The sequence below is a fragment of the Bactrocera tryoni genome, chromosome 1, assembly GCF_016617805.1.
Source record: "Bactrocera tryoni isolate S06 chromosome 1, CSIRO_BtryS06_freeze2, whole genome shotgun sequence".
NCBI lineage: Eukaryota > Metazoa > Arthropoda > Insecta > Diptera > Tephritidae > Bactrocera > Bactrocera tryoni.
The window spans coordinates 8,140,936-8,280,543 of NC_052499.1; the positions used below are offsets into that span (position 1 = coordinate 8,140,936).

The following is a 139,608-nucleotide window of genomic DNA, read 5'->3' on the forward strand; positions in this document are numbered from 1 at the left end:
GCGAGACCTCATATAAGTTTGATGACTCGCCAAAAGCAGCGCAAATGAGATTAGCTACCACACTCTCCATATTATCGGTCAATAGAAGCGAGATCCGGTTTTAAGGATGGGAAAACCTTCATCTTGAAACAGGACGCCAAAAACCGCTTGGACCAGTTCTAAAGTTCAAAAATCAGACTAAATTCGATGTACGAATAATGGAACACTGATATACGCGATGAAGTATTATCGGTGAAATGTTATTCATTTTGTCTCCGGATATTTTTAATAAAAATTCAAAGGCATTGCAAAATTCAATTTACCACACACTGGAAAATCAGTTCTCAGAATTTTATAACAAATTATAGCAATATTAATTATTATTGTATTTTTATAGATAACAACCCTCATTAAAAGGCAAAAGCTTCTTAAAAGCAAATCATAAAAATAAAAAATAAATACATCTTTATATGTATGCACTTTCTTTTCTCAAGCGACATTGCTTGACGCAGTCACCTGACTGTCTGATATATTATGCCCAGAAAACACAATAAATTACCGCACATTAAGCGTCCGATTTGCGCGAATATTCCACCTCTCTGCGCCATGCCGTGTGAAAAATCGCATCCAATTGTGGTTTGCCGCATTAATTCGCCGCGAAACTGGCAAAACAAAGTAAATAAGTCTCAAAAATTCTTGGCAACAGCGCTACATACTTTCCGTTTGCTGCAAATTTAACGCAAAACCTACTTAAAACTCACAAAAAAGTAAAAAAGCAAAGCATGCAAAGTGGGTGAAGGTATTTCGGTGTCCAGCTGTTGTTTACATTTTCACTTTTGGCCGTCTTTCGTTTGCACTGCAATTACAAGGCTATACTAAAAACCTACAACAACAACAATAAGCGACATATTTAAAATTATTGTTCTTGTTATGATGTTTTACTGTCGTCCTTCATCACAAATTTGCGCTATTTACCGTTTTGCATAGCAGCATGATATCATCGCTTCGTTATTGGACAAGTAGAACAACGCCACTTTTTTGTCTGTATAGTGTATGCATTTAATGGTTTTTGAAAGGAACCAAAAAAAAAATATCAAACAAATTCTGCGGTGGCAGACAAGGAAACAGTCCTGAGTGGTATACCTTACTTTAACTTTTGAGGCTCTGCATAAAACTTTATCGGTATGTGGAGCTACATACAAAAATGCCGCATATTATTTAACTCTTTCTTAGCCAAAAACAGACTTTAATGATGTCGCAGCCACCGTATTCCTAGGACCAGACCCCTGTGACTTTTTCCCTCCAAAAACATAAGAAGCCTGTGAAGAACGATGCTACGCTACAATTACATATGTAGTTAAAAACTTCATCGAAGGAGGGCCTAAGTGCTTTGAAGATTGGAGAAAATGCTGACAGAAGAGCAATATATCTAAGGGCGATTACTTTGAAGCGAACAAAATATATGCTCATAAATAAATGCACACTTTCTTAAGAAATACAAAGTACATTTTGTTGTGGTAGTATTGCCGATTTATCCATTCAAGAAGTGAGTTTTATTCTCGCAAATACAATCTCAAACGTTAGAGAACTTTTTATTATTTGCATTAAATCATAATTTCACTAGGATTCCATTAGAGAACCATCTTTTTTAATTATAGTGAATTCTTTCGTTTCATTATGATTCAAAAATTTTCTCAGTTTTTCTCTAACATTTCAGATTATATTAGAGCTTTTCGCTTACAGAATAGATCAATTGTCTCGAATATGTCACTTAAGTCGATTAAGCTCTATGTATATAGAGTTTTTCAATAGCGCACTACAAAAGTAGACCAATAGGGACAGCAAACGATACCGCTCTTTTGACACTTCTCTTCAGTAAGGTTTGCCATTTCATCAAGGAAAGATAAACGATCCAACAACGAGTGGAAATTATTAAAATTTTCCACCTAAGTTCGGAGTCAGTGGCCTCAACTTTAATAGCCTGTTTTTCAGTAAGGGCGCTACAAATGTTTTTTTCAAAAAAACAAAAACGGTTTGGGATATTAAAGAAATTATTTATTCCGTATATATTTTTGTAGCGCTCTTATTGAAAAACCATTTATTTCAGAAAACTAGAGGAAAAATATTATTTACCAATACCAATCATTCAGGTCAAATCGTTCCCTAATACGTGTATAAAGGCAAGCAATTCTGCCGCATAAAACCTCGAAAAATACAATGTTTTCATCTTGAATCAAGACACCTTATTATAAAATATATCACAATGATAACTGTCGAAAAGTTTTAGAATCTACACTTAGAACTAACTTTAATATGATTAATATACCATACAAAAAATGTCCCTAAATTTTTTCAGGCAATTGTAATTGTTAGCAATTACCATAGACAGACCATTCAGATATACAAATTTTAAGATTGACCACGACCCGCTCTACTACGCATGATTTTTGGTGGATACACGACTAACTTTTAGCTGGTTCGTTTACGAGTTACGAAGGGTGATCGCGCCTGAATGCCGCTAAGCCGACATTATGCCCAATTTTTTGCCAACTGTTATATACAAGTATAAAACATATAAAAATTTATAGGGTATATTGTAGACAACATATTTACATATACCAGGAAAAGACATAAAATTAAAAAAAAACTTAAACCCTTAAACATACTTACACCGCAAAATGTTAGTTTTACTTTTTCCAACTTTTTGTTCTGCTTTTCGTCACGAAGTGAAATTTTTCGTTGTTTTATGTCACGACATAAGTCTTTAGTTTATTTCGATAAAATATTTAATAGGGAATATCCCACTAAAGCAGCTGTATACATAAGTATGTATATACTAGCGTAGGTATATATCAATTTTTTCACTTCTAATATAATTTAATATTTTTTTCGAAATTGTTATTTATATTAAAGCTTATAACGCGTGATATGTTGTGTTAATTGTACGATATTTGAAACTTAATTTTTGTTCTTTTTTTTAATATATGTACCTTTTTTCATATATTTATATTTCTACAGAACGCTACGAAAAAGTTCACTTTTTTCGCCGGATAACTTATTTTATTTGTTGCTTTTAAAAAGCTGATATGATTTTTGATATGTATATTGCTCTAAAAAACGAATTATACAAACAATTAATATATCTTGGAGATAGTTCTCTTGACATTTGATTAGAATAAGAATCCTAACAATTTTAATAAACTCCCTAGTAAATTTACTATTTATGTTACTAATATGTACATTAGTCCATTATTAGCTAAAGATATTTATGAACTAACATTTTTAATGCGCCTAAATGTAGGAAAAGTAAATCCAATTAGGTAGTGCTATCCCAAAACCGGCATAATCTCACTACTGTGGTATAGAATTTTAAAACGAATGAAGGACAATAGAAAAAGGAACATACGAGCGGCATTTAAGAGCGGGTTATATGGTTTGAGCAGCGATTGAATAGAGTTCTATGAGTTATGCTTCTTCTGAGAAAAGCGGTAGCTGCTTAAATCGTTGGAATTTCTTCGAAATCTAAAAAGCACATACACTCACTTAAAATATGATTTATAACCAAACATGTATACTATAAAAAATTTTATTTTCAAATATAATTCATTAATTTGTGTTTTTGGCGTACTCCCAGTGTACAATTATTGTGTAAAGAGGTTATTTCTATTTTAAACTTTGTATATAGCAATTATTCTTTATTTTAATTTTATTTATTATATTTGCTATAGTTGCCACACTTTTATTTGCCACTTATTTTTCAACTTGTGCTATCGGCTTTTCACTTTCAACTCGCACCAATGTAACGCAGCCGAAACAAATAAGAGCAATGCGCGACAAAATGTCAACACATTCTCTTCGTCTTGCGCTCTTTCAACATCAAGCTCTCTTATATTTTGTTTCGCTAGCATTTAGGCCATTTCCAAGTTTCGCACAACAGATATCTACGAATAATCATAGATGAAACACCCCCATTTGTTAAACATGGCAATGCTTCGTGTTGTTGTGGAGTGTGGTATTTGAAGCTCCCTTTTCGTACACCCGCTTTTATTTCTATAAAAATTGTATGCCTTTGCATGCAACTTTTTCTCCTTCTACATATCTTAGCATAATTTTTATTATGTTTTTTTTTCAAAAGTAGTCGCTAATACAAATGATTCACACAAAGTTTACGATATAAGCAGGCTCGGTCGTTTTGCAGGCTTTTCAATAGAATTAACCGTAATTTTCATATGAATACGCTTCGCTTTTTCCTTTCTGTAGTTTTCTTAAGTTATTTATACTTCTTTGGCCGCCACAAGTCACTCATACACCTAATTTCACTGTAATAAACTTTAAGAATTAATGCATTGCGCCTAAAAGCGCACTTCACAACAATTGATTTTTTAAATAGAATTATTGTATTGTGTTTGTATGTGTGTCTACGCGTCGCATTCTTTCATTCACACTTAATTTATACTTTTGCGGTGTATTTCAAGTTACACAATAACCGCAGGTAAACGGCACTTTTGCGAAATTTGTTTAAAGTCGACTCACAAAACTGAAACGCACTCAGCACCACTTGAATTCGTTACAAGAAAAATTGTATTTCTTCACTTATTTTTTCATTTATTTCGGGCCTACAGCGTTACCAGAACGATAGACCATCGGTTTTTCCGAATTACTCACTGATGCTGTGTCTGCGTCGAGATGCTAAGCCTACATTTATGAATTCTTCATGAATTTTCATTCGACTTTTGGCGTGTGGAGATTGCGTATAGTGAGAGTAAAAGCGTTGGCGTTGGTAGTTTGAGGGTGGGTGCAAACACACATGCGAACAAATATATTGGGAGAGGATTATGATTGCGCCATCGAGGCATTGAGACCATTACCGGGCGGCCCAATTAACATAATCAATCAAAGTACTAATTTCTTACAAAAGATTTTGTAACAAAATAAACTACAAATAGCTTCTTTAAAAGCCTTGTATATGGTTCTAAAAAAAAGTAGTTCATAATTCCTTTAGTACCAATCGATGTTTACATACTTGTATTTGGGGGTTGTTTATGGTGCAAATAAATATATATGAAGAGTTGGGGTATGTGAGCGGCTCATTCACCCTCCTTGTTCAAATGTCATATTTGACATATTTGACACTTGCATTTCCATTTTCGTTATTCTTCGCTCATTGCGCAAGTGCGGAGAAAAATATCGAAACAAAATCTATTACAATTAAGCTTAAAGCTTTTTAGCTGCCCTCTCTTGGAATTTGCACTGAATTAGCTATGGTTTGTGAATACATTAATAAAGCGGCATTAAAATAAAGCTATTAAAGCATGAGAAAGTTTGACTCACTTTAATTTTCACGCTGGAAGACCTGCGTTGTCACGGTTAGTACAGTAAAAAGAGCTTTAATCGTGAGCTTTTTAACAACACAGCATTTCTTTCAAGAACTTGACTCAATATAATAATAAATGTAAATATTGCTTTGATCTTTACTATCGATTCATTAAAAAAAATAGGCATCCGTCACAATCTAAAGCCAAAAAGCCAAGACACACACCATCAGTACAGGAAAAAGCTTGGTTTTGCACCTAGCAAACAACTTAGCGCCAAACTGGAAGATGCTAGGATATTTCATGTCTAATTCAAAGGAAGCATTTTTAATAAAATACAAGAGTGCTGTTTTAGGAGGATAGAGGCATTTGTAGAAGTTCACGCAAGTGAGGAAAGTTTTCTGATCGTTATTCACTTGGGAGTGGCGAGAAACGATTATTTTACATATGACTCAAGCAGCTCACGACTTCCGGTCCTATACTCCACTGAGTACCCTAAGAACATCCTCAGCAGGCAGGCGAAACATCCCCTCCACAGGGTTATGCGCTGGGTTTGGGACCCGCCATGTAAAAAACGCCCCCAATGAAAAGGTTTTCGGCTAAAACCACGTAAGTGGTTTCTACACCAGAAAAGAAGAAAAAGTTGTTTTGGTGTTTTGATATTGCGTCGTTCAACAGCTCTAGTACTTCTTCGTTGTTTATGGACTTCCATCTTTAACATTTTTCTTCAGATAAGGAGATAGCTTTCTGAGTAGAAACTTTTACAGTTAGTAAAAAATATGATTTCTTTCACTATTTATATAGTAAAATTTATAGAATTTAACATATTACATTTCGGTAAATATAAACTATGAAAGTCATATTTGAAATACATATGTAGTTTGCCTCGTGAATGTTTTGTGAAATTATTCTTCGAAAGGTGGTCTTTTCCAGCATAGTCCCTCTTCTTTCTTTATGGTCTTCCAACTATAACATTTTTCTTCAGATAAGGAGCATAAACTTACTTCTCAAATACTCATAGTCATTATGCATGTTATTTTTGACTTCCTACTTTAACTTTAATCTATCAATCATTTTATTAGAAAAAAATGCCGATGGCTGTGTGCAGACATATGGTCACAGAGGGTAAGTAGCTTTCACTCGAGGCACTTGAATTGATGAATGTAGTGCTATCCTTTCGCTGATAAGAGAGATAAAGGTATTATAAATCAATTTACTGCATTTCCATTATCTTTTGCGTAACGTGAGCACTTATCATATTGCCTCTTACGGAAGTCAAAGCAGAAGTTTAAGAAGAGATTAATCTCTACCGTGGATTACAAGTGCAGCGAGAATTAACAAATGACGCTGCCAAGGAACAGAGATGAAATGATGTGTAAAGTCATTTTACGAATTTTATTCTCAATTTAAAAACGCAATTTCATGATAATCAGATGTCGCGTAGATATCTTATGAAATAAAACAGTTTTCCATGCAAGTTATAGATTTTGATCGATCGGTTTATATGGCAGCTATAGACCATAGTAGTCTGATATCGGTAGATACAACTTCTTGAACAGTAGATGACGTTTTTAAATTTTCAGATCGATTTCTTAAAAACTAGATCATGTATTATATATTCAGACAGACAGATGAGCAAAGGGAACAACCAAAGAGGCTAAACTTAGAATATTGGGTGTACGAGAATTCATCCTGACCAATATATCCACCTTATATCATTAATATATCTCACAATTTTTCACCAGCACAAATAGTTAGAAGACGGCAGGAACTAGGTACTCATTATGTAAACTATATTGTGGCTGCAAAAGGTGCGTTAAGTATAATGAACGACATATTTTCATGCAGTGTTATAAAGATAACTCACACATTTAACGAAATATGCTGAGAAAGCCACCGTAAGACATGTGAAGCTGCCATATATATGTAGGTGAGCGGTGACACACTCATTTTCTAATTTTTACAACGAGTCCTATTCCCAACCATCGCGGCTATGAAACTTGATGTTTCTAATGATCTGGTGAGTTATCCCATTTTTAGTAGTTTTCAACAAACCGTTATATTGGGGGTTGGCCTGGTTATCATCGCATTTAACGAATGAGTTTGAGGTATCTGTTCTTATGCTTGATTCAGCTAGTTGTGTGTGTTATATACGAAATAACTTACTAGCGGACTAGTGCACGCCTAGTTTTCAAAAATTGTTACTCTACAGATTTCCTTCCCCACTTCTATACCACTTTGTAGATTTTTGATCAAGAGCGTTTTGTGATATCACCCTCGCTAGGACGCAATTACATATGTATATCCGAAATCAAAGATTTATAAGCAATTTGAACAAAATACTCGTTGGTTGGAATCATTGTTTGGCATTTATTAGCGCAATTGTGTCACCTTACGTTATATAGTATAGGAAAGATTCGCTCGTTCTTGAGACAGCGACGAAAAGCTATCGTGCATGGTCGTGCAGTTAAGGTAAATGTGGCCTGTGCAAAATTATATTTTACTAAGAATGTTTGTTGTTGTTATGAGTTACATTTTGTGTTTGAAGTTATTCAAGGACAAGAAAAAAAAGGTTTTAAAATTTCTCAAAACTTTGCGTGTCCTTATTTTCACGCTTACTGACATCGTCGCAATTCCTCTCATGCCGACCACTTTGTTTGGGATTTGCTTTTCAATTTCAAGTGTACAAGATATAACCACTACTTTCTGATAAAGATGCGAATATTTGAAGCTTCTGAAAATATCTACGGTCAAAATTCATCTTAACCGCCAGCACTTAGTTGAAAATGAAATGACGGCGAATCTTCTGGGAAAAATTTTGTTTTAACCGAATTAAGATAATTTAACAAAGATTAATAACATATGCCGTTCAAGCCAGTTGCCGATAAATGGGCGTACGAAACATTTTCCAAGAAACTCTTAAACATTGTATGTATTATGAAACATTGCTCCCACAAAGTATGAAACAGTTTTATGTCAGATGTGAAAAAGTGAGTTTAAAGAGAGCAAATATGTCAAGATACTACTCGTATACGTCAGAAGAACGGCGATTGATTTGACAATTGTGCTAGTTGCTCTGAAAACTCTGCGAGTTGTCAACTTTGACTAGTCGAGTCAAGCACGCAGCTTGAATGACTTCAAACATCACCAATTCTCGAAATAGGGATTTCGGCAAAGATTATAATTAGAATCTTGGATGTTTATTAATGAAAGAACAATTAACTAGTTGACTAAAATTTTGGCTCGACTTGTAAGCTAAATGTCAAAAAGTACACGGCCAAAGCGGTAAAATTTTTGCTTGTTTCTAACAGATATAAACGTGGACGTAGACTACACGACATAATTACTTAGATAGTCGGACATAATTATTAGTCATAATTATTATTATTAGTCACGAATTATTATTTTAATGAAAATTTTTTTGTTAACATATCACTGACTTAAATTACTCCTTTCCCCTTACCTTTACGCAATTTGCTATTTAATTGTTAATCACAACAAATATCTATGCACAAACATAATAATTATATTTACAACAACGTTGACTACGTTCACCAGATCCAAACAATACACGCTGGAAAACAAAGTAGTTAATATGCAATCAAAGCTGCCAACATATTTACACATAAATACACACATACATATATGTATGTATAATTATATGATATATTTGCATTTGTATAAGTGCCTAAGTATTCGCCCCAACTTCCCAACATTTTGTCTATGTATGTATGTATATGCTACAATTTCTAGGAGTCGGACATCTGTTTGCTAACTGAGGACGGTATTGGAGAGTGAACGGTACATACAGACGAGCGTAAAAAATCGATGAAAAAGCTCATTGACGTCAGCCAAGTGCATGAAGCGGGAACAGAAGCAGAACACAGCAGGCAACACTTCATAGATTGTGGAACCGCAAGAGATACATATCGTAATCAGTTAAAAACAAAAACAAAAACAGAAACAAAAAAAGGCGAAAAACAAAGGCATTGCGAATTGGCCAACAAAGCACGTGACTACTTGTGTGGTTAACTAGCTAAAAGAACAACAACAGCAACAACATTGGTAGTAAAGGAACGCGTAAATGTTAGCCAAACTGCTGGATTTTCATTGAAGAGCACTTTGCGTAATTTTATGTCAATGCGTAAATATGTAAAAAATGTTGTATATATTTGGGAGTAATTAACGGTTGCATGAACTGCAACTATAAGCTTTACTTACAATTTTCAAATTATTTTCAAATAATTAATTTCTTTTCGAAGTAATATTATATAATATATAATATACATATATTACAAGATTCTCACCAGATATATTATTAATGGTTTCTAAACGAATATGAGACATAAATAAATTTGAATGTGAAACATAAATAAGTTTATGAAGACAGGCATATGTATTTTAGCGTTTAAGGGATCGTATCAGAGCGAAATTTTCGAAAAAGAAATCGATTTTTTGTTGCATTATCAGATATTATACACTGCAATAAACATTCTCTCAGATTTTGAAATCGAAATTCAAATTATTGCGGTCGCTACAGCGGTTCTTGTAGAAAGGGGACATAGTGGTGAACGGAGCGACTCCAATCTTTAAACGCGGTTTTCTCAGAATGATGTTTTTCAAAACGGTTTCCACTTTCAAAGAAAGAGTTTTGAACATGTCTAATTCCAATTTGGAGAGAACTTTTTTAACGTCATTCGCTATCCCCCTATGGAAGTTTTTTTTTTCATCTTTCTATTTTTTCAACGAAAAACTGTCGGAAAAATGGCCAAATTCGATTCTTTTGTTCAAACCGTCGCCATTTTGTCAAATTTCAAAGAAACAAAAAAACTCCTCTAGCACGATAGCGGCTTTCTTACAGATCAATAATTGTTTTTGAAATTTTAGTTTTAGACCACAATGGCGACAGCAATCGTGGACATCGTTCAGGACATTTTTTTTACGTGTCATTTCAACAATTTATTTAACTACTATATACCTAATAAATAAATAAATATAAAAAAATGTTTTGTATTGCTCATGAATGTATTTATTTATAAAAAAAAAAACAATGGATCGATAGTTAATATTAACATTAAGAAAAAAAAATCGCGAAAACTAATGATTTTTAGCAGCGTCACGCTGAGACGATCCTTTAAATTTATTTGTATATACATACATACGTACATATACATCGCTATTTCCAAACGCGACTCTTTAAAAAATTTGTTGTTGTTATACCTATTTACTAATCAGCTCACTTGCACTTCACAGAAAATCGATGTAACCGATTGAATATTCCAAAATTATTTAATTGTCCGCTGTTAACCGTATTACTCATACGCCGTGTGGTTCCTGAACAAAGCGAAGTTAATCGAGTGTAATACACGGGCCATTGTTAACAAATCTATTAATTTTGTATAAGAACTAAGTACTAGACATAAGCGACAAGTAATTTAATTTAACATAATTATTATTCCTTAACACTTTCACATTTTGTCAAGCCAAATAAATCAGTTTGATTTGTCAGACATTTTTAATGAATTTATGAATAAAGCTAAAAAAACCTATGCTTATTGACTTTTATAATTTTGCTGCTTATTTTTGTAGCTTCTGTTATGATTTACAGTCATTTTTTTAAAAACTAATCCCACACAAATGGACTCATTCATTCCGAAATAAAATTTATGTTGCTTACAACTTTTTCAAATACCAGCTTTTCCAGAAATGGTTTTGAACAGCAACTGGTGTTAAGATTTTCGACTGTGACCTGAATTTTACACGCCTAAAAGACAGCTTATGAAGCTACTAACTTCGTGCATATTGCCGAGAGTTTGAATTTTATCGTACAGATGGTTTATTATAGCATCATATTAGTTAGCTATTTGGAAACCGATTGGTAAGTTACATATGTGCTTTGAAGATTTTATTGCTCGATTTCCCCCGATACAACTGCTCACACATTTACACATCTGTTCCCGGTTTTATTAACAAGAATTATAGTGAATTATTTTTTTATTCCACCAGAAAGCTAAAGCAATACTTGTGTTTCCTACAATCTTAAATTTATTCATTGCACATAAATGGTTTGTAAACATTTCCTTATAATAACAACAATAAGCATTAGGCTACTGTCACCGTGCGAGAAGTGGCAAATAATATTTCAATAAAGTGCGTGCGCAACAATCGTGAACAACATATCAGCGGGATAGCCCACATTAATTTATTTGTATTTTAACCGATTTGAATTTCCAGTTCGATGTGCCTGTATGCGTAAAGGCTCTTCGCATTGCGTGTCTTAGCTGGCATGCGTGCCGATCTTTAGGCATGTATGTAACATACATATGTATATGTATGTACATATATGAGAAGAAGTAGATGAATTTGTATGAAGCATTTGCGTGTGCGTTGTCAATGATGGTGTTGACTCGTTATCAAGGTCATAAATTTAATAGTTATTTGATATTTAAAAAACTTTTTGTTTAATCATAACTACTGTGCGTATGTATGTATATTAGGGTTTCCCAACTTGATATTATCTCTGAAAATGCCCTGAAGTTGCAATTTTGCTCTAAAAGAAACCCAACATACACAAGCTTTTTTCAATTTAAAGCGCGCCAAAATAATTGGAAGAGCCAATACATTGCATTGGATAGTCGAAAAAGTCTTTTCTTATTTTGTCAATAGATGTCGTTGCAGCAGTATATCTCCAGTGCTATCAATCACATTGTGTCATACGATGGAAAGATGAGATTTTAACCTTCATTTAACAAAAAAAACTTAAATTGTAGGAAGTTAAAAAAAAATTACAGCTGTTCAAAAATTAGTGAAAATAATGAAGAAATTCGCTATATTTTGAAATTTTTATATAAAAAAGTGAAGAATGACATGCAAGCTACCAATGAAAAATGTGACGTTTACGGAGACGTCGCTGTATCAGTTCGTGTAGCACACAATGGTTAGCTTGCTTCTATTTTGGAAATTTCGAAATTTCGATTTACACTGTTGGAATAATGTCTCTAGCGGAAAAATGGCAAAAAGTGGTCGACCAAAATACAGATTTGTTTATTTATTTCATTTATTTATTATTGTAACTACATATAAAAAAATAAGTTGAAGTTTGATTAGAAATACGAAAATACTACCTACTACGACTACCCAATATTACAATATTACAATGGGCTTTTGCATCTTTCGCATTAAAGTTTTCACCTACAAAGCAAATAAATCCACAATTCACTCCACAAAACGCATTTTACTGACTTTGTTCATAAAACTTTAACAGTTTACGTAGTAAAAGTTGTGCTTCAAATGTACCGTGATCATGTAGTACACCATGTCGTATGAGCAACACATAATTTATAAATCACTTGTAAAAATGTGTAAATCATATGGGAAAAGAAAAATAATTTAGGCACGGCTTAAATTACAAATAAAAAGCTTGCTTACAGTGGCTCTTTTTTTTTTGACGAAAACTGAAACTTCAGTGTTAGTTTACAAAAAAAATATACTTTGTAAATAACGGCTACCCTAATGTACATTTATGTTTGTAAGAATGTAAGTTAACTGACGCGCTACAGAAATTGACCGAGAAATTCAACACTTATACTTCAATTGTTTGTCTTTATACATTACTAAACTTAATTGGTCTTGCAAATAACATTGTTGCTTTGTTGTACCGACTAGACTGGAACGTGAGAGAATTCTTATATGATTTATTTGTAAAAAACCACTTTTTAATACACTTTTTAGCAAAATTTAACTTACTATGCCAAATATGAACGCGATCTGTCTACCAATTTGCTTACAGCAGCTGCTTAAGTCGGTACACCTCAGTAGTGTGTTGCAATTTTTGCAATGGATAAAAATATCTAAGAAAGAATTTGTCTCACATTTTGTACTTCTAACAAAATTTCGTGTGCGCAATCATTGTGAATATTGGAAAAGGCTTACAGTTATTCAGTTTTATCAAAAACACAAGGCTACGAGTAGTAAAAAGCCTTCAAAGACGGCCGTCAGATCGTTGAAAACTTACATCGTTCTGTAAACTTATTAAAAAAGTGGATGATATGGTGCTTGAAAATCATCAGGCAAGTGTTAGAGAGATAGAGTTTGACATCTTTGCTGAAAAAGCTGAATTTGTTGCAGTAGCGCCCGATTACAAACGAATTTTTACATTATTTTTGAAAATTTGAATTTTGTTATATATTTTTTATGCAAAATATAATGGAAATGTGAAGAAAGATTAAAATTAGGTACTCAAAAGTATTTTTGCATACGCAGAAAATTGTCCGACTCAAGCTGTCACACTCGTGCCGATAATGAGCGACAAAAATAGTCCTTGTCTGAATATGGTCGTCCCAATGACTTCAAAATTGTTGAACTACGGATAGAAAATCCGGTTTAGCAATAGTAAGAGGCATACCTCTTCGGACCTTCTAAAATCAACAAAAGACTCTTGTACTAGTAATTTGATTTTCAATTAAAACAAAAAAAATGCATAGCAATAATCTCAGAAATAATAAATATATTTTGAGACGCCGCATTCCATGCTGAGTTGCACCGTTATATTTAAAAATAAGCATTATATATCAAGAGTGGACACTATTTCCCTTAAATTCCATGTTTACATTTGCTGAATCCTCGCGCATCTATGCCCACACATATACAATAGTTTTAGCGAAGCTATTAGCAGCAGTTGCCACGCCATGAGCTTAACACTAGAAACGGTTTGCAGTAAAAAAATACAAAAAAGCAAGGCGTAAAATATGAAAAGGCGGTTGAGTGATGGATGCACTTGAATAATTATAAATAGGAACTCCTAGGCCGTAGACCATAGTAACCAACAATAACAACAACATTTATCAAAATGTAAAAATATAAGGCACAAATATACTTGTATTTTGGGGCGCGACACGATGAGCGCGTTCACACAAAACAAAGCAAAAAAAACCGAGCGTTGCGTATTATTTTGAACACTTAATGCGGTTTACCAACAAACAACGACAACGACAACAACACCTTGCATGCAAATATTCCCAGCCACACGGTAGCACGGGCAGCGAGGTGAGAAATTAAAAAGTAGGCGAGTGTTAAAAGGGGAAAGTGGAAAAATGTGGACAAAGTGTATAATGCAACAGCAACAACAAGGTAAAGGTGTTACGGTAAGCGATAAACATGCACAAAGTGGCCATTTTCACCGCCTATCCCACAGATGCTTTATGCTACACATACACACATACATATATATGTATGTGGCTATTTCATATACACGCACATATAAGTGCAACGCTTCACTTTTGTGGCGAGTTGAGCACAGTGGAGTGGAGTGGCGGCATTTCCCTTAGCATGGGCGCAGCTGTAGTTATATTGCGCAGGCTCCCAACTCACACCTGAGCAACGGCAGGCGCAGGCACAATGGCCGCAGAGAGCGCCAATGCCAAAGTGCCACCCACAGTCTATGTATGTATGTATGTGTGTGTGTGTTATGTCAGCGGCTGTGAAGTAGAGGAAAGTTGAAGTAGCGCGTGGGGTGAGGGAACTCAAATTGAGTAGAAAAGCACAGGGAACAGCTGCTTTTATGCTCGCGCGTCTACTCACCACGGCATGTTCGGCTCACCTTTCACACAACACACACACACGTGCATGGCATACATGCGTACATGTGTGGCTCCCAATTCGGGAATATTAAAGTCGGCGAAAGCTAACGACGACCGACAGCTCAAATAGCCAGGCAATGAAGAGTCGACGCGCAGTAGTCGTTGTCGTGTAGTGGTGTCGTCGTCGTCGTCGTCGTTGTGCGCTCGTTCAGCGTTTAAGGAATTAACTACCAAGGAACACACAGGAGCAACTGCTCACTACATATACGTACGGATATACACATGTACTTAAATACATATACATATGTGTATAAACATATACACAAACACACAAAGAGGAACTACACGAACACACACACACATATATATAAAGTTGATGAACTTTGTGGAAAAAGTGCAGAAAAGCGCTGAAAAAGTGAGAAATTCTAACGAAAAATTATGAAAAATTGATTTAATGCAAAATATTATAAATATGAAACAATATTTTAAAGAAATATATGCTCGTTTTCGTCTGTAATACATACATATGTATATGAATTTGTGATGCAGTGCTTAAATTGTTGGTGAAATCTGTGACGTAGCCGTTTTACACACATACACACACACACAAACGAAATTCCCTCACCCCCAACTCTCAAAACTTATATGTATAAATATGTATACGTAGTGAATATATAATCGAAAGCAAGCCAAAGGCAAACAAATAACGGTGTTAATTAAATTCTCTGCACACAACAAGCGCACACAGCTTTCAACTAAATAAAAAAATAATACTTAATTTTAGCTGGAAATACATTTTTCCAGAAAATTGTACAGCACATATGTACATACGCTTCAAACGTGTCCATGAAATATTTTTCCTTACGACTTAGGCACAAAGATACTGACGAAGGAGATGCGAAAATGTGTATGGTTGAGTACATCTAACAAAGAAACGTGTGTAAGAAATGCCCAATCAATGTGAGCTAAAAAGCTTAACTTTCAAATAAAAATGCTTAATAAAATTATGAAATTTCTAACACAGTATTATTGTAGGAAATAGTCATACCGTTGCAGCAGTGGCAAAAAGAACACTATATCGGTACATAATTACATAAAAAAAGTAGAAAGCTGAAAATATCCACTTATACTATGTTGATGAGTTGATGTGTCGCAAGTTGAAAACACGAGCCTTGTTTAGAGGGGTATGCGAGCAAGCGAGTGGTGTCGAGAGCGTTGTGCGAGCAACGCATGCGAAGAGCATAAAATTAGAAATAGGATAGTGAGAATAGCGTTTAAGGACATAATGAAAGCATAATGGTTGAAGGTGCAGTTGAGAAGAAGAAGAAATATGTGAAAATAAAATAAAAAACTTTAACGTGGCTAATAACAAACAAATAAGAAAACAGCAAGCTGTATTAAAAAAAAATAAAATAAAATAAAATAAAATAAAATAAAATAGAAAAAAAGTTTATAAAAGTGTTTCGAGTAGTGAAAAAATAAACAAAAACAAATGTAAAAAAATAGAAAAGAAACAGAAAACAAAAATTTTTATAAAAATAAAATAAAAATATATAACCTATTTCATCTTTACATTTTTCGTGTTTTTTTTTTCTTTTGAAATAATAACAAACACGTTAAAAGCTTTTTAATCAAAAAAATCTCTCCACATTCCTCCTCAAACATACCAATAGCTTGGCATAAATGATTTCCCTCTATTTAATATCTCCGCGAACTCAACACACAGCTCGCACTCTCTCCAACTGCCGCTCTCTCAACTCGTCATTATTGCTCAGCTAATGTCAAAAAATAGTAGCAACACAAATTCACACTACGACGAATATTTGCGCCAATTTATCCTCAACATCTGTGTCCTTATCGCAGGCAGCCCGTGAAATTCTACCACACACACATACACGCATTGGCGTAAGGTATACAAAGACAACTCAGTTGCCATCACCTTCAACATTGTGTCAGTCAGCAACGAGCTTCAGCTCCACTCGTATCGGCTCGGTTGCCTTAACCCCAGCACAACGTCTAAGTAGTTGAAAACCGTCGTTTGGCGCCGACAAAAACCCATTCGGTTAACGAATCAAAGCACTTACACGCATACGTATGTACAAACGTTGTGCATAGTGTATAAAAGCACTGTAATGAGAAGTGAAGGCGGCCAGTTACGCGCGCATCAAATCGCATAAACGTCTATAGAACGGTTTATGAAACGGAAAATCGTATTCACAGTCGCTAAAAAGTGTTTATAAATTTATGCATATTTGCAAATTGTGAAAACATTGCATTTACTTGGACTTAGTTGTGGTTAAACAATAGTGAATATTTAGTTAAACGAATGCATATTTCTCTAATTCAGAAAGTTTTGCATATTTCAAATACGATGAAACAGTTTGTTTTGAATAAATATTGAACTTTTTTATCTTTCACTTGAAAGTGCTGCCTCTTGTCATATTACTGATACTCGCACTACTTGTTGCACATATCATAATAGTTTCGTACACGCAACGGTTAGTTGTAACACCTAAACCTAATCGAGTTGGATGTAGCGTAATATTCAGATATTAAATTGATCAGAGTTAAGAACCAGTTCAATTTCGGGTGACTATATGTCACGTCCTTGCAAGCGATAACTTGAGTATAATTTAAGAGATCTTAAAGAAACTTGATTGAAACAGCATCGGAAAATTGTCATGCACACAAAATTCCGTCCATCAAAAAGCTTAATATAAGTAAAGCCCAAATTAAGATATCAAAATGTAATTTGGCACTGCGAATGGCAGAAGGGAGCGTATGTGGTTGAAATATATTTTCGGAAAGTGGACGTGTCTGCACTCCCAATATATTTAAAGTTCATATATCACAAACCAGCACAGATATACCAACAAACTAGCTGAGAGCAAGTCTTTCTAGCACATCCTCATAGAGTGTAAAAATGTAAAATGCAATAAGAATCAGGCCCACCTTCTACAAAAAAGTAACGAATATAAGCTCTAATGACAACTTTAGAGTTGACATTAAATCGTTCATTTCGATTAATATCAGGTTTTCATAATTAAACTGAGTGAACAGCTTTCCTCAGTCACAGCGTTGTTTTGAATACAAATAAAATTGATCTGAACTCAATATGCCACATATTCCACTGTACTCATTGACTAAAAACATTAATTAGCTTTACTTTAGTTGAGTCCATATAGCATAACAGTTGCGAAACATATTTCAATAATGTTAGGCGAGAATGATACAATAGCATTATATTTTTCGGTAGTAAAGATTATGGATATCGTATTATATATATGTATGTATGTAATTTCTCAGAGCACTGCTTTGTTTCTTTTTCCTATCCCTCACTTGAAAAGGCAGGCCTTTTAGTATACTCAGTCTAACCTTTATTTTTTCCAGTTTGTAAGTTTTTTCATGCTTTTTTATTATATTTTTAGGTCTCTAAAAAGCCCTTTCCTTGAGTAGAAATTAAATCTTTTTATTTTTCGAGGAATATAATTCAATAACAACAACAAGATCGTGTAATTTCACACCGTTTGACATTTTCCCGTGGGGATATGTAAAGTCTAAAGTCTATGCGGACAATCTCGCTACGATTCAAGCCTTGGAGCCAAGCAGCGCGAGTGCCACTCGCCAGTTACCAGTCGAAATGCTCCAAAAAGTCATTGAAAATTGGACTCAACGGATAACCATCTGAGACGTAGCCGCGGCTAATATTTCAAAGAGATAAAAAAAGAAGATAAAAAATTAAATCCCAAGGAACTTGCTTTTGAATCATAATACACTTTCCCCATTAAATTTGAAGTTTCTGTCTGTGTCTTTCCTTAAAAAAAAACCCCGAAAGGGATCGCCCTTTATAACTATCCCCCCTTACAACTATCAGTCTAGCCCCAATATACGCAGTATACTGATTCCTTCCATCCTTGAAGCTTGAATTCTTCCGCAACACTTTTTATTCTAAAGCCTTGCCAAATTGTAGCTCTTCCTTACTGCTGTCAATATTAAGAACTAAAATAATTTATATTTAAAATAAATCTAACAAGTGTTTTTGCTTTAAAAGCAATTTTCTCAAAAACCAAAAAAATAAATCGCAAAAATTAGTTGAGACAAAGTTTACAAGCTTTTTGAAAGTGATATTTTCTAAAAATAAACTAAACGGAAATTACAAACTGAAGGTGGATATCAGCTGAAAATGTATGCAAAAACCAATTCCAAATAAATATTTACACATACATACGTATGTATGTATTTACTTGTGTGTGTGCAATACAAATTTAATTTTAGTATTTATGTATATATATAATACATATAGTGATGGTGAATGAATTTAACTGAAATAAAAAAAATTAAAAAAAATATACTGCATACAAGTATTGCATAAATGAAAGAACAACTTAAATTTAATAAATAATCAGACAGATTTATTGACATTATATTTACTAAATGTACATACCTACTGCTCCCGCTACACATTAGATAAATAAATATATATGTACATATTATATATATCAACTAGTTTTACAATTTAAAGTCTTAACTAACAACGAATGAATACACAACGCCGTCTTAAAGGATCTAATATATGTAAGTATGAATACAATGTTTTGATAGACTATAACTTGCAAGATAACTAACTAGAATTTTAAATCGATATCTCAAATAGTCTTTGAATTACAGCCTTCTAAATTATAGCGATGATCTTCTCGAAATTTTAATTTTCGAATTCGAATGATTACTTGGAGTCACCCAATATGTTCTGTATGATTTAGGCAGGCCAAAAGCGTCCAAAATTATTAGTTTCTTAATTTTTTCATAAATATTCATAGGCACCCCTAAGAAGGGCTCTCCAAGCATAAGCTTAATTGTAACAGGAAGGTTCTCTGCTTAAGGGGTTTCCGTTTTTTTTCTCCTTCTTCTATCTCGTTTCCAACTATCTGAAAAAATTCATAGATTTTGTTGGAAATTGAATGCTCTATTAAATTGTATCTTACGGGGTTTTCGTAAACCAAACCGTTAAAAGGATATTAACGGTTGAAATACTAATTACTAAACTATACTATTTTAAGTCCATTTTTTTTTTCTTTGAAATTTTATAACTCCAAAAAGAAAATAAATTTAAATTGCAAAACTCAAAGTCTTGTAGGATAACTATAAAGCGGAGAACCTTCCCGTTACAATTGAGAAACTCATAATTGGAGAGACTTTCTTAGATAGGGGTGCCTAAGAACCTATTTTTCAGAGTAATAATAAACATTTTGGTGTTTTTTACCAACCCTAATATTTAAATTAGCGCAATTAGTAAGCTGACACAGTAGTTGATAGCGTAATTTCGTCCACTATTTCATTGGGGCCTGCACCCAATAGATGAGAAATGAAGTTGCTTACTTCTGGCCAAGACACTTCTGGCCGATATGCGATACGAGGTTACTGCCTTGGTTGCAGCTTGGCTGTCTACGTAGATATTGCCTCTGGAATTGCCTGCAGGTGCTTTAGAGTCCAACTTCGCTGCTTTCGCAATAGGAAAGACCACAGCGGGAAATATACTGCAGTGATCCAGCAACTTAAAAGGTTGCCTTATGCCTAACTCTGGACAGTATATTCCCGCACCAACTTCATCGTCCATTTTCGGACCATTGGTGTAGATGTTTAGAGTATTGCGAGTAGCTAACATTACTTCTCACAAGCCATCTTTTTCTATTATATGTTTACTTTGAGCCTGGTGTTTGGCCAACCGCCATTAATCACCGAGTTATACCCGAAGATTATGTATGTAAATTCGCAGTTTTCAGCGAAGATGCCCATAGGTGACAAGTTTAGTACCAGTTCAAGAGCCGCCGTTGGAGTTCTTAAAGCGCCCATTATGCACAGCGCAGCGAGCCTTTGAACCCTTTTCATTAGCTTCCGGTAGGTGAATTTCCGTACGCCTGTCCACCATACTACTGGTCTAACAATGGCTATCCAATACTATTTTTTTTTTAATTTTTTACCTTTTGATCGTGGTTTCATAATCCTGTCATAATTCTGCGCGTTTTAGTTGTTTCAATGCCTTCTTCTATGTGAAGAATTTAGACAGTTACTTATATCGTATATACAAGACGATATAGTACACTCGTATGTGAACATAAGGAATTTGGAATTAGAATTCATTTGGGTTTCTCTGGTTTCGCTAGAATGTATATTATTTCAAAATTATTGAATTTAAAACTAATATTTTCAATATACTTATCAGTGTTGTGTTTACGGTTAGTTTATTGTCTTTCTTTTAATTTTTTATATTATATTTAAGTTTACTAATTTGCGTACTAAATAATGAACTCATAGAGCTCAAAAAAATCAACAATGGTAGCCACGTGCAACGCTTACTTCAGTGTGGGCGGAAAATGCACTAAAATTACGTATTTCCTGGAAGCCTGCCTAGTTAATTTCAATATATAACAAAATTAATAAATTGTATTTATTTTCATGAAAGTATATACAGGGTTCCTCAAAAAGAATAATATCACTATTAAGGAAATTTAAATATTTTTTATTTAATGTGAAGTCCAATCGATAAAATTAAGCTTTGAATATAATATCATTTAAATGGCCTCCACGACTTCTTTTGCTGGAACGAATTCGATGAACCCAATTTTCGAGTACTTTTTGCACTAATTTAAGTCATGAATAGCACGTTCAATTTTAGCTTCTAAAGCTTGGACAGAGTCTGGATTATTGCTAAAGACCAATTACTTCAAATAACTGTACAAGATGTAGTCTAATGGTGTTAAAACACAACGTCGTGGTGGACATTCAATGTCACAATTTCTTGAAATAATCGAATCTCCAAACTTTTCTCGCAATAATTCGGTTGTTGTACGTGCTATGTGGCATGTAACCCCACCCTGTAGAAAACAGATGTTGTCAAGATCAACTTCTTACAATTGCGGATATAAATGGTCGGTTATCATCGATCTATACCACTCTGTATTGTTAGTACAGAGCCAAAGACCAAAACCCACACCAAACTGTCAATTTAAGTGAATGTAATGGTTCTTTATGAATAATTTGTGGTATTCTTCGCAACAGAATTGACAGTTTTGTTATGTATGGCACCACTCAGATAAAAGTGAGCCTCATTGGAGATGATAATTTTCTTAATTATTTTTTTTTATTTTCATAATAAAATTGAACAATTTGTAAGCGTTCTTCTTGCGTATATCTTTCCTTGATGAAATTGTAAACATTATTGAATACAATGAAAACAAGAAAAAACGTTAACTTCGGCTGCACCGAAGCTAATATACCCTTCACAGGTGCAATTCTTTTAGTAACTATGTGTTCAGTTTGTATGGCAGCTATACGCTATAGTAAGCCGATCTGGAAACTTTCTTCGGAAATTACATTGTTGCCCTAGAAAATAATTTCTACGAAATTTCGTGAATATATCTTGTCAAATGTGAAAGTTTTCCATACAATAACTTGATTCCGATCGTTCAATTTGTATGGCAGCTATACGTTATAGTGGTCCGATATCGCCAGTTCCGACAAATGAGCAGTTTCTTGAAGAGAAAATAACGTTGGCAAAATTTCAAAACGATATCATAAAAACTGAGAGGCTAGTTCGTATATATACAGACAGTACAGACAGACATAGCTAAATCGACTCAGCTCAACATACTGATCATTTATATATATACTTTATAGGGTCTCCGATGCTTCCTTCTGGGTGTTTCAATATAAATATACCTGTTCAGGGTATAAAAATACATTTCATGACATATTAAAAATGGTCGAAACGACACTTTGAACTCATATAATCCCTATTGGAAAACCCGATACATACATATACATTTACATAATAGACATATTATTATATATACTATATATTGATTTATTTAATATGCACCCACACGTACGCGTTTAGTATAATAAATGAATTAAAAATGAATGAAACTAATAATAACACGATACCGTTATCATAATATGATTGCTTATCTCCCCATTTGATAAATATAATCATGACTAAATAGAAAAGCAAGCTGCTGTTGTAATATAATACATGTTGATATGTGTTAAAGAGGCAATTACGAATACGAACCATATTCATAATTTATTCCTTGAAATTAAATAAACTTCTTCAAATGTTTATACATATAATTAACAACATTAAAACTTTTTTAAAAGAATATAAATAAACGGTAAAATCCAGCAAAAACCGACTCTATAATTTCAGAACACATACTTTACTCTCTATATCTATGTACAGTGATGGCCACAAAATTCTCAGAAGCCTATAACTTCGCTGAAAGGAAAGAAAGATAAGTTATTGCCCTTAATTGATACCAGAGAGACATACACTTTTTCTAGGCCTAAAAGCCTTGGTTCTCCAGTGACTCTGAAACGTATTATGTACATATATCATATAGTGGAAAATTATTACTTTATGTACGAATGTGGGATACCTGTAGGTATGGAACTGCATATAATTGAAATTTGCTAACTTAAATAATGTTTCGAAATAATTTAATCCGCTCATTATATATGATAATACATGTGAATCAAACTATGACAATTGATTTCCTGGTAAAATAGCTAACAAAATTCAAACTAATTTCCCACATATTGCTATAACAAATTTAATTAAATAACATTAAAGTATGATATGTGGCACTAACGGACTATTTGAGGGAACTGAATTAAAGAAATTAATTAATTTAAATTGTCTTTGACTGCCTCTCGAAAGATGGCATCCTGAATATATACAGCGGTTATCATTGAACGTGTGGACGCGGCGAAAATTGTGGTAAAGGTATAGTGAAAGTTCACTCCAAAAGTTGACAACCTGCCATAGTTCCGAAGTTGCAAAATCCTTCTTACTTGCGACAAATAGTAAATGATGTCCAGGCAGCTCCTTGTCCCCGTTAAAGTACAGCTTTTTCGAGTTTTTGTTTTGTGAGATAAAACTAGATAGAATCATAGTGCCGCTTCTTTTTTAAAAACCGACATTTAATAAGTTGGAATACCTTGAACCTCAAGAGGCTTTATCGTTTCATTGTGTTTGCGAGTTGAAAGGTTTTTCGAATAACATGCCTTGTAACACTGTCCAAGTGTGTCATCCAGCCCGATGATTAGCTTCAATAATTTATCTAATCTTACCCATGTTAGGTTAAATTATCATTTTAGTAAGCCTTTTTGGATAATTTTTTAAATAATTAAATAAAAATTGCTATAACTAAAGTTTTAGAGAAAAAGCTAAATAAATCCTACTTCGTAGGAAAATGTGTGTATCCAACCAGTTCATCGTTAACCACATAATACAGCTTACTGCAGCTGGGGGTGGTTGTAGGTAGGATTGTGCTATACTACCAAGGCTCGACATTTGTTTAAAGTTTTTGTGAATTGCGGTTGCAAGCTTCTCATGAAAATCATTTGATGCTCAGAATTTTGTAGAAAACAGCAAAGCAAATGGAGGCCACGCATACAACGAATACATATGTAGACGCCACATGTATATAGAGAAGTTACGTAGTGCTCTTTCAAACACTACGTGTAGGTATATCTGAAACTCTCTCCTGAGTTCATGTGAAATCTTACAGTATTGGCTTCCAAATAATAATGTTATTACATTTTTTTATCATTAATCGCTAATTCATCCAAGAAAATTTGTATACTGCAATAAAAATATATTATACAACGCTGTTTATACTCTTGCAACATGTTGCTACAGAGTATAATAGTTTTTTCACCTAATAGTCGTACGTATTACCAAACACTAAGCGAGATAGATATAGAGTTATATAGTCGGACCACTTCCACGTCCACAAAACGCCATTAACCGAAAATGTAATAAATACCATAACTAAGCACCAAATTAAGATACAACGCAAGTAGCAAGGGGCACTTATGGATGAATTTTTTTTAAAAAGTGAGCGTGGCTCACCCTCTAATAAATTTAATAGACATACATATATCCTAAACCACTAAAGTGAGAACAACCAAATTCGCCGAGGGCAAACATAAGAGCTCCTACCGACAGTCTCAAAATGGATGAAATCGCATGATAACCCCGCTCAATCTCCATATAACGGTACTGTTAAAAACTACTAAAAGCGTGATAAATCAGTAATTAAATACGCCAGAGATAAAAAATTTTACTCTTGAGATGGGATGAGAGGGCTTGAATGGAGCTGGGGTCAAAAGTGGAGGACGGTAGCGGCACCACTCACTTTTAGAGGAAATCAAATATTCCAAGACATGCTCTACCAATTTTAACCAAATTTGGTACATGCCGTTCCTCGAACATTTCAGGTTACAGTGTGAAAATGGGCGAAATCGAACTGTAGCCATGCCTAGTTCCCATTTAACTCAAACTTTCACATTTAGTAACCAATTCAAAACTAAATTATTGTATCAGAATGAAACTTTGCACGCATAGTGCATTTAAGATGTGGACCTCATTAAGCAGCTAGGTACTAAATATGTGGTCCCAGTGCTTATAGTTGACTTTTTACCGAAAATATCAGTCAATGTGTGAGATATATAAATAATCGCAATTCAGAGTGAATCCTTTCATAATATTAGTATTTCTGTGTGCTATTAATGGGTTGAATAGGGTCAGTACTTCCTTTAGCCCCCATATGCTTAATAAAAAGATTTTCGAACTTCCGTATGAATTTATACCGCATATATCGGTTAATATGTGAGTTATCGTAATAAAATTAACAAAACGTGTTTTTCTTATAACGTTTCCTATTTGTGCTTAAAACGCATAAAATCGGGAGAAAACTCGCCCTAGACCCTTATAACTAACAAGTCCCATGTACCTGAAAGTATTTCCCTAGCTGTGGTCCTGGCAAGTTGTAGCAGTATGAAATGATACGGTTTATTATTTTTTTTTGCTTTTTTTTTTTGGTTTTTTTTCTAATTACGACATTACTGATTTCTGTACGAATATGTGAATGACGTAACAAACAACGGGAAGTATTCGTCACTCGCCAATATGAAGACTATCAATAGCCATTCCAGCAGATAAGCTTATGCAAATTCAGTAATTACTTACGATATATAACATACTAGTATATAAGAGCAAATAATCAAATGACTTTTAGCTACCTCCTTTACAATTTTTTTTGCCTTGACGCCAACGGAAATTGATGACGTCACCAATGTGTCAGTGCTTATAGTGGGACAGTCGTAGTTATTTGAGAACTTCTTCTTAGCTGCAATAATAAAGTGTAAATATTAAAAGTACCATTAAATTCCTGCGGCTTCGGAGACGCTGCAAAAAGGCATATCAATTATTTCGCAGAAAACCCACGTTCTTTTCTCTTTGCCGCTATACATTTCGGTTACAAGGTGGTACATCACCAGACAATTTCACGCCACCAAAGAAAACAGCGTGTGCGCCATGGCGTTAATGTCGTCACTGGCACAATGGGTGGGACAATGGGGGTAATGATTATGGGTGAGTTCATTGCTTGCATTCGATGATTGCGCGTACGCTTACATATCGCTACATTTACATAGCCACTTGTATGTCGTATGCGTGTTGCTTCATAGAAATGAGCCAACGAACCAACGAGACAAAGCAGTAAGTCGACGCCTGACACTTTGTCATTTTATTTGTATGCATTTTCTCAAAGAGTCCTTTGAACTTGCGCTTGAACCTAACTGTATCGGTTTTGTATCAAATAAATTTGAATTGTTGTTGTATAGTTGTAGCAGTCATTGCCCTCTGCCGTCATATTGTAGAATTCTGTAGAAATTATTGGCAAAACTTGCTCGTTTAAACGAAAAGTGTTGTCTGCTCCGCACCAGAAGCTAGTACATAGTAGATTTTTGCATTGGTATATTTCTAGTTTTTCTTAGTGATCATAAAAAAGTTTATATTTTTTTATTTGAAATAGATCTCATCTAAGAATAAGAATAACGTGCCAATAACTTTCTTTTATGAATATTACTTAATATGGCCTCCTCACACCTTAAATAAGATTTTCTCGGAAAAGGGTTTCCAGAGTCAGTGAACGAAACAGTTGTTTTGAAATTATGATATACATACTTTTTTAGAATCATACTACAGGTGGTTAACGAATCAAGAAGATTTTATTCAAAAAGTTTCACTTCTTTCAATTTTCCTTGCAGGGAATGTTGTCAAAGAAAGCAATTTTTGGGAAGTCGCAATTTTTCAAATACCAAGAGGTTTACTATTCCTTCATTCAATACCTGTTTATATCCATCCTGAAAAGAAGTCGCTAACTTTTTTGATTTTTTTTTTTCAATTTGAACTAGATATACATATGTATGTTGCACACAGCCAGATCATGAGGCAAATTGTCTATAGGAGTGAATGAAATGAGTACTTCAAAATTATTATAATATATAATTTCACTCCACAAAAACTTCCGAAAAACTAGATGAAAAATTAGAGAAAGTTTGAATCAAAAATCGTTAATTGCTCCAAAACATAAAGAAAAAACTGTTTTTGAACGGAGTCTCACTTAACAAAATTAATATCTTATCAGTCATGGCAACGTAGGCTGGACACGTCCACAGAATGACTCTCCCTAAATAATAAAATTTCCGAAAAATATGCTTGGTATAAAGAATATTATATCTTAATATATTGTCGAATCAACAAAATGTCTTCTTACAGTCTGGATCATCATTTCGATCTTGAACAACACTACCATTTCAAAAATGTTTATCAAAATGCCTTCTGCCATAATGGAACGATCAAATCACCTTTGATACATTTATTCCATCACTTTTAGATCCTAGTGGAACAGCTCTCTCCATTTTTCACCATAACTATCGAAATTATCGAAATTATCCGAAAATGTATCCAAGTGATTGCGGAAATATTTAGTCTAACTTGATACTCTTATTATCTTAGAATCCTAAAATGTGTCAGCATAATTTGGTGCTTAATGGTTTTCTACGGAAATTTCTACTAACAAAACTAAAGGAAACTTTTCAAAACTACATTTTCCGGAACAGTCATAATATTGACGAGATCTGTATCTTTCACGGATTTTCGTATTTGAGGACCAACAAAGAGTCCAACAGTTAGTTTTTTCATACGATGTTCTAAAATTTTCAATAAATGTCACCAAAACCACACCTTTTCACTTCCAACGGTTTGACAAATTGTTTTATCATACCTAACTTGATCGCATATAAAATCACTGAGTTCATTCTGAGAAAATAACTTTGGTATAGAAGTTTCACCCTCATATTCAGATTAGTCGCTAGACTGTATCAATATCTAGGTATTTAGCGTCATTATTGTTTCTAAATACTCCACGCAAATTACTTTTAAAAAGTAAGTGAAATTTCCATTTAGTAAAACTGGATATTTTGTAAACTATAATTATAGATATATCCACTTTTGATTTTTAGTAAATGCATAAAACGTTCCGTCTAATTTTCCGCGTATATTCGGTAAGAAACTTGGCGTTTGCATGTGCGAAAAAGTTGCGCAAAACTCTAATCAGGATTGGAAAACTAAATTTTTATTACTAAGAAGTCGATATTTATTAAAATAAATGCAATTATCTTATAAACATGAGCACATCCAACATTTTCATGAATAAGATTCTAGTCTGGATACTTGAAAACATCCAAATTTGCTAAGATATCTAGGGCAACAAACAAAAAAAAATTGTTTTGTAGAGCTGTGTAGTCGACTATTGAGCATCTCTGATTTTGCAGTGGATTTTTCGGTCGATATTTGAGGTTTATCTGTACGAAACTAAGGGAACTTATGTCGCCTGTCATCGTCTGATACAAACCATTAAGGGTTACGTGGGATTTCGCGGGTAAAAAACAGATCGTTTTTAACAATTTCATTCTCATATAAAAAATTAAATAAAATTAAATAATTCGAATTTTCATTGTTACAAACATACACTATTAACAAAAAAATTCCGAAGGTTTTGGAAAAAAGATGCGCCCGTGGCAGTGAACGAGGACAAGACGAAATATCTCCTGTCATCAAACAAACAGTCGTCGCACTCGCGACTTGGCTCTCACGTCACTATTGACAGTCATAACTTTAAAGTTGTAGATAATTTCGTCTATTTAGGAACCAGTATTAACACCACCAACAATGTCAGCCTGGAAATCCAATGCAGGATTGCTCTTGCCAACAGGTACTACTTCGGACTGAGTAGGCAATTGAAAAGTAAATTCCTCTCTCGACGAACAAAAGCCAAACTCTATAAGTCGCTCATAATTCCCGTCCTGCTATATGGTGCAGAGGCTTGGATGATGTCAACAACTGATGAGTCGACGTTGCGAGTTTTCGAGAGAAAGGTTCTGCGAAAGATTTATGGTCCTGTCTATGCTGTCTAGGTCATGTTGTCCGAATAGACGAATACACTCCACCTCTGAAAGTATTCGACGCAGTACCCGCCGGGGGAAGCAGAGGAAGAAGAAAACCTCCACTCCGTTGTAAAGACCAAGTGTAGAAGGGCCTGTCTTCGCTTGGAATATCCAATTGGCGCCACGTAGCGAAAAGAAGAAACGACTGGCGTGCTGTTGTTAACTCGGCTATAATCGCGTAAGCTGTGTCTACGCCAGTTAAGAAGAAGAAGAAGTTAAAACCTTAACTTAGAACTTGAACGATGGAAAAAAAGTGATAATTTGATTTTTGGCAGACAGTTTTACAAAAAAATTATAATTTCAGTGAAAATTTCGGGATTTTTTTTTTCAAATAGTTGTAAACGAAAAAAATTCTTCGTGCAAGCCTTTACGAATTCTATCTTAAAAACCTTTGTAAAATTTTATAAAGATTGGTTAAGTAATTCTCGAGAAATCTTGCAAACCGACTTCACACAGTTTCGCGAAAAAACTTAACCTAGCTCGAGACGCACCAGTGCTCAAGGCTGTATCTCCGAAACTATTACTCGGACGACCATGAAAACTTACGCAAATATTCTAGAGATGTTGTAGAATTCAATAAGTCCATAAAGAAATTCGATTTTTTGAAACCCGTAAACCCATGTAACCTCTAAGTATACGAATTAAGGCTATACGCATTACGTTTGCCGTAATCTTCGTTATAAATGCAAACAGCGCCGTTTTGATTATGTTCTAGAGACCTTCAACATGCGAGTGTTACTGCAACGCTTAAATTTTAGGCATGTTTACCAGTTTAGCTAGTTTTTCATATTGATAAAGAACTAATGTTTGTCTTGTACAAAAATACAGTAATTTGATATGAAGCTTCACTTTTTGGCATTATCAGTGCATGAAATATAAATGCAAAGCAGCGACTTTTCTGCACTGCTGCTACAGCAGACAAACCTTTGACGGTCAACAATTATCTACACATTTGTCGCTATCACAGAGCCCTAGCGCCCCACCACCTACCAGCACCGTTAAATTTGCTGGTATTGTCATTGACATTTCCATTGCGCTGTTACCTAGTTCAGCAGCTTGTAGCTTTGTAAATGCATGTGGAAGTGTTTGTTGTGTTTGTATTTAAATGTGGGTGGGCTAATTTGTACGTATCCCGGGACTTGAGGTGAAGGCTGTTGCAGTTGCACTTTGACCTTTTCAAAGCGAAACCGAAATCTTCACTAATAGCTTGTGACTATTGCAGATAGTTTTGTATGAGTTTTAGGAAAAAAAACCAAAAAAAACAAAAACAAAAAAACAAAACACAAGAGAAAAATAAAATAAAAATAAAAATAAAAAACGTCAAATGAGCTAACTTGTTTTCCGGAATATATAATATATATGGATTTACATAATTAAAATTTTCGAATATTTCATAATAAATTTATTTTTGAAATTTTTTTAACATATGTCTGGCGAAATTTTAATTTAGCTCAGAAGAGGAACCTGTCAACCTTACTTCAATTGCATTTTTATAAAATTGAATACTAAAGTGCAAAGAGAAGATATATAATTTATAAAAATGTATAATTCATACAAAAACATTAACAAGCTTCCAAACAGAAATACTTGATTTCTATTACATTGCAGGCAAACCACTGGTGCATGTACACTAGTGAAGTCAACCAAAGGCGTCAATCAGATTCATATGAACTCTTCTAACCTATCAAGTTTTCCCACAATAATTGCGAAAAACAAGCAAGACATCATCGAAATACAAAGCTACTATAGGATTGAGCATATTTCTATATACATACATATATACGTATATATATGTATAGGTACATAAACATATGTATCGCCAAAAAAGTTGATTAAGGTGTTGATGGGGGTTATGGTTGGGTTGTGTGATAATACTCGTGTTTACGCACTTTTCTCTCTGCTACTCTAGCAATCTTTCTCTTTTATGCTCTCTGCTTTTGCTAGTGCCATTTACTGGGCGCGCTTTTCACCACACCTGAATTTCAACTAAACGACAAAATACTAGGAAATCTCTGCTGGTCCCCAAGGAGCTGAGCAGTTGGTGAGTTTCGATTGCCACGATGAATTGGCTCTCACATTTCTTTTTTTAGTTATCAACCTTCTTAATATCACATGTCTTTTTGCAGTTGTGTGAGTGCAACAACAAAAAACAAAGAGCAAAAACAAAAAGAGGAAAATAAATAAAAGAAGCAAATTGTAATGAAAGAAAACGTAATAAAACAGAACATAACTATTTATGGCAGCACAATCAAAGCAAGTAAATTACAAAGCTACTAATTTAAATTGTTTCTATTATTAGCACAATATTATTGCAAATAAATAAATGCATACAGTTATATGACTGCATGCTTTATAGAATTTCTGCAAGAGTGCTTAGTAATTCATTCGATTGCAACTTGTGCTAGTGAGCAACACACAAATATATACATACATATATCTGCGTAAATATGTATCTGCAACAAGTAGCCAGATGCATCATACGCATGCAATCGCATCCATTTATTAACTGCATTTAAGGAATGTAACGAGGGTCCTCCAAAGCAGAATATAATTTTTCATGTTGTGTTCTATTTGTATTTATTGGGTCACATCTTGTGTATTGGGGTCAAGAACAGGTTGCGCCACAGCGTATGTCGGTATGTATGTATGCCTTTAATAATTTCGTAAAAGCGCAAATTTTTTGTACTTAATACATTTTTATTTAATTTACCAGCTTATAATTGGCTTATCTTTTAATCCCAGTAACGCATTTTATCGGAATGGAATTTACCGAAGCCCGAATTTATATGGAAAATGCATAACTGCTCTGAGAAAATACATATTTTTATGATACCAAATATTCGGAGAAATTGCAGTTTGATTTTCACTATGAAAAGTTGCGTCATTTCTGCTGAAACCTATAACCCACAAGACATTCGTCACGATTTTGCTGCCAGACAAAAAGGAGAATATTTTTCAGCCTTTTCGTTTCGTTTAAACGAATATGGCTCAATCACTGTTTGTATGTCATATACATACATATAATAGTCGAACTGTTCTCCAATTATATTTACATTCACTAAAGTATTGCAATTTTGTCATGTAAAGTCAACTGCAGGCTCGAAAATCTTCATAATAAGTATATAGGGGCAAAGGAAAGTATTGCTCCGATTCAACCTATTTTTTACAGAAGGGAATGTTACTATCAAGGCATCGTTCTCCCCGAACTTCAATACATCACAGTATGACCGCTATTTTCGACCAGAAGTCAGCCATATACACTGGTCACATATTTGGCGTCTGGGTTCATGAAAAGTTAGAATCCGGTTTCTACAAGTTTTGTTTGTAAGATGAAATATCACGAGTGCACTGTTTGCGCAAAGTTAATATATTGATTGGATCTTGATTTGTATACCGGAAAGTGAAAGAATCAGATGGCATTTAAAATTATGTTATGTGGGTATTAGGGTATTTTCACACTATAATGTAAGAATTTCAGGGTATTTTTTTTATGTGTAATTTTATATCAAACTTGGTTGAAATCGGTCGACTAAGTTTAAAGATGACACGCCCATCATCCAAATTTGACACTGGCTCCTATTTAATTATTTACTGATTTATGACGATTTTAGTAGTTTTGAACAAAACAGTTAAATAAAGGCGTGGTTAACATCTATTTTCGCACTCGCAAGAAGAAATAGTAAATTTTTCAAAAAATATGAACGAATAATTGTGAACTTCTGTATTTTCCAATACATAACTCTTTCACCAATGATCAAATTCAGCGAAAGACAACAAACATGTCTGTTTAAATTTCCCGGAAAACCAAAAGGATTAAACACAGCACTATGAAAGAAAACTTAAATGACTTATTGTCATTTCCGCTGTATTTCCGCATCTCTCATATGCATACATATGTACCACTCAATACTGGGTAAAATAAAAATTGTAAAACTTCGTTCATAATTCTAAAATTCTTGATTTGTTCTTCAAAATCTACGTCGTTCTCCTTAAAGCTATTCCCCTTGGCACCAATACACTTGTGCCAACGTTTTTAACAATCCTCGAAACAGTTGTTGGAAAAGCCTTCAAAGCTCTAAGCGATTCACTTTTAATGGCTACAATTGAGTCAAAACGGTTTTCCTGGAGCGATCGTTTGAGTTTGCTGAATAACCAGACGAATAAGGTGGTTGATTCACGAAGAATCGTGAAGCAAAAACCCAAAGTTGTTGGCCCATAATTCCGGTCACTGTTCACGAATAGCTTCACGTAAACGACGCATCACACTTAAATATTATTACTTGTTTACAGTTTGATCAGGCGGTGGGAATTCAAATTGCACCACACCACGATAATCGAAGAAAACTGTCAACGTATTCTTGATTTTTGGCCTGCTTAGACGTAGTTTTTTCGGGTTCGCCTCAAATTTGCCACGATATTCGGTCGACTCATCGTCTGTACTAGGATCGTAAGCATAGATTCAAGACACATCGCCAGGTATAATACTATAAGTTTCATGGCACCCGTTTCACAAATGTAACGCGACGCCATTTATCTAAAACATTTACTGATTTTGGCACCAATCGTGCTTTCACTTTTCTTATCCCCAAATTATCTTTCAAAACGATTTTCACTAATGCTTCCGATATTCCAACGATGCCAGTAAGATCTCTGACTGTTAATCGTCGGTTCTCACGCAACAATTCCTTTATTTTATAGTCGTGTTGATCATCAGTTTATGTCAATGGCCGTCGTGGAAATAGTTCTTCGTCGACGTGTTCTGAACCCTCTTTGAGTAATTTGTACCAATCAAAAACACTTGTTCCCGACAAACAATTGTCACCAAAGGCTTTTTCCAACATTCGGAACATTTCGACACTAGAAATTTGATTCCACACACAAAATTTAAAAAAATTCTTTGTTGAATAATTTCGCTTTTCATAAATATTAACCCACTTTATGTACTTCAGAAAGACCAGCGTATACTAAACACTAATGATTATTTTGATGTGATATTTGGTAGAAATGTCACTGATAGGCACACCAATCCAGAAAAAAAAAATACATAGACTATTTATAGTCTTACTGTTTCTTACCAACACTAGTATAAAATACTGGAAATATGCTGAAATCCTATTTGTTTGTGTGGCATACTTCCTGCAATATTAAACTCATACATACATACTTAAATACGGCTGATGTCAGTATGGTAAATCCGGCGATTCTCACTTACTTTATGTCTATCGCATATATGTGCATTTTATATAATCAAATTGGATTGCATATCAAAAGGATATCGACCCCATTACACTGCGCCAATGCACCACAATTGAATGAAGGGTTAAATTATAGTGTGCAACATTGCAACACTATGTGGCGACTGCAGCCAAGCAGCAAACAAGGGACTTATATGGAACATCTGCACATATAATTCCGTATTAGGGGTGTTCTAATTATACAACTTTAGCACTCAAGCTATAACTTGTTGGCATTTTAATTCGATAAATTAGTGAAAGTTATTCATTTTTCCAATAGTTCATTTGAAATTAATTAATTATTTATTAACCTATACAATCTTTTTTTTTAATAAATTTTATTTCGTATTTGTTATGAACATTTTATTAATAATTTTGATAAACGCAAAAAGCGTAATGAGATTGTTTTGCGTATTAAGGACATTCCTTTGTTCACTGTACGCCGCTCAAAGTAATATACCATATATAAAAGCGGTGAGATAAAATTTGGTTGCTTTTAAATTGCACATTTCTCTCTTAGGACTTTAAAGGTTTATAAAGAGAAAGCCGCAAAAATCGAGTTAACTCTTAACACTTTGATGCCTGCATTCTACTTGGGCTGTATTAGTTTTAACAAATTCTTGAGTACGAGGGTGGTCCATAGATGCAGGAAGTTTGAACATAATTAAAATGTCCAAGTTTCGACTCAAATAGGTATAGTTACGGTAAAGATGGCAGCGCGGAACACGCTACTGGAATTAACTATTTCTGCTTATGGAAAAGGTCACTTTGTCACTTAAGGGGTCAGTAAAGTAATAATAATACACGTGAATCAAACTATGACAATAGATTTCCTGGTAAAATAGCTAACTAAATTCAAACTAATTTCCCACTTATTGCTATAACATTAACTAATTAACATTTAGGGGCCAGTAGGGTAATCTGGCCTGCTTTTTTGATATTTTTTTTTTCATAGAAATTTGTATTCTACAATAGAACTTGTTCACATATCATGAGGTAATTGTTACTCAGAAGCTATAATATCCTTCAAGAATACAAACGATTATTTAATTGAGCTTGATTTTGAATGTAAGCAGCTATTATATTGTTTCCATCCGGAAATTTTTCCTAAAACTTCACCGTTGCCTTGTGAAATAACCTACGCCAAATTTCGTAAAAATATCTCCTCAAATGAAAGTATTTCGTGTGGCAACTATATGCTATCGTTGTCGGCGGTTTCGACAAATAAGCAGCTTGCTGGTGTTAAACAGGCCACAGACAGACCGACAGGTGAATAGATGGACAGACAGATGGATATGGCTAATTCAACTCCAATTGTCCAGCTCTCTCATTTATATACATACATACATATATGAATACATGTTATAGGGTCTCCGACGTTTGCTTCTGGGAGTTGCAAACAAACTTATGGCAAATCCTTGTTCAAGGTATAAAACACTTTTCCCATAAGGTTAAAAACTTTCATTCAATAGAAACTCTAATCTTCGAACTCAATTAAAAATTATAGTACAATTCTTCCTATAAACATAAAAAAGAACCATATTGCATTAGAATTCAAGTTGACTCATGCCTTAGATGACAATTTTTGAGTGGTCATTTGGAAACAATTTATTTGTATTGAAGGTTTTTATATCAAAATCTAACAGGCGTTCTTATTATTGTGATCTTTTTGAACAAAATCTATTTGAGATTTCAATTTAGCATATACAATAGAGGCCAGCAAAAGAAAGATATTTTGCTAGCAAACTGAAACTCAATACATAATGTTGTTGCCACCAAACGTCTCAAGTATTTGTCATCAAAATGTAAAACAGAAGCTTTTCTTACAATACTCAAACCAAATATTTCATATGCTTAAGAGCAATTTTATTTTTCAAGTTGCCTAGTTTAAATGGACATTAAAAAAAACAACAATTTAATCAATGTTTTGCAACCTTTCAGTGTCAACAATTCAACAGCAAGGTGCCAATGATAAACCAAAAACAATTAGGTAACAAGGTGAAGAAGTTAAGTTGCACAGAAGCCAACACAACAGAAAAGACGCACACGACGAATCACAACAACCACATACACCTACCAGTAAAGGGATGTACAATGCCGAGCTTACGCACAGATGATTAAATAAGAACAAATGTGTACGCATCTACTCGGTGCGCAGTGCGGATGATCTAACGGTGATATAAGCTTGAATTCTCAACAACAACAAAAACAATAAAAAAAGTTAAAAGCGCTGTAAGGTACGTGCAGCAGCACAATAACCGTTATTGGAAACTATTGTCAAAGAGTTAAGGTGCACGGAGCTATAATAACGGCAACAAGGTTTAATTTGCAAATACAAGCAAAAGTACATACACATACACAAACCCACACTTACACACTTACACAGCAACTGAACAATACTGGTACTGCAGCGCTGGTGAACTGAAAGTGTTACGAAAATATTGCAGCAAAAACATTGGAAATCGCTAGAGGACTAACAACAACAGAAACAACATAACATCAATATACCAACAACATACAAAACAACAAAAGCATAATAGAGCAACTACAGGTGACATCAACTGGCGTTCAACGTAGCGCACCGAGTTTCAGCCAGAGCAAATGGAGCAACAGCAGCAACAGCAGCAACAACACCAACACAAGAAACGCAATGTTGTGGACTCTCGCCAACTTAATTGACGAACAACATAATTCAACGAATTACAACAAAAACCAAAACCAAAACCAAGCGAAAACAAAAAAACAACAACAACAACAACCAGCACAGATGCCCCAAAATAGCAGCATAACGGAATATCATAGATAAAAAGCAAATTAGCAAAAAATAAAATAGTAAAAAAAATAAACTCACCTTGGACTGTGATGAGCTGCAAACTGTTGACACAATAAAAACCAACAACAACGTCTGCACCACAAACATAAATTAAATAGAATAGGCAGCACTGTCGAGCAGCCAGCGTCACAGCGCAGCGTACGAAGCCAGATGGCAAAAGCGAGCACAATAAATGCAACACAGCAACTTGTAGAGGCAAACCGCGGTTTTCTAACCAAACTACACACACACATACACACGTATTATATATAAATAGAATTTCGTTAATAATAAATAATTAGACTACAAGGATGGTAGAAGGCACTACGACGTAGCGGAAGAAGGAACTAGACGAAAACTGCAAAAGCTTTAAAATACTAGTAAATAACAAAAACCAATACATGCATATTTAAATTATTACTCAAATTAATTAATTAATAATTGAAAAAAAGCAAATAAGAATATTTAAAAACTCTAAAATAACTACAAAAAATCATTAAAAAAATAACATAAATTCATAAAAAATTCAAACAGCACTCGCTCATTTCCAAATACAACACGAATAACGGCAAAACGCAGAAATAAAGAAAATAAAATAACTACAAAAAAAAAGCAACAAATATAAAAAGAACTCTAAGCATATATTCATCAACGCAAGTACATAGGCCAGTAGAAGACGTCATTTGTCGCCACAACAACAACAACAACTACTGCTACAATAAACTACATACTACTTTTAATGTAAGTAGCTACATACAAGTATGGTAACACTAAACAAAGTATAAATTAATCAAATCGAATTAGCGGGACAGCGGATATTGTAAACTAAATCAACGAAATTATTTCTATATGAATTTTTTTCACATTTCAAAGCCTTATTGAACTTTAAGCTTTAAGCTATATTAGAAGCTCTCAACAACTCACGATTCGCCATTGTTAAGCGAGCCTAGCGAGTTTTGTATACGGTCCTTACGCTACGCAACGGTATAACGGTACACATAGCAAGCAAACAGGCGTACATACATACATACATATATACATATATTGATAGTTGATTGCCAAACGGCGTTGTAGTTAGGAAAAATGGATGATATGCCAGATTTGTCGCACCTAACGCCACATGAGCGTATGCAAATCGAAAATGTACTCATGCGTCAAAAGCAGGAGGAGGAGGCGCACAATGAGATAATGCGGTGAGTATCAAATGACTATGAATATATAAATATATCTTTATATACTTGCATAAATATATTTATACTTAGAGTCTATATATTGTTTTTAGAATTATAGTTTGCAAGTAAGGAAATGTATTTAATTACAAAGGAGAGCATTCGCAATGACGTAATAAGTTACAATTCAGATGCCGATTCCTCTCGTCGGCATACTGGCACTGAAGTTTAGTCTACAAGTATTCAGCAAATGGTCTAATTATGATGTTTTTAGACATGATGTTCTCAAGAAGAAATAAAAGTGCTACAATTTAATGCTTTGGCCAAGAATTTAGCCTTATTATATCATTATATATAGAGCCATTTTATCTCAAAAATTATTTCGAGCAAATACCCGCTGCGGTTTGCTCATATAAATTCAAGCCGAGAAGACCAATTTTCGATCACATTTTGCAGCGATTGCAACCGGCAATAATGCTTACAATATCGGCTCGGGATTATCAGTGTAGACAAGCGCTTCACATAAACCCACAAAAAAATATCGCACAATTGTGCAAGCCACGTCCCAGGCACACAATGCGAGATATTTACTTGTAATAGCTTACTAAAAGTATCCTTCAAAAAATTGAATGCTTCGTTGGCTGTATGGCATATCACGCCGTCGTGTTGGAACCAAATGTCGCCCACATCAGCATGCTCTATAGGGTATCCCATTGACTGCAATTTTAGTTCTATTTTTGAAGAAATATAGACCAATGATTCCATCAGGCCATACAAATTTTCTTATGCTAATCGAAATACTATCTCAAAATCTTCCATAAAGTGGATGGACAAAGCTCCAATTATTGCGCGCCATGCCGGACGAACTCATTCGGGTCTTCTTCTATATTCTGCACCGCAGCAGTAATAATGTCCCTCTCCGAGAATGTTTATTATCCACCAAAGTAAAGGACTTTCGAAACCGATCTATAGTTTCTCGAATTACTGAGTCTACTAGGCTATAATGTCGGCCGAATATTGGTCCTTAATTACGCCGCACCAATATGGTCGCCTGAATGCAGTGAAACGCAGACGAGGAAGCTCCAGACTTGTCAGAACACTGCACTTTGGACTACGACATGATGCCTCTTGGTGTCTGCTATCAAACACGAGCATTGTGAGGCCCGTATGCTCCCAGCTTATAATGAACTTCTCTCCAAGCAGTTCTTACTGGGGCTTTTCGTATAAATCAGCCACCTGCTTGGATCGGAACCGCCTCCTAGGAGCGTCAAGAGATCATTCCTCAACTACGTCGACGACATCAAACAATACGCCGATCATACTTCGAACACAACTAACTTCCGACAATCACTGACGGCTATTCACAGTGGAGCCATCAACACTTTCACCGACTCCCTTTCAATGAATGGCGTATTTGGAGTCAAACCACCAAACATTGCAGACGAAGAGCTCGAGTTGCCGCGAGCAACAAGAGTGACCCTTGCGCAGCTACATTATAGTTACTTTAGCAGGTTAAATACCTACTTATCCGGAATAGAACCCGACATATCTAATATATGTACCACGTTCATTCAGTCTCCGCATAACACTAGCCACTTTTTCGCATACCCCCACAAACATCACTCATCTGACACCTCTCTCCCTTTGGTCCCCCGTCGACGTTTCTTCGGCCTACCGTTGAATGACACCGACGACAGCTTAGCTAATCCTTACCATCCTAACGGGGATTAGGTACCCTTTTCAACAACAACACCAAATATTGCACACAGCTAGATATGGACCATTATTTTGGAAAAAGTTTGCACACAGTGTAAATCAAGTAATAGCTATCAAAAAGACTAAATCCGAAAAAATACTGTTTGAATGAAAAACCACATGTCTAAAGCAGTGAAACAAACAAACTATGTCAGCTGAGCAAAATGACAATTAATTTTACCGAAATTCATCGCAGTTTTAGAACTCTCTATTGATTGCCACACCTTCTACGCACTTCCATTGTTAACTTGCATCACAGTTCTCTGCGCAGATTTGCCACCGTTTCATTTTCAATTCTCTACATTGATCCGTTAATCCAGTAGCTGAACTCGAGTTAGTGGAAATTTTAAGGAACGTTTTTACAGTCTACTGCGCTATGGCGATGCCCGTCGTACTAATTAGTTAGTTCAGTTATGCAAATTTCAGTAACATTGTCAAGGGCGCCACATAGGGGGATGCGAAATGTAATCCCAGCGGGCATTTATATAGAAATGTTAAACATCGGCTCGCAGAGAACATCAGCGAATTAAGAATCTATAAATGGGTTTGGTTTAATAATGTTGATTTTTCGGTGCGTTCTTAGGATAGATGATTGTGGAGATTTCGGTGAATTCGAGACGATGACTCTTGCTTTATTAAGAAGTCGAGATAAGCAATAAAGCAAGGGAAAAGAGGTCCGTAACATAACGGATTATGGTGCAGATCACTGCTCTATGTCTGTGAGCGCTTATAAATTAGCCATAAATGTGCCATCATTCCAAGGGTCCAATTCGACAAGTTGTTGGAAATCAGGTTCATATTCAATTCGTTTTGTGGTAAAGCTTTAATTCACAATCTTCAACACTCGGCACAAAAAAACTTTCGATCACTTACTTACTTCGACTTACTATTTTACAAAAACCTTTACATACAAGTATTATTTTTAAGCAGTGAGTTTAATTTTATATATTTAATAATATGCTTTCAGCCGCAAACAGGATGAGGTCGTCTCATTAGAAATGCAAATACGCCAACGCTCGGAGGAGCAGAAGAAATCCGGCATCGAATTGGGTGCAATCTGCCACATTTGCCTTCAAACGAAATTCGCTGATGGAATTGGACATATTTGCCATTATTGCAACATCGTGTGTTGTGCGCGTTGTGGCGGAAAAGTGACACTGCGCAGCAACAAGGTAAGCGTGTGCTAACGACGAACTATACCGTTGTTTAATTAATACTCTGGCACTGACAATGAATGACAGTCAACGAAAGCCAAAGTCCAATTAACTGAGCGACCAAGAAGTTTATGAATAGGTTCACGCTAGTTCTGCATAATTATATGGTATATGCACTCATGTTTCCATTTAGGTTGTTTGTTACACATATCATAATAAGCCTATTTACATTTGACGGGTCGATAAGTTCTAAAAGCAAATCTGACAGGCTTTCATGAAAGTTTCTCAACGTGTGTTCAGATGCATTAATGAATTGAGGAAGTGCATTTAAACTGTTTGACTTTGGTTTTTACTTTAAGGCATCAAGAGAAGAGAATATATCTAAGTGTGTTTATAATTTCAAATTAATTATGAAAAGATATTGCAGTTTTAACAATATGCAAATCTTGTTTAGAATATATACCTTAAAATAGAAATCGACTGGCGTGTAATCGACAAGTGTAGACGGTTACTGTCAAAATCACATCAAACTCGTAGTTTTGTTTTGAAGACGTGTGGAAGCTAACGAGTTCGAGTTAAATAAAACTAAAAAAAAGTGTATTATCGATCGGTGGTACGATTACGTTTTGCTTTTCGAAAGAGAATTGGCGCAATGAAATCAAAATGCTGTTGGTTGCTGTGTACATTGACTCTTTATCTATCTATGATGTCAAATTTGATGTAAAGTATTTCAAAATCAAGATATCTAAAATATCTAACACGGACGATAACCTGATAAAGTTTTCGTACTGACCGCCAATTGAACTTTTGTTGGGACAAGCAAAATCTCAAATCAATAAAGAATTTTCTGTTTTCTATCGTGACCGTCGGTAAAATGCCCAATGGTTTATACCAGAGAGGTAATGGGATCATCGAAACAATGGGATTTTCTGAGCGATTCTACTCCAAAGAAAGCGGAAAATTCACTGTCCATAGGAAAGCCGTAGATCATCCGGCTTCTGCAGCTTACAAATTACAGATTACGTCGTTTACTTGAAGAAGGGAAACATACAGGGCTCTATATGTGTCGAATTACTGAACCGATTAGACTTCGACTTGCAAAAAAAACCGGCTCCATGGCCTACACTTCCGCTGTGTCACTGTCCAATTGTTTGAATTCTGCTAGTAATTACTGATCCATACACCGTATACTCTGGATTTGGCTCCGTGTGACTTATTTTTGTTTTGAAACTCGAAACGTCACTCGCGACTCAGAAATTTGAGTCGAATAAAGAGGATCGGTAACCTTCACGCCACCTAACGAAACAAACACAAGTCTTCGAAGTTATATCTGCCATGGAAAAATTTCTTATACACTCCATTAGCCATTTGGAGTTAGCTTCAAACTCGTTGGTCACGTTTTCATCAGAAAACAAGTAAGAAAGAGCTAAGTTCGGGTGTCACCGAACATTTTATACTCTCGCATAATAAAGTGATAATCGAGATTTCATTATCCGTTATTTACATATTTTTCAAATACCGTATTTGTGTAAAGTTTTATTCCGCTATCATCATTGGTTCCTAATGTATATATTATACAGAGAAGGCATCAGATGGAATTCAAAATAGCGTTATATTGGAAGAAGGCGTGGTTGTGAACCGATTTCACCCATATTTTGTACATGTCATTAGGGTGTTAAGAAAATGTTATATACCGAATTTCATTCAAATCGGTCAAGTAGTTTCTGAGATATGGTTGTTGGTCCATAAGTGAGCGACGCCACGCCCATTTTCAGTTTAAAAAAAAAAAGCCTGGGTGCAGCTTCCTTCTGCCATTTCTTCCGTAAAATTTAATGTTTCTGACGTTTTTGGTTAGTCGGTTAACGCACTTTTAGTGATTTTCAACATAACCTTTGTATGGGCGTGGTTATTATCCGATTTCTTCCATTTTTGAACTGTATATGGAAGTGCCTGAAGGAAACGACTCTATAGAGTTTGGTTGACATAGCTATAGTAGTTTACGAGATATGTACAAACAACTTGGTAGGGGGCAGTTCCACGCCCACTTTTCCAAAAAAATTACGTCCAAATATGCCCCTCCCTAATGCGATCCTTTGTGCCAAATTTCACTTTAATATCTTTATTTATGGCTTAGTTATGACACTTTATAGGTTTTCGGTTTTCGCCATTTTGTGGGCGTGGCAATAGGCTGATTTTGCCCATCATCGAACTTAACCTTCTTATGGAGCCAAGAAATGCGTGTACCAAGTTTCATCATGATATCTCAATTTTTACTCAGGTTACAGCTTGCACGGGCGGACGGGCGGACAGACAGACATCCGGATTTCAACTCTACTCGTCACTCTGATCTCTTTGGTATATATAACCCTACATATATCTGACTCTTTTAGTTTTAGGACTTACAAACAACCGTTATGTGAACAAAACTATAATACTCTCCTTAGCAACTTTGTTGCGAGAGTATAATAAGAAGACACTATCATGCGAGCAGAAATTCCAACAAAAAATAATTCATGTGTTTTCGACTACATTTTTAATGTGTGCTCGTAGAGAATAAGCTTAAGTCACCGATTTTGAAATTTTATTGGGTTCTGCGGTTTTGACTTGAGTAAGAAACATTTTTAAAAAGCATTTTTACTTTTTGAATCACTTGAAAACGCTTGAAGAAAATATAAAAAGTTATATGATGCGTACATTTCAGCCAGCATAAATTTGTATTTTAATTAACAACCACCAGAAACCAAAGCGCTAACTGTCCTTCAACGACAAATGTATTTAAGCATGAATAAGTTGATAGTTGCCAAGCGGTATGTACATAGTAGCATATACTGCACCATTTACAACATATACATATGGTATACATAAGTATACATATAAGGCATCATTTACCACAGATTTGTCGTCTGTTTGTGATTGCTTTCTTTTCAGTAGCCATTGTCTTAGCGAAAAGTATTAGCACTTACATGACCTTGATTATAACTTAATTTATGTGTTTGACATAACGCATGTGATTTCGCGATGTCTTGCGGCATATGGGTCAGATGAGAGTGTGATAGGCGAGTTGCCTGCAAAAGCGACGTAGGTCGAGTTAAAAAAGTAATTTAATATACATATATAATTGTTTTTGGCAAAATATCGAATTCAGCGTGACACAAACACACACAAATAAACGTATGTGTAATAATTCTACGCCCATGCATGCGGTGAAGGGGGTGTGATGTTACATGCCGTCTGAGTCATAATTCTGTTCAAGCCTTACAATCTATATAACTACTATTGGATCCGGCCACGCGTTACTGTGGTATACATTTTTTTTCATTATTCATATAATAAACTATTCAACACAGTGAAAATTTTATTTACGAATAAAGAAGCGAAAACGTTTTTGTCGGTATAAGAATCCAAGGGATTGTACTTGAGGTTTAATTTTATGTTTTATTATATGTTCATACAAATAAAATTGGAAAAAATACGAATTTAAGGCTGCTCTCTCAATGACTGGTTACCGGCCTTTCTGTCCAGCTAATAGAGTTGTCCGCTTAATAGATTGTACTTAATAAACATCAACAAATTGTTGGACCGGCCAATGTGCATGGTTAATGGAGATGTTTCCATCTTCTAAGTTGGTTCGAACTGGACACAGTGTGCTAAATTTTACTAAACTTGGTTCAGTAGTTTAGGAGTCCATCGCGGACAAACAACGTGACACGTATTTTTTATATATAAAAATATGTACATGTTGAGGGAAATATGTATTTTTTTGTATTTTAACAAACGTGACAGACAATTTTCTTATTTAAAAACTCGCAATGCCAGTGTCCATGAGGTGCTGATTTTAAGCGATCGGCTTGACCCTATTCTTCCCACACTATGCTAATAGATGAGAATCTATACTTCTCTCTCTACCGTTTTTAATATCAGCGCCATTATGATCGGACCTCACTCAGCAGCAGAGTCTCCCTCTGCCACAGCTACAAGACTTTTTATGCTATTTCGTTTCCTAGGAATAAAGCCACTAACGTTGTCGTAACTATAGCCCATAGTCGCAACAGCAATTAATGTGAAAGAGTGGTTCGAAGAGTCGCCAAAGAAATCTTCTGACATCTGAGAACACAAAATAGTCCCTGGAGGCCAGATTTGGACAGTACGGTGTGCAGCAATAAGTTTTTGTAATAGTCGGACTCCATACCTTGCCAGTCGACAGTTGCGTTTTTCCACGCTTTGGAGCAGTCCACTCCGATAACTGTCGATTGGACTACGAAATGAAGTGGTGAACCATGTATCAACCATCGTCACATATCAGGGTTTATTACGCTGGAACATCTCCAAACACTGCTCCGAATCATCAACTCGTCGTTGGTTTTGCACAGAGCTTCCTCATGCCCAAATTCAATTCAATTTATATCTTCAGAGTTTCTGCTATCTCGAACAACTTGATTTTACGGTCATGCGAAATTATTTTTTCAACTTTTTGCTTTGTCGGTAATACATTAACTTCGGTTTCAACTATAATACTCTTCACAAACACAAAAGGTCGCCTAAAAGAACTTGATTCTGTTCGTTCAGTTTGTATGGCAGACATTTGCTTAAGTGATCCGACCTGAACAAGTTCTTCGTAGAATGCATCGTTGCTTTGGATATTAATCTATGCCAAATTTCGTAAAGATATCTCGTCAAGTGAAAAAGTTCACCATACAAAGACTTAATTTCAGTCGATCAGTTGGCATGGCAACTTTATGATATAGCAGTTCCAACAAACGAGCAGTTTCTTAGGGAGAAAGAGATATGTGCAATTTTTAAGATCGTTATTTCAAAATATAAGGCGCTAATTCGCTTATATACAGATATACGGACAAACTAACAGTCATGGCTGAATCGACTTAGCTGGTCACGCTGATGACTTTAGTGATCTCGTGGCTTTGTGACTTCAAACACCCACTACATGATAAAATAACAGTACTGGACTGAGTACATAAAATATATTTTATCTAATAATTTATTCCTCTTATCTCTCACATATATATTTTTTTTGCTTTCCAAATCAGGTAATATGGGTCTGTATACTCTGCCGCAAAAAGCAGGAACTACTTTCAAAGACTGGACAATGGATGAATAAGGGACAGCAACAGGATAGTTTCCTGCGACGCATCGAGCCCGATGGCAGTAGTGTAAGTACAAAAACAATAGCACCAATATGTCCATTATACAACTCAATTATATTGTACTCGAATAGGATATCTCGCAGCAGGCCATTGTCGATCCGCACGATACACTAGACAAACGCCCGAAGCTGGAGCGAACGCGCAGCGCGGCCGAAAAAGAGAATCTTCCAATGCAACGAACGGGAAGCGTGCTGCGCCGGCAATATTCCCAGCAAGAGACGCCCACAAATCGGCGTTTGTCCGCCTCCGACAGCGGCGCAGATATGAGTCCCGGGCAACAGCGTCAACGACCCATGCATCAGCAGCAGCAGCAGCAGATGCAGCAACAATATGGCACGCAAGGTGGACAGCAGCAAGCGGGTGGTGGACAGCGGGCAATTCCCGACGATGATCCACGCTATTATCAGGCATGCAATTGCAAGAAAACTGTTGGTGTTGTAAGATGTTAATTGAGATTTTCTATTAATTTACAGGGTGAACTGGATGGTTTGATGCGTCAACATCCACATCTGGCGCATCCAAGCCAGTTGCAAAAGCAGCAGCAGCAACAACAACAAGGCTATCACCAGCAGCCGCCACTGCAGCAGCAACAACAACCACATGCGCAGCATGTGCAGTATCAACATCACCAACAACAACAACAACAACACCAGCAGCAGCAGCAGCAACAACACAAATATCAACAGCCAACAGTGTCACAGCAGCAGGCGCAACAACGCAATTTACCACCACACCACCAGCAGCATCTGCCGCCGCAACAGCTACAACATCAGCAGCCACAGGCGCTGCGCTCGCATATGCAGCCTGGGTCCGCACAGGTATCGGGTGGCATGACGCAGCAACAACAACATCAGCAGCAACAACATCAGCAGCAACAACAGCAACAGCAGCGCCAGCAACTGCAACAACAACAACAGCCACTGCAACAACAAAGGCTTCCACATCAACACTCATACAGTCCACAAACGGCACAACTGCCTACGCCACCGTTTAGCGGCGGCCCAAGCGGCGCATCGTATCAGAAACCGGCGCCATTGTCGCGCAATCTCACCATAAGCGGCGGTCACGCCATGGATATGGCCAGCTATCCGCAGCAACAACAGCAACAGCTTCAGCAACAACAACAACGACGCCCACTAGTCGGTGCCCAATACGGTCCACCGCAACAGCGTTCCTTCAGCAGCTCGGAAGAGGAGATACAAGCTCACATGCTAGCGCCACACTCAGCCGAATATAACTACGACGGTGAGTCGGCTCGTTTTGTCCAATTTGCATATGTTTTCCATTCTCACTCTCTAACTTTCCCTCTACAAAGTACACTTGCCACTATTTACTTGCTTTTTGAAACATTTGTGGTTTAACTAATACAATTGCTCGCACCCACTTCTCATTGAGTATTCGATTCAACTTTAATATTCGATTTTATGTTTTGAAATTTTTTACTAAAAAAATTAAATGGAAAATGACTTTTTTTAATATTTTAAATTACTGTGTAACAAATTTCAAAAATTTCAAATTCCATTCAGCAGTCTTTTCGAACTTGCTGCTCGTGACAGTTTCCAATAACCGCCTCATTGGTTTGTTGTCTCTTTCGTTGGGAGTAACCGCTAATATTTGCGAATGGACATTGTTTTTATTTACTTAAAATAATTTGTTTTTTTTTTTTTTATTTATTTATTACATTTCCTGCAAATATAAATTATTTTGTTTATTTGTCAGCACGAATAGCACACTTTATATTCATAAACTAGCTAGAGTGCTGAACACTAAATTAGTTTAAGTTAGACGCAAGAAGAGTTTCATTCATCTATTCGCATTGTTTTATATCAACAGTTATATACTATATATATTTATCAGGCCAGTTATCTGAGCAGATGGTATATAGAACTATGGACTTATGTTTTAAAAATTTACTAAGATCTAGCTTATTTGTATGCTAACTTTAGTTTAAGGAGTACTATATATGGCATTTATGAACACATACTAATTAATTATATGCAAACCTACAGTAGATTTATGCCAGAGCTCTTATTAAATTCTTAGATCCGGTATGATATATTAGCTTGCTGAGCAATTTTTTATACTCTTTGCTTTCTAAATACGAGTGTAGATGATTAATTATGGTTGCTAAAAACTGTAAGCTTTTAAAAATATAATTAGTATATAATTAGTAGTATTTTTCGGCGGGATCAAAACGACAGTCTACGTTCAGGTCTACGTAACCAGAACGGCCTCAGATTTTTATTCGACCAAGTATTGTCATTTCAGCTGCATTCCCCTTAATTTATTTACGATTTTTTTTTTCATGCAAAAACAGCAACAACTTTTGAATGGCTATTTTGTAAAACACTTGATCTTAAATACATGTCGGTGGAACTTCGATATCTAACTATGACTCTGTAATAAAATAAAAGGCTTTGACAACTTCAATATATTTTAGCTGCCAAAGCAGATGCGAGTATTTACCTATCAAGTCTTGGACACGTCGTTCTCTCTCTCTCTCTCTATTTCTCTTTCATAGTAGCTTTAAAACTTTATCCCTGCAAGAAATGGAAAAAGTCTTTATCGCCTTCGTTATATTTTAGCTGCTAAGGCAGAGCGGGGTATTTATAAATTAAGTCTTGGACACGTCTGGTCTCTCTCTCTCCCCGTATGTTGGGAGATTTTGGCTCTCTCTCTCTTTTTCCCTATTTTGGAAGATCTCTTTCCTCTCTCTCTCTTTCCTTCCCTATTTCTCTGATCTTTACAGTAGCTTCAAAACTTCATCCCTGCTGGAAATGATGTGAAACAAAGAATTTTATTTTTGCGCAATTCTCTATGGTGACTCACAAAAGATGGAAGCTTTGATGAGTTAAAATCATTCTACAACTAACATTCAACACAGTTAAGTGCTATAAGATACTGATATGATTATATTTTTTGGAACGAAATTAGAAATAAATTATCGATTTACAGAAATGTTTTGATTTTGAAATCAAAGACTTATGTTTAATTTCTTGCATCAAGAAGAAACTGCGTGGTCAAATTACAGTGCGTTTAATGAACCTAAAAACTCACACAACCGAAGAGTAGTTCGAAATATCTACGAATCGGTGTTGATACCACGCACACAGTAATATACTATACATATGTATATCCAGGTTCCGCATGCGACTAAAGTGGCAAGTTAGCATGCCCTCACACCGCGATCCCCAACAATGAGTGTTGCAAAGTCGTGTTGCAATACAAAATGAAGCAGCAAAGAAGTCTACCAAACGAAGTAGGCTACGAGTCCTTGTTGTTGCTGCTGTAAAGTTGTACATCTTTTTGCTGTATGTTGTTTTTTCTTGTTCTTGTTTGGTTGACTTTTAATAATGTTTTTTTTTTTGTGTTTTTTTTTTTGTGGGTAGCTGCTGCCCTCTTCGCTGACCTGAAAACACAATTTGCAAGCGCATAACAATAACAAAAACAAAAACAAGAACAGCAAAAGTCATAAAATATCTAGCACAACAACAAATACAAATTGTATGTAAATCACAAAAACAATTATGACCACGGCAAAGCTAGATGACGCTCCTTTGCTGGTTTTGGCGCAATTTTACGCCACAAACAGACACATATACAAGCATATATACATATTTACATGCACACACACATGCAAAACCTATGCACACAGCGCTACAAAAAATGTAGAAACTTCTTCGCTTCTCCGCTCGTTGTAACAATAGCAAAACATCAGCGATAGCCACGTCAACTGCAGGCACAACAGCAGCACACAATATGCATTCCGTTACAATTGCTGCTGTGCGAATGCGCGCGTTTGTGTGTGTATTTGTAAGTGTATCGTGTCCACACAATATTTCGAGATTATTACTTTTTTGCCGTTACTTGCATTCTTTAGTTATTTTTTGTATCGAATGCTGAAACATGTTGCCGTTATTTTCCGCTCTTTTTGTTTTTTTTTTTGCCTGTTTGGCTCTTTCTTCGAGCATTTCCTTTGCTTTCGGACTGTGCCAATTTTTGGTTCCTTGCTCTTGGCGGCGCCATCAATATGGCTTACACAATTTGCGCGGATAGCATTTACATTTCTAGGCAACGCTAGATTCATTACGCTAATTAGAGAGCAGCAGCGAAGCGGTCGCGCATAAAACACGCTCGCAGCTACACACGCGCGCGCACATATGTCTGTGTAAAGTTATTGTAATCGCTTGGCGTCAGCGCTTAATTTGCACTTGAAGCCAATGCAAATGCAACTTTTCGCAGTTTCGTTTTTGTTTTTGTTGATTTCGCCTTTAATGCAGTTCGCGAAAATCGCAATAGTGTTGCCATTGCTGGAGCACACCTACACGCTTACTGTATATATGTATGTATGTAAGTAACGTTGGCATGTGGCTTGTAGCAAAAGTTATTTAATGACTATTTATGACAATCACAATTGTTGTTTTACTTCTAACGGTGCTCATACGTGCCACACATCTGCAACGCATTGCGAACTTAATATCGAGTTGCTGCAGTCGTTTACCGTTTGATAAAATTCAGTGCGAATTAGTGTAATTTTCCTATCTCTCATGTTTCGCGAAACAGTGATGAACAGTGCTTCTGATTAATAAAGACACAATGCAACTTTTAAATAGCGTTAGCTGCCACAATTTGAACTCGCTCGAATTTTTTTCGTTTCAAAACAAAAAAAAGTTTTGCAAAATATTATTCTCGTTTTAATTGCAATCCTATAACTGTATTATGTGAAAATGCAGTAATTAGTTAGATTCCAGTTAGTACGAAATGATTTTTTTTAAATAACAATGGCAACTCCATTGTGGAGCAGGGAAACATAATTGTGTGTGAAAGAGTAATTAGGACTAAAAGAAAGCCATTGCATGCCTCTTTAGGTAGTTAAAAAGTCGCAAAGAGCATATTTCCAGTTAAGTTCAAGCATTTTCTCAGCCTCCACATGTTAACCAAGCCTTTTATTTGAAAGCAAAACTTTTGTCTTTGTTCCAAAAGCCTCATGCATTTTTCAATCAGATTCCAAGTATTTGAAATGATTTTTTCTTTATTAGCTTTCCCAATGTTAGCGAAGTTTACTGAGAATGCGTTATATGCCCACGAAAAATTGGAGTTTCGCCACAAGATGGAGAGTTGTAGTTTCAGCCACCTTCGAGATTTGATTGATTTTTTAGTCGGCCTTTTATGACAGTAATATCCTGGGGGCTAGCAAATGTCTTTCGTCACAACCTTGATCGCCTTTAAAAATTATTGTAGTTCTGCTTCATGTAAAGCATATAAATAAGATTTTTCCTTTGGGAATATTTAAGGTCTAAAGTTTATCCGGACAACTCCGCTTCGATTCAGGCCTTGAAACAAAACATAAAGCGTATCATTCACAAGTTGCCAGTCGAAATGCTCGAACGAGTCATGGAAAATTGGAGTCAACGTATGGGCCATCTGAAACGTAGTCGCGGCCAACATATGAAAGAGATGATGTTCAAAAAATAAATGTCAAAGATTATTTTTCATATTATTTCGTTTCCTAGATAGTTGTTAACTTCATAGACCCCATTGGTAATACATAAATTTAAAAATATATTACTGACACTAAGGAGGCTCGCAAAATAATGAATAATTTGCTTCAGCTCTGTGCTAGATAACCAGGGTATCATGTCCTTCAAGCAGAAGAACTTATTAATTCCATATCCAAATTTATTTTCATTTGTCATTTTGCAGTGCCCGTTGTCGTCCGCAAAATAAGAACCAAATTACGCAAATGTCGTGCGGTGCGTATGAGTAACTTATGAATTATATCTGAAAATTACGGTTTTTATAAACTTAACGTGCTATTATACTCAAATGGAGGTTGTCTTATAACCTTAGCGAAACGCTTATAATCTTTAGAGTTGTTTATTGCATCTTTTAACGAACTCTATTCAGCTCATCCTATTGAGTAGTCAAAAAGTCTTTTCGTATTTCTAATCAAACTCCAACTTATTTTTGTTTATGTTTATAATAATGAATAAATAAACAAATATGCACCTTTTTGATCGACCACTTTTAGCCATTTTACGCTAGAGACACTGTTCCATCAGTGTAAATCGAAATTTCGAAATTTCCAGAACGGAAGCGAACGAACCTTTGTTGTGCTACACAAACTGATACGGCGTCGTCTTCGTGAACTTCACACACTTCATTGGTGGCTTGCTTTCCATTCTTCCCTTTTTATACAAAAACTGCAACGACATCTATTGACAAAATACGAAAAGATTTTTTCGACTACCCAATTCATAAATGCAAAAATATACGAATTAATTTTTTTCAACTCTGTGCTAGATAACCAGGGTATCACGCCTTTCAAGCAGAATAACTTATTTAGTGCAAGAAAATCATCTAAATCCAAATTTTATTTTCCTTTATTATTTTTTTGCAGTGTCCATTGTCGTTTGAAAAACAAAACAAATTACGTAAATGTTGAGCGGTGCGTATGAGTAACTTATAAATTGTATCAGAAAAATACAGTTTGGTGTATTTTATAAACTTTTCGTCCTATCCGACTTAAATGTAGCTCGTCTCTAAGTGAAACACAGTTTTAGTTATAATTACAGTTATAGTTTTGGGTGTTTATTAGTGCTTTTTCTAACGAACTCAATTCAGCTTATCGTAGTATTCTATACAGATAACTGTCAGTTTGACTTCAGAGAGATAGAATAGTGATATCTGTCATCCCTTGTCGTATATCGAGTTAAAATTCATGTGCGTCACACGGCTTTTCCGCATATTCAAGTATTCATTAACGTTCTTTTGATAATCTTAGAGTGTCAACTTTCTGGACCCACTTCTTTGTAAAGTGACCAAAAATCATTTTGTCGATATTATTGAAGCTTTCGTTCTACATTCAGCATCCTCGGTGTTCAATTGGATTCTACGGAACATAGCAAACAACTTTTGAGTGATTGAAACTTCAGCTGCTGAGCTCGAAAAATATTCACCAATTTTAGCTTTGTCCGACTGCTGTGTGTTTTGAATGTTAGATCTAACAACAAAACATATGATGCAATTCTGGTGCCGCCGATTCTGTAAAATTGTATGAACCCTACGGCCCGAGGGATTGTAAATATATGGGGATAGTGAGTGCTATGTGTAGTCAAAATGTCAATTAGGCGCCGCTCTAAAATACATTCAGTGCATGATGCGGTGATGCTATTCTCATAGAGTATTTTCGGTTTCTTCTTGTAAACATCCGTAGTTCTTTGACTTATTTGAGAGTGTAATCTTCTTGAATTTCTTTGCATCATATTAGTTACAAGCTGGTATATACATATATGTATATGGTATTCGCTTTTGGCTGAAATACATATGCATGAATATGAAAATGAACTAAAAACTACAAAACAAGAAATAAATGAAGAGGTGAATGAATAGCTCAAACATTACAAAAATGCAACAAAATATATCACAAAAGTAGCAGCAAATGCGCTCAAAGACCACCAAGCAGATATGGAAAGCGCCAACGATTGATGCCACAACTCAACACAGCAACTGTGGTGAGTTTAAACACAAACGCAACTCAAATACACTCAACTCATTTTTCCACTCACTCAGCAACACTGGAAAGCATGTGACCTAACGAATTGTGCTCACTCCATTGCTCTGCTGCATGACATCTGCCACATGCGGTGGAAAGCTATTACATAGGTACAAGCGTATAGCATGTGTTGTGGTAGTTGTATGCGTGGCGCCTACGAATTGTATCGCTTCCAAACATTAACAGTGCGTGGCTTCCAAGTACCGACCACCAAGCCCCGCATGTAAAACTGTTATTCTCCTCTATTTTCACTCCGCAGTCTCAGTCTCGCAGCACAAATATTACTGTCATTCAGTTCGCGTTAAAATGCGGCGAATTGAAATGTGCTCGTGTGTGGCGCAATGAGAGCGCAGAGCACAAGTTACGGCGAACTTCAGCGAAAAAAGTGAAATAAATATTTTCATTGTCATTGGAAAGCAAGTGCACGTTCATATGAGCATTGTAAGCGCGCTGGTGGTGAATACGCTCGTTTGCTACTATTTTTATTATACTATAGTCTCAAAAACACACAGCGCTGTTTGTAGTTATGAATCGGTCTGTGTGAGTATGTCTATGTGTGTGTATGAGTTGAGGCAAGTCCTGCTTTTATCAGCGGAACGCTACGCATTGCCTTTGTATCCTAAAGCAAACCTACATTTGTTGGCTTTGTTGCATTTCCACATGCAAAATGTGACGATATGTATGTATGTTGTGCATGAAGTGGGTTTTATAAAGTACGCTTTGTTTTCGTTTTGTTGCAGCATACTCACATATCAGTCAATCAAACTGCCACAACGTGTGTGATTGGCGTGCCACTGCTGTCCATTAACGTTTAAGTGTGCATATTTATAATGTAAAGACCCATTTAATATCTAAATTGCGGAAATGTGCTGATGGTGAAGATGAAATAAAGAAATGCTGCACAGAGTTCAATGACATGACACTAAAAACTTCTTGAAAGCGGTGTTGAAGAAGTTTAGTGTTTTCTATCCGGTAAGCAACTTGTGGTATACTAGTTGACAACTAATTCAGCGCCACTTTCAAACTTGAAATCACCGTTCCAAGATGTTCATCATGTTCCAAGTCTCCAAGGGAAGACTTAGTTCTCAAGCGCATGGATTGTAGCATAATTGGGTTCTTAGAACGCCTCGTGCTGGCTAACATGCATATTTTAGCTAATAAATCGAGCGTTGTGTTGACACCGCCTTATAGATGGAAATAGCTACCACCTTACAGTGACTCCAATTTATAGTATTTTCAAGTCAGTCTGTCTTCATTTTTTATAATAAATACTAAGTGATATTCACTTATCACTTTTAATTGTATTTATACAACTTTCGCTATTCACTTTCGAGCAATGTCGACAGTAAAGTCTATTACTTGGCAAGCTGACCCACATTACACGCTCGAAATGGGCTCTATTTCAATTAGCACACAAAGATGTCAACAACGGCGAAGCCAATGGCCAATAGCCAAACGCCGCTGCGTATGTATGCAACAACAACAATGCAACATTTAAAAAAGATTTACTAGCAATAAATATAATAACAACAATACGACAAACAAGCAGCTGGTGAAAGCAACTCATTCACAATAGGGCGCATTTCCAGCGAAACAACTAAGAAACGGCACAGAAACGAAAGCAAAACGAAACAGAAACAATTGAATGACAGAAACAGCAGCTTTAGCAGCTTTACATTATGCGTACAAGTCCTGCGACGAATGGTAAACGAAGCGCTTGCAACAGACACACAAATCAGCGACGAGCCAAACACCCACCAGTTTGGTTGATGTTGTTTTTGCTGCAACATTTGGCCGAAATAATTCACATGCAAACGAAGCATTTGTTGTTACTGCTACTACAAGTCGTTTATGTGACTGTGCTTGTGCGTGTGAGTGTGTTGGTTTGTGATAGCGTGACTATATTTTTAGTTGAGGCAGCTCGTGGAAGCGTTGCCGTGGAATGACACTGGAAGTGCATAAAAATATTCTGCCACAGCTTTTAGCAAAATCGAAATGAAATTAGTTTTCGATGAACTTCAAAACGGTGTAAACATTTTGGGCGAGCTTACAATGCGCGCATCAAGCACTCAAGTGTTGAAGAGGCTGAGCGTTAGAAAAAAGCAGCTTTGCGCACTAAATTAAATAAATTCCATGCAATTTCTGTGAAACATGTAAAAAAAAAATAGCAACAATAAGCCAGCAAGCAACGTAAAGCAGTTGGCATACAACGGATTTTCGGATTTTACTGTGTGCGCTGTGAGCCAAGCGTACAGCGTGGCGTATGAGTAACATATAAATTGTATCGAATATTTCGTGGCGCTGCAATGTGTGTGCGTTACGCGTGACAGATGTTACCCTAAAAGTGCGAAAAATTGTTAACTAATGCATAAATGCTACAGTGTTGCTAGTTTTTAAGAAAAATAATTCTTTGTAGTTGCGTGCATTTATACAAATGTGCTTGGAAATATGTATTGTGTAGTGTTTTCGCTAAACGTCCTTGAGTTGACGGGCATTCAGAAGGTGGCTCATGGCAAGCAGCAGCACACATGAAATGAGCAGGCCTAGGGTTACACTTTACGCACAAAAAGGTGTAAAACTATATGTATCTAAACATATATGTATGTATGTGTGTGTATGTTGAATATAAACAGCAAATATGTGCGCAGCAGCGTTGCATAGACTAAAATAAAAGCAAAAAAAAAAAAATATTTTAATATTGGTTAACAAATAATAATAAAATAATGCTAGAAAATGTGATGCAAAGTGCTTAAGTTGAGCAATCTTGCAAAATGCTACTAAAGTGAAATAAAAAATGAACAAAAATCAATGCTCAATGTAGTGAACCAAAACGGCGAATACGCGAAACAAGCAAAAGCTACCAATAAAACTAATAAAAAAGAGGTAAAAAGCTAAAAAAATGTGCTTAAAAGTAAAATCTAATAAATAAAAAGTGTTAATAATAAAAAAGAATGTTATTTAAGCAAAATCTTAACCGAAAAGTGCGCTAAAATATATTATACCGCTTACGCTGTGAAATTCTAAGCAAGTGCAGCTAGCAGCTGTCATGCCAAGCGCAAGGAAAATCAATGAAAGCAATCAATTTTGCGCGTCGTCTCGTTAATTTCTACTGGTTTTCCAATTCTACTTCATTTTGATTGTGTTGCTGCCGAGTTCGTTGCGCTAGGGCGCTCGACGACAGTTAATTATAGCGCTGCGTACACCCATCCACGCTCAACCTGGGTTATGCACAATATATTTACAACAATAAATAAATTAAATAATTAACAGTAGTTTTCCATAACGATAAACTCCTTCAAAACTCTGATATTGAAACTGATCCTGTTTTCCTTTGAGTTTGCCACCAATACATATGCTGCATTGGTGCCATATGCTCGCTGTCGCTCACAGCACAAATATAGAGGTCACCTACTCCACGACTGCGGCGTTCATAGTTTATAGTATAGTTTATAGTATGAATTGCTGATTTCTTTCTTCACTCCTTTATGCCGTGTTTCGCTATGCATAAACTCGCTTCCTGCCGCTTTGTTGTATTGGGTTGCTCCATTTACGTCCTACGCCAGCTGGCATACTCGCACACACACATACACGCATACGTGTGATGACTTGTAAAAATAACTCAGATGTACACGAAAACACGCAGACACACAAAAGTTTCTTTAGATGTATCTACTAACACACATATACACATACATACATACGTTATATATATAGATTATATATATATTTATATACGCTCACGTTCGCGTCTCAGCGTCGTGTTCGTATTGCACGCTTGACTGCCTTGTGTTTCTTCCTAAGGTCATCCGCATTCTCTAACCAGCCACTTTTTTACCGCCCACCAATGGCACATGCCACACGTCGCTGTTAGGCATGGCAAAGCGTGCAAAATCTGATGACTCCTTCGTCTGTATGCAAATGTGTGTGTGTGTGTGTAATATTAACATTTTATTTGAGTTAGAGTTGTTAGTTGCTTTGCTAAGAAACCTCTCGGTCAGCTGCTATATAGGTAAATACTGCAGCTTTTCCGTTACTACTGAGATCTCTTTAAGTAGCCTTCCATGTATTTGATGGCATCTCTGCGTTTACTTTTCCACTCTAACTAAACTCAAACTCTAAACCGAAGTTCTAAAATATTTTTAATCCCAGCTTCTGGTACCCTCCACCGACACATTCTCTTTCGCACTGACTGAAAAGGTAACCGAAAAAGAAATCCACCCTCACCATAATCTAAGGTGTGTTTTTTCGGCTATAGTTTACCGTTTCTCTATAGCTTTGCAGTTATCAACGAGTTACTCCTGCTTCATTCCATTTTTTAAGCCACATAAACTTAACTGTGTGATGAATTTAATGGCAGGAGTTGCTGAGAATGATCATTTGATGAGATTTGCCTTATTCACAGTTCCTGTATAGATGTCTACTATGAGCACAAAATAGTAAAACTTTGTTCATAATTTTAAAATTTTGAATTGGTTCGTCAAAATTTATATCGTCCCACTCAAATTAACCGCCTTGACTCCAATACACTTGTGCCAACGTTTTTTCCAATTCTCGAAACAGTTGCTAAATTCAATTTCCGGAATAGCCTTCAATGCGCGTATCGATTCATGTTTAATGTATTCAATTGACTCAGAACGGTATCTCCGGAGCGGTCGTTTGTGTTTGCTGAATAGCCAGAAGTCACACGAAGCTAAATACAAATACGGTAGTTGCGGCACGATATTGGTTGAAACTTAGCGAAAAACTCACGAAGAAGCAATGCAGTAAGCGACGGTGCATTATCGTGGGACAAAAACCAAGAGTTGTTGGACCGTAATTCCTGCCTCTTTTTACGAATAGCTTCGAGCATACGACGCATAACACTCAAATATTATTACTTGTTTACAGTTTGGCCAGGCGGAGGGAATTCGAAGTGCACCACACCTCGATAATCGAAGAAAACTGTCAACGTAACCTTAATTTTTGACCTGCTTCGACGTAGGTCTTTCGGCTTTGGCTCAACTTTGTCACGATATTCGGCCGGCTCATTGTTTGTTTCAGGGTCGTAAGCATAGATCCAAGATACATCGCCAGTAATAATAAGTTTCATGACAACCTGGTAGTCGGAAAGCATTGTTTCACAGACGTTAACGCGACGCTGTTTTTTTTTCGAAAAAAATTTACAGATTTTTAAATCAACCGTGCTTTCACTTTCCTTAGGCCCAAACAATCTTTCAAAATGGTTTTCACAGATCCTTTCGATATTCCAAAGATGCCAGTAAGATCTCTGACTGTTAATCGTCGGTTCTGAAGCACGAGTTCCTTTATTTTATTGACGTGTTCATCATCAGTTGATGTTGATGGGCTTCCTGGACGTGGTTCATCGCGTTCTCGACCTTCTCTGAATAATTTGTACCAATCAAAAACACTTGTGCGCAACAAACAATTATCACCGCAGGTCTTTTATAATATTCTAAACCCTCTCGGAAACGGCTGGATCGGTCCAGGCTTGAAAATTTCCATTCACCTTTCTGTGATGTGCTTGTCAGATAATGATGGAAAGAATAAGATTTCTATAATAATTGCGATTTTTTAAGCCATTTGAAATTTTTTTTGGCAAAAAACGACTTTTTTTGGGGCCAGCCATTTTATCAAAAAACAAAATATCAATTAGTACTTCGGTTAATACTTATATTCTTCTTTATAAAATCATATTTTTCTTTGGATTGGAGTTAATTTTATGCAGAAAATTTTCCTCAAAGCAGATTTTTTTTTGAAGGTTCTCCTGGAGATTTGCAGGAAAATTTTTCAAAATAAACAAAATTCCTCATAAAAATAATTCACAAAAAATGCGTTTGTTTCTAATTGCAAGTGGATACAGCCCCATAAAGCGTACAATAACTATTTATGGACGAATCCGCAATAAATATTTCGTTAGCTTAGTGATGTGATAATCAGAGAAGTAATTTAATCTTATGCAGGCAATAAAATAACGCTTTCGAAATATATAGTATGCGAAAGTAGAGTCCAATTCCATTTTGGCGTGAATAGCTTTGTGTCTTTCTTTTCCGAATTTATCAAGATGCAGTGTGAGAGCTCCATATATTTTAAACTAGATGTGACGTTCAGCTCTCTAACTAGTTAGTAATTTGCCTTAAAACAATTAGCAAATTGAAAATTTATAGTAATTAATGTTGATTGTTTTTAAAAAGTTTACCATCCACAACATTTATCGTAAACAGGACAAAGACTATTTTATAGATTTGTTTTTGATATTAATACGCCATAAGTTTTTTCTCTATAAAATCTCGAAAATTAGATGCCAAGTCAGTCGACAAGATCTACAGCCAGACTTTTCAAATGTCCCCAGCCTGAGTTTTTGTATGTATTTCTATAAGAGAGCCTCAATTTTCATAGTTTTGATGACGCACATGTAAATATCTCTCGAAAAAATTCTATAAATAATTGTCATCAATTATTAGGCTCACAATAGTTAAAAATTATAGACCACAATTTTTTTGTTTAAATCCGAATAATCGTAATATTTTTTGATCTATCTATATATATAATTCAAGAAAAGCAACTTAAACTTGGAGGCCCTATGTTCCACCTAGGAACTACGGGAAAATATATATTAAACTTAATTACTTAAAACAGCAGTTTAAATAATGTTTTTAATATACAAATAACGGCGTATAAAAACACAAAAAAAACAACAAAACTATTGCATAAAACTACAGCAAGTTTTATGAAAGGTTTTTACACTCAAAAAACAGCAACACTGTGAAGTGCGTGAATTCCACAAAAATGCCGTAAAAACGCGCCAAGAATCGTTAATAAAACTTTATTACAAACGAATACAAATTTTTTAATTAAAACCTAAAAAACTCTACTTTGGATATAAAAAGCGCAAGGTAGGTCGAAACAACAAAAACAAACTCTCTTTTAAACGCTGTGGCAGCATTAATAAATCATATAAAATAAATTTGACTGCTACTTACATATTTACCTATATATAAATATTTCAATTTATGTCGAATATCAAATGTTTTGTTGTTTTTGTACACCAACAAATAGAAAAGTGCTTATGCCTGGAAACAAAAAGAGCAGAACACGCTTACTTTGCATTGCTGTAAACGCCTCAATGCCAGAATTGCACACAACTACAAAAACAAGACACACAAAAATTTGGAGAAATAAAAAAATGCGGAAAAATTTCACACAATAAAAAATAACTAAAAGACGCAAGTCATGGCACACAAAGAAACATCCCAATAATCACTTACATATTTGTTGTCATAAACGCCGCCATCAGAAAATAAATACTATTCATCTGTATCACAAAAACAAAAAAAAAAATCAAAAAAAAAAAAAATGATAACAAAAGCAAACAATAATTAATACCAAATGTAAACGAAATAAATCAATAACCAAATAAAGACACGAAAACCAAAATCATAGCAACAACAGCAAAACAAAATTTCAATACAATATTTCATGCATTGATACCGTCATACCAGCACCAGCATACATTGAAACATACATGCATATTTACATAAGTAGCTCCATATATGTACTCGTATATACTAGACAAGCTATATATTAGCGCTAAAGCTACAAAGTATATATATACATATATAACATAAATATGTTTGCATCTACATATATATATAAATTTATATGTTAATAAACAATTATATAGCTTTGTAGTCATAGCTGAGACAATGTATGCGAGAGAGGATCAATAGAATATGCTAGGAATGATTTGTGTGCACCACAAAGCGCCGCTAAGTAAAGCGAAAGTACATAAGCGCACATAATAGTAAATACAATGCACCAGCGCATACATGCAAACAATCTTACACATAACTGGTTGGGTTCTTAGACAAATACTAGCAAATATTTAAATTTGTATTTCTTGCATTTCTAAAGCACCGTTAGCGAACCTTTCAGAGAGAGTCTGTAAAAGTGTTTCAGTATGCGTTTCAAATTTATGTTTCCTGCATTTTTATCAAACTCCACTGTACAGTTCAATTGCTTAAGCAGACCTTGTTAAACATATGATTAGTAGAGACTCATTTTCGAAGAGTTGAAAGCAAAAATTATCATATTTTATGCAGATTATCTAAGCGCAAATCATTCAAACTTGAGTAGTTCACAGACATGTCATCATATCACATTAACAGGTCTTTGATTGGGTTGTTCAACTCGAGAAATACTCGTACAGTTTCCATTTCATCACTTTATTTTATTCAGGCAACCGAAATACTACATTGCAAAAACATTCATTAAAGATACTATAAACTCTGAAAAGTTGCCCGAACTATAAGGTTCCTGAAAAGGCATCTCTATGCCCTTGTGATCAAATAAGTGTTAATTTTCATATTTTAAGAATGAAAACATATATATGTACGTATGAAAATTTCTTTAACATGGAAATAAACATGAATTCTAAGTAATATTATATTATGCATCACAGCAGATTTTCAAAAAAGCCTTGGTACAAGATGAACAGTGATAAACTTCCTAAATCCGTAAAGATATACAATTTGACCCTTGGACCGCGGTATATTTACTGCCCCGGAGTGCAGTCTACTTCAAAGAAGTGACTGTCTTCTCTGATAGCAGGGCGTTGATACCAGCCTTGAGCTTACTAATCGTGCGTTCAACGCTGGTTAAGGAATGTCTAACCTCATTATTTATGGCAGCGGGTTACTTTCTGATAAGACTAGTATTATTACCAACTCACAGCGGAATCGCAGGTTACTGTAAAGCTGATAATATTGTGGTACCTGTCACGTCATCAATACAATGGAAATAGATTTGTACTCTACGCTATTTGTGTGTTCTCCTACTGCATAGTAGGGTTTACCGGGAACTTAGTCAGCCCTGGACTATCATCGGTTCTTGCGTGTCGCGAAATTCTTTTGGCCCAAGAGCAATAATGAAATATCCTGAAATAGCCAGCCTTAAGTTAAATATCAATAGATAATTTTCCAATCGAGGTAGATGCTGTAAGCTTGAGAATCTGACCGGATCCCAACTGCTAAAAATGTATGAAAGAAACCGCTATGAAAGCATTTCAACCCTTGACTGTCCCGCGTTTGCGAGATCAAGGCTTAAACATTTGGCTGCCCATATTCTCCGATATCCTACCGAATTGCTGCGAATTAAAATTAAACGCCTAAGCAAATTTGTATTGGTCATAAAGCGCTTTGCTGACTTATAAGATTAGATAAAGGAGTGCTATTTTTAAAGCTTCTGAAAATACTGCACATACTATTAGTCCAATTGCGATCACTGGATTAGCCATGAAACTAACCTAACAGATTTCTCTTCTTCTTCTCTCTTCCCAAAAATGGATCCAAAATATTTTTTGTAAGAAAACGTCGAAAATTCTGTTCACTCAGACACTTCTGTCGATTTACTGATCAACTGAGTTTTTTTCTTTGAAGTACGCTGAAATATGCATAACATTCTCTTTAATCATTAGTAGTAGCAGTCGTACTCTTAACTACCTGAATCTGATTTAAGGGGGTACTCTCATGTGAACGCATACATTTTACCACTTTTTAGGAAAACTTTTTTATGCGACAACAAAATTCAATCATTTTAATTTTTGAATATATTTTTATTTGTATTTTGAAAAGTACAAAAAAAAAAATTTTTTTTTTCGTTTTTTACATTTTTAATCTACATTTTTTTTAAATCAAAGTAGTCCCCAACAAAAAAAATAGTTCTCTGGTCATGGTGCTAGCGGCTGTTCATGTTGTCTGAAATAAAAAAATCGAATGGATTATTATTCAGTATTTCTGCGGCTATTGTCCCTACCAAATATAATAAATTTCATTGAAAAAAAAAATAAAATGTCGAACTTCAAAAAAAAGTCACGAAAATCTTGTTTTTTTCGTTAAAAATCGATTAAAAAAATGAAAATGTTTGCGAAAATAAACAATTCTGGTAGGGACGATAACTATAAATGAGTAGAAGAACATATGTAAATTTTAAAGCTTATCGGTTGAATACTTTTTTTTTAGCACCATGACAGTTTCAGAAAATGATGATTCGAGAAAAATGCGTTTAGAAACGTAGCAGCTGCAGACTTGTCATGGCGCCTGGTAGACAGTCGCTTACGACATGTCGACGACTATGAGCTGTAACTTATCATGACTATGAATTTCGGTCTGAATTTTTCACAGCATGTTTTCAATAGGTTTTACTGTCAAAATATAAAAATAAATCAATTTTTCGAAGTGATTACATGAGAACACCCCTTAAAATGCGGATAGAAGTGTAGCCTACCTTAAAAGCAGATAGCGTAGTTTCTAAGCTTAAATACTCAACGAACTAAACGATCAAACCTTTATAAAAACGACATTGATTTTTTTGAAGTATACATTTAGGGGCCTGCTGTTTTTATTATAAAATTAATATTGCTTTTTGCAGTTTACATTTAGGCTATTCTAATACAGATCTCATCTAACAAAATTCGTCCAAAGTAATATATGTATTTGTGGGTTGCATCATGAAAGCTCGTATATGAGAACATGTTGCAAGCTCAAAAAAAAGGAAAAATAAATCAAAAGATTTTCTATTAAAGGAAATTTGAAATATACATATCGATTATAATATATGCAGACAAGCTATAAAGCTAAGAATATTTGGCAGCCTAATCTATCGATTTTATACCTTCATACAGAACTTGTAGCGAATTTTTTTTCCAATAAGAAACTTTTATTGATTTCATTTAATTAATGTTTCAAAGTCACAATTCTTTGTATCTACACAAGAATGTTTGGTTTCTACCATTAACTAAAGCCGTCTATGAATATTTCATTGAAATCAATCGACCGTTCAGTTTGCGGCGCAGACAAGAATTACACGTTGCATTTAATTGATTTTTTTCCTTGGATTCTAAGGTTGCACGGACGGTCAGCAGTCAATGCTGTAACCGTCGCATAACATTTGTCTTAAGACAACATTTACGCCCACACGCAATCGGAACGGTAAAAGTACGAAAGTACGTAAAAGTTCCACAGAAAAAGTGGAAAAAACTCTTGCCATGGCATTAAAAGTATGCCACAACAACAGCAAAAACAGCACAAATTAAGAAAAATACACACACTCCTGCAAAGCCAAATAACAGCGACGAGGTTAAAGCGAAGGCAGGCCACGAACACGAATGCAAACGAAAATGCTAAATCAACGAAAGTGCTGAAAGTGGAATAGAAGAGACATGGGAAAGCTATAAACGTAAACGAAATCGCATTTATACCAATTTTATAATGATAAAATAAAACCCATCCGACATACAAACAGAAATACCTGCAAATACACAGTATACATTTAGTCATGCGCGTTCATTTCGATGAACTGCTATATTTGTGAATTGTGTGTGCGCGTCTGAGTGTGTGTGTGTCTTTAGCTGTATGTGCAAAGAAGCCCGAGGTAGATTACCCTATTTGTCAAGCAAATAAAACCAACTAAAAAATTATTTTATTCGAAAAATATTTCATCAAGGCATCGGTAGCGATTCGAATTTTTTGTTGGAAACTCATGAGATGTAACTGTCTTGCAACTATATCCGTAGTATTGAGTTTAAGGAAAGCCTACAGGGTTCATTACTTACTAGACAACTAACAATTAGGTTAGCAATAATGATAACAGGGAACTGAACTGTTCACAGTCAAATGAATTTCAAGAATATACAATCCAAATTTACAATGCTTTGAACACAACTCCAGACCTTAAAAAAGGACTCCAAGCCTCTCTCTTTGTTTACTACAACAATAGCGTCTACATAATTTTGGCATGTCAAGACTATTATACTTGTATATCTATTATATTTTCAATACAATGACGATATTATTTTATAACTCTACATTAAGAAAACGACCGAATTAGAATCATAATGAGAGATTTCAACAAATATTTTCTATTCATTAGCCGGAAGAGTTTATTGTGGTGAAGCACCCTTCCTTAATCGTTTTCAAACCTAGCATACCCAATCTAAGTTTGAATGATATTAGTCCCCGCAATCTATCAATAATAGCTTTGCAACAACGAATCTAGTAGTCTTCAATCTGCTACAATATCAGTGATGAAATTCATGACATTATCATTGAAGCTCCTTTAATACCCCAACAATCATAGTAAAAGATTGCACCAAAGCCAAAAGTTGAATTACTAATCCCGCCTCACGGGTAAGCTCAGGTTCAAAGCAACAATAACGGCGAATGCCAAAAGACCCAGCAACGAATAACCAAATGGCATATGAAAATAAGAAAAACCTTATGTGAAATGAGAGGTCTGCGAATGAAGGCACAGACGAAAAACACTAAGCACGTTTAGAAATATAGAACTGCATACGTACATATTGTGGTCTGTACCCATGGCCCAGTCTTTGGCTGACTTTGGTCACGACACCACAAAGGCGAACAAAAGAATAACTTTGCATTCTTGTTGCGATTGAAGCCAAAACAAAATAGTTATAAACAGAAAATAGCAAACATGAATCCAAACTGGTGGAACATGCTTTGATATATATATATATGTATGTACTTATAAAAAAGTGAAAGTAAATAGCGACAATGAAATAATATATAAATAAAGAATACACCTACCTGAATGCATGGTTATATTTTGCAAAATATATACAGCAACCGTCCACAAAAAAACAATATTAGAGCGAAAGCGTATTGTACGCAATAAAGATATTTTTTTTCTTTTTTTTTGGAATTTATCAAATGTTGTTTTGGTATATAGTATTCTTTGGATGGCGAATACGGCAAGTTAGTTTAATGTGCAATTTCTTGACGAATAGGACATACATGAGCATAATTGAACCAGATCCAAAACTTTGAGAACAAATTTGATTTCCTTCAAAAATTTAAAACTTGCGTAGATACAATTCTGTATTACAATCAAAAAATAGTCTAAAATTATTATTATTTCCAGTTCAATCGAAACTTGAAGTTGAAGTGTGATGCATACAGCTCACATTCTTTCTCTTTTCTCACAAACAATTTTCAATAAGAGAGGAGTTTTGGGATTGCTTTCAATGCGAAACGAAATTCTTCTCTAGAACAACTCACGAGAGAAACATTGGACGCTTTAGTTCAAAAAGATCGCCCGATGATTCGGCTAGAAGGCCATTTCAATAAAAGTACGTCGAATGTTTGAGTCGCAAGCAGTTTATTTATAATAATAACATTTGTAATGTCAAAGTACAATCCAAAAGGCAAAGGAGAGGCTGGACCATTCCATCAAAATTCAATTTTTCGAAAAGAAGAAGAAAAAGTTTCAAAACTGATATTGTATGAGTGCTCAACATGATTTTTAGGTCTAACTTCTGAATGATAAATCTCACTTCACACCAAAAATAAAAATTCCAGTGTTTTTTAATGTCTGGAATCAAAATATGGGCATCATTCTGAAACCTAAGGTGCAAGTTCCTTGACTTCGAGTATGATTGAGTACGAGTTGGTAACAGATATCGCACTTTGATGCCAGTAAGAGTGATTCTTTAAATATCTATACATATTTGAATGTTTGAGGTAAATATTATTTCATAATAAATTCCCAAAAATTCAATTTCATTAATATTGTTCATATGTATGTACGCAACAAATCTAATCTATTCTCGGAAAGATTGATTTCCTACTAAATCTATTTTGAATTCCTTTATGTGAAGAAGTCCATAACTCAACTCGACACACAACACATCGAACGACGAATCAACAGCCAGCCAGTGGAACTCACCCCCGGACTTCAGCAAAAATAGAAATTTATATTTCGTAGATTTGGCAGCCATAGGACTAGCTTAGCCTGTGTGCGTGTAAGAGCATTAAGGCGCCAATGCTGCCATGCTTATGACTTCAATTGCGTCGCATATAAATTTGGCATCGCCCGAATGCAAAGCTCGCTCGGACGTATGTAAGCAGGCGATAAAAATAGCACCAATTTATATATATTGGCGTGAAAATATATTTTTAAAAATATTTTAGGCCAACAATGCCGACACAATGGCATGCGTATGGCTGTGTAGATGTGCTTGTAACTAATACGATGTGTGTGTGTGTGTGTCACATGCATATACATAATGCGGCAACGCATTGTTAGCTTAGCATGAAATCAGCGAAAGAAAGGTCAGGCCTTGATATACTTGGCCCTAAAAGCGAATACGTCTGCATATGTACATAAACATATGTATTTATATGTATGAGTGTATGTGTATGTGTGAATATGTGGCTAACTGTTAAAGCACTGTCATTGTGCGCTAAATCGCTTCAAAGGCAGCACAGCTCTAACGCGCCTGCCACTGCTATTGTCGCAATGCTTCCCTCAGATGTACACCCGTGCGTATGAGTAACATCAGTATAGCACGCATATGTATGTACATATATCTGTATGTATTTTCATTTATTTTCACAAGGCACATTTTTATTTTCATCTTGACCCAAACTCGGTCCCTAGCTGTTACTTTAGTTGAATGCGTCAAATAAACAACAGCAACAACAGCAACATAACGCATGCCGCAATCGCCGCACACACACAGTCTGGTGCCTGCTCGCGCCGATGCGTTTGCAACTGTGTCACAATTGCGCTCACCCGCTTGTTGTTGTTAAGCGCGTGAAGTGAAAACAAAAACAAACAAAAAAATTAAATAAAATCTCAACCTTCTGCGCCATCCGATGCCTTCATTTGCCCTTAAATTGCTGAGCCGCCAACATTATTGGCGCGATGCATTGCCTCACATTCTGTCAGTAGGAAAAGCACATTTATGCTGCCCCTCCATGCACTGGTCCACTTTAATGGAAGTGTAATTTTTGGTTGCACTCACTTAATTTTAAATGCACTGGATTGACGCGTGTTTGCGCCAGTGCCACATACAAGGCAGTAAACAGCCTTTGATGGACGCATGACGGACTGTGTGCGTGTGTGGGCGTTTATTTATGTGCCTCGGGTCAGGGCGCGCATCATTTTCCGCTTTGTCCCCACAGACTGTGGGAAGGCTCGTGGTCGCCTCAATTTAATTTCACACCGTAAGTGACCACATCAAAGCAAAATGGATTAATGTGCAAACCCGCACGGCCCTCCCACAGTACACGAACGTACACATGTCCACATATTTTCGCACAAATATTTATTTTGTGGAGGTGTATGTTTTCAACAAGCATGTAATTGAAATGACTTGCATAAAATCAAACTATTAACCAGCATATGTGGATGCATCGCCCAATTTGAAAGGGATGCATACATAGAAGAATATGTATGGAATATTTTTATTTCAATATTCGTTGTTAGTTTTCTGCTTCTTTACTGGCGTAGACACCGCTTACGCGAGTATAGCCGAGTTAACAACAGCGCATCAGTCGTTTCTTCTTTTCGCTACGTGGCGCCAATTGGATATTCCATGCGAAGCCAGGCCCTTCTCTTCTTGGTCCTTACAACTGAGTGGAGGTTTTCTTCTTCCTCTGCTTCCCCCGGCGGGTACTGCGTCGAATACTTTCAGAGGTGGAGTGTTTTCGTCCATTCGGACAATATGACCTAGACAGCGTAGCCGCTGTCTTATAATTCGCTGAACTATTTCAATGTCGTCGTTTATCTCGTACAGCTCATCTTTCCATCGAATGCGATATTCGCCGTGGCCAACGCGCAAAGGACCATAAATCTCTCGCAGAACTTTTCTCTCGGAAACTTGCAACGTCCATTCATCACTTGTTGTCATCGTCAAGCCTCTGCACCATATAGCAGGACGGGAATTATGAGTGACTCATAGAGTTTGGCTTTCGTTCGCCGAGAGATGACTTTATTTCTCAATTGCCTACCCAGTCCGAAGTAGCACCTGTTGGCAAGAGTTATCCTGCGTTGGATTTCCAGGCTGACATTGTTGGTGGTGTTTATGCTGGTTCCAAGATAGACGAAATTATTACAACTTCAAAGTTATGACTATCAACAGTGACGTGAGAGCCAAGTCGCGAGTGCGACGACTGTTTGTTTGATGACAGGAGATATTTCGTCTTGCCCTCGTTCACTGCCAGACCCACTTGCTTTGCTTCCTTCTCCAGTCTGAAGAAAGCAGAACTATAGGCGCGGGTGTTGAGGCTGATACTATCAATATCTCTCTTACAATAGAATAGGGGACGTTAGTTAGTTCACAATGATCCTCCTAAAGGTCTAAGTGTGTCGTCAGACAGCCACTTTTATTACCTACTTATTATTATTCTTGTACCCAGTTTTCATTTCAAGGAATATGAGATACAACAAGCTACATTTGATCTGACCTTTTAAGTTAGAAAATAAGGTTTTTCTTCAGGTTTATCGTTCATGTAGTCTGTAGTCAGTCGTTATACATATGTATATACTTATTATTTTATTGTATTCTTATATATTTTATTTATATTAACTAAATCTCAATATTATCTATTTCTATTTATAAGCAAAATTAGCTCAGGTCTAAGCAAACCCTTTGATATGATGTAACGGAATATCTATGTAGTTTCCTTATAGTTTAATTAATTTATTTTGGATAAAGCGAAGATTTTCTAAACTAAACTTAAACGATTAGCGTGACTAACAGACTGGATTTGTCCATATCCGTCTGTCTGTATATAACTAGTGTCTAGTGCCTCAGTAATTGAGATATCGACCTCAAATTTTTCACACAACCGTTTCTTCTCAAGAAGCTGCTCATTTGTCGGAACAACCGATATCGGAGCACTATGGCATATAGCTGTCAAACAAATTGAACGATAGGGATCAAGTGCTTGTATTGAAAGATTTTTCATTTGACAAGATATCTTCACGAAATTTTGCATATGTTATTGTTTAAGGCATCGGTGTATACTCTAAACAAATTGTTCAGATCGGACTACAATAGCATATAGCTGTCATACAAATTGAACTATCAAAATCTTGTTCTTGTATGAAAGCTATTTTATTTTATGAAATATCTTCACGAAATTTGGCATGGATTATTGCCTAAAGCAGCCCTACAATTTTCGAATAAATCGTTCAAATCAAAACACTTTAACATATAGCTGCCATACAAACTGACTCATCAAAATCTTGTACTTTTAGGAAAACTTTTTCAGCTGAGCAGATATCTTCACAAAATTTAAGACATATTTGTTGTCCACAACAACTGTATAACTTCCGCAGAAATTTTTCAGATCAGACCACTATAGCGTGTAGCTGCCATACAAACTGACTGATCAAAAGCAAATTCTTGTCTGGAATCTTTTGTATTTAAGAGGTTTCACGAATTTTTCATGTTTCTTTTATACTTTCATATCCAAAATATGCTATTAATAGTGCTAAATTATTATTAAAATTCATAGATATATTTATAAAATTACTTGGCATTTAACTTATACATACATACAATTTCCACGTACAGCATTTTCTATAGAATTTAGCTCTAAGTTAATTGAAACCAACAAATTCTCCACAATTTCAAGATCAAAATAAAATATTAAATTTGTTTTCATTACATTTAAATTTTACTTTAATTTTGATGATATAGCCAAAAATAGAACTTTGGCAGCAAAATAACCGTATAATTGCAATGAAACTGCAAGCATGAATAATAGCATACCCACATACATACATACATAGAAGACGTATTAAAATGCAACCCACAAGAGCCCGCCCACACATACACACACATGCACGCCAACGCTTGGGCGTGCAACCAGAAAAGACAAGTTAACATGCAACAAACAAAGCGCTTTCGTACACAATATTTGTGGCAATGTAATTTTGCAACAGACACCACCACACAAAAGCAAACACACATAAGTATATTCACTCGTGTGTGTGTGTGTGTGTACAAATTGCACACGCAACGGTAAACAAATACTTGCACACACACAAACATACAAATAGCTTGCCACCAACTTAATAACAGTGAAACTCCAATACAAAGTACAGCAAATACACATGCATCCATTCACACATAGAGAGCTGTTTGCGTTGGTTGCCCTTTAATAAATTATATTTAATTTGATTTCTTCCTCTCTCTTTTCTTTTCGCCCCCTCACCACCCAACTATAAATGTCTCTGTACTCGTATGTTCAACACAATTAAAACACAAAAAACAAAAAAAAAAAACAAACTTAATCGAATCGCAAACACATTGATCGGCCCACTCGTGAAATTGTGCTCGTGTGTGTGCTCGCCCCTAAGCACCCCTTCTACAAACTTCAGCATCTGGTATTATAATTGGTGGTGGTGTTGGTGTTGGCGTTGGCACCGGCAACGACGTTGGCGTCGGTGTCAATAATGCCGGCGTACATTTCGTACTATCGCCGAGTGAACTGCAAATCCATGGGAATGTAAGATAATAATTTAATCTACAAATAATGCTAAAGACCTCTCTATCTCTCTCTCTATCTCTATTTCCCTATATAACTGTCACCCTCGCGTGACGCTAGCTCGCTCGCACGCTAGCCTGCACTCGTTAATAATTCGTAACCTTTTTTAGTGTGTTAAATGTTTTGTTGTGCCGAGTCCTACTCACTAATACTACAAAATTAATCACGCTTTTTTGATTGATTTATTGAATTATGTACGTCAGGCACCCCTTGGAATGCTGCAATTGTGTGTATTCTTACAAAAAAATATTAAATTTCAAAAAAAATGTCAACTAAATTTTTCAATTTTAATTTATTAAAAATTTAAAAATATCTATACAGTAATTGTTATTCACCATTCACACTTAATATTTTTAATTTTTTGTAATTAAATAAATTATTCCTTTATAGATAATGCTGTTATATATCAAATGTGTCATGTATTGTGTTTATGTGTATGTGTGTGTGTGATAAGTTTTTTAATTGCCTCACAGAAACTCCGTTATCCTGTGTTGTACAACGAAGAATACTCCAAATTTTGACATTCTCTACACGTACTGCTATCTCTTTTTCTCTTGTAACACCACGTTACACACCGCCTCTCACCTTAACACACGTTCACACGTTATTTGTATGTATTTATGCCACTCGTTTACAATTTAATTAAACTCTTAAATGACTTTGACATTAAAATACACAAATAGTTTTCTAAACTCAATCTCAACTTGTTCAGTGTTTTTTTTTTTTTAATTTCTTAAAAAATATTGTAAAATATTGATATGGAAATGTGGAAAATTTGCATGGCAACGCAACTCAATTACTTTTTACTTATAAGTAACGCTTATGACTACAAGTTATACACATATAAATTTACTACTAAATATGCAATTACTACCACCATTAAGTCACAGTAACAAAACTTGTTTTATTTTTAAAATAAATAATTTTTATTAAATATTCTAACTGCAAAAAGTTGCTAATTTAACATTTCGAAAACTTTTAACAAACTTGCGTTCCAATTTATATTTTCTTTAATATTTAATTAAAAATAATTTTTAAATACTTTCAAACAGTCTGGTAACTCTGTTAACATAGAAATTACCTCGCATGAAATATAAATATTGAAAATGTTTATAGGAATTGAAGACTTGAAAGCAAGAAAATTGTATGCTCCATTTGGCCACCAGTTTTCATATTCGAACTCTTTTAAAGCTTTTTGAAAGCAATTTGAGATAATATTTAGACACACGCAAAACTAAATTATGTCGAGCTACATTCCAGAAAATCATCGAGTGCATTTTTGGTTCGAATTCCCTACTTGTTTCTGAAAAAACTCCTCATATGGGACGCTAGTTTTAACTGGAGTTCAAGCGCTATGGTCGTGATCATTGTGCGCCGCGTATTCATTCATGATCGAAAACTTGAAACCCAATCTTTTTCATATCTAAAATATGAAAACAGTAGAAGCATTTAGTTTTGGTTACAGTACTCACTCCAAATGTCGAATTTGCCACCAGAAATTTGCTATTTGTTTTACTCTTCCCATATTCTCGCGACAAATAAATGGAGTTAACTGTTTAGGTATATTAGGTGCGCAATTACGTTCTTGCTGTTTTTTGATGAAAGTGCAATTTTATTATTTGAAATACTGCCCATCGCCAGTCACCACTTTTTCCCATATTTCTGACAAAGCTCGAATACCATTACGATAAAACCGTTCAACTTGTGGTGCTATCCAAGCATCAAGCCAGTTTTCGTAGTCGTCTTTAAAGTGGGGCAGCTTCTGAGCCAGACCGTGTGTCATCGAACAGAACAAATAATCGTTGAACGGTTCAATATCTGGTAAATAAGTGGGTTGGATAAGACTTCCTATTTAAATTCTGTATTCGTCGTTGCCAATGCGCAAAGGACCTTAACTCTTCCGCAGAACCTCTCTCTCGAAAACTCGTAACGCCGATTCATCAGATGCTGTCATCGTCCATACCTCTGCACCATATAGCAGGACGGGGGTGAAAAGAACTTTACTTCTCAATTTCCCACTTAGTGCAAAGCAACACCTGTTGGCAAGAGTGATTTTGCGTTGGATTTCGAGTCTGATGTTGTTGTTGGTGCTAATACTGGTTCTAAGATAGACGAAATGAATGAAGTTATGACTATCAGCAGTCACGTGGGAGCGGAGTCGCGAGCGCGACGACTGTTTGTATGATGACAGCAGATATTTCCGTTTACCCTTGTTCACTACCAGACCCATTTGCCTCGCTTCTTTGTCCAACTTGGAGAAAGCAGAACTAACGGCGACTATGGCGAACTATACACTCTTGTAGAAAATGTTACTTTCTCGATTGAAATCTGCAACTCGAACAATTTTCTCAAATATCTAGGTTAAGTTAATCACGGTTTGCTTGACCCAACGATTAACAAACAGCGGCTCTTAGTTGCGCACCTAATGTGAGGAATCTTAAGTTCCATAATAAAATCAACGGTTGATAAAACAAAAAAACTTTGTCTCTTAGTGCCAGACTAAAATAGATTTTAATTTTCCAAACCATTTCGATCTCATTTTGAATAACTGCTAGGCAGTAACTTTACAAAACCATAACATAATACGCGCTTAAGCTAATTTGATCATGCTAAGGGCAACAACAAACGATGTAAACTCATCAATCCTAAGCGATTATCTCTCTCTCTGAGCCACCAATCAAATTCGTTTGCTTGTATAACAGCCGCGCGTTCGTTCGGACACTCGCTAAGTGTTTAAAGAACATTTTGAACTTCTTCCGGCGGATAGTGATTTTAATACTTCTCTTTATTAAATATAATAGGTTGTCAAAAAAGTCTTGCGGTATTTTCGCTAGTTGGCACTGAAAGCGCGTAGTTCTAGTTTTATTCGTCGCATCGGGTCATACTATACCTTTTTGGAAAGCTCATTTCACGCGCTAACACGTGTTTGATTGATTGTCGTTTCTTTTAAGTCGTTCGTGAGTTATAGCGTCGCAAACATGGAGCAAAATAAAGAGAAAATACGACATATCTTACAGTACTACTACGATAAAGGCAAAAATGCATCTCAAGCCCCCAATAGAATTTGTGCGGTTTATGGACCCGATACAGTTTCCATTTCCACCGCACAACGATGGTTTCAACGTTTTCGACCTGGTGTAGAGGTGGTCGAAGATGCGCCACGCTCCGGAAGGCCTGTCGTCGAAAATTGCGATAAAATCGCTGAATTGGTCGAAAGAGACCGGCATAGTAGCAGCCGTAGCATCAGTCAAGAGCTGGGCATGAGTCATCCAAAATTCATTTCAATTTCAATAAAAAAAAATTCAATAAAAATACTGCAAGACCTTTTCGATAACCCATTATGTATACGTACGTCTAACGAGATTATGTCTTGTTTTTGCTTAACAAATTCAGGCAAACAATTTTGATTTTGTCTTCTTGCTTTTTCATAGTACTACGGAAATAACATCGACTTTATCCCAATCAATAGGGCGAAGGTGATAACAAACCGATGAGAACTATACTTGAAACTACAGTTTCAACTCTGTCATTTAACACTTTTCCCCCGGCTATTTACTTTATAACAGCAAGAACAACCATTTAGCATAAACAACTTAAAATTTCACTCTACAGGCAATTTACGCGAACCTTGGAGGCAACAGCGCAGTCTCAACGAGCGCGATCTCTTAAGTGTGACGAACTCTTATGGCGCTAACGACTATCGCTTGACCACTACAAATCGTCTGTACTCGTCAGCCGATCGCGATCGCTACGATTTGCATCGCGAGCGACTCGAACGCTATCCACTAACGCGCACCGCACGACTGGATGTGCAGCAGCAGAACGTCTACAATCGCACGAATCACGATCGACAGCCGGTGAACGCCAACAGTGGAGCGTATACGGCGCGTCGTGCGCCAACTTTAGCCACGGCTGCGGCAACTACAGGTGGCGGTGGTAGCAGTAGCAGCAGCAGTGCCGGTAGCTACCACCACCAGAAACAATCTCAACAGCAGCAGCATCATCACCATTCAAATCCACAAATAGTAATCGATGATAAGCCACTGCCTACAAGCGCTTATGATCGCTACGGCATCACAGTTGGTGGTGGTTCACGCGGCGAAGAGGGTAGTGCGCGACGCATTGGCGCTGCGGCAACACGTAGCCTCGGGCGCGATCGTACATTAATGGCGGACCCCTATTGGGATGAAACGGTTATGTCGACAAATGCGGCACAGGACTCGCGACGTTATACGGAGCGTAGAATAAAGAAAACGGTACGCTTTGATGGGCACGACGAGCCGCTGTTAAGCACCGCTACAACAAAATCTGGTTCATTGCCGCCAGTAACACAAATCTTACCATCAACGGCTGTGGACGTAGGCGCCGCCACTATACTGACCAGCGCTAAATTGGGCGCAAATGCAAACACTGCCAATACGATTAGCATTTCGGATGCGGCTGCCGATTGGGCACGTTGGGACGCTGAACGGCAGGGTAGTCAGGATTCGGCAACTAAGGACTCTGGCATCGATACGTGCAGTACATTCACGAGTAGCGAAGACTCAAATCGTGGCGATGGGCCAAAGGTAGAATTACTGCACTGTGTATAACTTGCCAAAGACTCATGAAAGTACCTCTCTTTCTGCTCAAAACTCCCACCAACCCAACCCAAAATACTTAATCTGTTATTTGAAACGTTATCTCTTCGTTATTGTGTTTGTCCTTAATGTGTCGCTATAAGCAGTGGCGCGTTTATATTATTTTAAAGTTTTTGGATCTGAAGACCTTCCAATTTTCCAGAACTAGAGCGAACTGAACGCCTGGTATTCCTCTCCATTAAAAAGTCCGTTTAAAGTGTTCTTATTTCACAACTTCTTGTTTGATTTCTATATGAAATGAAACCAATACTATTTTGAGTTATTATGTACTTAGAAATAAATACAATCATACATATACATATATTTTACACAACTGCATGTTAATTTGCATTGTTTGTAGTCGAAATATGCGTTTGTGCTCAGTCTATTTGCTTCTTCCACCGTGCTGGTATTTGCTAGGCGTCGATTTCATGCCTGCTTCTTTTTCTTTTTCTTTCTTCATTAATCTGTAATATTAGTAAATATGTATACTATAACAAAATTTAACCACAAATGTCCGCACATATGCTTCATATATTACTAGAAGCGTATATATATACGCAATATACATAGATGTATACAAGTATATGAGAAATATAATTAAAAATATTTATTTTTGCTCCCGAACTGTTTGAAATGTTCGAAAATAAGGTATACATATCAAAAATCGATGTAATTTAATTTAGTCAATTAGCTAATTTTTCAAATTCTCTTTTCAATAAAAACCCTAAATCTTTCCGAACAAACCCTAAATCGTTTTGACTATGTACATCCGTCTGTCGGTTTGTCTGTCTTTATATACGCGTACTAGTCTCTCAGTTTTTGAGATATCGATATGAAATTTCGCACACGTTCTTTTCTCACCACGGAGCTGCTCGTTTGTCGGAAAGGCCGTTCTCGGACCAAAAAAGCATATAGCTCCCATACAAACTGCACGATCGGAATGAAGTGCTTATGGGGAAAGTTTTTTCATTTGACGCGATATCTTCATGAAACTTTGCACGGGTTATTACATAAGGCAATGACATATTACCCGAAGAGATTTTTCAGATCGGACTAAATATAGCTGTCATTCAAACTAAACGATCGGAATCAAGTGCTTGTATAGAAAATTTTTTCAGTTGACGAGATATATTCAACAAATTTGGCATAACTTCTTGGGCAACGGTGCAATCTCCGAAAAGAAACGTTTTTTTCGGAAAATGTAAGATATCTGTTATTATTTGTGAAGGTAGGGAAGGAAGGTATGTTTTTCTCAAAAGTAGTGATTAGGCACAGAAAAGATATTTTATATTGTTATAGAGAGCAAATTTACCTGCCTCATATTATAGAATTATAATTTTATACATCTTCATTAACTTCATTTGTTTTTTGATAATCGCTTTATGACTATCTCTCTCTCTCTCTCCCTCTCACATTATCGACAAAATGTTATAGAAGCAATAATCATATTTACAATCTTGTACATTTTTAAGGCAGTTTTCACAACTGCTCAATTAGCTAATTGCATACAATTAAGCTAAGGGAAAGTTAATCAATTAGCAATGCTTAAGTTATTTCATTGACTAGATTTTAATGCTGCCTGGAAAGCTTTTCAAGCGATTTAGAAAATCGTTTGATATATTTTACCTTTGAGTGTTAATTAGCAAACAATAATTGCACATATTAACATTTTGTCATTTACATGCTCACAAACACATTATCAAACCCGCAATACACTCTAAAAAATACCGCACAAAAGTAGTAAATATCAATTTCACAATCTTTGTTATTTCTGCACATATATATTTATTTTAAAATATACATGCATCTGTAATCTCTATATACATATATATGTACAAACATTTTTAACGGCACAAATAACACAAGTTGCTATGTATTTGTCTACTGCATAGATGTTTATATGAGTATATGTTTTGTATGTTGCATTTGTTAACAAATATTTTTTAATAAATATCGCATGCTATAAAAATATGTCATGCAATATGCGCACTTCACACCTTTGGATATTCCTTAGCAATGTACATTTAAGGAGAATTTTGAAGCCTGATTTCATTAAATGTGTATGTGTTCTCATTAATTAGAAAACAGCAAACTGAAATGAGTTTATATTTTTAGGTAAATATTTACTGTATTGAGGAAATGTAAAAAAAAATCCTTTCTATATTCTAGTGAAAACTCTATGCTTATCACTAATTGTACTAATGCATTCATGAAATTGTATGTATCTATGTAAAATGAAGCATTTATACCAAGAATGTATTGCATATGCATTGAGTGAACTGAGCGTTTAAATAAATTTTATAAATTTTATTGTTTCTTAACTCTATTTGTAAAACAATTAACCAAAACTGTGCATATGTATATAAAAAGAACAACAAATTGAGTGTATATAGCGAATAGCTACCGAACACCCAACTACTATTAGTGCAGTACTAACTTTAAGCATAATGTAAGAGTCAGCATTATTGTCTGACGTAAAAAACTTAAATTCCTTTATGTACTAACAATTTATAGTAGCGAATATTTACAACAATTATTGACGAACTTCAATGCAAGAATATTCATAAAATTTTTATTTACCCTATTTTATGCAACTTCCATCTCCGCCACCTACTCCTACCCACAAAAACAAAAAAACCAAATAAAAATTGTAACTAAACGTAAATGATTGGTCACACCCGTACCATTCCATCAACGCACTCCACCAACACAATCATCATAATCAAATATATATATCACCTGTTCAAACGTCCGTCCAATCAACCGTATATCTACGCACATCGTTTACGCTTTTAAAACAAAATACACGACTTTTCTGAAAATTACAAAACTACTAGCAACCGGTGAATTGGCAAATATCCACCGATAATACATGTCTCATTGGTCGTATGATATTGCGAAAGTACTACGATGGCGAGGATATTCTCGGCTTGAAAGTTGTAGGCGGCCAACGGTCGACGGCAGCAGCGGACGCGCACACTAAGTCAGCCGATTGCGGCGCGTTCGTTGAAAAGGTGAAGCGCGGTTCGGTAGCCGATGTTGAAGGACATATACGACCAGGTAAACAATGTAACATGCATAGCAGACAAGCACTCATGAGCATGCATAGCCTTTTCACAGTACATTTTGAAAGCACTTACACTCGAAAATCGGAATTAACGTTGCTTAAAACGTAATTATTATATTAAGCAGTCAATGCTTCAGGCCATGCGGGCAATAATCAATGAAAAATAAGATATAAAAACAAAATTTCTAGATATATAGCAGTTATGTTAGTCGCCCTTCAAGAAGTAGTCATAAGAGAAATTTGAAGCTCAATATACACCCTAGAAACTCGAAAACTCGCTCCTCCTTTTAAAAGTGCACTTCCGTGGTTCCATTGACGATTCGGGTGTAGCCGATCTGCCCTAAATTAAATGAAGTTAACAAATCACGGACCACATATACTTAACACAGAGATTGTGACATTCTTAACATAAGATACTTTTTTAGATTATTGACTACACGGTTATAACCTGATTGCAAGGTTATACACACTTACGTGGTCGCAATAACCTTTGTAATAGAACCTTGGCATTTTCATAGAGTTGAGAGAAACCATCAGCATCTAAACTATTTAAAAAAGAAAGTATTCCAAAATAGTATTCCATAGTAATAACAACTTTTGATATCTGCTTGATAAAACTCGTCACTGCTTTTTCAACATGTTACACGTAAAAACTATTCTTTGAGACACCTGTTTTTGCATTTGGAAGCAACCACTTGAGAAGTTCGTAAAGATCACTTCAAGATGGTTACTACGTAATACGAGTATATTGACTTTAACATGTTTATTTTATCTAAAGCTGCAAGTAGGTTTCTTTCATATAAAAAATATATTATGCCCCAACATTCCGGTGCAAAACATAGCTGCTTAAACAATGACTAAGTGAAAAGCACCCACTGTGAATATTATTTCTTGAAGGCAATAGCTGTAGTCTTCGCTGCGCCAAGCCTTGCAGATTAGAGAATCGAACTAACTTAACCATTTTTCTTCCAGCAGTTGCAACCTGGCGATAATATTTCGCAATTGAGTTGTGCATCTGTCTTATTATTATCATTTGAGCTTTTGACAAAACTTCGATCACTTTAAAGAGGTATCCACAGTTATCCTGCTTCGAATTCAACTCTTTAACTTTGTAGTTTCATTTACATGTAAGCTTTTGAAAACAGAGGCGCGCTCGAAGACAGCAAGTACTGAAATAGCGCATCGAAGACAGTCCGTATGCCATTCATTAACACTTGCACGCATTTGTATTTTACGACGCCATCTTTCTATCTCACTTTCTCTCTCTCTCTCTCTCTCTCTCTGTCTCTATCTATCTCATCACATTTGTATTTCATTTGCATCAGGCGACGAAATCATCGAATGGAACGGTCGAGTGCTGCGAAATAAGTGTGCGGACGAGGTTTATCAGATAATTGACGAAAGTCGCTTGGACGCGCAGGTCGAATTGGTCGTTTCGCGAGCTCTACCCGCCAACGCCGGTGAACACAATGCCAAACGTAAAGTAGGTGGTCAGCAGCAACAAGGTGTGACGTTGCATAATCAATGTCTCGCGAGCACCATTGCCAGTAGTGCTGTGGTCAGCAGCGGCGGACGCTATTTCCCACGAAAAGGTACACAGCACCAACTAAATATAATATAAAAAAATGAACTTAGAGTTATATAGATAATTTATAAGTACCAAGGTTTTATTATTGTTGTACTTAGTTGCAATGACATTCCACTCAGTAGCTTTATAGTCATAAATAGCAACATAAACCAATCATATGAGCTGCCAACTCAATCATCCGTCATGTGAGAATAAAGCACACATCTCACTTTCACTTAACACTAAACACCCTGAAGAAATCTGGTATTTGAGCGTGTTTGCAGCTTAAGCAGATAGATATGTATATGAGATGTAAGCCTTTGCAGCAACAACAAACTATCAATACCTAATTCCACGCCACCTCAAACAATTGCTTTGCACTAGACTATATAATTTATTAAATATACCTTGAATTCTAATTATATCACTTTATTCCACCACTCTCTTCGAACAGCGCCCGCTGCGGCAATCGAACATCATCGCGACAAGCCGAGCGTACTAATCACATCGCCCGGTTCGCCCGATTTACACGCCACTAGCGGCGGTGCGCACACATTGCGGCAGACGAATGTGCAACAACGTGGCTACAGCGGCGACGCCGGTACGTATCAGCAGCACCCAACGCATCCACAATCGAAGCAGCAATCGCAAAATCCGCAACAACAACAACAACAACAACCACAACAACGGCACGGAGCGAACGTCGCGAACACAGCCAGTGCAACAGCAGTCGGTTTTACAGTTACAACGACGACGGCGGGCCACCATCATCACTACCACCAGCCACCACCGCCATCGCATACGCATCCGCATGTCGCCGCCCACCACTTGCCCACAGTGGGTGTGGCGCATGTGCTGTCCATGGCCGTCGAGGGCCGCCTGCAGATGAAACTCGGCTACGATCAGAATACCCTGCAGCTGATAGTTACTATCGTCTGTGCGACGGGCCTTACGCTGCGTCAGAGCGGCGCCGCTCGCAATCCTTATGCAAAAGTGAGTGTAGAAACACTGCGAATACCAGGACAAAGAGCGAATGTTAAACGCAACCAAATATCTTTACACAATATACCTATAATCCACGTTATACCTATAAACGCAAGCGCTTAATCGTATGTAAATTTTCCCTATCGCACAACTAGGTGTTCCTTCTACCCGATCGGGGTACAAAATCGAAAAGACGCACCAAAACTTTAGCGACTACATGCGAACCGCGCTGGGGCCAAACGTTCGTTTACACAGGCTTAAGGCGTTCCGATCTCACCGGTCGTTTACTCGAAGTAATTACACGCTGTTGCAGTTCGAATTTCATTTTATTTATGGAAATTTTTATAATTATTATTTTTTTTTATGAATTTCGTTTTAATTTAACATGTTCTTTCGATGGCCGCATCTACTAGGTGACGCTGTGGGATTATGTGCGCTATGGGGCCAATGACTTTATCGGCGAAGTGGTCATTGATTTGGCGCATCATGTGCTCGACGACGAAGCGGAATGGTATCAGCTGCAGCCCCACCAGGACACTTCGTATCTCGTATGTGTGAATTTATACCGTTCGTTTTATTACAGTTACTTTATACCCGTTTAAACTAGTAACCGATGTTAGCATTGCCAAGTGTCAATGTTGACAGCTGTGTACAACAAAAACTATTGAAATAGTAACACAATACTGAAAAACTGAAAACATTGTACATCAGAGGAATATGCTTAAGTGTTTTAGAATCTAGACATTTATATTACATAAATATGTATGTATATACTTTTAATTAGTTATATGCTTTAATTTAGTATAACACACAGTTTTTTGATGACTGTGTTTGGTCGGTTGATCAGGTAGCGCTCTCTTTTATCTATAAACAATCCAACTACAAAAAGCTCATCGAGGACAGCGCTAAAGCACTTTTCTAAAGCATCAGTAATCCGAATGGCGACAGAAAAGCAGGGAATATATATAACTTACTTTTCGCTGAATCCTTTATTGCATTTACCAAAGTGGAAACCAATACTAAAAAAATTAGGCTTCTTCGTGCTCAGATTGATTTCCCAATCCTACAGTGGGCAAAAAGATATTGTTCACACTTTGCTTTTACATGCAGAATAAGCTTTTCGCCAGCACATTTCCACAAGACAGCAAGTTTTACATAGTCTATTTAACGAAATTCAAACTATTTACATATATGTAAACATATTTTTCTTATCGAACGGAAATAATAAAGCCTGAAACTTCTCAAACATGTATTTAAGTTTCGTGCTCTCTCTCGATCGACACTGAAACCTGAATCCAAGTACATACAAGTATATACATATTTTATGTAAGATGTTTCCTCTCAATCAATGTCTGTCGTAATACTGCTTCAGATTCCGGACTCTATAGAAAGTGCACAATATAAAACTGGCTGCGCCGGTCCTGCTGACTCATACTTGTATTTCATTTAATTTCTGAAAACGCCCTCAGAGGTCCTGTTTTTAGATTGTTTCGTTGCTAATAAGTTCCAAAAAGATTGAAATAAGAGAGAGGGAGATAAAAAAAGAAGCAAAGAGACGTGACTCATACCAGAACAACCGCTGAAAGCTTGGAAAAGTGGGATCAGCCGAGTTGATTTGATTGTGTTTTCCTCGCGAGTGTTTGATCGAACTTAATCATATTCGCTGTAGCTCTCTGAGTCAGATATGGAGTTGTACTTTTCAAGCTAATAAAGCTTTTAACCCTGAACGTGCTTTGCAAACAGCAGCAAAATTACGATGCCGGTCCAGCGTTAAGATAAAAGTAGTTTACAAATTAATTTCCTTCCTTACTGTAATCGAACTAGTGTGTGTGTGTATAAAAATTCAATCAAACCTTCACTTTCGGCCCAACAAACGAAATTGTGTTAATAAAATAATAAGGGCATTAAGGTAGTCGCTGTTTGCTTAGCTGGTTTTGTTGGAGAAAAAATTTCATAAACGAAAAACAAAATTTTTTTTAAATAAATATTTAAAAAATAAAATGAAAAAACATATTATTATAAAAGTAATAGTGTGACATCTAGCCACTGCTATAAATAATTGATGATCTCACACGAAAATGTCACACATTCTTCAGCATTTCATATTACATTGAGCACATTAAAGTTAAGACACACGCACCCAAAATTTTATTGACGCCTGACAGCCCCTTTTATCGGTATGTAAGCGTGTATATGCAAATACAAGTGAGTTTATATAAAATTAAACGTAAACGCACGTATTCGCATATACTTCCAAAAACTTATATGGTATATGTGAAGCACCATCCATTTTATGTATGTATGTATGCCGACTAAAGACCGCCCTCTCCCTTTCCTATCCTATCATAGTTGCATCACGACGACCAAAGTGAAGCGGACATTATGATTTTGACACCGACAGATCATTTATCACCACCCAGCACAATGTCACGTCTTAGCGACTCTGATGCGACGTCTGAATGTGACATCGATGGACTGACGCCGGGGCGTGATGGCGCAAGCATATCCTCACTGGGCAGCTCATCAAGTCCACCACCAGAGGTAACACACACAATGAAATCCATCAGACAACGCATTATTAAGAACTACATAAGTCGAATTGTGAAAAATACTTTATGTTTTTCTGTTGAGAATAATAAAGTAATGTAACATACATTCACATCACATAAGAATACAACAAAAAGCTTTACAAAAAAGCACACAAATGAAATAACAAATTTTCCCCATACATACTTAAATCATATAACAATCTTATGATAACTCTTTGCTTTCAAAAAACTACTTTAAACTGTAAGCATATGCACATACAATCATACGATCATTTACATTTCATTACATAACTGCACATCATCCACAAATTTTCCTTCAAAATTGCATGTATACTTCCACAAATACATACATACATTGTTAAACAGTGAAAGCTTTTAAGTCACAAACAGAGAAAGCTGCTTGGAAAACTAGAAAGCTCAGTTGTACTAAGTTTTTAGACAGATTTTTCTACAAAAGATGGTGAAAGCTTTGCAAAAGCTTTGTGCAAGCATTTCATATTTTGTCCAATACTTCTGATAAAAGCTCTATAGAACGCGACAATATGGTGCATTTAACAAGTTAACCTAGAAAGCTTGGAACAGCAAAATCAGATGACTTAAGTTTTGGTGATCGACCACGTAGTGAAATGAATGCAATGAAAATTTCAAATTAACCACAAAATATTGCCAACGTTTTGTTCTACTTTAAAAATCTTGCCTGTTCCAACTTACTCTTTTTTGTTTTTTTTTTTTTGCACTTTTCCAAATAGAATACATAACAAGTAAGGAAGTGCTAAATTCGGGTGTAACCGCATATTTTACATTCTCGCAAATCAAAGACTGATAAATTCCTTTAGCAAAATATGAAAGTTGGGTGTAGTTTTGACCCGATTTCATCTATTTTTGTAAATACCACATATTATTACGATACCACATACTAAAACAATGTTTCCTGGGTTTCATTAAGGTACTTGACATTTCTATAATATACTCATCATATGGATTAAAGTTAGCCGTTTGTTCAATAATCCTGATATTAGCCAGGTATAAACTCCCGCGGAAGTTCGAAATGTTTTTACTATATTATGTACATATATGGGGATTCAGGAATGTATTGACACGATTCATCCTATATATATATAGCATATATTCCATATATTAACCGATATTTTCGCCTAAAAGTCAGGTTCGTATGTATACAGGAGACCACAATTCCGGTATTTGGAGGCTTGAGCAGTTTAGTTGGATTTGGAAAACTTTTGGTCCCAAGTTAGCATACTTTAAAGAAATTATTAGTGCAAAGTCTTATTCCGTTATATCAATTGATGCTTGGTTTGTGAACTGGAAAGTGAAAGAATCATGTGGAATTTAAAATTGTGCTATTTGGAAAGTAGGCGTGGTCAGATTTCGCTCATTTTCGCACTGTGAGATAAAGTTGTAAGAAAAAGCCCACGTACCAAATGTAATCGAAATCGGTCAATCGGGTCTCGGGATGCGCGATTTAACTAAAAGTGAGCGCTGTCATGCCCATCGTCCAATTTCCGCTTCTATAAAGCGCTCTCATACCATCTCGATTGCAAAACTTTTTTGTAATTAGTTATTGATATATCGCACTTTTAATTGTTTTTAACAGTACCGTTATGTGGCGAGTGGACGGGATTATCTTCCGATTTCAACTAGTTTTGCAATGTTGGTAGGGTGCTTTAGAGATTTATCCTGAGTGAATTTGGCTATTAAAGCTTTGAAGGTCTAGGAGATATGTACATTAAACCTATTAGAGAGCGGTTCCCACTCTTTTTAATTTTTTAGTCCACGGGTGCTTCTAGCCACTGCGAGTTCTATATCTCACGTTATGCCATAATGTTTATAACACCCCAAAAGGAAGCATGAGAAACCCAGTAAAGTATAAACATGTATGACCACATCCATATATCTGCAAATACGCGAACTAATGTCTCAGTTTTTGGGATATCAAAGTAAAAAAGGAACGTGTGCTGGTTCTTTTCTCCTCAAGAAGACATCACTTGTCGGAACCGCTTATACCGGGTCACTATATATGTATATTTACGAAAATATTCAAGTATTGTCATACTACTTCATACTACACTTTCAATCATTTATTTGCAATCAAGCTTTATCAATACATACATACTGAATATTCAGTATCGATAGAAATATCTTGATCTTAACTGCGGCTTAACAGTGTATGTATACAGAATTAGAGTATGCGGCCTTAGAGTCGACGATAATACAACAAATAGGCCGTAGATATCTATATAAGTATTTCATTCAGAGCATAATGTAAGTTGAAGTTTTTCGAAAATCACCACCTTCTAGAAACTTCAACTGCGCATTAAAAGTCGAACTTATCGCCGATTCTCTAAAATCCTCGCCAACACACATAATTTCATTCAGTAATCATAATCTAATTTCTGAGCGCATTGATACGAATGTGTCATTTTCATTAAGTTCCAAAAAGTATTTAAAAATACAATACTCTGTTATCGCTTTCGCATTGCATAACAATATATTCATATATTTATATGCATTATACATATAAACATTATAAGTGTAAATAATATACATTTTCTTATTAGTAAAATTTTTTTCTGATTGGTGTTGTATAAAAGATTTTCTCTCAAAGCCAGGCTTTTTACAAATGTTTGCATTAGCTTTCTAACTGCCTTTATGCTCGTCTACAGACATACGAACGCACGAACTCTCTATTCCTTACTGGCTGCCGATGTTTTCACACAAATACACACACACACGTACACTCCGAAATACAAGCGCGCTTGTAAATGCAACTCTGTAGCTATATCGCGCTCTCTCTCTCTCTCTCTTAACTGTGCGCTTGTATTTTAAAGGAAAGTGTGCTCGTTTTGAACAAGTCTTTGCAGATTTAAACTTTTGCGTGTACTTTTGTGGATTTCTTTTAGTATTTTTGATTGTTTGACAACTACAACAGCAACAACTTTGAGCGTAATTCATGTGTGGTTTTATGAAAAGTGCTGCTATAAGCGATACTTCTTTATACATATACATATACATATATTAATGTAAAACAGTATATATTATTATTTGTGTTGGAAGAACTGATTTATGTAAATTTATAATAAATATTTAAGAATGCAAATTGTAATTAACTAGTAAAGTAAGCAATTCATTTAATTTAAGCAACAATTAAGAAATGTCAAACACATTATTTGTGTAATGAGAACACATGCATAAGCATATTAAGCAGCAAGCATTGAACTTCAAAAACAAATGCTTTTGTTTGCTCAAATAAGTTTAAGTAATAACTCTACAGGCAAAAATGTTTAAGACCGCACTTGCGTCTGTGTTTGAAGTAACTTTTGTTACACGTATTTAGTTCATTGTTGCATGCGTAAATGTATGTTATGTAAACGTAATCATATTATCGTTGTATTGCTATTTTCAGTGTGCTTGTTAGCTTAAATGATGTGTGTTTTAGCTTAACGCCTAAGTGTATGCTTTGAAAATACCCAAAACTACCATGAAAATAGATTTCCGACACGGTTTTTCATTACACTCTATATGCAAACCGTTATCAATATTCATTGCCACGATCACCTGTATCCACCAGAATTCACCATTACACCTGCCAAATACAAATAATAACATACCAACTTCTTAATATGTTCCAACACAAGCCTGTCTACCGCATAGTAAGTGTTCCACCGAAACACCCTAATCACCTAACACCCATACAAATGTACACAAATAATTATATACAAGTATATCTACCACAACCGCTCACTGTGTACACCCCTGCAATTTCATAACATACTCTAAAAGTAAAAAAAAATGGAAAAAACTTAACCTCACTCCTTGCAATCCTGTATGCATTAAAATTCGAAAATTTTACCGTCATTTGTAAATAATTTCCCGAAAATAGTTTTCTCCAGTAGCATAATTGATGTATATGACTTTATCGTTATATTAAAATTCTCTCATTCACTTATATTATTTATGTTTTTTTTTTCTCTTCTCTCTTTCATACTCTTTTAATGACATTCAAAATAATCACGCTCACCTATAACCTAAAAATTTGACAAATCAAATAATTATCCAATTCTGCAACGTTTCAAAATCCCCAACCTACGCTGCACCAAAATTCATACGCCTTCATTTCAAAACAATTTTTGTATATAAAAATATATATACATACGATTACGCCAACTTAAATTTAATCGCAAACTTGGGCTGCAAACAACAAAAACTTTCGTAATTCACCACTACAGCAGATCGATTTGAATGAGCGTCGCTCAAGACGCGATATGTCGCCGCAAGGTCGCAAGCGTGTAGCTGGTATGGTATCGCGTGATTATCGTACGGTATCTGGCATTGGACAAAGTTACCACAATCAGGTTTGAAAGCAATTACAAATACATTCATTTGTAGGCCTTTACATATATACGCGTATGTGCGTATGTAATTGGTGTGTTACTTGTGCCAGGCAACATAGCCCTAACTAAAGTCCTCAAAGACAGCTGTAGATAAATATTAGGAATCTCGTCGCAATATAAAACATAGTTATAATAAAATTTGATGCAAATACATTTCAAGTATTGCATACTAGGCCAACAGAAATATTAGGGAAGTTAAAAAAAAAGTAATTGTAAATAACACAATATCTGGATATATATCGCGGATACTAACCGGTCGACAATTAATATAAAATACCGAAGTAGGTTAGGTTGAGCAATTAGACGAGGCGTTAGTAACTTGTAGACAGTTGGTAACAAGTGCTTTAAAGCGTAAAAAACTGCGAAAGACTTATTTAAGCTCACATCTAACGCCAAAGCTGATTGATCGCTTCAATATTAAACTGCTAAATCCATATATCAAACAGGGGGATAGTCAGGATAGCAGTACTGTAATGCGTACGATTTTATCTTAACCGATTAGAACCTCTAAAACTAAAGCAATACCCCTAAAAACTGTGTTTACGAAAAGAGGATACGGCGACTTACTACCACTCAACTACCACTACTACTACTGATACAAGATCATACACCAGAATATTTGGTAAAAGCACTAAAATAACTTCAATAAAAACTTTATTTTAGTATGGACCAATTAGAAAAGATATACGTAAATGGGATATTCATAAAAGCAAATTCTAGACATTTAAGTCTGGTTTCCATAGCGAAATCTTTGGAAAGAGTAAATCCGATGAACTCGCACCCTTATCCAAATCTCTTTAGGATGGTAACAAGCAGGTATACCCTGTTTTCGTGTACTTGGGTGCCTTATCCATGGGCCTCGCGCGAGCTCAACAAACGTTGGTCTGAATCCAGCACTAGTGGGTTTCCGAAAGCCTTCTGGCCTAGACTGAAAAGATTTATGGAACTACCAGCTCAAAGTACACGTGGCTGCAATGATAATGTCTCCTCATATCAGAGCAATTTCGACTCTTAAACAAGAGAATTTTTTGTCTCAGCTTTTATAAGAACTTGGAAACTGGTGTATATATCTGCGTCCAGTAAAACATTCTGGCGGAATGAAAACTACTATTTCTAAAGGATTTGTCCGGAAAGTAATAGGACTGAGTCGATAAAAAAAAAAAATTATTAAACCAATCGTTACAATTATTTAAAAACTTTTAAAATAGGCTCGTTCTGCGTCGATTGAAGGCGTCACGGAAGGCATTCTCCGGAATAGCCTTGAGAGCCCAGGTGCATGCTGCTTGAATCCTCTCTGTCGTCTCAAAATGCTTGCCTTTCAGCGGCCTTTTCAGACAAGGAACCAAAAAACCTCCCGGAAGCCACATCTGAGCTGCAGAGTGGCTGCAGAAGCGTTGGACTGCCGACTTTTGTTAGGTAGCTGTTCACAAGAAAGGCGGTGTGAGCCGGGGCGTTGTCGTGGAGCAACTTCCAATCGGCTGCGATGTCTTGTCGGACCCGATTGACCCTTCGTTTGAGCCTCCTGAGGACTTCCACGTAAAACTTGGCGTTGACGGGTTGTCCAAGAGGAACAAATTCATGGTGGACGATGCCTTTGATGTCAAAAAAGGCAATGAACATTGTTTTCTCCTTGGATTTGCTCATTCATCAGCGACCTCTTCCCGGCCCTTCAAAAAGGCGTGGAGCCGACGAAACACACCACTTCTTACTGAAGTAGCATGTGGGTAAGTCTGCTTGATCATATCAAACGTGTCTGTCGCAGGTTTACCAAGTTTCACGAGGGATTTAATCGCGTATCTGCAATCAACGCTGCATTTTCAGCTTGCACCACTCACAAAAACACGTCGCGCGAAAATGTTTGTCCTGACTCTCCAGGTATTTGAAGACGACTGCTTAGCCGCTCGTTCGTTAGCTAGGAATGTCCTCTACCGAAAATCAGTCCTATTGCTTTCCGTACAAACCCTGTATTTTCCGACGAAATTTTGTAAGGTTTTTACTTTGAACCCACTTTACACCAAGTCAGAGCTCGGACTTCTCATATCTTTCGTGTTAGGTTAGGTTGAGTCTGAAGTTAAATAGCAAACAATGTTCCACGAAGAGACATAGAAAACTATATTTGAAGTAGGTATCAAAAGGTTACTTCGCGAGGCAGATATCATCGCTTTCATTAACTGCAGGTGCCACTTTATACATTTCAGCCTGACGCACAATCATTACGCCAACGCATTAGAAACTCGCATTTGCCGCGTCGCCACAGCCTTTGAACCAAATCCCACATTTGTATGCCTTTACTAGTAGAGTTTTCATATAGACGAAACTTAAATATCGATACGCTGTTGTAATATAATTTAACTGTATTTAAAGCGAATTTTTCAACTACATTTTAGAAGTTTATTTGTAAGTTAATGTCTTTATAAGTGTGTAACTATTGATTACAATCATTTACGATTCTTTTAACGTATACCACACAATCGAAATGAACTTTTGCTTGCTTTTGAATATCTTAGAACTTTCTCAGCCAAGTATTTAATTTTCAGTTAAATGAGAACATTTCTTTAGTTAATAAGTGAGAAACAATTGTCCCCTTGCAATGTGCACGAGTGAGGCGTTACGCGTGCGCTAAAACGTCTGTCTTACCCATATATATGACAAGGTGTGTTTCCATATTTCCATAACAAAAATCTTTTTATTATATGTATTTACAACTTTTCGCTGCCGCAACGAATTTTGCCAACAGCAGGTGAGCACTGGTTACCTGCGTCGCAATGGCGCCATCACTGGTCCCAGTGGCATGAGCCTCAGCCAACGCAGTCATTCCGCCGCACCGACCGACAGCTATCACGGTGTGACCGGCAGTGGTCACAGTTATTATCGCAGCAACAGCCCGCGACGTGGTTCACTCTCGCCGCCCGACGATCGCTACATAGACTATCCAGTGCTTCCAATACACGCAACAGGTGGCTCAGCATACGGGCATTCACTGTCGGGTGGTGTAAGTTCGTTAAGTGCCACCGCTGGTGGTATTCCCTTGGGTGGCGTAGGCGGCGCTGCAATCGGCCCCACTGGTGCAGCGCAACAGGGACGCTTTCAATCGCGTTCCGCAACAGCCACACCTACGGGTTCACCCAAAAAACGGCAGCTGCCACAGGTGCGTCCAGCAATGATTACTTTTCTGATTTTACACGATTTTTTTCTGCATTTGCATTTTAGGTGCCGCAAACTTCACGCAGCGCCATGCTACGTGATCGCTTGGGTCAAGAGTTCGATGAACGCCCGGGTGGTGGTCGCTTCGGTCGTCATCGCACGCGTCAAATTCATCATCAGGCCACATACCGTAGCACCGGCATGGGTGGCTGGGAGCGCCACTACACCGGCCTCTCGGACAGCGATCTACAATCGATGGAGGCGCGGACACGACCGCGACACTCGCTATCACCCGATAAGGACTTCATGGGTGAATTTGGCGATTCGGATATGGAGTCGGTGGTGAGCGTGACATCGAGCGCCTTCTCTACACAATCGGAACGGCCGCGCGGCTCACGTGGACTGAGGTAAGTAGCTGCTTATTGGCCTGCTAGCCGAGCGGCTTTTCCCTTGTATCCCACAAAAAACGCTTTCGTTTTGGGTTGCTGTGTGTTTGTTGTAAACAGCCGGGAAACAAAATTTCTGCACCAAAACCATAACCAAAACAAAAAATATTAATATGAAATCGTGCCAAATCATAAAAAAACAAAAAAAAATCAAACAATTCAAATCAGTCGAACAATCAGCCGTTACAAACCGAAATTTGTAAGTTTGGAATTAATTTTGAATCGAAATCAGACACAATTTTGAAGCAAATCCGTACAAAAATTTTACAACATTTATTTTACATACTTCAGTTTCATTTTATTTTGTTTGTACAAAGCAAAAACAATTGAGTTGTGACAAAATTTGGCTCAAGCAAATGCAACCCTGCCAATATTATTAGTTTTTTTGACACTTAACACTTTTTCTCGATATGGCAACATCTGCTGGAAAACAAACAAAAATTTGTTTTCTTTTCTTTATTATTTTTACATACCTACATACCTACTCTACTCAACTCAACTCAACTCAACCCAACTAAACTCAACTACTCAACTCAACTAATGCTACTCTACTCAATCCAAAATATCTACTCTACTTCACTTCAATGACGCCCGCTAATTTTATGTTGAACTGCTTTATATATGCCAACAACAACAAACTACAACTAAAAATGTCAACAAACCAACAACAACAACCACAACTAAATGTTCAATCGATTACACACAACAAACACAACAACTTTTGCATAATTTCACTACACGAAATGACTGACTGACGTGAACCAACAACAACAAACAACGTACAAAACACGCCACTTTGCACCGAACAACCGTTACATGGCAATATGTTAAACTTATTTGCATAATTTTTTAACAAAATCCATAATTTTAACTCTTTAACGCAAACGATACGAATTCAACAACAACAAATACAATAACAAAAACACCAAATTCCAACAAATATACAAACAAACAACAATCATCAACTCGTGATGATCCTTCATTGATCATTTTGCATTCTTGCATGCGCATGCGGATTGAAACCACACACAAAAACAACAACATCAAAATAAAATAAAAAAATTGCAAAAATACAAAATCCAAAACAACTTGAAAAACAACCACCACCAAAACACACACGTTATCAAATGCACACGCGGCTTCATGAACATACCGTGAATCGAAATCGAAATTGCAACCACCCAAACCCAACCAAACAATCGGCCCTTCACACCATCAAAAGTTTGCCACGCAATTGGCGCACCTTGTACGGCGCCGACCCAATGCCTGGCAGTGTCCCCACCACCACGCTTGCCGGTCACCATGCACACGCTCAAGGACGCGGCTTCTTTGAGCGCTACCGCGCCAATACGATCGAGGTCGATGATTGTGATTTTTTATCAACCAGCTTAACGGGCGTGCCAACACTGTACGGTATGGGGCAGTCGCCGCCACACCTCAATACAGCGTCACAACAGATGTTGTTGTTGGAGCAGTTAGAGCAGCTGCAACAGCTAGCCGAACTAGCAGCTGCTGATTCGCCGCCGAACACGGCTACTTTGGTGGCGGCATCCAATCCACACAATATCCTCAGTGCAACCGCAACAAATCACCTATTACCACCACACCGACAATTGCAACCGCAACAACTGCAACAATTACAACAGCTACATGAACCAACACAACTGCCAAGCCAACTCGTCATGACCGACAATAGCGGCAATTTAGTAGTGGATCCGTATTTGCTTGATGGAAGCACCGAACCGGGTCTGTTGTTAATGGAGCCGGCGGGCGTAACGGTGATACCACCTACACCACCATCCGCATTACCGCCGCCGCTGCCGCCGCCAGCGCACACTGTCAGCACACAATTGCAACAGCAGCAACAACAACAACAGCCATCACTTTCACACCCACAGCCACATCCCCATATATTTCATCCACATCAATACTTACCTCACATACCGGATTCCATACATTTTCCCGAGTTTCTAACTCATGCTGCCGATTTCAGTCCTTTCGCCGAAAAGATATTTCCACGTGATAGCTCCTTAGGGTCCAGTAGCCATTATCCATTCTACGATCATTTGCAACGTATCACCACGCCCGTAGTGAATCTATTTCGTCATAGCCCAAGCTCTACACTAAGTACACCGACTGCTGCTGCAGTCAATTCTCCGCATCAACACGCCCATTCCGTATCATCATCGCCCTCATCGTACATTGCCTATGTGCGCGATCATTATGACAATACATGCAGCCACTGCCAAAACGGCAGCCAGCCAGTCGTACTGTCGACAAATGCTGCACTCACCACACCCGGCATAGCCATAGGCGCTTGCGACAATCCATTTTGCATTGCTGAATCCCATCCACATCCACAGCATCATCCGGTCGCCTATCCGTATACAGCCGAACAACTGCTACGTAGACCGTCATTGTCCATGTATCAGCCATCGTCAGAGCCTTCACTGCCAACTATGGATCCGGCAATATGCGGCGAATGTGTGGATCAGCATTTCGTGAGTGGTCTTACCGCACCACAAATTGACTTGGGCGCTGTGCCCACCTATCACGTACATACCCCAACGCCAACGGCGCACAAAAAAGCCAAGTCCTCACTGGCACCGCCACCTCAACTGCCCACACAATCGGTTTTGCGTCTGTCGCGACAATTAAGCGAAGACGCACTTATAACAGCTATACCAATTGCTGAATCGAAAGCGCAGCCTACTTCGATATTGAAAAAACCGAAAGTTGGCGTACCAACGGGCACATTAGATCGGCGAAAAATGTTTCATGAGGGCCAATCACGTTCACTGGATTACGATGATTTGCACGCGAAGAGTTGGGGCCGTCGTCGCATCAGATACGAAGACGAGATATATAATCCGCCACTGGAAGAGCTATCTCGTCGTTACGGTTCCGAGACAAATATACGACAATCTTATATGGGTGCCAATGTTGACGCAGTCAATCCGCTAAGTCACTCACACTTTCTTGTCACTGACGACAAGATCGTCACTATTACCTATGACTCGGATGTGGGTTGGACGCGGCGCGGTGTTGCACCGTCTGTATTTCATGATCCGCGACGTCGTTTCGATGGCCGCGAGCGTAATCATATGTCTCTAAATTTACAACGCACCAATCAGGAAAAGCTTTATGGAGCTGCACTGCCATACCAAAAGCGACGTCGCAATCTGCCGCATCCACCAAGCGCACAAAACGCCCACAATTTCTCACCCGTTGAGGGTTACGACGACGACCCCATGTTAATGGATCCCACCACACATTCGTCAGCTACGCTGCCACCACATAGTGGCGAACCAACATCCATAAACGGTACAGGCTCCGCCGAACGACCGGGACCAATTGGCGAACATCGCGATCAACGTGATCCACGCGATGAACGCGATCCTCGTGATCTCAGTCGCTCAGTAGGGCCAGGCTCGTCACCTAGTCAGCAACGTCATCCTTCATCAATTATTTCTAAACGCAGTAAATCATCAATGGCCACCGCTGGTGGTCATCGTACACGTGTAGAACAGTTACAGCATGAATCGGGCAGTGATCGCAGTAATCTCGTTAGTATCAATGACCAACCCGAATATTTCGAATACGATGATTACGGTGATCCCTATATAGACTCGCACACTAGTCGTAATTATGCAACAACAACAACAAATGCTAGTAGTAATAGTTTTGTTAGTAGTGGTGGTAGTGTTAGGCAAAAAGGGAAAGAAGTTTCATACGGCGCGGAACAACAGACGAAATCTAGTAGTGGGAGTGGTAGTGGTGGTGGTGCTTCTTCTACTGCTGCTGCTGGTAATATCGTCGTCGGTGGTAATATTTCTAATAATGCTTCTTCTTCCTCTTTTGCAAATTCCCATCATGGTGTCGCTAACTCCACATCACCTAAACGTGCCTCATTGAAACATACAAATACAACTAACGACGCTAACCTAAACGTAAACGTTGACGGAACAACAACAACAACAACTACAACTCCCATACAAACAACAACTACATCCACAAACATCACAACCACATCATCGTCGAATACAACAACAACAACTAATGCGATGGCAACAACAAATTCAACCTTAACAACCTCAACAACAAATCCTGCTGCCGCAACAACAACAACGAATACTGGTGATACAACAACTGCGGCTGGCGATGCTGCTGCCACGGATGATGCCGATGCGCCGCTTGACGTCATCGATTGGGATGCCATCGACGCTATGCTGGACGATGACTTCAGTGAATATGACAAAGACAAAAACGGTGGTGGTGAGGAGAAGAAGGACGATCCCAACTTTAGTCAGAGTGTTGATGAGAAAGTTGGTAAGCTAATATGTATGTCGATGTGTATGTACTTTCCTGAATGTTGTGTAGATGTAAGCATATGTGTGTGCGTACTTAGCATTTATGGTTGTATGTGTTTTGACTTATAGTATTTCAAACCAAAATTAAGCAAAAGACGGTTAGCTATTAATGTTTATATGTAAACAACTGCCGAATCCACCAGTTCACACCAGAAGTCAGAAGTATGCTTCGCACTTTAGCACCAAACTTTAACTACGTCCATTTTCCCTATACCTTCGCACTTTCTATGTGACAAAGCTTTTCATTTGCTGGAAACCTAAATTTTTAATTCAGTATTGATCTAAATCAAATAAATTTGCAGGGTGTGATTCCCCTACCCAGCTAGGGAAAGCTTTGACCTTTGTAGATGTTTGCGCAAAATCGAAGCGGTTCATAAGTCTTCTACCAACTTTTATTTCGAAAACATTTTTAGTACGGCTTATTCAATTCAATGTGATATTTTATAACAAGAATAATTCTACATTTGAGAAGAATTGGCAGATGGAATTGTTAAGGACTTACAAGATTTTTATAAATATATCTTCATGGAATCTTTCATTCATGGAATCAATCATTCTCTTGAACTATTCAAAGACCGAACTGTAGCACTATTCAAAGACCGATGGTATACAGCAAAGAAAGGTCTATAAAGCACATGTTGAATCAGTACCTAATTTGATTTATGCAGATATTCCCACTGCAATGCCTCTTAAAATGAGACCCAACCAGAAGGCCGTCTTCCGAAAACTTCCAAACAGTAGCACAGTCTAGTTCAGAATAAATTATAGTCTATTGTCTCACAATTAAAAATATTTTAACAATTTCATCGAAAACGCTACAAGACCTTCTTTGTAAAGCAGTTCGAATTAACTGCCATTATGAAGACTAAAATATAAATTCATTTATTTCAAAATTTTTAATATTTAGTTTATTTTCTAAATCGTAGTTGTATTCTCGATGTTTTTGGATACTTCCTTTACTTAATATTAATTAATTGTAAACTAACTAATCCGATGATTATCCCATCAGATGGCAGCTTATCTGATACAGCAACAGATCGCAAAAAGGGCGGCGTCGAGCAAGAGCGCTCCCCCAAAGGCGGCAGCGGTATGGGTAAAAAATCCAACTCCACCTCGCAATTATCGGCTACAGGTAAGAGCACGCCCAGTTTAACTACCATTACACACTTATACCTACATAGTATTTAAAAGGTTTTCTCCAGCCATTTAGTAAAAAATCATACAACAGTCATACTAACCATTTTATAAAGTTCGAAAACGATATTCATGCAAATTTTATTTAGTAATAGCAAGCAAAATTATAAAGCATTCGAAAACAGTCTAGATTTTTATGAACACGACGCCATTAGTTCGTACCTTTGGTTCGACATTTTCACTTTCACTTTCATAGTATTATATTAGAATTCATTACTTTTTTATTTGGCAACACTGTCCTTCTGTTTTCAATATACATCAATTTATACACACGCTAGTACATGTCAAAGTGTAAATACTACGTAATTTATAGTCATTTTAAAAGGAATGACATTAAAAAAAGAACATTTACACACAAGCTAGTTGACTTTCTGACAAAGTTCATAACAGTCAGCATTTTTAGGAGAAAAAATATAAATAAAAAAACAAAAAATTTAAAGACAAGACATTTTGAAATTACCAATTATCAATGTACATACCATATATAAAGGTCGTAAAAGACGTATGGGCTTTGGAAAGAAGGGTAAGAACTCATTTACGGTGCACCGCAGTGAAGAAGTTCTGCCAGGTGAGATACGTGGGGCGCTGTCGCGCGGTTCGTCATCTGAAGCCGATGGCGGTGAGGCATTAGCTGATGGCGGAGCCGGCACTGGTGGGGACAGGTTCGCAAAATCTATTGCTATTTTCGTTTTTATCTCTCTTTCCCTCTCTCTTTCACACACCTTAACTATATACATATTTATTTCAATTTCGATTTATTGAGTGCTATAGTTTATTAGCAAATTTTGTTTCAAATTTAATTTCAATACTTATGTTTTTTATGATAATTTTTTTAATAAATAAAAAAATAAATACTTGAAAGTAAATAAGAAAGTGCTCACGTAAAGATGATAAACATTACTATTATGTCAAAGAAGTCGTTTAGGACATATTATATACATAAAGGGGGCTCACAAGGTGTGCTGTTATTGATTAACAAATAAAAATAATACAAGATCTAAAAAAAAGCCGCTGAAGTAAAATTTCGAAAAAATTTTACTGTACTGTAGTCAAGAAAAAAAATCGAAAAAACATTGCTTTCTATGTTTTTCGGTCTTTTAATACGCAGTTGTACGTTTTAGACACCTTGTAAGTTCGCTTTTACCAGTTATCCCCTCTGTATTCCACAAAAATTATTGAACTAAGCTTTAACTCCCGAAGGCTTGATGTTAACGAAAAGTATTGGAGCCTCAATAAGTTCACATTTCACCACACTTCTACTGTAAATAAACAACAATACATGTATGTATGTCTATATGTACACCAAAAGCTTATTAACTCCCTCAAAAGCTTGGCATGCCGCGTTTAAAAAACAGCTAGCGTCGCAAACCAAACATTAAAAAGCGAAACCGAAACGAAATAATCGCGCGTACGCAGCACATGCTAATGAAAGCTCTTTTTTATTCTATAAAACAAATGAAAGCTCTACGCAAAACGAGCCTCCTTACCCAACTGTTGCAATTTAAATTAATAATTTAAGTTCCATATAATTTAACATCCAAAGTCGATACGTATTTTTAGGCTCTTTCTGCTATTCAAATAAAATGGCAAATAAATATTGTATGCGTTTCAAAGCGAAAGCTTTTCAGGCTTTTGCTCTGCCAAATTGCAAAATGTAAAATATGACGTTTTTGAAAAGCTTTCGCATTTGAAACGCAGCTTATACTACAACAACTTACGCTTCATTCTGTTAATTAAGCTTTCATAATGTGATTATGCCCTGCATTAAGCTGCATACGATTTGCTCATTTTCAATTCATTAGAAAAGCATTAAAAGTTTAATACTACAGTATTCAAAAAAAAAAATGTTTTCATTTCATTAGTAAAATGCTGTAGCTAGTAGTTCCAATTCATAATTTATTTGTGAAGCGTGCCATTTCGCCATTGCAGCATCACATGCATTTCTTTCTAGAACGGCCTTGCTTTCTTTTTCAACAAATTACATGAGTTAATAACATTTTTCTCACTTAACAATAATAACTTATAATTAATATATATTGACATTAAAATCGCATTACATTAGTTGAAGAGTTTGCATGCTTTTAAACGCTTTACAAGAAAACCTAAACTTAAAACGCAAATAGAAAACACTTCCAGGCTATGAATTCGAAGGATGTAGGTGATTTATAAAGAACACGGTAAGCTCGCTTTAAGCGTTAACTTTCTACTTACAACGAATCGTGAATAAAATATAAAAATACTAATAATTATGAACTATTACCAATTGTACTAAACGATGAACGATGAGAGAAAAAAATAGCGTAAATTTGAAAAACATTTTCGGATTGCTTTGTTAATTTCTGACATGTTTCTATATTAACACTAGTTTTAAGATATTTATTAATATAGCAATGCAAAATACATATATATTTAGGTGCAAATTTGTACTTAAAAGCCACTGCAATCCAGCGAAGTAGCGCGATTCAAAGAAGCAGGAATTTAAGCTTTTGCGTTCCCAAAATTCGCATAATCTCAGAATTCATATTTAACGTATGGTCATCAAAGAATTCCTAGAACTTCACATGAGATTTGATTCCTGTTATGCGATTATCAAGTACAGTGAATATTCACATTATAGAGAGCAATTATCTCTCGCTTAAAAAATGCGTAGACGTAGATTCTATTTATCTCTTTTCTCTATAGTATGGAGAACTCAGATAGCACTCTTATGTCAGTGCTTTTTTCAGTGTGTGATATTAGCCGAAAATGGTCGCAAATACTAAGAAAATATAATAGAGATTTCTAATCGTTTTGCTAAATTTTATAAAGTACGCCAGAAACCTGAGAAAGTTTGAAAACCCACTCACGCCAATTGTAAAAATTTTTAAAATTTTTTTCCCCGGCAGACATTTTTAGATAATCAAGTATTACAGAAAACTACTTTTTTGAGCTCCTCATTGATTTAAAAGTTTTATAATTAAATCTTCTCACTAGTTAAAATTTACAAATTTGTCTTCTAAGCGAAAACTTAAGATTACATTTGAAGGAATTAGTCTGATCTGAGCGTAAACTAAACTTGCCGAAACGACACGCAAAATGACGATCGCACACTAATTGCAAGTACTCGTTTTACGCGTTTCGCTAGTTCGGGTCAGTGATAACCTGCGTAATGGTTACTCACTTTATTTTAGCGCTTACTAAGCCTCTGAGCAGCGCTGCTGCTCATAATGATGTAAATAAAATTTAAAAAAAGCAAACAAAACAATTGAATAAAACTTTGTTTTCAGTGAAAAACAAGAAAAGTGAGAAGAAATTTTATATTTCATGATTTCAAAGAAATGTGTAGACAACTCTTTTGTGAAATAGAAATGCTACACTTCGACTAAAGAAAAATCGGCAATGCTTGGTTATAAAGCAGCTAACATTTATCAATTCCAACAGAATACTCTTTGTAACGCAATATATTGTTTAATTTTTGAAAACGACTACTCCGCTGGATTGTTGCTACCTTTAATACTTTCATTGTATGCGCTTGCTTTAGATTCCTTGGGATCTAGGCTTATCGAACACTACGAGAATTTCTTTTGTTGCATGCTTTGAAGAATTACTCAGAACTCTAATGTTTATCATCTATTACTATTGCCAATTTGTTATATTTTCTTTTGTTCCTATCAAGTATACTTCACAATATTACGTAACCTATATACCATACACTTATATGCAGGGAGACATAGAAAGGCGCTCATCTCGTACTCGCTTACACTCCAGTCCACTCCACTCACTCACTCGTACACAACGAACACACTCATGCATATGTACGTATGTATGTATGTAGGTGTGACCTTAGAGGCAAAATTTTCCAGTGGCATATTGTAGAGAAATGCCAAAGATTGGCCGACAAAAGTAGTTGTAATAAATTGTGTAATGAAAATGGTGATAATTGAAAAATATTGGCTTGATTACGCTAAGGTTACGCCGAAAGAAAAGTTTTAAAAATATAATCAATTTTCAGGTTGTTCTTTGCTCATAGCTGAAATATGTATTCAATATTTTTACTCTGCGATTTTATAATCCTTGTACTAAGCATTCAAATGTTATCAACTATTTATTGACAGTAAAAAATTCGAATAAGTTTTTCAACAATTTTTTTTTTCTTTAAGCATATGTATAACAAATATTTTCTTAGAATGCAAGTGTAAAAATATCTTCATTTATTTCAAACTGCTTTTCATGCTTTAATTTGCGCTGTTCTCTGTCCACTTGTTTCATAATTTTTCCTTTGAAGTACTCAAATGTTCGTAATTACATTTTCGTTTTGTATTTTCGATACAATTTTCAATTCGTTTTTGTGTTTTATTTTTCTTTTGTAAATTTTGTTGGTCTCCCTTTCTGTCGAATACATGTCCGAAATGGCAGTGTGTGTACAAAGATATAAATACGTTGGCGCCTAAATGTATGCATATCTACTTGTGTGATCGAAGTGATCCTGCACAGGGGCTTGCTTGTGTATTTTGGAAGCCCATTTGCATTACAGCTGTACTTACATATACATATATAGTGCCTGCGTTTCTTGTATGTACATACCTATTAACAAACAATATAAATAACAACAACCACACGCAGTGTTAACCAAATATACGAACTGTAAAGTAAATTTAAAGTAAACAGTAAAGCAAAGGCGTGCTACCACCACAACAACGTGAGAAATTTGAGGCAGCTTAGCTTAAACGGCATTTACCATAATTTTGCATTACAATAGTACCATCATACATGTCTAATCAGTGTTAATCATTCAATGTCTTCCTACCAATCCCGTTAATGCAGACCAATATACGGCTTCATATAATGCAGTTGCTGCTTCCAATGCATCTCATCATCCTCATCATCTTCGCCAATCACGCGGTTCTGCCGGCAGCATACAACGCTCCGTGGAGGTGCCGCCCGCAGCATCGGCCACGCAATACCGCACCGGAAGCATACATTCCATATCCAGCTCTGAGGGCTCATCGTAAGTGCATTGTCTACTGCGTGGTGCGCACGCAATCGATATTGATATACAAAAAAATGAAATTATAATAAAAAATATCGAAATTTTATTAGTAAAATTTCTTTCGTGTAGTTGCATCTCGCTGTATATACATTTAACAGATTACCGCATGAGTACACCCCACTCTTTTCGTGAAATAAAGAGAAAGCCTCCAGGCCTGCAATTACATTACAATTTGTATTGCAAAAACTGAGCATAGTTTTAGGCGTACAACTTAAAAAATTTAATTACACATTTTTTGGCGAGGACCAACAACCATTTAAGAACATAATAACCCTGAAGTCAATTTTTTTAACATTTTCAACATAAAGAATATTAAATTAAAAATAATATGGCCAAAAACAAACAATAAAAACAACCAAAATATACCTTTAGGCACACAGTGTTAATACCATAAAAATTTGCTAATGACTTAAAAGCACAAAATGTTCAAATAGAGCTAAAAGCGCAAAGAAAAAAGTTTTAACTTTTACTGCATTCACGCTTTTCGAAAACTTTTATGCATACTTTCAGGCGCAGAATTAAAATAACAGTCAATCGGTCAACGCTTTCAAGACATAGAACAATAAAACTAAGTTCAAAGTATTAAAACATAACAAATTTCATTTAAATTTGTAAATAAGCTAAGCATATTTTCAGGCGTATAAGTTTTGGCTAATAAATAAACTCGAACGTTTACTGAATAATTATAACTGATGTATGTATATATATATGTACATACATATACAATCAAAGAGTTGGGTGTGCTTCTGAAAAAACAAACACAATAAGAACAAAATCATGTTATAAATATAAGTGAAAGTGGGCCTGCCTTTGCTGCTGCCTGACTGCGAACCACTACATCTTTCCTCGCTGTTAGTCGCTCTATTATCATTCATGCCTATTTATTATTTCTTCTCACATTCTTTACTTTCGCTTACGTCTAACTATCGCCTCCTACTGCTTCATCTGTGCCCCATTTTTGTTCAACTGCTCAGCTTCTTGCCTCTTCACTTTTTTACTTTTCGCTCTGTCTCCTTCTTCGTGGTCGCAACGTGCAGCGGCAATCAGCACGAAATTGAATTGCGATTCTCTATTCGTTGTGTTTCAAATATTTTTCTAAACTCTTTCTGTGCCTTTGTGTAATTTAAAATGATATTTGTTTCCTCTGTTTGCGGTGAAATTATTTCAAGTTTTTTTTTGTTTCTTGATTTAATCTATAAGATTTACGTGTATATACTTGTATTTGTATGTTTATTAATTTATTATCTTTTTTGTTATATTTTACATAAACGGTAAAAAAAACTTTCAGACAATTTCTTGCTCATTTATGTATGTAATATATGTGTACAGAAATAGATGTGTGGACTTTAAGCTTTTTCGTAATATTTATGCTTAATAATAATATTAAAATTTTGCATGTCGATTTTTACGTTTTTTTCTACATATGCAAAAACTTCTTTTATTGATTGAAAGGTACTTAATCTTTCATAGAATAAGTAGCAACACGTCTGATATATTTATTTATCACTCCGATTTTTTATTTTATTTTATTTTAGGCTATAAGCGTAATTCGACGATATAAGTTATCTTAATATAATTAATATTATAATATTCGAGAGACAACATATAATTCATGCATATCTTCTGCACAATTTTTACTCAGGCTACGGTATTTTAAATTAAATTTTTGAAAATCAATATTAAAAGCTGTACTTAACTTAGGAACACTCACACACAACACACCTTTTAATAAAAATATGCAGTCTGAACTAAAATCCCTCATAGCAATATTATCGGGGTTTACCATAAGGGGTGACGTGATTGTAATGGTGCTGACCATTTGGCTGACATTTTGTTCACATTTTGCTCACATCATAAATGACATTTAATTATATAATCTTCATAATAAAAACACTAAACCCACATATGTATGTAAAAGTGATCCATATCGAGATTTATTATCATTCGAAAGAATTCTTTCTACCTTTCATTCTTTGGCATTTATTTTTTTAAGATAATCTCTTTCAAAAGTTGCCGCGGCTCCATCTCATATGTCCTTCCATCCTTTGAGTACAATTTTCGATGGCATGCATTTCGAGTCGAGCATTTCGACTTGTAACTGGCGAATGACACTCGTGATGTTTTGCTCCAAGGCTTGAATCGTACCGAGATTGTCCGCATAGATTTTAGACTTTACATAACCCCACAGGAAAAAGTCTAACGGTGTGATATCACACGATTATATCGGCCAATCTACCGATTCAAAACGTGAAATTATCTGCTCACCGACGTGTTCTCTGAATAAATCCATTGATTGATGCGATGTGTTGGAAGTGGCGCCGTCATGTTGCAACAAAATATCGCCAAGATTACGAGTTTCAACTTCAGCCATCAAATAGTCGGTTATCGCGGCGCGATAACGTTCACCATTGACGGTTACGTTCTCACCGGTTTTATTTTTGAAGATATGTATATGGGCCGATTATTCTTGTTGCTGTTTAGAATTTTCCTTGTTTACATACCCTTTGAACCAAAAATGGGCCACATCGCTCAACAAAATGTGGCTCGAAAACGTCGGATCTTCTTGGAACTTTCAAGAGTCCATAGAGCGAAGCGATGTCGCTTAGGTAGGTTGAGCGACTTCAGTTCTTGCACAAGCTGTACTTTGTACGCATTCAATTTAAGATCTGGACGTAAAAGCGCCAAGTCGATTCGCTCGCCATGGTCTTCATGTACATACATTCTCAGCTACAGCTGCGATATTTTTTCGCTGTGTGCTGGACATGTTCTATTTGGTCGAATATTATCCAATAATCGTTGATCCATGATAAAATGACGAACAATACGAGCGATCTGTCAAAAATAGTTCATCTACTTGGATCACCCATTATATAAGTAAGAGCAGTCTACAATCGCTGCAAGAAAAATTTTCCTTTTGAAAATATTTAAAAATTATTGAGTAATTTTGCAATCTTCCAAGTGCTCAGAACCTTTATGTGCCCTAGAATACCAGCGTTGATAAATGACCGTTGATTTTGGTTCATATCGTAAAAAATGTCTCTTAGTAGAAATTTCTTATTATTAGAATTTCTGGTTTAAGAAAACCAGATGGTTTTTATAATATTTTAAACCTAGAAATTTTAGTAACAAATAAATGAAGTGTTATACGAATTTAAAGAGTGATTACAGTTTTAAATTGTATTAAACTAGCTTCTCCGCTTAACCTAACATTTATTTTTTTGATCTCTACTGAATACATATAAAAAACTGTAATATCAGCTGCTTCATATTTACTGTGAAAACCTTTTGAGCTAATTTCCAAAATTAAATATATTTTTATATAATACATCTACATACAACATTTATTACTAAGCATGCATTCTAAATTTTTCCATATATTTCTAATATATATATATATTTCTTCTACCACATAATAAAGCAACTTTTTGAGCACCTAAAGCACTTGACTATGCAAATTTTTAAACGAGTTATTCCGAACCGACTTGAAATTGTCAAAATGCATGCTGTGAAACAAAGTACTTTTATAGTTTTGTGCGAATTCCACTGAAATTAAAAAAAATCTTCACCACCACCACCACCACTCACCATCTACATCACCAAAATATTGTATGCCACAACCAGAATAAACTTACAAATACTCGTATACTCACATATGTTTCTCTATATCTCCCTGTGTATAACTGGAACTTGTAAAATTGATATTGTATACTTGCTCTTCAAATGTTATTTAAAATATATATGAATATTTTTTATTTTGAAAATGTCTCAATTCTCTATTTTATTGTATTTGGTGCAATATTTATTTGTGTATTTATATGTATGTATTTAAATACACACACACTTTGCACAAATTAACTGGCAAAATAGACTACAAATATCAATTTTCTCTCTTCCAACGTGTGCTTGAAAAAACATATTAAAAAAAAAATATGAAAAAATATCCTAAAACGCCGTGAAAATTGCGAATTGTACAGATTTTCACCATCGCTGCGTGGCAACGATGGTCAGCTGTCGGAGTTCATAGACGGTTTGGGGCCCGGTCAACTGGTTGGGCGGCAAGTGTTGGGCGCACCATCGCTGGGTGATATACAGTTATCAATGTGCCATCAAAAGGGTTTCTTAGAAGTAGAAGTTATACGTGCTAGAGGCTTACAGGTACAGAAACAAATAAACAGTTTATTAAAAATTCATTTAAAATTGCGAAATTCTTTTGTCTTGCGCAGCAAAAGCCAACGTCGAAAATGCTTCCCGCTCCTTATGTTAAAGTATACTTGGTTTCTGGCAAACGTTGCATTGACAAGATGAAAACTTCGACGGCAAGGCGCACATTGGATCCACTCTATCAACAACAATTGGTATTCAAGCAGCCATACCAGGGATGCATTCTGCAGGTAATTTTACATTTTACAGCTCAAAGTAAGCTAAATTAATTTTAGGTAACGTAAACTCAGTGTTACAGTGCCAAAAAAAATTTGGAGTGCGAATTTTTTCTGAGAAACTTTTAAGTTTGTTGATCCAAAATTTTGTACTCATATTACGGTGTCCTTAAGCTGTATTTTAAGACTTAGTTTTGGTAAAAATACTTATTTGGAACGGAACTTCAGCCGATCTCCAAGAGCTGCTCTCAAAAAGGACGTTTTGCGGCGACCTTTATATCTCTGAATTGGATCCTCTGAAATGAAAAAAACGAAATAGACTTCGTTAAAGTAAAGCTAAATCTAGTAATTAATCGAAGAAATAAGCAAAACTTAATTTTTTAACAAAATGGCGTTTTTAAAAAAATACTAACCAAAATTTTGGCCTTCAATTGTTTCCAAAACAGTAAAAAAAAATCTTGGTATAACTTCACAAAAAATATATTTAAAAAGCTCGTCTTAAATATTGAGACAACGGGCTTAACCGTTTTCGAATAATGTTGGTCACCGATTTCGAAAACACCATTTTGAGAAAAACGCGTTTTAAGTTTGGAACGCACTTTACATATACTTAACCGTTTTTGAATAATGTTGGTCACCTATTTCGAAAACACCATTTTAAGAAAAACGCGTTTTAAGTTTGGAACGCACTTTACATATACAGTACTTGTCCAATAAATTACGAAAGAAGAAAAAAATATGCAGAGTTCTAACTTTAATCATTAATAAAAACATAAATATTTGGCGTATTTTAGAAAAAAATTATTCTTTAAATGCCATATACATTAAACTTAAATTATTACATTTTTGTATTGAATCATATTCAATATTTTGTCTCTGCTAGAACTCTGCATATTTTTTTCTCCTTAATTTATTGGACAAGTACTGTATACAATTTGAAACTGGAACGATATGAAATTTTCCGAATGTATTCTGAAATATATGTACATATGTGCATTAAGAAAATAAAATTTAAAAAAATCAATTTTTTGAAAATTCTAAGTGTATATGACCACCGAAAGAAAGCACACATATTTTGCAACTTCAATTTTTACTCATTCCCGTTTTTCTCTCTCTCTCTTCAAGGTTACCGTTTGGGGTGACTATGGCCGCATCGAGAAGAAAGTTTTCATGGGTGTGGCACAGATAATGCTCGACGATTTAAACTTATCGAATATCGTCATCGGCTGGTACAAACTCTTTGGAACAACCTCACTGGTCAGTTGTCCCACTAATTTAGGTCTATCTAGGCGCTCATCAATTGCATCACTTGACTCACTCAAACTATAGAGCACACAAGCTTTCTTGCAAAATAAAATATACAAATATACAAAACAAACTCAAGTAGTAAAATTGGCTTACACAAAGAAGATGAACTATTTTCCAAAATTTCTTCTTCAAAACTGTTGCAAATTTCAAACAAAAACACTCTGCAATGACAATTATTTTACAAAAATTGGACTCATAATTGGATTTGAAATTGCTAACGAATACACGCAACTCAAGAACTACTCTTACAATATATTGTTTTTGTAGCTTAGGCGTCGGCACAATGCAGCGCAAAATTTGAAATTAACAGTAAATTAGTAATCGCAATTGTTGATACTGCAAACTCTATATTTGAACATTTCACTTGACTTATTACAATATGCTTACTCTAAACACTATTTGTACTTAAATACTTACTTACATATATAACCTCTTTCAAATGCTTCGTTATTGCTTGTGTCCACATATTTAGTACTCGTTTTCCGCGCTCGAGCTAGAAACAGAAAAAACCAATTAAGCAACATCACTTATGGGATACTCTATATTCTATATATACATACATACTTACTTATATACGAGAGTATAGCATACACGACATGTATATACACTACACAACAAGCACACAAATACTCAAAAATATAAAACAACTTAACTATATCGAATATATGCATAAACAACAACAATACTAAAATTACTTAAATCATTAAATAAACCTTAATACGAAACAAAAAAACAAAATAACAAAAAAATGTAATCCGCAACAATAAATTCGTAATGTAAACTTGTAATGGAAAACATAGTTAATGTGCAAAATTACCGTAGAGTACACACTCGTTCAGTAGACATTTCACCGATCGTTTTAGTGGTTTGGCATTGAATCGCTCAACGTAGTTTCTAGGTATGTCCTATCCACCTTTGAAAACATGATAACATTTCCTATGAAATTTGTATTGTTTTTTTTTTCTTTGATATTTGCATGCTTGGAATGTACTTTAAGCGATTCCCCTTTTTGGCTTGCGCATACCCCTGCAACTATATACCCACACACTTGCTCATATATTTTTAAATAATTTGAGTTTACTCGATAAATACTCAAAAGATTTTATTTAAATTTTTGTTCTTTTTTAAACATTTTTTACTTTAATTAAATTACTTAAGCACTCGTATAGTGTAAAAGTGAAGTTAATTAAAAATTTTGTAACATTTGAATAATATTTTAAATTCGTTATTACGCTTAGTATAAAATATATGCTTACGTCTGTACATATCTAAACCCTGTAAACCCTCTATCAATGCAAATATGAATAATATTTGTAAATACCTCAGGATACTCATAATATAAAATATACTCTTACTTCTGTCCCTACTGAGAGACCCTCTATCGATACAAATAAGAAAAATATATCGGAATGACTGAGATTCTATGATAGATCTATCTCTCAGCTGTCTTTACTAGTTACTACATATAGTTAATGCTTTCAAAGCCCTGTTTTTATTATCAAAAGAAAAGGTTTCACATAATGTTAATATAAAGAAAACAAAGCATTTCCGTATTGTTCATGATGTCACTAACTGAAGGATTTACCTACCAAACGGCCTAAAAAGGTTATGAGTTCTTATTGATGTAAACTCTATTTTTTTCTTTTTATGACATGCGTAAAACTCGCAATATCTTACAAAACTTTTTCCTCGAACCTTGCAAACAGATCGGCTATCAATGAGATCGTTTGAATGAGCTTTTTTCACCCGAAAAAAAAACTTACAGCTTATTGCTCCGCGAAGCAGATTTAAAAAAATTAAAATATTTAAATAATATCAAAAGCTTTGCATAAAAATATTTTAGATCTGTAGTTGTTTTTCAAAAGAAAAGAAAAAAATTGCCTCGTTCTGCGCTATTTTCCTCAAATTAAGGTTATGATTGATTTAGTTGTGGCGCATCTTATCCTCTTTTTCACGGTTATTTATATTTTTTCTGATGTATAGTATATAAATGATTTATTGACCAATTAGAATAATCTATAAGCAAGCGGGTTACTTAATAGCTTAAAATGGAATGCTTCCTTACTATATAAATCGTCTTAAGCCATTCGAACGGTGTTATTCACACCGACTCTCAATATTCTCTTCTCTTTTACAGAAAAAAGTAAGAGTTCTAATAAATTTAAGCAATTTCTGCATGCCAGATCGATTCTTTAGAATAATTTTCATATAGAAGACTGCAGTTTAGTAAGCTAGCTTCGCGATCCCTTACATATAGAGAACGAAATTTTAACATTTAAGTGTACTTCTTATAAAAGTAGATCAGTAGAAATATTTTATTTATTCTAAATATTATAATTTTGTTTTATTATTTTACACAACTGCATTATGTTAAATATAAAATAAAAATTATACTTAACAATTTAAAATTTTAGTTAAAAACAAATTGCACACATAACATAGCTTCGATTAAAAAAAAAAAGTCAAAAAATAAAATGTAGAATAACGGCGACATTCATCAATATTCTGATAAATCAATAAATTATCTGTACATAATTTAGTCAGCAAAAGTTCAAATACTACTGCCATAGCCATAAAACATTTAATATGTATATATTTCAATAGAAATTTATTAGTGATTTAGCGCTAACTAATGTACAAAGCTGCCTTCGGTATAAGAAAGAATCCCTTATACATTGTAAATTGAAAAGCAACCTAAAATGTCCAATGAATATATGCCTCTATTTACCGAAAGCTACATAGCACATACTTACATATATAGGCTTTAAAACCTTTATTCGGCAAAAAGTTCGAAAAAAGCTCGAAAAAAGCGTTCACCTATCGCGGTATTTAGTACCATTAGCGATGATGCATTCTTTCAAAGTACGATCCAAAAATTGTTTAATTTTTCATACATATACCTCTAAAGATTTTGAAAGCACATGAAAGCCAGTACACATGGACCATGCAATATAAAGCATATAGAAAGCTTTGGAGCTTTCATGTACATGTATATGCATATTTTTGTTGTTAAGTCGATCAATGTAAACCATAGTACACCAAAAAGCACTCGTTGCTGCGACTTTAACTCAATTGTGGTAATCAATCAAACACATATGGATGTATATAATGTAAACTAATATATACGAGTGTAAGAAAGTAAGCCTTCTAATGAGACATCCACTGTCTCAAAAAACTTCTAATGCGGCCTCCACTGGCGCGAAAATCAACAGTCTACGGCAACGCAATAAATAGTATGTTGATCGTTGTCGAGCTTTTTGTCCGTACTAAACACAGCTTTTTTAGAGCTTTCCGAAAACACTTTTTGTTTCGTTCGTAGCTTGAAAGAACGTATGTATATATGTAAATAGTCTGTACGCTAAATAAGAAAAAACAAATATTCGGCTTGATTGCACATAGACAGAGTTGATAGAAACGATAGACAGGATATGCTTAAGCGAATAAATTTATTAACATACCGTTAAAAATAAATAAAAATAGCGCTCATCATACTTATAGCTAGTTCTCAAATGAAATAAGAATGTGCCCACAAAAGCACAAAAACCATATTAAAAAGTTTCGCAATTCAAAACCTAGGGACGTCCCATTGTTTGGCCCGGTGAATCGGTCATACTCGAAGAGGAAGGCGAAGAGATGCAGGTGAACTAAAGTGGCTACAGCAGAGCCAAAATAAAAGCAACCACTACTTGGCGAAGTAAGTGTGAAGTACACGTTAAAAGTGAAAATGAATAAATGCGCAGCGCTTTTAGACAGTCTATAAGCTGGGCTAGTTAATGCCATTTTGCTTTGAATCGCTGTATTGCTGACACTTACATAAATGGTATTGCCTATGATTCTACATAATAAACCCATTTTAAATCGACAACATACACACACACACCTTTTTTCGTATATTTTCTTTGTGACTTTTCTTTTTTGTTATTACGTCAAACAATTCGCATATAATCAATATAACCAATGATTGAAGCTCATTTGACCTGCAAGCCCCCCAAAAACTCACACTAAAGCACCGTAACGAAAATTGAAGAACCAAATACAACAAAACTAAAACATTATCCTCCTATGTACTCTAAATGGTCGTCACGTTTGCCACCAATGTTTGCTCATTATCCATCATAACCCTCGAAATATATAACACTAACATAACGCCATTACTGACTAAATTCATATGTGCTTACAGTAACCCCTGCATCGAGCTGCTTCCACAGCAGCGGCGCGAACCTAAATCGCTGGCTTAGCTGGGAAACGAATGCAAGAAAGAGAGTTTATAGCCAAATACCGAACGAGTCAACACGTTACGCGTCAGATAAAGTGGGCGTGTACGCACGACCTACATGTGGGCGCATAATGGCGCTCGTGGCTTTGACGTCGAGAGCAGCTCAACCGCAACTTTTTGAATTTAAACGAAGTAGGAAGCACACAACTAACAAAAAAACCAAAGCAAAAACAAAAACAAAGAAACAAAAAGAAAACAAAATAAATTGCATATAAATATATTTAGAATATTTTTAAATTATGTTTTTCTAAGCTAAATATTACGATAAATATGATAATGATTATAACGTTGAAGATAAATATATGTAAAGCTAAAAACAGGACTATGGAACGTATGTAGTTGAAGTTGGGCGCGTAGTTTAAAGATACGACTTGGTGATTTATATAATAGTGATCATAGTTGTAGTGCTGACAATGACGTTGTTTAAGATGAGAACGGATACAAGATGCATTTAATACTACAAACTTGTAAAATAATACATACACACACATACATAAACACACACATATATATATATACATATATACATATATATAAAGAGAAAAGCAAGTGAGTAAAAAAAGGATTTATTATTAATACATAAATTTAAAGAGCTAAAATATTGAAAATTGGTGCAGTTTCGACGGCATTATTTATTACGTCTTATTCTTGTAATCATAAGTGAAAGAATATGTAAAACTATTGTTCGAAAATATGCAAATAAAATCATAATATATTCATATAAAACAGCAGCTAAAACACAAGGAGAAAAACTCAACTTAATTGGCTATTAATTTCAAAAATAAATAAGAAAAAAATCAAATAATAACAAAAAATACTAACAAATGAGAATTTTACCATAAATATTTATGAAAATAAAGTAAATCGGTTAACACTCAGTTAGAAAAATATTCATACATTTCTAAGAACAAATTTGTGCTGTACTATATTGATATGGAAAAGGAACAAAATCGATAAAATATATATTTGTAAATATTAACTGAGCGGTTATCACTATATAAAAAACTGCATACAAATACACACAAACACTCGTGTACTAATTAAATATGCAAAAACAAGTAAATACATAAATTGAATTTTGAATTATTACTATATAAAATTGCAATCCCGAATAATTTTCTATAAAAACTGCAGACTAACATTCATGGCTAAAGACGCAGAAAGATTTGCTTGCACACACATACATATTTTTATATACTATATGCTTTAATACAAATCTGCCACACTCTACATTAGACCAACTTTTAGTAATGTTTTTAGTGACCACAGCCGACAACCAAGCAAAAAAAAAACGGGGCAAAACTCCATTGACTCACTGTGTTGCAAAAAACAAATTTACGGCAAAATTTATATTATTGTTGCACACGTTTTAGGAACGAGTGCGCTTCAACCGGAGTCCTGCAAAAAATTTTTGAGGAATGCAATATGTTTTTGCTGCGGCACTCATTAGAGCGTAAACCTTATAAATAATGTTCCAAAATAATGAAAGCTTGACGCAGTTCGAAAATTTTGTCCAAAGTATGGTCGAAATATTGTTTTAACTTCATTAACTATGAGGAGATTAATTGAAATGGCAAAGAGATTGTTTAGTGCCACAGAACTTTTGTCGCCTCCATCATCATCACCTACATCTTTTTTATTTAAGTCTCCACCTACACAAGACAGTTCTAGGAAAACATGTTTCCGAAATCTTTTACCTAAAAAAATTTAAGAAAAATTCGTTGAGAAGGGGCTGTGTTTTACCCTAAGAACCCATGTATTTTAGGGTAAAAAAGAGTATTTTCTCAACAATTTTTTTTTTCATATAAAAAATGAAATATTTTATTAGTTTTTTTTTTGTTACAGACATACACTATTAACAAAGAAATTCTGAAATTTTTGTAAACAAATATTTTAAATTTCCATTTCCGGTGACCCCTTGGAAAAAAAGCGCCCGCGTTGGCTGGATAACTCCTTACAAGATCATCTAAAATGAAAAATACGTGTTTTAGTTAAAACTTTAACTTAGAACTTGGACGAAGGAAAAAATCTGAAAATTGGATTTTTGGCAGACATTTTAACAAAAAAAATGAAAATTTCTTTTCTTTTCATTTTTTTCAAGTAGCTGTAATCGAAAAGAAATCCTTCGTCCAAGTCATTTAGCACTGTATCTTAAAATGTCATGAAGAATGATGGAGTAGTTCTCTAGACTACCTTGCCTCTTGTTTCGAGAAAAACGCGTTTAAAGGCAACGCACTTAGCCTAGCTAGCCTCAAACGCACAAGGGTGTATCACCGAAACTATTACTCAGAACAACTTGAAAATTAAGGACAATATTCTAGAGGTGTTGTAGAATTTAATAAGGTAATAAATTTATTTGAAACCCGTAAACCATGTTATGCTTTCAGTACAGTGTGACCAAAATGCCACTGTCCCTATTATATAAAAAAGTGCACATATGTAATAATAAAAATCTTCTTCAAAGTCAATTCAACTGCGGCTTCGCTGTAAGAAGTAAAATGAGACAAATTTCTTATCCACTATTGGTTATAAGATTTCGGAACGAAAAACTCTATCGGCATTAACATCATTAATTTAGCTGAAACAAAAAAATAGTAAAATAATCGTCCTTTCTTAGATTACCTTTACCTTTTTGCCACACTGTATAATGCTAACAGTTTCTTCTACGATATATTAGCGATTTTTAGGAGTAAAACAAAATATTTCGGCTTACTTCATACATTTCCATTACGCAACGGTAATTGTTTACGAGTTACTTTTCTTTTGTTCAAGCATTATCAGCAGCAGTTTTTTTTTTCAATTTTACTGGTGATCCAACTCCAGCCATTGACTAAGTGAAGGTTTGGTAAAAAAAAAACAAAACATTTAATCGAAAAAGTTCCGTTAGGTTCACAAATTTTCATGGTATGTGATTATAAATTATAAACATGAAACTATTCAATTTAAATTCTCAAAGAAATTTGCTGATGCCTGATCAAATATTATACAAAATAATAGAAAATTTGTCTCATCACAGCTTCGACTGTAGTATTAGCTTTTCTGCCGAATTTCCATAACATAATTTTTGAACAAATACCTTACTGTAAGCATACATCCACAGCTTATGCTTTCTCCTACAAATATACACACACATGCATACATAAAACTACACAAATAATATATATCAATGTATATACTAAATGCATATAAGAAATGTTAGCAACAATTTTGTAATCACACAAAAATTAAATAGCTTTTTTTAATAATACTTATAATAAAGAGTATTTAACAGAAGAGAAAACAATAAAAATACATTTAATAAAAATCAAAGTACCTTCTAATAGAATGAGCTGTAAAAACGATACCTGCTTGCAACTAAAAATCGAAAAGAAAACAAAAAAATGCATCGCACATATACATACATAAATGCATATACATATATTCATAATTATTTAAATTTTTGAACTTTTCATCATGCAAACCAAAATGCTGCTATGAAAGCTGGAATCCATTTGCAATTTAGTGGAAATTACAGGCTAACATACTTATACATCATATGTATGAAATATTGTTTTCATTGGCTTTTAGTTCTGTTATTTCAGGCTTTCATTCATAAATATTAAAAACAAAATTTTATAAACACATTTGCAAACAAATAGCATTATCTCGATCCTTACATAAAAGCACATAAAAGAACTCCCTCAAAGCATGCTTAGAGTATTCGCAAAAGAGCGAGATGGCTTAGAAACCGTATGCAAAGCTTTGTAAAATATCAGACAATTTTGATTTAAGCTGCTCATTCACTATAACATAACATTTTGTATTTTTTATTGTGGCCAAGTACTCCTACATAGATCCATAGATTAACACACACCGAAAACACATAACACTTTCTACTTTCTCTCAAATATATTTGGAAATACACTTTTGCCCATTGAAATATAGCGAATGAACTTAACCACTTGACAAAACAAAAGTTCGATTCTTGTTTCTAGAGAATTTCTTTTTTCTTTCTTAAACGTCATACTCGACAGGCAATGGCAAACTCCAAGCATATTTCTCTCATTAAAATTCTCCACATATAATCTATCAACAGTTTGAAGACGCTTAAACGAATAAAATCAAGCCATATTCAAAATATGCTTTAAGCTTGGTCAAGCATAAGAGAATAGATAAAAATGTAGCATAGAAGAGTTCTTCAGTAAAGGCGTTATTACATAGCAAACAGTTTACGAATCTCTCACCAGACCTTTTGCTTCTTAAAAACTTTTACTTTTTAGTACAAAAATATATAAGTATTGGCATGTTCTCTTCCACCAAAATTAAAATAAATATCTAATAGCAGTATTTATTTCTGAACTAAAATCAAACAACTTTATTTGGTGTAAGCCCACTGCAACAAAAAGGTTTTCTGACAAAAAACGAACGCACAAATGGAAAGTGAAATGAGTTTTGGAAATTTTGTAAGTCCACCGTGTAGACGTTTAGTAGCGTAGTAAACTTAAATATGGATATAAGAGGTAAAACGATTCACAACAACTATCACACACATGCATTATTTACACACATACGCACATGCACATTTTGCTTTTCAACATTTCTCCGTCCATTCATTGCATACTCAAAGGAGAAATTGTAAACTCGACAAAATTTTTCATAAGCACAAAACATGAGCCATCCATTGAAAGCATCCTACTTACAGACAGTGTGTGCAAAAAGTATGTCGGCATAAGATGCATACAAATATGTGGGTATGTTTGTACGAGCATTCAAGAATTATTATATATATACAAACACATACAAACTTACTTGCATACGCCCCAAAAGAGCACACATACATACATATATTTATACTGCATAGGCAATGTGAAATATTTATCGTTGCTACGCATACAAATACATAACATACAAAGCATGTTAGCAATATTTATGGCCAATGAAAATTAAAACAAATAATTATAGATATAGCGCGCTTTAATTTACATACATACAAACATGTTGACATCCTCTGCAGCATTAAGTAGTTTTTCATAAAAATATTAAAATTTATAAAATCATCAAATGAAATATTTATCCAACTACATAGTACATAGGAATGTTTCACAAGTTTATACAACCGTTAACTTTTTTCTAGTTCTTCATACTCAAATACCCACGTACGTACATACATATTTGTGTGTCAGATAATTTTTCTAATAGAATTTCGATATGGAAATTAACTAAAAACATATATCGGCAGATATAAAAAATGCATAAAAAAACAGCTTATCATTTTGTTTTCACAAAAATACATAAGTACATACTTGTTTGTATATTGAATGGGTTCTATGTGCCTAATTTTATAAAAAAGAAAATTTTAATTAGCAAAATCCATTTTTCAAGCGAAAATATATCTTTAGTTAGCAAAATTCGTTTACAGCATTTGTCAACTGAAAATATTTATCACAATTAATTTTCTTCAAAATCCACACCACCATTTAAATATTTAAGTGCAAAAAATTACATTAAATGCAAAAACAATGCAAGACAACATACAAACTACATATTTTCATTGTCAAAAAAAAAAAACAGAAACAAAAACAAAAAACATTTCAATTCCTTCAACCATCCTTCTTTTCATAGTAAAATAAAAATAACTAAAACTGCATTCACACTTTTTCCAAAAAAAAAAAATACATAAATATAATTCATTACTGAAAACCAAAACGATACTTGATACTTACAACCTTAAAGACAAACAAATACACACACTAAGAGAATGGTACTAATATAATAAAATCAAGAGCAAGAAAAAAACCGAATATTTAAATAATATTAATTATAACTACACTATTATTATTAACTATATCTATCCTTTTCTCTCTCGACGCTAGAACGAATGTCGAGAAACGACAATAAAACTGTGAAAATGTATTAAAACCAAAAAAAACTTAAAAACCGTAACACAACAAACTGAAAACTTATAAAAAATTATGATACAAAGCAAAACTTCAAAAACAAAAAAAAAAACACAAAAAAAATGAATGCAAAAAATTAAAACAAATCTATGTATACAAGAAAATATATATATATATATTTAAATTTAAAACAGCTGATACAGACGAATATTATGATAATGATTATGAATACGATTATTATGCGGATGCAGTTGACGATGAAATTTTCTTGCAACAAATGCGAAAAAGTGAAAAACCAAATATTATTAAATATATAAATGCATAAAAGAGAGAAATTTAATAATAAAAAAGAAGAATTATTATTACATATTAAATAAATGAAAAACCAAATTGTTTTCTAATAAAGAAAAAATCCATACAAAATATGTAGTTGTAATTTATTTTTTTATTCTTTAAAGTGTATTCAACGAGTTTATAAAGATTATTTTTTTCGACCTGTGGTTTTCACGAAAAAATGAAACGCATCGAATTTATTGCTATGGGCAAGAATGTAGCTTTATAACAAAGATAAGGGTTAGTCATTATATTTCAAAACTCATTTCGGACAAGTCATCGCCGCGGCTAGTTCGAATAAATACCAGCCGAGATACCTAATTATCGACCACTTTTTGCAGCAATTGGGGCCGTATGTAAGCGATAAGACACCGAATACACCCTTCCAAAGCGTCAATTATCGCGGATTCATTTGCGTAGACGACCGACTTCTGCGACGTGTTGAGTCGCATGTTCTTGGAGGCAACACTACAGGCTCGCGATGCGAGATATTGCGCGCACCAAAAGTTTCATGCAATAAATTGCTTGTTTCGTCGGCTGCATGGCATGTATCGCCGTCTTGTTGGAATCAAAAGTCGTCCACATCAACATCATGCAATACAACCAAGAAAAAGTCATTACTACATCCTCAATGACTTTTTGAGGATGTAGCGGTATCTCAGAAACGGCTTTTGGATTATCATGCCTCCAAAAGTGAGCTTCAACACGGAACAAACCGAACATGCGCTTGATAGTCTTCGATTTCAATACTAAAATCCTTCCGTAAAATTTCATCAAGTAAATGTTTACAGCTCCAATTGTGGCGCAATATGGCGGATGGACGATTGCGGGTCTTCTTCGTCTCTGCTACAAAGCAGCAATAGCGTCTTCGATGCGCATTGCCTGCCCTCGCTGAGAATGCGCATTAAACACTAGAGTAAACATGGTGGGAACCGATTCATGGTTGTTCTAATTACACATTCTGCTAGGGAGCTTATGTCGCTGTTTTGAAATAAATCTATTCATTATAAAATGGCAGACCAAACTAAACATAGCGCAAGCAACAGCTGGCAAAATGGTTAACTCCAACATACAGTTGGCAATGAGTAAAACTTTCTTTTCGTTAGTCAAACCCTAATAATTCGAAAGTTTGGCCTTGGGTCTTGTTTGTAGTTAGAGCGAAAGATGTTTTGAATGGAAATTTAAGCCGTTTAAATGGGATTTGCAGATTACTTGGGATCATCGGAATCCTCGGTATATAAGCTAGTTGACCAGCAGCTGGGCCGGTGATAATAGTTGCTACAATTAAATTGTCCTTCAGTTCCATAATAAGCAGCCTCGTCCCCGTTGCACATGCTTGGAGTACTTAAATTCCTCAAAAGCATAAATGGAATTCCATTTTTTAAAGCCAATTCATGTGGTGGCAGTCCAGAAGGACTTAATGAATTTAAAAATTCCTGGTGATAATGGACTGCGTTTCCGATATTAGTTACAGTGTCTAACGATTTGTATTTTTTTATTTTTCCTAGGACTTTTTCAATAATTAAATCGTTTATTTCGTTGACACTATCACTCCTGGAATACATTATTGCCCTAGAACACAACCAATGAAATTAATTTTCGTACAAATTCTCGATGTCAGGGTATACTGCATCTATTAAAATTTCTAAACTATGGACTATTTGGCCTAGAGACTCATCCAAACGAATATTACAATTACTCTTTAAATTTGGAGTGGGAAAAATTCCTTCCCAAGTTTAAGCAGTTACTGTGGAAAATCACCATCAGTGATTCCATGAAGATGAGATCTCATATTGGAGTGTAAATTTATATTTTCAATCGTCTCCAGCAAATACAAAAGTTATCTCGCCTATGTGAGCAAAGGAGTTTCTAAGGTCTTTTAATGTTCGGTTCACGGCCTCTATATTTGCTTTATAGCTCATGGTGCATTCATGCCACATAATAAATGAGGCGTCTTGCAATTGTTAACCAAGAGACCCATTTTTGCGGATAGAACATATTGATTGCTGCTCAAGATTTATGAATAACGGATGTTTAAAAGATGAATGAGCAGTTTTTTCATCCTTTAGAAAGTTTGCAGCAATTTCTGACGAAGCAACTGCTATCGCTATTTTCCCTGATTGTCTTATTTTAGCAAGTATTAGTTTGCAAGAAAGGTCCGCGCTTTTCAGTGTGTTACAGCGTAGCTAAATGTTAAATAACATTTTCTGTCTAAATTTAACTTTCTCTGTTATAAATAGGTAATGATTTTTTTTTACTTTACGCTCGTAAATCGGTTAAAAATTAACATTTTCTGAATTTACAAACCATCCTCATTGGATTGCCTTCAAAGTGGTTCAGGTCATTTTTCGTTTTATGCAACGGTTTAGTCAGCTATAGCGAACAGACAAAACCCCAACGTGTTTTTATGTATAAGATATGCCATCAGCTACAGTTGGGTTCAGTCAAGATCCAGAGGAATCGGTAGAAGGAAGGATAAATGTGTTAAAAGGTAGGTAAAGAACTTAAAGTAAAACCAATCCAACAGAGACTCTCTTTTGTAGCTAGTTTGTGCGCCAAACACAATATTAATTCCCAAGTTTTTTAAAACTGAAGATAGAATCAACATCAACGAAAAGCGCTGCAGCAATTGATTCGCGGCCTTTTGACTCCCTAAAAAATCAGTCGCTTAAATGCTAAATAGTTCCAATACGACAATCGAACAAGCCATATACATATGTATGTAAATCAGGAAAAAATAATATTTTCATGGAATGGACATTATGATATTTGAATAATATCAATTTGACACCTCTTGATGTGGTTATATCAAGCTGGTATGTACTAGTATACTTATGTATGAATATGCTGATAGACAATCTACAACTGTCCATACTATCATACTACAATCACTTCAAAATATCGACATAAATAAGTAGCAGTTCAACAAAATATTATTACAATTAAATATTAAAGAAAAGAATTTGCTTAGTGTGTGTTGAGATAAGTAGCTATAGAAAGCGATAATACTGAACACAGTGGTTTACATACCTACATATGTATGTATGTTGTAGAGTATATTCGCTCATGCACTTGGAACAAATACAACCCATCCTTACATTTATTGTCCATAAGTACATACATACAAACATCTAAGCAACAGTTTTCTAAAAATGCGAATATCAATGCATCAGCAAATAATACGGCAGGGGGTAGTGCAGCAAGCGCCGAGTCGACAACGATGCATTGCAGTTTATGAGCAAAACGAACGGTAATTGCAAAAGCAACCGTCTGCTATCGCCTGCACGCCTGTTCGCTCTCAGTACATGTTGTTACTCGGTGTGCCCGATGGTTAAATTTTTTCTGCGCTCAAGTACAATGCACATTCTCACCTCTCAGCGTCAATATAGACAATGTTAGACTTTCACGAGACTTTTCAAAAATAACAAAAACAAACTGTGAGGAACAATAATACTCCTGTAGGTTAGTCTGTCAGATTTGTGGGAAAATGTTGCAAATCGGTTTAAAACCACGCCCACTGCCCTTATTCCCTATTGTTAGATATGCAAATTGTGCAATTTGTCGTTTCATAAAAAAAAAATATTTTAATTTAGCGGCTACGTACTTAAGTATACAAAAACACATCCACTACAACAAAAGCGACCAGCTAAATAATACAAAATACTGTTACTTTTAAGGTTAATTTTGCACTACAAAGTTTTCGCCTATCGCACACACTTTAATCGCACATATCGCTGTGTACAATGAACATGGCCATGCACACCCCGTAAACAATATCATCCGGTCAGTTTGAATATAGGGCGAGTACTTAAAGGTTAATGGTAATGACGATAATTATGCCATGACAACGTAAAAAATTGTACAATAGATAAGGCCACGTAGAGTGGAAGCAAAAAATGTGAGTGTCATTAGACAGTGACGAGAATGTCAGGCACGCAAGCACATGTGTTGTTATTGTAACCGTCGTAAATTGCTTAAATCGACACGCTTATACCCTGAACATATAGAAAAATATACTCAATATAAGAAAGTTCGAAAGTAAATATAATTAAACAAGAGATAAAAGAGATTAGTGACAAAAATCATTGTTGGAAGTGGGTGTCTAAATACCCAGGTATAACTAATACAGTCCTTTAACATATTCGCATAGCTTATATGCATGTAGGGTATAGCGCGCTTTCTAAACGCTCTGAGTTGTGTCACTTTATCGCGTCGCAATGGCAACGTCTATTCCGCGCATAATGAACTAAAAAAAAACGCCGCGACACGTTACAGAGGGGCGGGCAATTGCGATACGAATAGAACTGGCAAAAAAATTCAACTATTCAACGAAGCTACAACCTGCACTTGTTGCTGCTAGCCTGTTCAGCTTGTTGCTCAGTGACGCCGCAAAAGCGCTTTCGAGCGCTGAAAAAGCGAATTCGAAGGCACCGAAAGACGCCTCGACAGCACAGCACCAAGCAGTGGGTTGGCCGTTTCTCCACTGGGGCATTTCGTTGGAAAGGCGTTAAGCGCTTTCAAACTTAAAATAGAGGAGCGAATGGCTATGAAATGAATTGAAAAGCAAGCAATGAGAACTTCGAATATTTGAGTTTGAGCTGCCATTACATTCTCCTATCTGGTTCCCACTAGAAGCAAAGGTGAAACAACAGGCAACCTGCAGCCGGCAGTTCTAGAGCATATTGATACCTTTATGGTAGATGTGTGGACTGTCATTTTGTAACCAGAAAAGGTTTTTAGATAAGACAAATGTAAGAGAAGGATGGTATATCATGACGGAATCATTTGATATGAAAACACGTTCTGTGTGTCAAGGTCGAACATGGATTGATTACATGTACATACGTGTTTTTAAAGGTATGGCTTGAGCTCTCTTTCGGAAACAGGTGGAGTCAGCAAATTGAAGGTCGGTTTAGTATTATATACATATGCATGTAAGTATGTATATTGCTCCTGGAATAGAGATATTTTTATTTTTTATTCTTGATTAGAATACTCTAACCTAATAATATTGATTTATAGTATAGCATCAGTTTTTTCGTCTACTCGTTAATTCTTCTCTGGATTGCCCACTCGATTACCCGATTAAAGTAACTATTTGGCAGTAGAGTTTCAACTTAGGATGTTTCGCTAAAAGATTAAATTGTCTTCAATTACACACATACATACATACATAAGTATGTATAAAGACATAGTATATATCTGACAAAAGATTAATGAGAGGACAAGTCTTTATTATTATTGTCTTTTAAGTATTCCGCGTTAAAGAAACCACAATTTCGGAAACGGCTTCCCGAACAAACTTGGCGAGAAAGAGTCAACAGTCGGTGGACTTCTTTGAAAAGAAAATATCTGATCAACATTACACTAGTTTATTGGATCGGTAAGTCACATCAGTGCGTGTGCTAATTACTAGACCAGAGACAGCTCGCGAGCTCCTTGGCTATTACTATGGAACCTGAACAATGTATAGCTTAAATGAAACTTTTGATTTCTTCCAAAATACATCTCAACATACGTACTTACACATATATGTATGTACATATATAGCAACAACCATATGTACATATAGTATATACGTATGTATGTAAGTATGTGCCAAGCGAGGTGTAAAGGTGCTTGCTACACAATCGATCAATTACCGTTAAACATTACAAATGCCGACATCCAATGAAGCTAAACACCAATAAAGTTAAATAGCTAACTATTTAAGGAAATGGAACAACAACAATAGCAAAGCATACAAAAACTTCAAAGGTTAATGAGATCACAAATAAACAGAAAACCGAAAAATTGATGGAATACAAGCGGGACATTGATGAATGAAAACATATACATACATATGTATGTGTTTCCCTACATATGAACATATGCTGGAGCTATTTGTAGAGGGTGGAGTGGGGAATGCACGTCGGCACTTAGAAGCGTACCGCGCTGCAGCGCGCTGCCAACAAAAGAAACGTGCTGTGTTTGCAAACGCTTGGCAGTCAAGCCGCGAGTCGAGCTCATTGTTAAGTGGTTTGAGTGAATTTTTTTTTTTTTTAATTTTTTATTTACTTTTTTCTTGTGTGTTTTTTTGTGCGTTATCTGAAGGCGCGTCTATACATATCTATGTTTGTTTTTGTTTACAAATATGTTTGTATGTGGTAGTAAATGAACATGAGCAGAATAGACGATCTAAGGCTGTGCGCTGCGTTGAAAAAGAGGTGCGCTATTCGAAAACGCGAAATTCACGCGAAGTAATGAAATTTCTTCCTACACCAACTGGCTGCCAGCCTGTTCCCACTCGGTACAACGCATTACCCGGTAATGCCATTACACATACCCAATGTAGTAAGGAAGGCACTCATTACTCGTGTGGCCGCCTTCAAACCCAAAATAAGCGCACAATCATCGCGGCATTTGAAAACAAGCCATGACTATGAAAAGGTAAGTAGGTGAGGTAGGCCTTAGATTTGTATACATACATATACATATGTAGTGTATATATTTATGTTTATAAGTATATATGTAAGTATTGTTTGTGAATTTTAAAGACTTGTTAATTTGCTTTATATTTTTCTTTTTATTTACTGTAGAGTTTATACATGTACATATTTATAGATACATACTTACTTATATTTGTTTGTTATATACGTATGATTGATACAAATTTTAAAAAATATACCATAGATCGTTTACTTAAAGTTGTTTTAGAAAATTATTTTATAAACTATTATACAGCTCATTTCATGAATGTTTCTTCAGACTTTTTATAAAAAAATTTTGTGTAAAATATAGACTTGACTTAAAGTGCTAAATGGTTGCTATAATCGAAGTAGCACCTTTATCCAATACATTTACAACTACAAACATATTATGTTATTCTACAATATCGTCTCATTTATGGTGACATAAAAATATTTTGATTTTTTTACTCGAAACACGAAGTGTTCAAACCCCACACCATTTTTTCCTATACTATGTACAGCAATATGTAAAATATGTTCCAAACTAAGTTTGTTTGTCTGAAAAGGGTATACAAATAGCGCAGAACATTCGATACAAAATCAGTGAAGAAGTAAAGCGGCTGTCAGCTGTCAGTCACAGCATCACTTAAGCCGACAGGCAGCATTATTAGAAAAATGGCTGTCAACAGATGACGAAGAAAAGTAAAAAACAACAGCAACAAGCCATTGAAATATTTTCAATAAACTTTTGAAACTGCAAAAGATGCTGATGAAGTGGAGCGCATTAGAAAATCTACGTTGTTTTTTTCTGAGTACATACATATGCACATACAGATACAGAGATATTTGTTTACGCAGATAAGCACACTTGTTGCGGGTGGAGCGCGTTAAACATGTTTACATATACAGAAACTGAATATGCATATATACGTATATTAGGGTGGGTTAAAAAGAAATAAGACTTTTTTTCTCTTCGTACTCCGAAAATTTGATTTGTAGATTCTCGCTTTTGTTTTTCTTTTATTTTTTGTGTTTACCTTTGATAGGCATTGATATTTGACGACGAATATCTCGTAAACGCCTAACTTTATCGAAAACTTATATGGATCATTTTTGTGGAGCAAAAAATTTCCTATGATATTAGGAGCTTCGCAATCTACAATTATGTTTTTTCATTGAGTTATACAATTAAAACAAAAAAAACAACAAAATTGTCTTAAAATAGTCCAGTTTAACAATGAATATATTTTTAATGGATAGGTTTACAGAAACATCGTTTTAGACCTTTTTTGAAGAACATTCAATTTTCTACAAAATCCAGTAAACGAAATATGTTGAAAGCGATATATGAATTTCATTATCTCATAATAAGAAAAGAATGGAAAACCGTTAGGCGTAGGACCTTTCCGTTATAATTAAGCGCTCATACTTAGTGAGCCTTTCTTGAAGGTGTCTATGAACCAATTTTTAGAATACAAAGCAAACAAATCATTCGTTTTTTTTACCCGCCCTAATATTTAAATATGTACATATATATGTATGCGCTTACAAGTACCTAGGTATGTCTACTATATATTACAAACATAGAGCCGAATCTTTTTTGTTTACTTCACTTTTGTGTCCACGCCTAAAAGGAGATCTGCTGAACGCGCCCAACAACAGCAATATGGTTATGTATAGCTATGTTTGCTGTTGTTGCTTGTGTAAATTAGGGCAATTGTACCTGTGTACTGATGGCAGTCGAAAACCGCGAAAAATATTCATAGCGAGTACTTACTTAAAAATACGCTTGTTGGACGTGCTGCTACCCTAGTCCCTCTCGGTACATCTCATTATTCGGTACCGACACTACCAAAGCCAATTTGCATCGACAAAGCAACACTGCCATGGAGATACTGGGTAAGAGTGTTCGAAAGTCGCAAGTACACTCACTCAGTGCATTATTTGCATAGATATTGCCAATGCTATTGTTGTTCTTTCGCTACGCTATGCAATTGTAGTCATACTCGTTTCTCCGCTTGCATGCATGTGCGTGTGTGCGCTTTCTATTTGCAGTTCTCGCCGACTTCGCACAATTGCATTATTGTCATAGAAGATATTATTAGTTTGGAGGTTTGTGTGTGCTTGAAATGAAAGGTGAGATGAGGAGCAACTCAAATGCTTGGATTTGTAATGTAAAATCGTCGTGTCTTCGTTGGCTGCGAGCCTGTTTACTCTCATTACGTCTTTGTACTCAGCGCTAGCATTAGAAACACTAAACACGCACACACACACACGCACACAAATAAAATGTAAAAATTGCACCGCATTTCATACCATTTCTACACACACTCAAATTATCTGTAAACGGTAAAAAGCGTCGTGGGAACCGTTTTGATCAATGAATACCTTTAATGAGTTGGTTAAGTGTTTGAAAATTAGATAAACGAGATATTCTCACGAGATGAGCAAATGAGAGTAAGTTTCTTTATGAGCTTTGCGACAGAGGAAGACATGGGGGTAAGAAGTTTTGTTCGAACGAAGAAACGTAAAAACTTAAATAACGCTTTTTTACTGAAAAGAATTTCGGCAGCTAAATTTGCTCATATGACTTAGATTGTACTTTGATTATACTGTATAGAGAAGTGATAATTGTTTGTCGCGAGCAAGTGTTTTTTATTGGTACAAATTATTCACAGAGTGTCAAGAACGCGTTGACGGCGAACCACCTCCATGAACATAAACTGTTGATAAACACGTTAATAAAATAAAGAAGTTGGTGCTTGAGAATCGACGATTAACAGTCAGAGATCTTACCGGCATTATTGGAATTTCGGGGGGATCAGTGAAAACCACTTTGAAAGATAATTTGATCATAAGAAAAGTAAAAGCACAACTGGTTCCAAAATCACTCAATTTAGCGAAAAACCAGTGTCGTGTTAAGGTCTGTGAAACGATGCTTTCCTACTACCACGAATTCACGAAAAGTATTATTACTGGCGATTAGTCTTGAATCAATGCTTACGACCCGGAAATAGACGATCGATCGGCCGAATATCGTAGAAAAGTTGTGCCGAAGCCGAAAACACACGTTAAAGCAGGTCAAAAAGGAAAGTTATGTCGACAATTTTCTTCGATTATCGAGTTGTGGTGCACTCCATACTCCTTCGCGACCGGCGAATCTGTCAACAAGGAATAATAATTATTTGAGTGTTGTGCGTCGGTTACACGAAGCTATTCTTAAAAAGAAGCAGTAATTATGTGTCGATAACTCGGTTTTTGTTATTGTGTAGATTCTTCGTGACTTTTCGTCAAATTTTTAACCACCGTATTCGCCTGGTTTAACTTTGTTTGACTTTTAGCTATTCGGCAAACTCAAACGACAACTCAAACGGTTTGGGGAAACCCATTTTGAGTCAATTGAAGCCTTTTATCATGAATCGCTATGGGCATTGAAGGCTCCTCCGGAAATTGACTTTAACAACTGTTTCGAGGATTCGAGAAAACGTTGGCACAAGTGTATTTTAGCCAAGGGCATTACTTTAAGGGGGCACAACTTCGAAACGTTTTTGTGAAAGAATAGCAGAGAATCCTGGCAAGAGTTCTAAAATGTTTCTTCATAACGTCATGAACTCAAGTATACTCAGTAAACGGACGTAACCGAAGTAATATCTTTCTCTGTCTGTCTTATATACAATGTATATTAATATTAGAGATTTTAATTTGATAAAAAAAACTCTCATTTCTGAGATTGCCATCTCGATAATTCCACCAAGTCAACTTAGCAAAATCTGGTATGGGCAAAAACATGAATGAAACCATGGAAAGAAAAGTTTCACAAATCTACAAATAACGCTTATACAATATATTCCTTTGTAAGAATACATGGAAGAGGCAAAGACGTTACAAAATATATATGTACATATGTATGTACATAATAATACATAAGAACTTAGATATAGATAAAAGTATGTATATAAAGAAAGTATAAATATATAAAAGAATGACAGCTCTCCAAGCCAAACAGCGAAATTTCGCAACACTTTATATTCATACATACATATGTATGTACATAGCTATAGAGAACTTCTGAAGCGCCGCTGTTATAATACAAAAACATTTTTTTTTGTTCAAATAAAACGCCAAACGCAGACTCATTAACAAATCATCCCACCGCCTTATTTCAGAGCATTTGCATACTCAGCACCACCTCATGTTCGCAAACATACAAACACCTTTATATACAGACACATATACGCGTATATAATGCCCAACTGTGCACTGTGCATTTTGAACTCGAGTTGCTGCTTTTAAAGCTGCCGTCGCTGTTTCTGGTTCACCCGTAGGCGATGCTTTTTTTTTGCTTTCGTACTTTTATCACAATTACTCGTGGGGGTCGCTTGGTGTTGTGCCTATTATGCGGTATACATATAACCGAGTTTATACACAAGTATATAGAGGATATTGAGAGTAGCTGTCGCGACACGCAGAGGTGTACGATTCTAACGCGAATTTTAACAAATTTCAGCCGTGCACTTTATGAAAAATCAACCTACTCCGAGTGCTGTCAGCCTGTTGACTCTTCGTACATCTCATTACATGATGTCACTGACGGTGATGTTGGCTGGCACACAGTTTGGGATATTTGTAATTGAAATCTACTGTTGTGGTTGTTATTATTAGATGTTGTTGGAATTTGTACCCTCTTTTCTGCGGATTGTGGTCTACGGATATATCAATCAAGCCATCTTAACAAGATATTTGAAGGCGGAGTTGAGTTTACAAACATTTAAAATAATTAATAAGAAAGTATTTTTATTACAGTTAATTATGTTTCAAGCGCTTTTCATCGTATCTTATCACAGTCTTAACAGAACTCATAAGCTCCAGTAAGATATCTTTACTCCAAGCGAGTAGTAATAGATCATATGATGGCATTTCAAGTGATATAACAGTTAGATGAAAACCGTTTACTTTTATTCGAAATTTTACAAAGTGAATTCTGAATTCTTTCAGTTTCAATACTAACAATAGACTAACATTTTTTTCTGTTATCGAAACCTGCTTAGTCCGTTCTAAGAAATATTTCACAGACACAATCAGTAGAGGGTTTGGGAGTAGAAACTCCCAAAGGCGTAGATTTAACTACGAAGGATCATGCCATACTTGGAAGTAATTTTGGACAGCAAGCTGACGTGGAATCTCGATGTGGATGAGAGGGTGAAAAAGGCCAGTGGGGCTCTCTACGGATAGAGATAATGCATTTCTGTTACACAGCGGTAGTCAAGCGGTAGTCAAGCCCATTACTTTACGGTGCTTTGGTGTGGTGCACCGCTGCCAGTAAAATATCATACAAGAACCACTGCAACGGCTGCGCTTGAAACCTGCCAACTATTTATTAGTTTTGCAGTCGATAGCTCGTCTGCAAGATTGCCGGCGCTAGGTAAATTTTCCACAAGAACCTTCGGACATAGTTCGATAGGCAGGAAGTCGGTGGATAGGGTTTTAAGTCATCGCCGCCGGGATTTATTGCGCGGAACTTCAAGCTACAGGAATACTGCAGTATTTTCCAGCCAGAAGTCTTTGCGGTCAAGAAACCAGCTGAGATAGATATCAGCGTTGGAAATTACATAAGAAAAGAAAATGTGCTTAGAAGCAGGGGCAGTAAATATATTGGCTGCCGGAAAGCGGTTTCATAAACTATATTCTGGCTTCCTGGCCGCAAGGGCGTTGCAGGAAACGAAATAGCTAATGAAATTGCCAAAGGTGTCATTCGCTTGACTACCGAAGTTCAAGAAATACGCAAATCGTTAAAAACGATACACAAGAAAATTTTAAAAAGCGCTTACAGACGGATCAGGGTGAGGTGGAATGTATTAGCGATATGCAGGATCGTCAAGATTATATGCAAAGGAGCAGAAGGATAACACGCAAGTTTTATACATACACGGCCTCGAAAAGACTATAGGACGGTTGTTGGTTGGTCATAGGGCACTGGCATCATATGAGAACCGTATGGACATTATTAACGTTGACGCTTATAAAAAGTGCAGGGAAGTAGACATGGCAGAGGCAAAGGAATACCTCATCCGCATATGTCCGGTCTTATCTAGAACTCGGCTTATTATCTAGAAGCTTCGCAGTTCTTGGAAGTATCGGATTTAGATATCAAGTCACTTTTAAACTTCGCTTTAACGTTCCTCACGACGTAAACTTCAGCTGGAATAATTCTCCATCAGGTAATACAAAAAACTTATTGGTGTATGTAAGTTACACGCCTTACATAGACCAATTAAACTACATGTTCGAAAGACCTAGAAATTTTAGTTGCAATTTATACTTATCTTTCATGAGAGAAAGGTGTTTGTAGATTTAACAATGTTTGTCGAGCAATACAGCTAGAAAAAAATATCCACATTATTACATGAGTCATCATTACATCCCGAAAAAATTACGGTTTGGTGCGGTTTATGAGCCGGCCGCGCTGGACTTGGAAATATGTGGTTCCAACAGTACTGCGCGATAAGCCACACAGCAAATTATCACAATCGATTTTTTGAAAACCAAGTTTGGTGAACTTTTGACGCCATTAAACTATTTCCAGTGGGGCTACGTTAAGTCTGTGGCCTGTGCCAACGATGATCGTTGAACTTCGTACGAATATGGAAAGCGTAATTGCAGCAGTATCTGCCGATATATGCTTCAAAACAGTGAAAAATTGGGTTCAGCGTCTAGACTTCTTGCAAGCGTGCCCATGGTGACCATGCAAAAGAAAGTTTCACATAATGAAATCGTACTATCGCAGGAATAAAGAATTTCATTGATATCCTAAACCGGTTTTGTTTTATTTTAAAAAAATTTGTAGCGCTCTTCTTGAAAATCCCAATACATAACTCCGAAGAAAAATGCGTTGTTTAATAAAGATTCCATTGATTTATTTTTAAAAATAAGGCTGAGTGAAAAATAAATTGAACACCATTTTTTTTTTTTGAAAAATAAAAAAATATTTTATATCAACTTATAATTTTTAAATCGAAATAAGTTATAGATTTGATTCCAAGACGAAGTCTTTCGCTATTTGCTCTAAGCTTACAACTTGCTATAACCTTCCAAAATGACTAATGATTATATTCTTCCCGACTGTAGTATTGCATAACTGTATAACAAGCATTTCAAAGACACTAAAAACACATATTTGTATAATAAAATAATATTCCATTCATAAAAACGTTAAGCTCGAACTTTTTGAAACCAAATGCAATTTCACTCTTTCATTTTGCTCTGCAGTGCTCTGGTGTTCTGAAAAAAAAAATAAATAAATATAAAATATATGTATGCTATAATAAATAAAATTTCAGTTTTGTATTTCACCTTGGCTATAAACCATCAGAAGCGTTTGTTACACATAGCACGAAAACCATATTATGCCGACGGCAAAACTGGAACCAGCATTGACTCCTCCAAAAAGCAATTCCTCAAACGTTCACGTTGTGGCTCAGCAAATTTGAACATGGATCCGCAAGCCCCCACTATGAATGCCCAATCAAGACCAAATGTTTCCAGAAGCATGTTCATTATTTATTTTCTCTGCAAACTGCTGACGCTGGAGTTCTTACCGCTTCGACCGTAAAAATGCGACTGGCAATGCATTGCTGCCTATGTCGACCGACGAGCGCACAAAGTCGCATCCCATTGCTATGCTTTTGAACGGGCGGCCTGGGGGTTGCTTGACTTTCGTTGTGCAACAAGCTCTGTGTGTGAAGAGCAGCAACAACAAAAACACAAGATAGGTAGATGTAAAGTGAAATGTGTTAACAGCGCAATACTAACGGGATGCACGACGGAAGAGGAAGATGGGCAAATGCACTTGTTCCCAACGCACAGTGTTCAAGTTTCGTAAAAATTTTAGATAAAAAGGAAATAAGTAAAAAAATAATATGATTATTTTTAGAGAGAATAAAAATATAAAAAAAAATTTGATATCTTTTTTTACTTTAACAAATTTTTAAAATATTTTTTAAACCAGATTTGCAGTTTGTCAATTAAAATTCAATTCCATTAAATAAATAAAAATATGTTTACAAATTTTTTGCTATAACTAAATTAAATACATAGCCTTGAATTTGAGCTCGGCGCTACAAATTTCTTATATGCGAGCTTTAAAACTTAAATTCTAGGTCACTTGGACTCCGAAACTAAACATTTTTAGTTCCTTGGCAGGCAAATGTTGACATAATTTACATATATACATATGATATTTCAATTTTTTTTTTTAATAATTATTTTAATGCCCTTTGAAAAGTCACACCGTGCGCGAAAATTCAATTCCACCTATGGGCGTATTTTTATGCACCAATTTACAAATATACAGAGAAAACCATTTTTCTCATGCATATGTATGTATGTTTATACTTCTGTATACTTAAGTACATATATTAGAACCAATATGGCAAATAAGTATGTATATAAGTAATAGCTCCACTTGCCTGCATTGTTGTTTCTGTCGATTTTTTCACCGAGCTGCATTTGCGCTTGGACTGCAGTGCTCAGCATACGCTGGCATACATACATACATATATGTAGATATGTTGGCCGCATTGGGCGGAGGCAGACGTCGCTCAAGTGCATTGCAAAAATAACAACAGAAAGCAAATCGAGTGGACGGTGTAAAATCGGCCTACTGCAATCGTTGTGCGCCTGTTACCACTCCGTACATGTTGTTACTCGATGCCGAAGTTGGTCCGACGAACACTTTCAGTTGTGTAACACAACAAACATCATCATCATCATCAACCAAACCATCCATGCAACCAACCGCTCAACCAACAACGTTCAGTGAACCTTGCGAATCGGAAAAACTGGTTTATGCCGGCCGTTCGACGTTAAGAAAATCGTTGCTGCGCTTGGTCTTTTGCTGGACTACAGGCGGACAGCAGGCGGCATTAGGCTTTGTGTGCAAATCTAATTTGATACGGAATATAAAGCGTGTTGTTGCACTTTTTTGCATTCCGCTTTATAGTATACTCAGTTGTATGTGCACCTGTTGTTTTTCTTGTTATTGTGCATTATAAGCAATTTGTGTTGTGTAGCTGTTTGCATTTTATTTATATTGCATTGGAGGCAGTGTGTAGACCAACTAAATCTGCAAGGAGAAGATTACTCCAAAAGAAATGGGACTTGTTCCACTTGTATTTTTGTTTTAAGAAATTAGTTCACACACATACATATGTGTGTATGTAAAAGTATTTTAGGTTATATGCGCCTGACAATGACAGGACTTTTCACACTGCTCATATTTACAGGCTTGGTAAAATGTTTGCGCAAATTTATGTGACCGGCTTTGTATAATTTGTGAATTCTGAAGACTATAATAACAACCAATCGCTACAAACTCGAATTTATTGACAATTTTGGTCTTTAATACCAAACACTACTCTTGAAGCTTTGGTTAACTGTTATCACATTCCGGTACCACGAGTTTTTTGCTCTTGGTATTTAGCATTAAACTCTACACGTAAACTTTGGGTTTAACATCAGATAATTTGTCAGCTGTTCATAAAAAAACACCTTTGACAAGAGTTAACAGTTAATCGTTTACAATGCTTGTGTTTGGTCTGGCGATTTTATTATAACAATATTAAGTTCATTTACTCGAAAATTTCTAAAGGTACTAATTTTGGAAAAAAATTGGAAAACCTACTTCATTGAGAACAAAATTATTTGAGTGACATAAGATTCTTACTCATACGTGAAGTAACTAGAAGAAAAAGAAGAAGTGAGGCATGTTTTTTAAAATGCAATTTAAAATATTTGTGAAATGAAAGGCAGCAGACGGACAAAGGTCACAAAATGTATCCAATTGAAATCAAGAAACAAGTTCAGCAACTTCAGCAACTTTTTGTATCATAGTTTAGTGTTCCGAATACGTTCCAGAGCTCAAATATCCGTACCGACATACTTATTTCCAGTCTATTGAGGACTACTTACTCAGCGAACTCTCGACTGAACGCCATAGCAATAAGCACCCTAGTCTAACATGAGCTCATGCACAATTGCATTTATATATTCATATATACATACATACATACATATTCCTATACACAATATTACATATATATAAATATATACATACAACTACACATAAGCTCTAAATAGCGCAATAGCATTTTCCAAAAACAAATATATTAAGTTATATGGAGACGTATAGCGGCGCCAGAGCGGTGGGCAATTGCAATTTCTGTCAGCTTTTGAAATCTATGGTAAAATCGCGCTATTCGCAAGTCTGATAGCCTATTAGCACTCAGTACATCTCATTACTCGCTGTGACTATTTGAGCACGCCATAATTATTGTAAAAAGTAGTAGGTAAACAACAAAGCGACGAATAATGACAATTGCATACAAAGCTGTATTGTATTTTTAAAGTTATATATGTACATATTATACCCATTTAAATACATACAGGGTGCACCAAATTTTCTTTTTGATTTTCAATGTCAGCTATTGTTTGACCATGACATGGATATTTTCGTTCCACTTTCAAAATTAGCATCGATCTGATATTCCTGAACTCACACACGTCTCATCTCCCAAAGCAGCTGCTCATTTGTTGATAACGCCCGATATCAGATCACTGTAGAATATAGCTGAATATAAACTGATCGATCAAAATCAAGGTCTTGGAAAACTGCTTTATTTCACAAGATATCTACACGAGTCTTGGCATAGATTACCTTCCAAGGCAACATTACAATCTTCGAACAAGATTTTCTGACAGTGTGTTTTATACACTATAGTTTAAAAAATACAAAAACCCAAATTTTCTGTGAAATTTTAATACATTCATGTTTTATAACCTAAAATGAAAGTATTTTGACAAAAATATCTCAAATGAATTTTGGGTACAAATCCAATCTCCTTTTGTTCACACAGTTATGAGTATTTATTAATTGCAACCCAATATCTCTAAAATCTTGACAACTGTAACAAAAAATCAGTAAATCTCAGCTTTTTTAATAAAATGATAAAATTTCTTAACGGAAGATATATGTATATAGTATATAATAACTTAACTAATATTAGGTCGCGATTAGTCTTGTCAAATTTGTCAAAAATATGGTGTTCTACAAACTATAACCAGAATTTGGAGAGTTACGAATCACAACGAAAACAAACAATTGGTATATATCTTCTATATTTTTATTTTAAAGATTTGGAGACTGGCTGGTTTGTTATCAACTTGCATTGCTCCGCTAAGATCTTCGGACATTGCAGCTTACTAAAATCTCTAGATTTTTCGAACTAATCCAGAATTCATCAACAATAATCATTCGTTAAGAAACTCTTCCTGCTCACAATTTCACGATCTTATCTAATATCTACTTAAGAATGAATCTCATAAGGGTATATAGCAGTAGAACAGATTTAAACCAAATCCAAATCACACACACACAGCACAACAACAATAATACTTATGCCAAAAATGTCAACGGCATGCAAAACAACAACAATAATAGACACTATATCGCTGAAGAAGCAATATTCTGTTTCTTTATGGAGAACACTGTATAAGTAGGCCGCTACTAGCGCCGCTGCAGGAGAAGGGGTAAAGAGTATGTTAATGAGTTGCCAGCGAACGGAGGTGATGGCGACATACACGAACCGCTCAGGAGTGGGCCACAGTTGTGCTGTCAGTCATGCGAACGCGCTGTCATTTCAGATTTTGCACAGTGGTTGAACATGCAACAAATCACCAACAATATTGACGGCAAAAGCCTCAATGATCTATTCAAATGCTTCAAATTTATGCGCACGAAAATAGACTTCTGTGCGATGTTCTGGCCGCTTTATCAGCGGCGAATGTCAACGAACTTTCGCAATGGCAGCGCTACAATCACACAAACACATACATAAGTTCCAGGACTATGGGGCTGCGGTGCGGGCAGTGTGAGGAGATGGTGGTGCGCAATTGAAACGCGACTGTTTGAGCAAAAATCATTCATGAAAAATCAACGTTCGCCAAAAGTCTGTCAGCCTGTTCCCGCTCGGTACATCGCTTTACTCTGTGCCGCATCAAAGCGCTGCCGCCGACGACATAAAAGTCAAACGCGATAAGCCGCAAACGCTTTACGCGGCTGTGAGATCGTTGATATCACTGAATGAATCGGCGGGAAAAGCAATTGAAAATCTACAATTCAGCCGAAATACTTATCAACGAGCGCTGAAAAAACTCAATACAATTGGAGTATTACTATGTGGTTGCCGGCAAGGTCGCCAGCAGTGTAAATATTGCATTTTTTGTTCATAAGACTGCTGGTGCACTACACAAACAACAGTTCGCTGAGCGTTTTATTTTTATTGTACATTAGCAGGTGCAGGGCAACCACACCGTAAATTGGAGAGTTCCCCCAGCAGACTGTTTCGCATTACATGTATATGTATAGTGCCCTGGATGGTGGTTCAGGGATTAGATAAGACTTCCAGAGATTTTCAACCACATTTCATATAATAACTTAGCTTTGTGATGATTTACATACTATACACAGTTAACTAAGAATGTACTTATATTACAAGCAACACACTTCAGCTTCATAATGGACCAATGCTGTCTTTAGTAGCGATTCCTTATTATCTATGCTTTTATATTTATTTATAAGTTTGTACATACATATGTATAGGTTTTATATTTTCTAATTTCTCGTCGCAGTGCACGACCACCTAACCACTTGCAATATACTCATGCCCACGCATGCCACACCACTGCAATTACGCGATTACGCGCGTAACGAACGGTGGTGAGACGGGGGAATTGCTATTGCAATGCAAAATTCAGTATATTGTCGTGTACTTGCTGTAAAATCAACCTACAACAGCTTGCTGTTGGCCTATACCCATTCAATACAACTTGTTACTCGATGCCGACGTCAAAGGAGCCGCATTGAATTAAATGCATCATCCATAATATTGCAGGGTTGATTCGAATAATTTTTCATACAATAGCAATTACAGCAATTTCGTTCAAATTGGCGCTATTTACGAGCGTTTTTTGCTATTATTTATTCGTTACCACAGGGTGATCTTAAATTTCTCCGTGATCTCCGTGATAAAGCGTTTTCTTTAATTAGCTGCAAGTATACCCTATACGTGTAATAGGTACAATATATTTTTGTTTAGATTTTTTGTTTGTAAAGTTTTTAGAAAAGAGTTTGGTGGA

The 139,608-nt window shown here is 35.7% G+C and overlaps 1 protein-coding gene and 2 long non-coding RNA genes across 5 annotated transcripts; 2 read left to right on the forward strand and 1 right to left on the reverse strand.

The window, feature by feature from the left end:
- Nucleotides 1–19,179: 19,179 nt before the first annotated feature.
- LOC120782251 lies at nucleotides 19,180–37,264 on the forward strand. Its single transcript, XR_005706238.1, has 2 exons — nucleotides 19,180–19,444; nucleotides 36,397–37,264. It is a non-coding gene; the product is annotated as an uncharacterized LOC120782251 (long non-coding RNA).
- Nucleotides 37,265–37,735: 471 nt separating this feature from the next.
- LOC120782665 lies at nucleotides 37,736–114,232 on the forward strand. 3 transcript variants are annotated; one of them, XM_040115043.1, is made up of 23 exons: nucleotides 37,736–38,460; nucleotides 41,159–41,363; nucleotides 46,391–46,513; nucleotides 46,579–46,914; nucleotides 46,981–47,752; nucleotides 72,231–72,379; nucleotides 79,878–80,100; nucleotides 81,433–81,699; nucleotides 82,129–82,667; nucleotides 82,814–82,951; nucleotides 83,072–83,206; nucleotides 85,008–85,199; nucleotides 89,452–89,577; nucleotides 92,354–92,764; nucleotides 92,827–93,167; nucleotides 94,429–97,535; nucleotides 98,586–98,708; nucleotides 103,574–103,757; nucleotides 107,774–107,954; nucleotides 108,023–108,190; nucleotides 109,301–109,432; nucleotides 113,060–113,177; nucleotides 113,664–114,232. In XM_040115043.1, the coding sequence occupies exons 1-22, from the start codon at nucleotides 38,351–38,353 to the stop codon at nucleotides 113,129–113,131; spliced, it is 8,034 nt and encodes a 2,677-aa protein (XP_039970977.1). In that variant the 5' UTR covers nucleotides 37,736–38,350; the 3' UTR covers nucleotides 113,132–113,177; nucleotides 113,664–114,232. The 3 variants fall into 3 exon arrangements, with proteins under 3 accessions (XP_039970977.1, XP_039970978.1, XP_039970976.1); XM_040115044.1 differs by having other exon boundaries at nucleotides 72,252–72,379; XM_040115042.1 differs by lacking the exons at nucleotides 72,231–72,379; nucleotides 103,574–103,757 and adding exons at nucleotides 76,031–76,986; nucleotides 99,261–99,432.
- A 19,142-nt stretch (nucleotides 114,233–133,374) lies between these two features.
- LOC120779753 lies at nucleotides 133,375–134,297 on the reverse strand. Its single transcript, XR_005705748.1, has 2 exons — nucleotides 133,768–134,297; nucleotides 133,375–133,695 (listed from the first exon to the last, which is right to left on the reverse strand). It is a non-coding gene; the product is annotated as an uncharacterized LOC120779753 (long non-coding RNA).
- Nucleotides 134,298–139,608: the final 5,311 nt, after the last annotated feature.

Excerpts from the sequence above, each read along its gene's own strand:
- LOC120782665 (XM_040115042.1), top strand. The coding sequence starts at position 38,351 with ATGGATGATATGCCAGATTTGTCGCACCTAACGCCACATGAGCGTATG. Across the intron at positions 108,191-109,300 it reads ACCAGGGATGCATTCTGCAG|GTTACCGTTTGGGGTGACTA; the intron begins GTAATTTTACAT and ends TCTCTCTTCAAG. Across the intron at positions 109,433-113,059 it reads TCTTTGGAACAACCTCACTG|GGACGTCCCATTGTTTGGCC; the intron begins GTCAGTTGTCCC and ends TTCAAAACCTAG.